We start from the raw sequence: 144179 nt of genomic DNA on the forward strand, positions 1-144179 counted from the left end.
TTAGCATCATGGTAAGACTTTGCGACCAAGATCTAAAACACTGACGTAACACACGCCTCACTTTTTTTTTTTTTTTTTTTTTTTAAGTCTGCTACATTCATACACATCAGGTAGAAGAGTACAAGAACTGCCAAAATCACGTCATGTTTTGCTAAACCCAAACACACTAATTAAATTTTTTTTAAAGCAGGTTTCGTAAATCATTAACTTTAAAATGAGCTTTAATTTTCTGTTTTCCTGAAGTGCAGTCTTAAATGTAAACAAAGCAGGTTAAAAAGATTCCAGTGAACAGAAGGCTATTGATATGTTCATTTTACTTTTAGTTATACTAAAGTCGATCATACCAATTAATCACTTGACATCAGCTTCTGAATAGCCTGACCCGTTGGTACAATTTCCCAGTTCTTAACTCCCTTATTAAACATATATAATTCAACAACTCTTGTCATAAAGTCATTTGTAAGCCAGTGTTCACAATATGGCGAATTATGAATGTTCAATAACAGGCACTACTGTTATAAAAGCCCAACAGCAGTTGCTTGAAAAACCAAGGTCCTACGTGTGGTGCTGCTGGAGTTGCAGGTATTAATTTAATTATATACATGAACCCTCTTTTGGTAAACTCATTTATGGTTTTGGGAATGTCCACTGCTTGGATTTCTTTTAGAATGGAATGGTCTTGCAGTTGTGCATCACTGTACAAAGAGTATTTTCAATACAGTAGTGTACGCGTTAAGTTGTGCAACACATTCGTTTGCACGCATACTACTGTGTGCATATGGCCTGCATAAGAGGAATGTTTGGAGGCAGAGGAGTGAGATAAATCACTCTTCAAAATAGGAATAAATGCAGTAAATAGAAAAGGAAAGCGGAAGTTAATTTACATAGCATTACACAAAAAGATGATGCCTTTAAACCCCCTATTCTACAGCAAGTTATATTTGTGCCACATTTTTTGTACATCTATGCGAAATGTTTTTCAGGTTATATATATATATATATTTTTAACAGGGAAGCAAACTGCTCCGAATTACAAATCTCTTCGCAGGATTAATAAGGAAAACATTACAGATGAGATACACAGATAATGAGAAGTATATGACCAGCAGGATGTTTTAGAGCTGGAAATGCTACAAAATACTTTGAGCATATTCTCTTAATAGATGTACATTACTTTAAAATTATTTAAAGTAAAGAGGTTAAATAAATGTGGCATAAATATACATATATCTATGTACATATTGATATACATGTTTGTAAACACCTGTAAATTAGCAAGTTGGCAGGTCAGAGTAAAATAGAGTTTCAAGAATTCGGATAAGAGACTATTGCATTATTTTTTTTGTTCTTGTAGGCACGCTACTAATATACAAAAACAGTGCTGTTGATGGTCAGGGAAGCAGCAAGGCAGCACTGCACTATTTCCTCTGAACACAAGAAAAATATCTGTACATTTTTGATATTAGCAAAGGGTGCTTAATCCCCAGAAAGATTATCCACTGCAGCAAAATAAATTAAAACATCAAAGCGCACCAAAGTAATACAAAAATAATTTTCTATATTTATAACACATTTACAAAAATATTGGTCAGTTTAAGTAAATATATTATGAACAGGATGAAAATATTTTTTCGTGGTATTCACGTTGGAGGACAGAAGCAGTGAAGTCTTGCATCATTCCTTTTTGCAAAGACCTTTCCTGCAACTTTTATGGATTTCTGTGCAACAGAAGGTGCTTTTTAAAATTAAAAAAAAAAAAAAAAAAAATCTGTAATTTTGAAAAACAAGGTGGGCTGGAAGGAGATGCCACACGTGGACACCACTCTACTTTGGTGAGCTCAGCTGTTTCAATTGTTATTTAGATCAGACACAAGACTGAAGACAAAAATATTAGCGGAATACACTTGTTTGTTTAACTTAGTTCCACTCCCAGTTTTGAAAAGGGGAGCCCACTACTTTAAATAGACACAATGGTTTAATCTCATTTGGACAGCCACAGCTCAGAAGGGCTGGATGGAAAGTTTTTAAGTTCACAGTGGAACGTAAAATTCGAACAGGCACAGTCCAGTTCAAGTGAGTAAGACACTCGTACGAAGGTGAACTCCATCACAGTAGAACACATCGAAAAAAGCTGCTTTTCTTTTGTTGGTCTTGTGTGATTCTGACACCCTGGTTGCTGCCCTGCGGGCTGTTTCCCTCCTAAAGACACAAACATTTCAACAATGTTATTACAGTGCAATTGTAAATACTAGACTGAAATACTCACACTCGGATGTGTGTTGTATGTAAACAAATGTAAAGATATACTTCATAATACTAAAATATACAGTGTTCTGGACTTGCAGCCTTTGCACAGCAAGCTCCTAGGCGGTCATTACAAGTGGCTCGGAAAAGGGTCTGGATTCTCCCCAAACTTGGAGTTACAGATACCTGTAGCATCACTAACTCTGAGGGTGAAGGAAATCCAGGCCATTACTAGATGGATCTTCAGAAATTAAGTTACTTGGGGAAAAATGCAATTCTGGGTCCGATTCCTATAGTAATCCCTACTTTTTCCTGAAACTGTCGCACATGATCTTTGTGTGAAAATAAACAAATCTGTGAAAATATCTTGAGACTTCTTGGAAAATTAAATTACGAATGTTATCCCAAAGGTCAACAATGATGTAATATCTTTACAGTACACTGCAAAATAAAAGTGCCACAAGTAAAATAAATTAAAAAGTTCATAATCTAGCCATTCTTTATTTTAAAAGCATGTGCTCCCTAATTAACACAAGTAATTCTTTTAAGTTAAACTTTAAATTCACAAACTTTTTTAGGACACAAAATAAGTTCACTGTTAAAAGATTTAAAAAAAAAAAAAAAACACACACAGCATTATACAATAGTAACATCATGAAAAATAAATGTGAATACTGATGAATAAACTCTGCAGTCTAACCCTCATGAATAACGCATTCACTGTTAGAACTCTTATGTAACCCTTCAATCCTAATAATTACACAATACAGTCATCCCAATGAGGAAAAACAAATCAACCTAGTGAGCACACATTATTCCTGCAACATCTAATTATCAGTATGTAATAACTAACTATGCACATTCAGCACTGAATAATCTATTTTTATATAGTTGCATCTCCAAAATAACTGCTCAACGGCCAACCAAACAATTTTAAAGCACAACATTCAGGTAGATGTTTGGAGGTGGTATTCACAATTAATTTCATTTTTCTAAGTAAGCTTGATTTTGTGTTTAAAAAAGTTCTGTTTGCCAAATTTGTGTAACTGCTAAATTTAATTCTCATTAGATCATGACAGTTGGATTCCACAGCAATTCTAATGATGTTTCGTGTAATGCAGAACTGTATATTTTCCCCAATATCTTCTTACCTTTTCTATTTTGAGCATCTCTAGAACAGAAACATCAGGTTTTGTGGAACTTTGTGAAAGTTAGAGCTCTTGGCTTTGAATACGACAATGTTTTTTACTTTTGTTTTTTTTGTATGCAGTGGAATGATGATATTTGCATAGCGCTATTGCCATTCTTATGACCTCGCACCGCTGGAGAACCAGAAAATTGGAAATAGGTTATGAGGGAGGGGAGACCAGAGTAATATGCTGGCTGGGAAAAAAAAAAAAAAAAAAAAAAAAGTACATCCTGGAAAAAGCAAAAACTCAAAGGGAATGCAAGATTAAGTAAAGCATGTGAAATGTAAGAAGGAACAACATGGTTACCTTAACGCTTTTACTCTTATTATTCAGAAATCAATGAGTGTTTTTGCCTGAAAACAAGTTAAGGATGTGACTATGGGGTCCAGAAGGGACCCGTTTCAATGTTCATTGCTTATATCCTTACAAAACGTAACCAGCAGTATGGTTTAAAAAGATCAAATCCATGAATGCAGAGCTACGGTACGCATTTTATAAACTAAAATAAGGAAGACAGCTGATAAGGATCATGTTAATCGTTTTCCACTATACGCATCAAAAGGAAAACAATGGGGGTAATTTACAAGATCCTTGCGCCACCAGTGCCTAACTTAATAAGGGGAAGAAGTGACACCAGCGGCGCAGGGGCATGTAAATAAGCCCCAATGTTGTTCAAAGAAAGAGGAGAAAACAAAAGTAGCGCTTCACTGGCAAACTCTAAAGTGGCGCTAATGTGTGTGTTGTGAATAAAACCAATCTGCCCACTTTGCGACCACTCTGTCTTGCTTTATTTTTTTTTCCGTATTTTGAACCTTTCCCTCCCCCCCCCCCCCCCCAAAATCTCTCCACCCTGAGGTTGCACTTTGGAACAAAAAATGTCAGAAAAAGACTACATTTGCAGCCAAAGTGTTTTTCTTTTTTGGATCCATTTCACAGGGGTACAAATAAAGGAAAGGAGAGGAAGAAATGGTAAGAGCTGTTTGTTGAAGTAATGGTTTTCAGCAAGTGAGGAGGAGCTAGACAGAAAGAGAGGGAATAAGAGAAGGAGGAAGAAAGAGGGATGGAAGCTGCCAGCGGAAGAGCAGAAGGGAACATTGCAGGAAGGTGGGCAGTGCGAGATGTGTTGTGAGGGGGTGCATCATATTTGGAAGGGGGCCCCTACGCTGTGGCAAGGCAGATAAATCCATGCGATCTGTTGGTTTTATTGAGAGTGGACCAAAGGTGAGCTGAGGATCAAACTTAAGCGACTTAAATGTTTTCCACTGTATGCATCAACCAGGTACTGCAGTACCCCCAGGAATGGTGCACTTCTCAGCCCTGGGAAAACAATGTTGTTCGAAGAAAGAAGAGAAAACAAAAATAGCGGTTCACTGGCAAACTCTGTAAAGTGGCATTAATGTGTGTGGTTGTGAATAAAACCAATCTGCCTACTTTGCGACCACTCTGTCTTGCTTTGTTTTTTTGACCCCTGTATTTTGAATCTTTTTTCCCCTCTGCATCCCAAGGCTGCAATTTAGAATAGAAAAATGTCAGAAAAAGATGACAATTGCAGCCAAAGTGTTTTGAGGGTAGCCGGCTCATTGCAGTCGGCGGGGGCGGAACAGCGGGGAGGGTCTCAAGTGCTGTTTTGAGGCTCCAGCAGCTCCCTGTGCCAAGACCGGGCCCCTTACACCAGTGCAGCAGCGCGCCCCTAAGGACATTAGACTTCACATGAGCTACTGACAGCAAAAAAATAAAAACAAGAAGCGCGGCGTCTGAAGCAGGCACCGTTCTCATAAAACAAAAGCGTTCTACAATGCAAATGCCCTGGATACATGACACTGTGACCGTGAAGCGGGTGCTGTGCTGATACACGAGCAGAAGCAAACTAAACAATTATAAAATAGTGCGCACAAAGGAACCTAAATAAAAAAATATAAAGAGTAAGACCACATGTAACAGGGGCAGTCCTCATGGGAGGTCACAAAAGGGCAAAAGGACGGAGTAGTAAGCATTTGCACCAATCAAAAGCAAGCATTTAGGAAAGACAGACATATGATCCAATTAAAAAGATGGGCAGTACTTAAAGCCCATATTCTAGATACATCATGGCTCAAAGAGTCAGCGCATGCGCTGCCTAGACAAGACTTAAAAAAATAAATCAGTTAAATGTTCATTTGACCCCTTTAAGCTCCAGATCATATCTTAATGTGAATCCTAATGAAATAGAACTATCTCCAATTTGCAGTATTCTTTTAGTGGTTCCTCCCTAAATGAAATGGGATATCACTGAGTAAATACCCAAAGAATACGGGTCTAGTTTTTTTTTTTTTTTAAATCAATTAAACAAAATCAATAGAAATTCTGAGAAAGGGTTAAAGAATGTCACTTTTTTGCCACTTGATTTACAGTTATATACTTTAGTATAGCTTTACCACAAATGGGTGATATTCTGTGTCCTATCCCTTTTCAAATGTAGGGTTTTTTCATAAATTCTAGTTCAGGTATTTTAATCAATAGGCACCTATTTCTCCTTAACCTTGGTCTGTTGCGATTAGTACCATTAGTGTTTGAGAACTGGGAACACTAATTAAAAAGGGAGAAGAAAAGTACTCCGAGCAGTCACAAAACATGCGATGCTCTGACCGGCCTCACTCTTTACAGTGGGTGAATATTGTCATCACAAAATACGAATAAACTTCCACGTACACTACCTTTGAAATTTACACTGACTTCACAATACGTTTGTATCAGTCACATCGACTTGAAATTGCACCAGAAGACACTATAATTTTGTGCTGTCTTTATCTAAAGAGGGAGTTTAATGTGAACAAATGCATCTTTTTATGCAATTTTATTACAAGGGACAAAGAACACAAGGGTTACAGAAATACATACCCATAGTTAATGGCTTCATTTATTTTAATCTAATAAAAATGAAACCTAGACTACAGATAAAGAAATAATTTAGATTTTTTGATTATACCACAAGCAAGATGGTACAGCTGCCAAACATGGCCTAGACCAACGGTACTCATAGTACGGCCCGCGGGCCGCCAGCGGCCCCACGGACCTAACTTGGCGGCCCGCGAGACGCACACCAAACGCAATAAACAATGGCCGCCGTATGTAAACATAGAGGAGGGCCGCGGGAGCATGCTCCCGCGGCCCTCCTCTATGTTTACATACGGCGGCCATTGTTTATTGCGTTGCCCTGACGATCGTGGAAGCCAAAGCCCCATAAAAGTCAGCGCTTGCAGCTAACTTTTACGGGGCTTTGGTCGTCTGCTTGCTGTCACCGGCTCCACGTCTGCTGCCCGCCTGCCTGCCTGCTGTTCCAGATTTGTGGCATCTTTACAGTGCTTTGAGTCAGGTAAGGCTCTTTGGTTATTTATTTATTTGTTTTTAATGTAGTGTGTGTTACTGGGGTAGGCGTGTGAGCAGATTGCGCTGTGTGTGCGCGCTGTGTGTGTGTGTTACTGGGGTGGGGTGAGAGCAGATGGCGCTGTGTGTGCGCGCGCTGTGTGTGTTACTGGGGTAGGGGTGAGAGCAGATGGCGCTGTATGTGTGCGCGCTGTGTGTGTTACTGGGGTAGGGGTGAGAGCAGATGGCGCTGTATGTGTGCGCGCTGTGTGTGTTACTGGGGTAGGGGTGAGAGCAGATGGCGCTGTGTGTGCGCGCGCTGTGTGTGTTACTGGGGTAGGCGTGAGAGCAGATGGCGCTGTGTGTGTGCGCTGTGTGTGTGTGTGTGTTACTGGGGTAGGGGTGAGAGCAGATGGCGCTGTGTGCAGATGGCGCCGTGTGTGTTACTGGGGTAGGGGTGAGAGCAGATGGCGCTGTGTGCAGATGGCGCCGTGTGTGTTACTGGGGTAGGGGTGAGAGCAGATGGCGCTGTATGTGTGCGCGCTGTGTGTGTTACTGGGGTAGGGGTGAGAGCAGATGGCGCTGTGTGTGCGCGCTGTGTGTGTTACTGGGGTAGGGGTGAGAGCAGATGGCGCTGTGTGCAGATGGCGCTGTGTGTGTTACTGGGGTAGGGGTGAGAGCAGATGGCGCTGTGTGCAGATGGCGCTGTGTGTGTTACTGGGGTAGGGGTGAGAGCAGATGGCGCTGTGTGTGTGCGCGCTGTGTGTGTTACTGGGGTAGGGGTGAGAGCAGATGGCGCTGTGTGCAGATGGCGCTGTGTGTGTTACTGGGGTAGGGGTGAGAGCAGATGGCGCTGTGTGTGCGCGCGCTGTGTGTTTTACTGGGGTTGGGGTGAGAGCAGATGGCGCTGTGTGCAGATGGCGCTGTGTGTGTTACTGGGGTAGGGGTGAGAGCAGATGGCGCTGTGTGTGTGCGCGCTGTGTGTGTTACTGGGGTAGGGGTGGGAGCAGATGGCGCTGTGTGTGTTACTGGGGTAGGGGTGGGAGCAGATGGCGCTGTGTGTGTTACTGGGGTAGGGGTGGGAGCAGATGGCGCTGTGAGTTACTGGGGTAGGGGTGAGAGCAGATGGCGCTGTGTGTGTGCGCGCTGTGTGTGTGTTACTGGGGTAGGGGTGAGAGCAGATGGCACTGTGTGCAGATGGCGCTGTGTGTGTTACTGGGGTAGGGGTGGGAGCAGATGGCGCTGTGTGCGTTACTGGGGTAGGGGTGGGAGCAGATGGCGCTGTGTGCAGATGGCGCAGTGTGTGTTACTGGGGTAGGGGTGAGAGCAGATGGCGCTGTGTGTGTGCGCGCTGTGTGTGTTACTGGGGTAGGGGTGAGAGCAGATGGCGCTGTGTGCAGATGGCGCTGTGTGCAGATGGCGCTGTGTGTGTTACTGGGGTAAGGGTGGGAGCAGATGGCGCTGTGTGTGTTACTGGGGTAGGGGTGGGAGCAGATGGCGCTGTGTGCAGATGGCGCAGTGTGTGTTACTGGGGTAGGGGTGAGAGCAGATGGCGCTGTGTGTGTGCACGCTGTGTGTGTTACTGGGGTAGGGGTGAGAGCAGATGGCGCTGTATGTGTGCGCGCTGTGTGTGTTACTGGGGTAGGGGTGAGAGCAGATGGCGCTGTGTGTGATAGACCGGACCCTGCAATGGTAAGAACTGTGCTGCTGTATCTTTGTCTTGTAATGCTTAGGCACCAAGTTAGACCTTTGTTTGTACAACCTCTAAACAATAATGCTTACTTTTATAACGCATACCCACCAACCCAGTACAGCCAGAGAGAAACCACCCACCCATGAAAACTACCAAAAATCAGATGACAATCCCAATATAAAATCAAACCATTTGTGAAGTGTCCAGTGGGGTACACTTTGTGTGATGGGCAAACACCTTCAGCTTACTCCTCCTCCCAGGGGTGCGGATGATAAATGGCTGCTGCATCTAATTAAATGTCTCTTGTGATTAGGATAGGGATATACTCTGGAACATTCCCATTTGGCTCTTGTGATTAGTGTAGGAATATACTACTAGAGCCAGGGCTGTTGAAAATGTCTTACAATAATACACTTTTTTTTAATCTGGCCCCTGGCATTTCGCGCACAGTTGATTTATATTGCTGTGTGACCCAGCATGCTGAAAAAAAACAGTTTCTAAAAAGAGGCCCGTATACCATTCATTGGCCTCATTATCACTCTAGTATTCCTAGCAGGTTGCAAGCATAATTGCAAAAAATACTTTTTATAACATGGTCCTCTGGGAATCGGCAAAGGCCAGCATGTGTGTTGCCAATTGTTAGATCACGGTATGCTTTGTTTCCTTTTACACATCACTTTATATTACTTTGCTGTTGTGCACAGAGGTCTGTAGCAAGACGCAGTGTTGGTCCATTGGTCGTGAGGCGGTGTCGGTCCATCGGTCGCTCGTGAAGTGTTGTCGGTCGTGAAGTGGTGTCGGTCCTTTGGCTGTGAGGGGAAAATCGGATTCCTGACCCTTGAAAATCATTGCACAAACTTGCTGAGACCAATGGCCTACAGTCCAGTTACCAAGCCTTGCAAACGACCCAGATCCATACAGAGTGAACACAGATCATTCCAGGCAGCATGGGAAGAAGAGTACTTGTTTGTTGAATGGCCAAAGGAGAAAGCTACACTTCTTTCCCAGCAGAAGCTCTTCCTTTGCCAAATGAAGGAATCTGAGGCTGTTACAGAAGCATCATTCAAAATATGCTACCTGCTTGCCAAACATAAGAAGCCATTCACGGAGGCAGAGCTGGTGAAGAAATGTTTCCTTTCAGCAGCTGAAACTTTGTTTGAGAACTATAGCAACAAATCCAGCATTTTAAAAGAAATTGGTGCCTTACAGCTATCGGATTCCACTTGTGCACGCAGAATAGAGGCAATGGGTGAAAATATCCAGGAGCAGGTGATCAAAGCTGTCAGAGTCACCGTTCTTCAGCATTGCCATGGATGAGTCCACAGATATAGGCGATGTGGCCCAGTTATTAGTTTGGGTGAGGTATTTGGACCAATCACTTCATCCCAAAGAAGAGCTCCTGTGCCTTTTACCACTGCACGGGCACACAAGAGGAGAAGATATTCTGGACAGTATCTGCAACTACTTCGAAACACATCACATACCACTGGACAGTCTTGTTAGCATCACAACAGATGGCGCGCCTGCTATGGTAGGCCATGACAGAGGCTTTGTATCTTTGCTTAAAAAGAAGCTCACTGGACAGCCTGTAATAGACTACCACTGCATTATTCATCAGGAAGTTCTGTGTGCAAAATTAAAGCATGGAGAACTGAATAACGTCCTAAAACTTGCAGTGAAAATTGTTAATTTTATTCGTGCCAAAGCCCTTAACCATAGACTTTTTAAGGCTATGCTGCAGGATTCTGAAGCTGAATATACAGACCTCTTGATGCACACTGAAGTGCGATGGCTAAGCAAAGGGAAAGTTCTGGAGCGGTTCATTGCTTTGCTTCCTGAAATTGAACACTTTACAAACAGCAGAGGTCAAACATTCCCAGAACTAAAGGATGTGAAATGGCTTTTAGTGCTCCATTTTCTTTCAGATCTATTTGCACACTTCAATGCTCTTAATTTGATGCTGCAAGGCAAACAACAGCTTGTGTGGTCCATGATGAATGGTATTTACTCATTTGAAAGTAAGCTTGTGCTATTCAAAGAACAACTGGATGTTGCTGACTTCACCCACTTTCCAAAACTGTTGGCTGTGACTCAGAGGTTTCCAAATGCACAAGAAATGCTGCCAACGCTAAATCTTGGTGCATGTCTTGAGGAAATTTCTGGGGAGATCAAAAGGCGATTTTCTCAATTCAGAACCCTCACCCCCCTATTCAGGCTGGTTGAAAACCCCTGGATGGTGAGTGCACGAAATCTTGATGCTGTTGAACTTATTGGCGTGAAAAGACCGCAAGCACAAATGGAGCTGATAGACATGCAGCATAACTCAGCTCTTGAAGCATCTTTTTTGGGGCAGGCACCAGAAGAATTCTGGAACACTGTGCCTTCTGACAAATTTCCTGTTCTTTTTACAGTGGCCCAGAAAATAATTTGTATGTTCGGGTCAACATATGTTTGCGAAAGTTCGTTTTCCACAATGGGACTTTTGAAGAGTAAATTCAGAAATAAGCTAACAGACTTACATCTGGATCAGCTCTTAAGGCTTGCCGTTTCAGACATAATACCAGATTACAGAACACTAATAAGAGACATGAAGTGCAAAATAAGTTCGTAGTATGTCTTCCTTTGACATACCTATTTTCCAGACTCAGAGAAAACTGTGCTGCATTGGGCCTGTGCTGAATATCCTGTTCACAAGAATTACCATGCCATGCCTCTTAAGATTACTATTGTCTGATAATAAAAATGTTTTTCAAAATGTCCCCTTTGTAGGTTTGTAGTTATACCTGGATTCAAAATACAGCATTGTTTAGCATTGTTTTGAAAAAGGGGGTGGGGTGGTTGTTCCCCCTCTAAGCCCGCCCCCTCTAAGCCCCGCCCCCCGCTGTCACTTCAGTGCGGCCCTCGGCCGCAAACCATACTGCAATTTTGGCCCCAGAGAAAAAGTTTGTGAGTACCCATGGCCTAGACTATACATTTATCTATGGTTAATTCAGGTCCTTGTTTACAGGATGTCACAAAATTGTGATCATCTTTAGTCATTTATTTTGTTTGCTGACCCAAACCTCTGGTTACATCCCAAACCGAAATCCAATGAATGGTATATAAGTCTTTGACTTTACCAATAGAGATCAGCCCAGCAATGTTTTCCATAGGTCAGGGGTTATTTTAAACTATTTGACACACTGTATTAAAGCTGTAAGTAGTATTTAACCATGGTACAATCTTTTCTGATTTAAGAGGTCAAGAAGGGCATGAATGACTAATCTGTTAGCTAGTATATCTGCAAGAGCTTTACGATCCAAGTTAGTGATACTGGGTGTGGAGGAGGATAGACCAGGCATGCCCATTTTGATCCATCATCCCCAAATTTAAGGGCCTGATTCTTACAGCCATTAGCATGGGTAAACACAATTTACACATGCAAAGTGGGCTTGAATTATGAGTGCAAATTCATGTTTTGCACTCACACAACATGGATTTAAATCGTGAATGACAAGGGCTTGTGACCAAAGTCCCTCCACTAAAAGAATTTACACATATAAATGAATTGACTTGCGCTTGATATTATTCCATAAGAGTGAACCTTCCCGTATGAGGCATGCCAAGGCAGGTACACACTGAATGGTTTTGGGGGAGGAGGGGGGGGGGGGGGGGGGGGGAAGACAGCAGATTTGTGAATTTATGGGTATTCACAAAGTTTGGACTCCTGGGAACAAAGATTTGCAGTTATCAACTTAAGAACTAGATCAACTTCCACGGTGGGAACGGACAGGGAACACCACTGGCGGAAGTGCAGGAGAACGGTTTTATTCGGTGGGTGAAATATTTTTCCCAATGGAGGAGGAAAAAGGTTCGAGAGCAAATCGGTGTGTACATTTGCTCATGTGTTCATGGAAAACTGACAGGCACAGTGTCACAGTAGTATTCCTGGAAACCTTCTTTAATTACACAGTCAGAAATGTGCTAAAAAACAGGCACATATTTTTGCAATGGGTTTTTAAAGACCGGGTTTCAAGTGTTGCTAGCATTTCCATTATAGCCCAAATACCCAACGCTTCATCACATCCTTCCAATGAGAGCCTTATGTCGAAAAAAGTTTACAAATTTGGACATCACTCACCTATTCAATCTTTACAGCCTTGTTTCCATGTTTGGTTCTGCTACTCAGAGTTTTAATAGCAGAACTATTATTTCTCATAGACACAAAAACAGTCTGTTTAAAAGCAATTTTGGCCCAGTAGGATATGTTAAGTAAAAGGAGTTTCTTTCTCTTGTAATGGTAGGACAGTTCTTCAACAAATGGCTGCTAGTAGACGCATGAGATTTTAGAAATTCTGTATCCACTAATTCACAAAACTATACCAAAGTCTGTCAGTTTACAACTTTCAGACACTTGACTACTGGAAAAAGATTTGTACAAGAAACATAAATTCAAAGATTTTTCAAACTAAGCAGTTGAAAGTGATAGTTGTTGGATTTCTGCAGAGCTATTAAGTATTAGAAGAGTTGTTGAATGATTCACAACAATTTTCTTCTGAGAAGCAGTTGTAATTGGAACGTTTTATACAAATAGCAATAAGTACTATTTCCTTGTAACAAGAAACAACTGTCACCAAATATCATGAAAACTCTAGATTTGTTTTCTATAAACAGTTTTTACTTTCTCTAAACAAAATGTATTGCACTCACCAACTTTTTATCCATTTTTGCTTTGATATCTCTTGCAAGGGTAAAAAATGCCTATAAAACATAAGAATAAATTAGCTATGTCATTAGTATACTTCTTAAGGTTTTCAAGCCCCACATTTGGTAAAAGGTTTGCACAGACTTCATAAATAAGATTTGCAAATGTTTAAACCCACTTCAAAGCTGTGCAACTGCACGTCAACTGGTATCTGTGTCCAAGCACTACTCTAAGGTTTGGTTGCTGGATAAAAAGTATTTAAAAAAAAAAAAAAAAAAAAAAAAAAACACACACACACATCAATCTTTACGGATGAGCACAGACGAGTGGGCCCTATGAAGGCAAGTAATATAAAACAGGCAGGTTTTCCGATACCACAGAGGCATCAAGTAAGTGTTTCTATCAAGTTGGCTGGATGCATCATATAAATATATGGCAGTGTACCTACTTTCCTTTGTAAGCAGAGGATACCGCGACAGTTTTGAAGGACGTTTGTCTCCCCTCCAAGTAAGAATGCACTTATAGCAGGTTTTAAACTGAGGAATTAGACTAGCAGTTGAGGACATAACTTTAAAATAGCAATCCCATCACTAGCACCTTACTTGTTGTTAGGAACGCAATAGGAAACAGAATTACGGTATTTATTTTTGTCTTTCTCCATAATGATTTCATTATAATTTCTTTTTTACCCCCCCTTATGCTGCATTTCTCAAAATAATGTAACGTTTAACAGCAGCAACAGACGTTATGTTCCATGCACTGCTTTACAGAAGCATGGCCTCAAGACTTAAATATTTTTGTTGCTCTGGTAAATGAGTCTGGTTCTTTAGAATGTCTGAACAGGCTAGCAAATGTTATATATTTATTTCTAAACATTGGACATAATTTAAAGATAATCTGGAAACATCTTGGAAATTGAAAAGTCATCAAAGTTCTCTGCAAAAGTTGAGGACAGCATACAAATCATAAATAGCCATTCCACGCTGCTTTACTCTAATCAATAAAGGCTAAGTTGGCCCTTCAGGTATTGAAATCTATGGCCCCCAGGTTGTATACCAATCTCAGCTGCATATACTTGACCTACAAGACTACTATACCAGAACAATTGTTTTCCAGCTGTAGAGAAAGCTAAATGCTAGATGAATATGCCAATGAACTGCACATTAAGCTCTATACAAATATTAAGAGTGCATGCAGGATGTGAAATTGTAGGGTCAGGGATAAATTACTCACAGGGAACAGGCACCAGCATCACGTCATTATGGTAGTGAAACAACAAATACTGCTTTCACAAGTATTGCGATGGACGGACAAGAGATAAACGATGCAAATTTGATAGATACGCACTGCAGTTCTACCATAATTAAAGCCAGACTACACAACACTAAGCTGGATTCTGTATTGGGTGAAATATGTGGAAACGAAAAACAAGGAAAACAGCAAAATAAATAGCCAGGAAACCACAGGTCTTAGTTTTCCAGCTACGGTTTTAATGTTCTTATTTTCTTTAATTTGTAGAAAATATTTAGTAATGTCCTTCTTGTAGAAGCCTCAGCTGCAGAATCGAGAACATTATTGGGGCAAGCTACATCTTAAGATGTGTTAATTAAAGGATAACGTTGCACTGCCATCTGCTGGTGAAGTGTTGAAGGGCAGGCAACAGAGAAAGGAATTTTAGTCTTCCAAATTCCTGCAATATTGTTTCTTAACGGTGGCCATTATCACAAAATCTATTAAGTTACTTGGGAAGTAGAAGATATCTATACACTGGTTGTGCTGAATGAGAAAACATGAAAGCTGAAGGGGTTTTAAGTGCCGTTTTTTGACAGCGTATGTCTTGTGGTCCCTTTCAGAGAACTGCCCAAATATTGGAGTGTTCAGCATCAGGTCTCTCAGCTGTTTGAGCACCCACGTGACTGAATGTTTGTGCACATATGAGAATACTTGCCACTTTTATCAAGTTCTTTCAATTTAATAAAAGGTCATGAATAAAAGACCAAAGTGTCTAACTTGCAGGTCCCACAGTGATGTGGAGGTTGTCTAAGAACAAATATCAGTCTGAACTAGACATGGAGAAGGGACTATATTCAAAGACAATTACTCCATCATTGATAAAATATACTACAGAAGTTAAGAAGAGAACTTTCTGGGAATGTCATACAATAGATATGGACTAGAAACGAGGTGAAACTTTAGAGAAACGTTAATGAAAGTGATATTGCAGGCAACATGATTCACATGTGTTTCCTATTTTGTTTTAATGTAAGAAAACTGTAAGATAATGAAACAGAAAAAAATGCAATGGTTAGAATTCAAGACACTGGACTGATAACATTATTGAAAGATCCCCTCCATCTGGCCAAAAAAGAAAAACGTACAGATAAAATACACTGACCACTCAAAGGAACCCTAGTGCCTTTAGGCAGTGGTTCTTAACTAGTGGTCCAAGGTCCCCTGGGAGTACATGAGGACTACTCATAGGGTCCACAACTGTTATACAAAATTAGGTAATACAATTAATAAAAAACATACAATTAAAAGAAGCAAAATTGAAAAAAAAAGTGAAAACGTTTTCTATATTTGATTGTCCATTAAAGAAAATATTTCAATATTTGACCATTTGTTTGGTGTATACTTATTTTTGCATTGTTTAGCGGTTTAAATCCTATAAATCTGGGATGCCCCAGCTTCCAATAATGACTCAGTGGGGGTTCCAGGATCCCAGTAAGGCCAGTAAGGATTCAGAGTAGGATTACAGAAGTCAAAATGTTAAGAACTGCTGCCATAAGGCATAGAGGAATGTGTTCCTGAAGTGTAAAATCTATGGGGCAAAACCAGTCCTAGGTTGCTTGTGTTCCAATTCGGGATGAACTGTTTCCATGAGGATCAGGGTAAAGATTGATTTGCACATGGCTAGGTCCAAATTGAGGTGGCACGGTGGGGGGGGGGGGGGGGGGGGAAAAATAATAATATATATTTTTTTTTTAAACTAATGGATTGGGATGAAGCCCCAAGTGATTGCCAGTGGCTGAGATTGATTCAAGCTTTCCAACACGACCTTGTTGTTTTAGAATATTTATGGGGAAGCAATCTGTGGTACTCTGGACTAGCTGGCAGGATGAATTTTAAAAATCTACTCATCATGAACTCCTTTAAAGCAATGTGAAACTGAAATTGTCATTATTTGGCAGATATAATATTATTTCAGTAAGTAATTATTGAGCAGCAATAGACAAATACAGTCTGATTGATTATTGCAAATGTGAACCATTTACATTTTTAAATAGACTATCAGATGAGGAGGCACATTAACTTTTTGTGCAACGAAGAGAAGTTCAAGAAAAATCTGGCATATACACACACACTGTGGACTAACCCTCGTACAGCACGAAATCTGGAAATTATTGAATGTCCTGCTTGACATGAACTGATATGGTTCAAAGTCTGTTGTCCTGGTATCACTTCTGATAGAAAAGCAGCTAAATGGTCAAAGCTAATCACCAGTTATTGTTCAATTAAAGTGCTAGAGAAGCAGCTAAATGGTCCAAAACAATAACCATGTAATTGACCTTGCAACCCTTTGCTGAGATTATTATAGAACACAACAAAATAAGTAGTAATCTTTTTCATTGCACCAGAAATTACCTTTGCAAGTGTGCACAGGTTCGGTGTTAGCTACCTGTCATGCACATAAAGGGGTGTGTGTACAGTGTCACATATTCAAGAAATTACAGTCTCATATCCTGCCAAAAAACCTGGATAACAATTTCTACAGATGGGAAAATTGCTTCATACTGTAGAAGATTACCATTAAGTACTTACATCAGGGAAGTAGCCATGGAGGCAGAGGAATTGCTGCCTAATTACTAGTAGTGCAATATTATGACAGTTAGACCTGAACCCCGGATCTGGCAATGGTGGAAACAAAATGAACATGGAAAAATAAGTTTCTTCACAATTTGTTCAAGTCCCAGTTGCTGACCAATGGGTAGAATGGAAGTTTACAAAAAGTAGGGACTGTCAAGATTTATTACATGTAATCCATGCATACAGTCTGACTGAGTCCACAGAATCATAGGAGAAATATCCCAATTGTTTGAATTGTGATTTTGCAAGGTCTTTTTAAAGACAATCACTCTTACATTTTTCATCTTCCTTGAAGGTAAGCATCAAATAAATAAGATAGAAAACTATTAGTACTTACATTCTCTACATTGATATTTGCTTTGGCGCTCGTCTCCATGAACTTAATTTCATAGTCTAAAGCCAGCTGTATAAAAAAAATTAAACAGAATAAAACACCAGTATAATCACATACAATTACATGGAGTATTAATGTTAACCGTTTTCCCTTGCTTTGGTTTAGAGCCGAGGTAAAGTGGTTCAATCATACAATTACAAAGAATACCATCAAGCCATGTTTTTGCAACAGACTTTCATTTGAAATACAAGCACTAGCAAAGACAATCGTGTGGCACTGGCTGACAGTCTTTTTGGGCCGAGCCTAGATAGTGCTTGCGCTATTGCATAGCGAGCTATTCTATATACTTTGTGAGCTTACAGCCCACCCCTGGCTTTTTATTCGCCCTTTCAATTGCCCTTTAAAAATGATTCCTTGCTAGTGGTGAATACTTCCTCTTTGTCCCTCCTTTTTAGGTCGAGCAGAGCAGCATGCAAGCGCTGCTCTTCTGGACATGTTGTAATCTATTCTGTGGGCTTTAACCACACCCATCACTTTCATTTTTTCCTGGGCACACCTTTTAAAAACCCCTGATGTCGTTGGAAAATGCTTTTGCTTGTCCCACCTTGAGGCAGTTTCGTTACCGCCTTGGAGACTGATCCCGTTACATGGATTATTGCATGATCGGCGAGATACCCTAGTGTGGCGCACTATTTTTTTTATTTTGCCTCAGCGCTTCGCGCTCATGGTGGTATATTGTTTCTTCCTCTTCTTAGGTTTCGGGCATCTTGCTGTTTCTTTGCAATGCCTGTGGGGTCTTTTTCATTTATTTTTGAAGTTTTATGTAGCGCAAACTCAACACAAAGGAATTGGAGCGCTTCATTTTTTTTTTTTTTGCAGTTTTATTCAGTGCAAACTCAATTACAGCACTTCACCCGAGCACCAGTTACATTACACAAGAACACATTCATTTTTGTAAGCAGAGGGAGATTAAGTGGTTTGTCCAGAATCCCAGGATGTTGAGCTGGCGCCAAAACTCAAAATGTGTTCCCCAGCTCCAAAGTTGCAGCTCTGGCCCTTACGCCACGTTTTAAAAAAAATATAACTCTTGGTAATACAAATTCTTCCATTTCATAGCGCTGCAAAGCAGGTCCCATTCTTAACAAAAACACTATAAGTTATTTGCAGTTAAGCTGCCTCTTCTGTTAATCTCTTCATACACAGTCAATGTTTTTAGAGGTTAGGCTGGTATTGCCAATGTAGAGGAATCATTCCTTTATAGGTTTAACATAGACATATATGGCTGCCACCTTTTCTTTGCTCCTAACTCTTTTGACCCCCTCATCTTCAGAGTTAAATGCCACGAATCTGCCTTTTTGTGGCTTGTTTGGTGCTATAAATGTTTAAGTAAAAACACGAGAAAGGGGTGGCATCTCTAGGGTATCACAGCCAGTCTATAGGAATGAAGCAAAAACACTCCCTAGATGGCGGCCTTGTACCCTCTCTCCTGCAGTGATCGGCCTGGGAGGGTTGCTGTTGCACCTGACATACATCCCCTACACTCCAAACCAAAACACACTGGTAAAAGACATTGTAATTTACAACACCAATTGGTCTAACTCTCACAAATTCGAGACCTATTGCATTGAAAATGCTTGTTTTTTTAAAATATATAGCGCTTGGCAACACAGGTTCTGCCATTTCATAGCGCTGCAAAGCAGGTGACATTCTTAACAAAATCGCTATAATTAATTTGCATCGACCTTGCAGAGATGAAGAGGTGAACAAGTTATGTCATAATTGTAATCTCTGACATTCTCATTCTGCCAAGACCTCTGCAGTGCGTGCGTTAACCAATTGACTCAACTAGAGCTTAACACTAGGCAATAGCACGTGCTCTTGATAGCCTTTGGAGGGTCACCAACACATAGGTTATTTCTAGGCAAGATGATGGCAAAAGGTGTTGTCTCCAAAATGGTGGCAAAGGAGTCGTGACTCCAGAGCCAAACATTTCACGACCTCAAGCTTGATAGCAAAAACCATATAGTTTTTGGATGTGAATTGGGCCTTTTCAAAGTTCAGTTAGTAGAGGCAGACATTTTTCCCAACCATGGAGTGCAAATAAACTAACACAAGGGTGCAACAATGAGAGGAGCAGCATATCCACAAAGGAGGAGCAACCTCCATCACTTCCTCCTCTCAGAATTTACTTGTGTCATGGCTTTGACAGTCCCCTCACAGCTACTGCAACCTTGCAGATGCCAATTCCAGAAACGGTGTCTAAAACAGCACTCGAATAGCACTGCTTCCTGTTTGAAAACGCCTCACCTCGAATACCCCCCAGCCGCTGTCACAGAGCACTTCCCCATCACCCTCTGGACTCCTGTGTAAAATGATCCATGCATTGTCTGTCACTGTCCATTTATGTTTAACCTGTTCTCATCTCTTCCAACCCCAGGCTTCATGTAGCCACTCCACTAAGCTCCCATGCATCATTTGAAGTAAACTCTAGGCATCATTTCTGACTGTTGTGGATACCAAGTACATGTAAAATCAATGTTAAGAAAATATCTTTCAGACCATATCAAGTGGCCTTTTTCACACTACCGGTGCTCCTCTCAGTGCTTCACCACGACTCCCCGTGCTAAACTAATATACATGTGTTTGTTTATATTGGTACACAACCCAAGGACTACATCTCAAAGTCAATCCTGGAAAGTAACAGTAAAGACTCCATGGGCAGGAGAGGTTTTGAACAGGAGAACTGTTTCACAAACTGTGGACACCAGGACCAGCCACTGCTTGTACTTATGTAACCCAAATGTGTTGTTGTGACTCAAGTCTTTTTTTGGCTAAGACAACAATGAAATAAAGACTACAAACAGATGCTAAGACGAGTCCAGATTTGTTGCTGGCACAACATTGATAGGCTATTATAATATGGCTTGCACAGGGCCAGGGTGGAAAGAAAGACAATATAAATAGTGGACATCAAGTGTTTTTTTTTTTTTAAACATAATAATTGCATCGCACATTTTGTTCACAATACAAATATTTGAAATTTGAGGTCCCGGCATTTCAGTGAAGGGAGCCCGAATATAGGCTACGGTTGTCCACAGGCCTAAAGTTTTCCCAGCAAACATCTGGGTGGCAGCAAGGATTAAATGTTTGGTTCCCAGAGGGGCTAGCTTGGCCTTTCATCATCCAGGATGATACCGCCTGAGCCTTGGAATGGTATACCACACCATCACTGCATGGAAAAGACCAGCCGTCACTGAACTAACACAGTGAGCCCAGACCACCACTGTCCTAGTTAGTGAGACATATCAGGACCCAGTGGAAGGGGTGCCACAGCTTCAGACGACGTCATACGGAAGGCAGAAGTATGCAAAATCAGGGTTTTGTGTGTGATGCCATGTGATACCTCAGGAATTTGTATGTCAGCTGGAAACAGAAGAAGCTACTCAAAGAATGAGGTGATAAAACACGCTGCAGGTGGGACAATGACACATACATGATTGATCACCAACCTTCGTTACTGATTTACATGGTAATAAATTCTTCAACATGTGTAATTGCCAGCCTCATGTGCTGAGCATCTGTGTCTTCATTTCAGATCACCTATTATCAAGGCCACTGGAATTAGGCAGCAAATGATGGGCCAAAGTACATGGCAAAGGTGCCTGAATTATGTGGCTAGAAAGTACAAATTATGCTGCTTAATACGGCACATTCCGTGGCAACATTATTTTGCTGTTTTGTCATTTACCACACATTAATACGGTCTGAGAAAAGATTTCTCATTATTAGTACAAGTTTAATGCGTGACCTCAAGAGTCAGGAACTAAAAAGTGACCAGATGACCTCTGCAAAGGATCTGCCTCTCTGCAGAACATGCCATGTCACAGAACTGCATTGTTGCAGTGGCCCTTCCTCTTACTAACAAGCACCAAGAGAGGACATAGTATGCTTAATGTGGGCTACATAAATGATTGTTAAAATATTATTGTTATTGCAATTTTTGTGTAATGGGTTATGAAAAGGAATGCATCTTTAGGACTGTACTACATATACATGATGCAGTCAAGGTTTCTAACGCAGAAGTTAATATTTTCTTTAAAGTAATACATGCTTCCTATTTATGACTTGCGAGGCACTGAGAATTTATGGCTGGTGGAACATCTATTTATGCTCCACAGACTTGAACACATCTGGTCTCAGCATCACCACATCGATCCGTATCAGAGCAGCTGTTCACAGCATCTTCAATACACACAAATATTCCTGTCACGTGACCAGACTATTTCTGGACATCTTCTTTGACTTTAAGAGGAGGTCAGAGCTGAGTCACTGCCTGAGAAGGACAAGACTATCTTAGCTTATTCTCATTGTGTGTTCCACGACTACATACCAGAAGTACACCAATGTGATATGCTTTATATTTGTTGCATTTAGAGATGCACAACGTTCCCTTCAGAAGTTATGTGGTCTACCCAAGCTCTATTGTGAAAGGACGTTACCTTATGGAGTCACCTATTGGTTAGGTGAAATAATTGCCAATTTACCCTAAAAACCCTCATGGGGACTCCACCATTGGCACAGTGAATGGCTGGGCCAAATTAATTCTCACATGGTTTGTACTAGTTTTTATAATGGCACAGACAAGCTAAAAACAAAGTAGCAGGGTGTGCCTCACAAGGTCTCAGAATATTGTATTTGATATTGCAATTCACACAGAGCTGCTTGTCAGCAGGAAAAGGTCTGTGTGATTTCCCTTTTATGCCTGCGCCACACAACCAAACCAGAAAGGGGACCAAGCACCAGCGTGATATAACACAAGGCACCACTAATGCGGTATGCAGTGCCACTGCAGTGACGTGGATAGTGGCCATCCTTGGCTGAATCAATGTCCACATCCTGGTCTGCAGATATATTTTGAATGTAAACCTTTTCCCAGCCCCTAAATGTGCACCATGAAATTTACTTGGGAGATGAGACTTCCCAGAAAGCAGGAAGTTAGGCTTACGTGCCTCATAGCTCTCATTGTCCGATTCATAGTCATATGCATGTATAGGTTCAACTTACTTATGTAAATGGCTTGATTTACAACAGTGAAATATGAATTTGAGCTTATAACTCAATTTACACACATAACACCTGTATTATGTAACATTAGGTTAGAGTAAATTGGATCTCATGGGTGTGGAGTGTGCACTCCAAGGTGGAGGAGCCATGGACAGTTTGTGCACACTGAATGTATGAATTGGTAACTACTCAAACATTCTCAGCCTGGGCACGTTTAGAGACTTACTATTGTTACAGACAGGAGTAAATCATTTCTCAGTAACAGAATGAGGGGAAACATCCCTAAAATTTGTGGAGTTGTAGGAGATGTGGCTTCTTCACCGGGAAAAACATTTTCCCAGTGGAAAATGGGGGGAAGTTAGAAAATGTAAATGTCTTAGAAATCTTTTTTTCTCTCATGAAATTATGTGTAGCTGCTTACAATTGTGAGTACTTCCGAAACGTTCTGACTGTTGCAGTCTCCCAGGATTACTTTTGGAATTCTTAGAGACTGCCAAAATTAGAAACGAAAATCCCCCCCTTAATGTAGGAGTAAACTTAAGACTAGGTTTTCTTAGTGAACATGACCCCTTGTGTTAATAAAAAAAAAAAAAAAAAAAAAACACACACACACACACACAACTGGAGGAGTCATGACTTTAGGCCGGGTGGCAGCCCAATGCCCCCTCATCCCTGTGAATATTTATGTTACTGTTTTGCTTGTGTAATTCTAACTTGCCATTGAAAATGAAGCTGGTGATTTGTGATCAGACAGTCTGTTTGCTTCTGTACACAGAAGTTTGGTCTAATTTGCTAGTTGCGTGTCTTTGCATTCTGAAACTGTCATCTGCAGCTCCGGCTGAAAAGCCATGGCTGCTTCATAGCATCGTTGGGCTGGGTGACTTTTCACTTCATAATTTGTATGGGCCTAAAGTCATTTCTTTTCAAATATTTTGAACACTGGATTTTTCTACTTGATGGAAATGCTGGCTTTGGGCCACTGTCATTCTCCTCGCTCAGAGACGAGAGATGATCGTGATATCACGAGCTGATAGAGTGGACTATTTATAGAACACGAGATAACACAGGAAACAGTGTTTCATTTTTATGTTCCAGTTCTTATGTCCTATATACATATTATAGGTATACGTTGAGGTTATTAGAACACTTTGTTGCATATCATTATAGAACACGCATGTCCATTGAACGTCTGGGAAATCAGGATCCAAGCCTGTGTAAATAAGTCCCATATAAATAATTTTTTACATAATTTATCTTATGTGAGCATCAAGAAACTCTGACATGGTTCTGGACCTACCTTGGATTCCCAAGAAAAAAACATATTTGAATCTTTTTCACAGCCTGAAAAAATGCCAATGACCCATCCCTGCAGGAGCCTCACTGGGCACCACTGGGGCAGGCATTTTTTTTTTTTTTTTTTAAAACAACAAAAAAAACACTATTGTCCAAACCCAGGCTTCCCGCCCTACCTTGAGCGGTCCAGAAGCAAGGCCAAGACTTCAAATTTTGAGTAGTCATCCCAACAGAGATAATTCTCACTTCAAAACCATCAACCAGTGCACAAATATATGCTCCGAAAAGCCAGAGTCAAGGCCCAGGAGATTTAGGTACATGTATCTGTTCTACAGAGTCCAGTCCTGAGCCGAGGGCGGGCATGAGACTATTAACCAAAGGAAGTGCTTTAAATAAATACTGGGTACGAGCCCTTCTGTATTTCGATTTAAAACACTGACCCAAGGTCACAGATGTCGCACCTCTGAAACCTATCCTCTCGGGCCAACTACCACTAAAGCTCTGTTTCACCAATCTGCAAACATCTGAAGCCTCCTGTTCAGTTAAGCTGCTTGAATACAGTCAATGTTTTTAAAGGTTAGGCTGGTATTGCCAATGTAGAGGAATAGTTCCTTTAAAGGTTTAACATAGAAATATATGGCTGCCACCCTTTCTTTGATCCTTTTGACCCCCTCATCCTCAGAGTTAAATGCCACAAAGCTACCTCTTTGTGGCTTGTTTGGCACTATAAATGTTTAAGTAAAAACACGAGAAAGGGTTGCATCTCTAGGGTATCACAGCCAGTCTATAGGAATGAAGCAAAAACAGTCCCAAGATGGCGGTCTTGTTGTGTCCTCTCTCCTGCAGTGACAGGCCTGGTAGGGTTGCTGTGGCACCTGACATACATCCCCTACACTCCAAACCAAAATACATAAGAAAAAGACATTGTCATTTACAACGCCAATAGCTCCAACTCTCACAAATGCGAGATCTACTGCATTGCAAATGCTTGTTGTGTTTGGTTTCCTCCCATGGAGCAACACCCAAGTACTGTTCCTTTACGCTTTGGTTCTTAATTTTTTCTTTGGAGGGACAATTTTTTTCAGCGATATTTTGTTGTGTTTGGTGAAGCTTCCCTTTTGGTGGACTCGCGTTGCTGCTTCACACAGGCAGGATCCTCTTACTCTGTTAAAAAAATATATATAATATGCCTTCTTCAGCACCCATTGCTGCTTGCAGTTCATTTAATCTATCCGTGTGGTGCAGTCCCCACCCAACTCCCCCATCCATACCACCTCCCATCCGTTTGGAACAAACTTGTGTATTGTGTTTGTTCGGATTCCACAGGCAGGCGATGCAGGGTTTCTATGCCGGGTAGCCGCTTATTACAAGTTCTTTCCCCTTCGAAGTGGGGGAAAGGAGAACTAGATCTGCTCCCGGGTGCACATGAGTAATTGGGTTAATCAGCATGTTCCACAAACACACACCCGGAAGCCTCCCTCTCCACCCTACGTGCTGCGACACAGGTGCATGTGGCCAGCGGCAGCAGTGATGTACAACTTGAAGGAAGAGGTAAGTGTCCTCTTCCCTCAGAATTCAACGTGCCCTCCTCCTCCTCCTCCTGCTGCTTGAGGTCCCAGTTTATGGCTGTGTTGAGGAAGTGGTGGTTTTTGTAAGGAGAAGTACTTGTAAAGTGCCCTCTACTGCTAGGCATCGGTGTGCCCTGCTCTCCATATATCTGCGATTAGGGGGTCCGCTTATCCCGTTCGTGTAAGAAAGTGCTGTTAAAAAACTGGATTTAAACAAGGCCAAACTTTCATTTAACAGGACATGCTCTTATGGACAGCTTAGCTGAAATAAAGGCTTTAAAAGTCAGGACCCATGGTTGTCTGGCAAATGCTCATTGGCATTTCCTGCAACACACAGTACCACTTGAGGTAATGTGTTATGTCATAGTATTCTGTATAATCCATTTTTATCATTAATGAGACCTCAAAGGCTTTCTGGGTGGGCCCGTAAGCTGCCACGCTCTTCTGTGTGGTTGATAAAGTGTGTGTTTCGTATTGTGGCCTTTGTGGGAAGACATTTGATGTCACCTGTGAAGTTTAGAGCTGCGCTCTATTCAACTATTTTGTGGCAGCCTTGTGGCTGTGCTTATGTATGGCGGGAAAGTGTGGGAGCAAGTCGAATTCTCATGTGCCCTCATTATCCCTTATCTGGACTACTGTATTGCAAAATGTATACCCCTGTGTGGGGCGCCGATGCGCTTGCCTGGAAATTATTCATTTTATTCAGCATGCTTGTTAGGTGTGGTAATTTTTGCCTACTCCTCGTAAAGTAACAGTAGATGTTGTAGCATCCAGGGTAATCTGCTGCATGGCTAAGCATTTATAAAGTCCTAAAGGCGAGACTTATTGGCTATGCCAAAGCTTGTTTTGCCAATGCTGGCTTTGTTTTTTCATGTTTTTTTTTTTTTTTTTTTTTTTAAACATTGCCAGACTCTCACCAATGAGAACAAAAAAAGTGGCCGAAGTAAAGAACCCCCCCCCCAAAAAAAATAATAAAAATAAAAATGTCACTTTCAGGGTTAGATGTAGACTAAAATAGACTAAAATTAACAGATACATCTATTATGACAGCTGGCAAAAAAAATGACTGGTTTGTCGAGTGATTTCCCCCATTATTTTTTTTTTTTTAGGGAAAAGGGGGTTTTCCTTAGCATAGCAACAGAAAGAGACAGGTAATCATTGAAAGGGACTCCTAGTGGGCGCCGATAACCCACAAAAGTGAGAAAACAGTACAAGTCAGATGGCAATCTTAAAATGGTCAAAATGTGGGAGAGGTGGTGGATACTCCATGCAAGGTAAGATTTGACGAGAATGCAGTAAGCTTTATATGAGATTCTCTGCATGATAAGGATAACTTAAAGCCTGTGACTATGAATCCTCGGGGGCTAAGGAATTCCGAACCATCTAAACCACGTTTCATCATGGCAAATGTGTGTGGGGGACTTTTTTTTTTGTTTTGTTTTTAACCCATCAGGAGTAATATTCCTGTTCATCCGATAGCTCATTGTGGTGCCTTTCGATTTAGGAAGAGATCAGATTTTCAGCACATTAACTACATCTCTCAGAGACTCCCCTCAGGTCTAGGAGATCTGGAAGGAAGAGACTGCCAACAAGTGGCGAAAACATGATATATAATTTTTGCCAAATGATGCGTCAACTTAGCACCTGGGAACTGAATCTAAAATATATGACTATTACACAGCCCCACACAATACTACCACTCCTCCTCTTACCTCCCTGTCAACATAAATAACAACACATCTCAATATCTGAAAATTCTTTATCAGTAGTGAAAAACAGACATAGTACCCTGTCAAGGGCCGAAGTTATTTGGTTGCCATGAGGATTATTACATGAAGCACCTGCTCACCCAGGATTACTGAAATATTAAAATTTAACTAATAAAATGGGGATTGGAGCTTTTAACGGAACAAAGCCATAATGTTTTAGGAAGAAGACCATCTTCCCGATCACCTCGCAGGAGCTATGTTAGTTAGCCTACATGCGAAAACCAGGAACGGTTACTATTCTTTCTGCTCTGGCTTACTAAAGAATAACGGACCAGGTTTGTCACTCTTGTCTCAGGAGGGGCAGGCACTGGAGGATTGCACTGAAGAAGCAGCCAACCTCCTGAACTGGAGGGTGCAATGTCCCTGCCCAGCCTGCTTCTACACAGTCATCCCATCTTTTGTAACCGTCATGCTGCTTGGATGGGTTCAGCATCCACCCAACCCCTAAATCAAAGTCCTGGGCAAGAGCACCTTCAGGTAACTTGTGCAAGATACCCAGGAGAAGCGTGTTCAAGAGATCCACAGCACGCAGTGTTCGGCCGTCCCTGCTTTGGAGTATGGGTGATCAGTCCAGAGGTGCATGCATGTAGCAGTCTGAAACCATAACATTATTATCCTCCGACACCTTCCAACCACCCATAGGCCCCCATACCAAGGAGGAGGGTTGTCCTACCACTGCTGTGCTCACACCACCCCAAACAGCCAGCATTCTATCCATCACGATTCACACACTACCAGCAAAGCTCATGCATCCAGAATGTCACCCCGTCCCCTGAAGGCGGTTGTCACCTTCCTAACCTAAGTGTCTCACGAATCACATTAAAAATCAAACCTCCACAGCCAACGCTGTATCTTTTAAAGGAGAATTAAAACCACAAGCACCTACACATTACATGTAAGAGAACTAAAATGGCACAAATTACATAGTCCACGGCCCTTCTGAACTTGCCAGAAGTGCTAAATTAGGCTGTTCCACTAGGAGATTAATGACATTACCACTGCCTTCGAACCTGAATGCACCTGTAAAAAAGTTAATAAAACACAGCTTCAGCAAAAACATAGCAACAGAATTAAGGAAATGCAAGAGGAGAATTTAACCTTGTAAGGAAAATCTTTAAAAAAAATAAAATAAAAAAAAAAAATTGTATCTTTCAGTACGATTAAGCTTGGGGTTAAGCTACCAAGAAGTTTGGGGGCATAGCACAGTATCCCCAAATTAGGACTAGAGATAATTTAGAACAATTTCACATCTATCCACCAAATGCAGCTATGTGAATCCTTTGCTGTTCTCCAGTGCTTTCCTGGATAAGAAAAAAAAGTTTCCGAGAGCAGTTCAGACCATATAAGGAAATGGACAGGAGCAAAACTTTGTTTTCACCACATGGAGAAGTGCGGCCTTACTATTCGCAAATCTGCTCCTCTCTGCTGAAAGGAAAAGACAACTGAACATAACCTTACATATAGAACTAGGTGTCAGGGCATCCAGATACCCTCCTAGTCCTACTAGGTTTTTCACTTGAAGATGAGGCATCTCAGAAATAGCATAGCTGGTCCTTTCAAGCTATTGAATTCTCCTTCTTAGAAAGGATGAATCAGAATATCAGAGACTAGGAGGGCTGCGATATAGAGGCCCCAGGTACACTTTAAATTTGAGACTTCTAGGCTATTTCTGTATAAAGCACCCAATGAACACTGGAAGCATATTTTTTATTTTCAAACTAATACCAAAGAGATATGGAAACTCTACAAACTTTAATTTAAAAGGGTGATTAAATGGCTGAGAGACTTGTATTTGCAATTGTGAAGCTATACAGAAAGAAAAAAAAAAAAAGTTCACCTTCTCTCCTCTCTCTTTAGAAACTTGCCGTTTCTCATTCACATCGCATTTGTTTCCAAGAATCATCTTCTCAACGTCCGCTGATGCATGCTAACAATACAAAATAAAAAAAATACAAAAATGAAAATGTAAATAACCAAATATAAAACCAGATATTAACTTACAAACAGTTGTAACCTCCTAAAGGGTTAAGTTACTATGCCCAAGCCCTGCAGGGAAACTTGTTTGCAAGAAACCAAACTAGAAGGAAGCAGGCAGGCTCAGCCAAATGTGGGCTCAACAATGTTCGACAGTGGTGAACCAAATTATGCTGTAGACTCAACTATATTAAATGGCAAGAAAAGGCAAGTTATGTGGCATAATGCAGCACACTTTTTAAATTTTATTTGATTGTTATTTTTACTCAATGTTAACATCGTATGGGAAAAGGTTTCACCTCATTAGTATCAGTTTAGTACCCAAACAAATCAATGGGCAACTCAAAAGGAGACCAGTCAACCTTTGCGAAGGGCTTTCCACTGCCCTGAAAAACATATTGCGTTTTTAACAACTATTGATCTGCTTGAGCTAGAAAAAAATGTTTTGTTAAATCTGCAGATTATGCAGGAGATGAGGGATTGTGTAACAAATCCATAATCATGTGGAAACCGTGCAGCAGCAGAATCACATAATTCCAGTGGCTCTGGTTTCTGGAAATGACTCTATGCAGCATTTTAATGGATTTTATTTTTGCTCCCTGTCCAATTCCAGAAGAGACCAACCTTAGACAAATTAGCCTTGGTCCTGCCACAATACAAACGGTAGTCTGGACTGCTACGCGAGACACCTCTGAACTCAAACAAAACCAATACCGGGCATTTCATGCCTATTCTGACCTCACTCAGATGCAGCTCGAGTCGTTAGGCACAGTGAGCAAGCAAACCACCTATGGGGATACCGGTCATCCTTACAATCTACGCACGTCAGACTGACACCATTGCTCAAGCTGTTCAAGAAGATCCTCAAGGATTTCCTGTTGCAGTAGTATCTTGCTAGAGTACCCCATACTTCCACCCTCTCCTCTCCTAATAGAATATCTGTGAGAGTTTGCCATAGGGTACATATTATTCACTCGAGACGCTATGTCTATTTTCTTGCTGTCTATTGATAGCATGTTTTTCTCAGTTTTACCTTTTGTTGTTGTTAGTATACAGCACACAGGGCTCTGATGCCCCCTTGGCTCAGTCAGTGCCTCAAAAAAAAAAAAAAAACATAAAATGTTACTAGACCTACAGGTCGAGTAACTTGAATAACCTTCTCAACCCAACTGTGATGTACTTGACCCATAAACAGGTCTAAAATTGTGTGATCCTAGACAAATATTTTATTTGACAGTGGCCTTTTTCTTCATTCTCACACAAGTGCTCTTTCAAGTATGGGAGTTCTGCATTTCAGCTGTACTAAAAAAAAAAAATAAAAAAAAAAAAAAACTCGTTTGATTAGATAGACTAAACATTTGCCCCATGTATAATGAGAATCAAGCCCACATACAGGGTGCACATCATCCATGACTTGCCTCTCCTTTTACTGTTAGCATTGCCATAAGAGCAGGAGTTTCTTAGTTTATGTTTAAACACTCACTTTTAATAAATATATTACTAAAGCATTATATGGTAGCGCACTATCATTTACAAACAGTAAATTTCCAAGAAACGTCCAAAAACCTTCCCACTAACTTGCAGCTTTACTGATAAAACTATTCAGTGTATTAACAATAATCTGTGAAAATTGGGTGTCAGAAAGCATAGTTATCATTTGCACATAACCAAGTAAAGTGTTCTGGTTTGTTTTGATCCTATTAATATATTTTTTTCATCACATAGAAGTACAAAAAAAAAAAAAAAAGGGATTTCACAACTACTGAAATACATTTTTAAATGTTTGTGCAGTTATAGTTATAATGTGTGTTAGGAAAAACCTGACACCCTACAGCCTTTCATTTCACATACTTTGTACAGGAGGTCAGACAGTTCACCTTACAAAATCCTGGAACTCTGCAGTCAGAAGGAAAAGTAAAAGTAATTGTAAAAGACAAACAGACTTTTGACCTTTGTCTATGAACACAGAGCAAATATGACAAGATAGGAAGATGATTTAAAGGTGTTGTTATTGTTCCTTCACTTTCTAACTGAAGGAAACACCTGCTTGTCAACTCGCCAGAAGGGGTATATCGTCATAAAAATAGCTCGACCTAATAAAATAGGACTCGCCAAAGCAAGTGGGCGAGTAGATTTTGAGGCCTGCGACACAAAACCTTTAAAAGGTTGAACCAGCTGTGCAATGTGAACTGCTTAAGAATCAGTTTTCAATCTTGCCACAAGATCATAGCAACGTCTGAGGTCTCCAATAGGATAGACTGGAGTATAGGAGAAATTTTCATCCAAACTTTAAACAAGAGGCAACGCTCTTCTCTGGTTTCCTTAGCTTCTTCCTAGCATCAAATAGCATTGACCTTCAGCCTGAAACATCAGTTTCATCAAGCACAGTGTTGATTAACAAAACCTTCTTCCGCCGAATTCATCAATATGGCAGGCAAATTACAAAGTTTTACTGGTTACTACGGGCAATGGGGTGTTGCCAAATCTTCACTGGTAATTAATATAAAATTCAAACGTTTTTGTCAAATATCAACACAAGTCAACAACTGGCTGAATAGAGTTCAAGAGGTTTTTTTCCTCATTTATGGGTATGCTGCTGACAAACTTAAAACCAGAAACATTTTGCAAACACAAAAAAAGCCAGAGCTTGAGCAGGTTCTTGCAGAATCTGACACCTCTGTGAAGATTACGTTTTTTTAAAGACATCACCAATTCTAAACATTGATTCAGACTGATAAAGAAAACTAAAAGATGTTTAACACTGCACGTTTACCAAGTCTTAACACACTTTATATATTTGTCATGAATGTTCTAAAATGTAACATGGGACTAACTGTCTTTATATAGCAAACCAGCCCACTTCTGTCCCGTGCCACAGTTTTCACATCATATCACAATCTGACAAGAATGGTTTATATTTCTCATACCCAGTTACTAGGTGTGCTCCATTACAACAGCAAGTAATCTTAACCATCTCAATAATATATATATATATTTTTAAACAACTAATTTCCCTTGTTAACGACCAGATGGGCCACACCACCAACAGCTTCCAATATTTCACGCTGTGTCCTGCGTAAGCTCAATTTGATTGTTTCCTCTTTGTTCCACTGAATGAATATCATTACTTACTTCTGGGCATCTACTGTTAGGTGCTAACTGGGTGAGTCGCTGCCATTGGCAGCTCTACGACGGTCATTAGCAAGGCTTGGTAGCGCTGCATGCTGTCTGGAACGCGTGCACTCCTATAATCCTGGGCTTCCTTGCAGATCACATTCTGTTCATGTGATGATCTGTTTTGGATAATGCAGTCCAGTGTCATTCTCAAGACTTCAATGTGCTTATTGTGTTTAATGAAGGCTGAGCATTGGGTTCTGTTGCGGAAGAACCACAAGAGGTCATGTTAGGACAATGGTTGTAGAGCTTTTACTGAACAAGCAGGGAGTGTGTCATTTTAGCGTTAAGAACAGAACAGCGCATCCAATTTTAATGAATGTCTTAGAAAGGCGAGAGGGCTAACGCAAGGAGGATAAAGCTAGCCGGTGCCGGCCATCTGTCTAGCAAGGTACTGTTTCTCATTTTTATGTTGGTCTACTCAATTTGTTAAGACCAGACTGTGCAAATGATATATGTGCACCAAAGCAAAATCATGCTGCCTTATGTAAAGGTGCGAATACCCGTTTCATTAACTCCCCTGCTTTCACAGTGCATGCCCACTCACTGGGCTACGTTTGAGCTCGATACAACTGCAAAATACAGAAAATAAATTGTCATATGGTCAAACTCAAGGCTTTCACAGTCATACACTGACAGGTTGCATGTTTAAGTGATGACAGGACAGAGGGTTCCTTAAAGCAAAAGTATGTCATGTAATCTAAATACCTCTTCTATGTTCCGTATCCAGTTTTTGATGTTGTCGAAAGACTTCTCGTTTGTGATGTCATACACCAACATAATACCCTGTTTGAAGTAATAAAATAAATTTAAAAAAAGCATATCTTAGTTAGCATACAGGCTACGACTATAAATCATTGAAACTGCAAGTCTAATTCTAAGAATAAAAAGCAGAAAACAAAACACCAGAGCAACCAGGTTTCCAGAAAACCTGTGAAATGGGTTAACAGCTTTACAGGAATGAAACTCAACAATAATCAATGAGCGATCAGTGAGACATGCATGTAGATGGGTGCGTTGCCACATTTCATTGACCGAGAGAATGCAGGTGTGTGTAGATGATCACACAAGACGAGTTTGGTGGCCAATTTCCTTTTCCTCAATCAAAGTGGAAGGAAGAGGGAAAACAATCAGTCCCCGTTTTCCCACCAAGAACATGACAAAACCTGGAATCTACTAGGACTGAAAACGGGTCTTTGAGATCTCTAATCACTCACTGTAAACATCATTGGCAATACCCATCCAACTCGAGGGGGTGGTTCAGCTAGAAGCTTGCAAGGACCCTTCTAACTCGCCAAAAGGCAAAAGCTAGGAAGGGTCCCATAGAGAGCACTAAGGGTGGTAAAGGTAGGTCCTGAACCGACCCCCAATCAGGTCTCCTAAAGGAGACGAGATGCTGCAAACTAAGCCTGGATCCCCTTTTAAAATGAAGGCAGGAACAGCAGCAGAACCAAGTCATGCTTGCAGTGTGAATAGTGCAGGCGATTTGGGGGTGAGACACTGTGCACGGGGACAGGGTGAGAATTTGTGAGGATCAGACGAAGGGGGAAAAGATTCGAACGCACAACCCTGTGCTGTTAATGCCAGAGCGAGGAACAGATTCGAATAGAAAAGATGGGGGATCGCAAAGAACTCCCTCTGGCTAAAAGGAGACTTCACCACCAAAAAATCAATACATAAAAAAATAAAAATTAATTCCTCAAAATCCAGAGAACAGTTGTTGAAAAGGATTCTGCACATAACCTTTATCTACAAACCACAAAGGAGTTCCTGAGAAGGGCTGCTACCAGGCTCAGGTGGGATCATCGAGGGTTGCATGGGGGGACAGCTACACCCATCTCTCATACAGGCCCAGTGCAGGGTTTCCTTGCAAAGCTCACCATTGAGTCTCACTGGGAACAGAGGGATATAAGAGTTCTTTGGGCAAGACGTGAGACACACTCTGAGCTAACCAGAATATCTTTGAAGTCTTTAGCTCTATAGCAGGAGCTGTAGTAGGGCTCAGAAGAGCTACTCCAGTGAGGCAAAAAAGGGCTACACAGGGTATCCACATTTCGGAAAAGGCCCAAATAAAAGGAGTTTAAGAAAATGTTCAGTCATTAAGGGGGCTCAAGGGAAGACTCAGCAGAAGCATAAATAGAAACACCGGGTCAGAAATGCATGGCTGACCATGAAAGGTCATAGTGTCAAAAAGGCTATTGAGCTTAAAGATGGGCCCTTAATTGAGGCTTTTGACGCCACATGAAAAATCTTGCAGTGTGTTTAGATGTGCAGTGAGATCTGGAGCCAGGACCAATGTAAGGCACACAAAAAGCCCTCTGGATCTAGCCTGCATAACGAAGAAAGCATCACACCCACAGAAGCAGGTGCTCAGTCAAGATATGGCAGAGAGTCCCAAAGGACGGAGGCCTGCACGTTCACTTGGATCAATTCCAGTGTGAGGTATACAAGGTTACTGAGGACAGGGCTTCTGGCACGGCTAAGGAAGCCCCTCAAAACATAATGCAGTGCACAATCTCCTGTGTACATCTTAGCATTGAAAGGAATGTCCGGAGACTTTAGGAACAAACCCTAAATATCTACTACCCCACCTTGTAGGTTTTGTCGTCTACAGAAGGGGTAGCTAATGTTGGCGAATGGTGCCAGATGTTTTGGATATCCAGCTGCGATAAATTTGCACGCAAGTAAATTGGAACCATCAACACGGTTGGTGTGTATATTAATAATAATAATCTGTCCCTCTTTGATCAGAGCAAGTCAGTCCTAGTAAAGAGTATTCTAAAAAGGCAAATGAGAACTCTATTAAATGTGCGACTAGAAAATCCTTGGCAAGCATCAATATTTATAATGATGTAAGTTGTAAATTTCAGATTATTTTACCTACCATTGCTCCTCTGTAGTATGCTGTGGTGATTGTTCTAAACCGTTCTTGTCCTGCCGTGTCCCTTAAACATTAAAGGAGCATGTTTACACTTGGTAACAATTTCTGAGGTACAACAGTGCAACATGCGATCAATAAAAAAAAAAAAAAAAAAAAAAAAAAATAATAATAATATAGAGAGCAACTCCTCACACGAGGGGACTGGGTTATATAATCAATTAACTAATTACTTCCCTCTGGAAATCATATCATGGCGTTATCAACATTCCACCATACACAATCTATCTTCGATTACATACTCCAACATATACTTTACAAATCACAACGGAGAATACCATGAAAATGCTTTCGCAAAATATATATAGTTTTAATCCATGCATGTAAATTAAAAAAAACACACATAATCAACAAGTACATAACATAGATTGAAGATACTCAAAGACAACACAGTCTTTCTATGAATCCACCTCTACTTGTTGCATCATTACAGGCCCCCAAATGTAACAGTATTTATTTTACAAACTAGCAATGTTTGCAGTATATAGGGCTCAGGAAAAATTTTCTTCCTTCTAAAAAAAAAAAAAAAAAAAAAAAAAAAACAAACACTGTAATTTTGTATTATGGACAGCAATTTTATGTGTTACCACTGGGAGAAGGATTGTATTACGTCTCATGTGTTATGTATGTACCTTTTTGACTTTGTCATTGTTATAGAAAGACAGGCTACCTTGTTGTTCCTTCCCTCCTTTGTACATGCTGTTTACGTATAGGTTTTTATATGGTTTTAAAGTTTCTAATTATATGAAAGGCTTAACCCCTTCGCTGCCAGGCCTTTTCCTCTCCTGTGCCGAGCCTTTTTTGGCTATTTGAGGCAGTTCGCGCTTTGGCCCTCATAACTTTTTCTCCACATAAGCTACCCATGCCAAATTTGCGTCCTTTCCCCCCCCCCCAAACATCCTAGGGATTCTAGAGGTACCCAGACTTTGTGGGTTCCCCTGAAGGAGACCAAAAAATTAGCCAAGATACAGCGAAAATTTCGTTAAAAAAAAAATAATAAAAAATAATAGGGAAAATGGGCTGCAGAAGGCGGCTTGTGTTTTTTCCCCCTGAGAACGGCATCAACAAAGGGGTTGTGGTGCTAAAATCACCATCTTCCCAGCTTTCAGGAACAGGCAGACTTGAATCAGAAAACCCAATTTTTCAACACAAATTTTGTCATTTTACTGGGACATACCCTAATTTTTACTATTTGTTGTGCTTTCATCCTTCTTCCAGTTAGTGAAAGAAATGGGTGTGAAACCAATGCTGGATCCCAGAAAGCTAAACAGTTCTGAAAAGTAAACAAAATTCTGAATTCAGCAAGGGGTCATTTGTGTAGATCCTATAAGGGTTTCCTACAGAAAATAACAGCTGAAATAAAAATATATTGAAATTGAGGTTAAAAAAAAAAAAAAAAAAAAAAAAAAAAAAAAAAAAAAAGCTATTTTTCTCCACATTTTACTTTAACTTTTTCCTGCAATGTAATATTTTCAAAAGCAATATACTGTTGTTACGTCTGCTGGACTCTTCTGGTTGCGGGGATATATAGGGCTTGTAGGTTCATCAAGAACTCTAGGTACCCAAGCCAATAAAGGAGCTGCACCTTGCAACAGGTTTTCACTGTATATCGGGCACACAGCAATTCATTTGGTGAAATATAAAAAGTGAGAAATAGGTATCAAGAAAACCTTTATATTTCCAAAATGGGCACAAGATAAGGTGTTGAGAAGCAGTGGTTATTTTCACATCTCTGAATTCCAGGGTGCCAATACTAGCATGTGAATTACAGGGCATTTCTCAAATAGATGTCTTTTTTACACACTGTCTTACATTTGGAAGGACAAAATGTAGAGAAAGACAAGGGGCAATAACTCTTGTTTTGCTATTCTGTGTTCCCAAGTCTCCCGATAAAAATGGTACCTCATTTGCGTTGGTAGGTCAAATGCCCGCGACAGGAAATGCAACATGGACACATCACATTTTTACATTGAAATCTGATGTGTTTCTTGCAAAGTGCCAGGCTGTAGATTTTGGCCTCTAGCTCAGCCGGCACCTAGGGAAACCTACCAAACCTGTGCATTTTTTAAAACTAGACACCTAGGTAAATCCAAGATGGGGTGACTTGTGGGGCTCTCACCAGGTTCCGTTACCCAGAATCCTTTGCAAACCTCAAAATTTGGCCAAAAAAAATAACACTTTCCTCACATTTCGGTGACAGAAAGTTCTGGAATCTGAGAGGAGCCACACATTTCCTTCCACCCAGCGTTCCCCCAAGTCTCCCGATAAAAATGGTACCTCACTTGGTGGGTAGGTCTAGCGCCCGCGACAGGATATGCCCCAAAACACAACGTGGACACATTACATTTTCCCTAAGAAAACAGACCTGTTTTTTGCAGAGTGCCTAGCTGTGGAGTTTGGCCTCTAGCTCAGCCGGCACCTAGGGAAACCTACCAAACCTGTGCATTTTTGAAAACTAGACACCTAGGGGAATCCAAGGTGGGGTGACTTGTGGGGCTCTCATCAGGTTCTGTTACCCAGAATACTTTGCAAACCTCAAAATTTGGCCAAAAAAAACAAAAAAACTTTTCCCTCACTGTAAAGAAATGGCTCCCTGTTGCAGTTACCCCCCACTTTTTGCCTGATACTGATGCTGACTTGACTGAGAAGTGTGCTGGGACCCTGCTAACCAGGCCCCAGCACCAGTGTTCCTTCACCTAAAATGTACCATTGTATCCACAATTGGCACACCCTGGCATTCAGATAAGTCCCTTGTAACTGGTACTTCTAGTACCAAGGGCCCTGATGCCAAGAAAGGTCTCTAAGGGCTGCAGCATGTCTTATGCCACCCTAGAGACCCCTCACTCAGCACAGACACACTGCTTACAAGCCTGTGTGTGCTGGTGAGAACAAAATGAGTAAGTTGACATGGCACTCCCCTCAGGGTGCCATGCCAGCCTCTCACTGCCTATGCAGTATAGGTAAGACACCCCTCTAGCAGGCCTTACAGCCCTAAGGCAGGGTGCACTATACCATAGGTGAGGGTATCAGTGCATGAGCACTGTGCCCCTACAGTGTCTAAGCAAAACCTTAGACATTGTAAGTGCAGGGTAGCCATAAGAGTATATGGTCTGGGAGTCTGTTTTACACGAACTCCACAGCACCATAATGGCTACACTGAAAACTGGGAAGTTTGGTATCAAACTTCTCAGCACAATAAATGCACACTGATGCCAGTGTACATCTTATTGTAAAATACACCCCAGAGGGCACCTTAGAGGTGCCCCCTGAAACTTAACCGACTATCTGTGTAGGCTGACTAGTTTTAGCAGCCTGCCACACTAGAGACATGTTGCTGGCCCCATGGGGAGAGTGCCTTTGTCACTCTGAGGCCAGTAACAAAGCCTGCACTGGGTGGAGATGCTAACACCTCTCCCAGGCAGGAATTGTCACACCTGGCGGTGAGCCTCAAAGGCTCACCTCCTTTGTGCCAACCCAGCAGGACACTCCAGCTAGTGGAGTTGCCCGCCCCCTCCGGCCAGGCCCCACTTTTGGCGGCAAGGCCGGAGAAAATAATGAGAAAAACAAGGAGGAGTCACTGGCCAGTCAGGACAGCCCCTAAGGTGTCCTGAGCTGAAGTGACTCTAACTTTTAGAAATCCTCCATCTTGCAGATGGGGGATTCCCCCAATAGGGTTAGGATTGTGTCCACCTCCCCTTGGGAGGAGGCACAAAGAGGGTGTACCCACCCTCAGGGCTAGTAGCCATTGGCTACTAACCCCCCAGACCTAAACACGCCCTTAAATTTAGTATTTAAGGGCTACCCTGAACCCTAGAAAATTAGATTCCTGCAACTACAAGAAGAAGGACTGCCCAGCTGAAAACCCCTGCAGCGGAAGACCAGAAGACGACAACTGCCTTGGCTCCAGAAACTCACCGGCCTGTCTCCTGCCTTCCAAAGATCCTGCTCCAGCGACGCCTTCCAAAGGGACCAGCGACCTCGACATCCTCTGAGGACTGCCCCTGCTTCGAAAAGACAAGAAACTCCCGAGGACAGCGGACCTGCTCCAAGAAAAGCTGCAACTTTGTTTCCAGCAACTTTAAAGAACCCTGCAAGCTCCCCGCAAGAAGCGTGAGACTTGCAACACTGCACCCGGCGACCCCGACTCGGCTGGTGGCGATCCAACCCCTCAGGAGGGACCCCAGGACTACTCTGATACTGTGAGTACCAAAACCTGTCCCCCCTGAGCCCCCACAGCGCCGCCTGCAGAGGGAATCCCGAGGCTTCCCCTGACCGCGACTCTTTGAACCTAAAGTCCCGACGCCTGGGAGAGACCCTGCACCCGCAGCCCCCAGGACCTGAAGGACCGAACTTTCACTGGAGAAGTGACCCCCAGGAGTCCCTCTCCCTTGCCTAAGTGGAGGTTTCCCCGAGGAACCCCCCCCTTGCCTGCCTGCAGCGCTGAAGAGATCCCGAGATCTCTCATAGACTAACATTGCGAACCCGACGCTTGTCTCTACACTGCACCCGGCCGCCCCCGCGCCGCTGAGGGTGAAATTTCTGTGTGGGCTTGTGTCCCCCCCGGTGCCCTACAAAACCCCCCTGGTCTGCCCTCCGAAGACGCGGGTACTTACCTGCAAACAGACCGGAACCGGGGCACCCCCTTCTCTCCATTCTAGCCTATGCGTTTTGGGCACCACTTTGAACTCTGCACCTGACCGGCCCTGAGCTGCTGGTGTGGTGACTTTGGGGTTGCTCTGAACCCCCAACGGTGGGCTACCTTGGACCAAGAACTGAACCCTGTAAGTGTCTTACTTACCTGGTAAACCTAACAAAAACTTACCTCCCCCAGGAACTGTGAAAATTGCACTAAGTGTCCACTTTTGAAATAGCTATTTGTCAATAACTTGTAAAGTATACATGCAATTTTTATGATTTGAAGTTCCTAAAGTACTTACCTGCAATACCTTTCGAATGAGATATTACATGTAGAATTTGAACCTGTGGTTCTTAAAATAAACTAAGAAAAGATATTTTTCTATATAAAAACCTATTGGCTGGATTTGTCTCTGAGTGTGTGTACCTCATTTATTGTCTTGTGTATGTACAACAAATGCTTAACACTACTCCTTGGATAAGCCTACTGCTCGACCACACTACCACAAAATAGAGCATTAGTATTATCTATTTTTACCACTATTTTACCTCTAAGGGGAACCCTTGGACTCTGTGCATGCTATTCCTTACTTTGAAATAGCACATACAGAGCCAACTTCCTACATTGGTGGATCAGCGGTGGGGTACAAGACTTTGCATTTGCTGGACTACTCAGCCAATACCTGATCACACGACAAATTCCAAAATTGTCATTAGAAATTGATTTTTGCAATTTGAAAAGTTTTCTAAATTCTTAAAAGACCTGCTAGGGCCTTGTGTTAGATCCTGTTTAGCATTTCTTTTAGAGTTTAAAAGTTTGTAAAAGTTTGAATTAGATTCTAGAACCAGTTGTAGATTCTTAAAAAGTATTCCAACTTTTAGAAGCAAAATGTCTAGCACAGATGTGACTGTGGTGGAACTCGACACCACACCTTACCTCCATCTTAAGATGAGGGAGCTAAGGTCACTCTGTAAAATAAAGAAAATAACAATGGGCCCCAAACCTACCAAAATACAGCTCCAGGAGCTTTTGGCAGAGTTTGAAAAGGCCAACCCCTCTGAGGGTGGCAACTCAGAGGAAGAGGATAGTGACTTGGAGGAAAATTCCCCCCTACCAGTCCTATTTAGGGAGAACAGGGTCCCTCAAACCCTGACTCCAAAAATAATAGTCAGAGATGCTGGTTCCCTCACAGGAGAGACCAACACCTCTGAAATCACTGAGGATAACTCCAGTGAAGATGACCCCCTGTTAGCCAGGATGGTCAAAAGATTGGCTTTGGAAAAGCAGCTCCTAGCCATAGAAAGGGAAAGAAAAGAGATGGGCCTAGGTCCCATCGATGGTGGCAGCAACTTAAATAGGGTCAGAGATTCTCCTGACATCCTAAAAATCCCCAAAGGGATTGTAACAAAATATGAAGATGGTGATGACATCACCAAATGGTTCACAGCTTTTGAGAGGGCTTGTGTAACCAGAAAAGTAAACAGATCTCACTGGGGTGCTCTCCTTTGGGAAATGTTCACTGGAAAGTGTAGGGATAGACTCCTCACACTCTCTGGAAAAGATGCAGAATCTTATGACCTCATGAAGGGTACCCTGATTGAGGGCTTTGGATTCTCCACTGAGGAGTATAGAATTAGATTCAGGGGGGCTCAAAAATCCTCGAGCCAGACCTGGGTTGATTTTGTAGACTACTCAGTAAAAACACTAGATGGTTGGTTAACTGGAAATGAAGTGTGTGACTATGTTGGGCTTTATAATTTGTTTATGAAAGAACACATTTTAAGTAACTGCTTCAATGAAAAGTTGCATCAGTATCTGGTAGACCTAGGTCCAATTTCTCCCCAAGAATTGGGAAAGAAGGCAGACCACTGGGTCAAGACTAGGGTAACCAAAACTTCCACTGGGGGTGACCAAAAGAAAGGGGTTACAAAAACTCCCCAGGAGAAAGTGGGTGACACTAGAAACAAAGAAAAAGAGTCCTCTGTAGGCCCCCAAAAACCAGAACAGGTGGGTGGGCCCCAAGACACAACCCAAAACAAAGGTGGGTACCAGGGTAAGAACTGGGATGCCACTAAGGCATGGTGCCACAACTGTAAACAGTCTGGGCACCACACCAAGGACACTTCTTGTCCCAAAAACAAACCCCAGAACAAAATTCCAGGGGTAACCAGTGTAGCCATGGGAGATGACTCCTCAGATGAGGAGGTCTTCATAGCCTTCAACTGGAAACAGGGCCCAACAGGTGAGTTGGAGATTCCAGAGGGAAGTAGACACTTCCACCACCTACTGGTGAATGGAATCCCAACCACTGCCCTGAGAGACACTTGTGCCAGTCACACTATTGTGCATGACAGGCTGGTGCTCTCGAACCAGTACATCCCAGGTGAGACTGCCAGGGTAAGAGTTAGCCTAGACAGGGTCACTAAGAGGCCTGTGGCTTTAGTGCCCATAGAAGTGGGTGGCACTCTTAGCTGGAGAAGGGTAGTAGTCAGTACAGACCTCCCCCTTGATTGTCTCCTTGGAAATGACTACCCAGAGGTTAGTCAGAGCCCAAGAGAGGAACTGGTCCAGTGCCAGTCCTCTCCCAAGGATTCTGGAAATCCTGCCTCTGCAGTAAATGCAAGCAGGCCCCAGAAGAAGAAGAAAAGAAAACAGAGTAGGAGGGGTGGACAACCTTTAGCCAAGGTTACAGCAAGCCAGGGAGATTCTGCTCCAGTAGGGGAGAACTCCAAAAATGGCCCTGATAAAGTCCAACCTGACCCACAAGAAGTCCTGGCTAGTCAGGCAACTGTTAAACCTGAGTGGGTGGCTCCTCAGCCAACAGAAGAAAGAGTGGAAGAAGGGTGTTTACTACAAGATGTGGTAACCCCCCACTCCAATACAGCAGACAGGCAACCTGAACCCAAAGAAGCCTGTAACTTAGCCCCTTCCCTTTTAGGTGAAGAGCTAAAGGTGTGGTTCTGGGCACTGACAGCTGTCAGTGGCCTCTGCTGGGTGTTAGCCTTTATGGCTGCACTATCCTTAGCATGGTGGTCTGACCCCATGCCAAATAGCAAGTTAGGCCCCCTGACCCTATTGGTCATGGTGGGGTTACTCCAGCTCTGGGTAACCTCTCTGGGTAAGCTAGGGGTGACCCTGGCCAAGATAAGGTTAGCAGAGGTGGACACCTCTAAGACCAAAATAGAAAGAATGGGTGGAGACATTGAAGAGGCAGACAAGAGGCAATTCAGACTAGGTCCTATCACTGTGGAAGTGGGTCAGTTCCCCAAAGGGAATGACCTGAACAGAAGGATGTAAGGCAGAGTAGGCCCTGCAACTAACCAGCCTATTTCTCCTACTCTTCCTCGCCTGACAGACTAGGAAGACTCTCCCAGCTTGGGCTGAGTCTCCTGGCCTGTAGGCTGGGGGGGGCTTGTGTAAAGAAATGGCTCCCTGTTGCAGTTACCCCCCACTTTTTGCCTGATACTGATGCTGACTTGACTGAGAAGTGTGCTGGGACCCTGCTAACCAGGCCCCAGCACCAGTGTTCCTTCACCTAAAATGTACCATTGTATCCACAATTGGCACACCCTGGCATTCAGATAAGTCCCTTGTAACTGGTACTTCTAGTACCAAGGGCCCTGATGCCAAGAAAGGTCTCTAAGGGCTGCAGCATGTCTTATGCCACCCTAGAGACCCCTCACTCAGCACAGACACACTGCTTACAAGCCTGTGTGTGCTGGTGAGAACAAAATGAGTAAGTCGACATGGCACTCCCCTCAGGGTGCCATGCCAGCCTCTCACTGCCTATGCAGTATAGGTAAGACACCCCTCTAGCAGGCCTTACAGCCCTAAGGCAGGGTGCACTATACCATAGGTGAGGGTACCAGTGCATGAGCACTGTGCCCCTACAGTGTCTAAGCAAAACCTTAGACATTGTAAGTGCAGGGTAGCCATAAGAGTATATGGTCTGGGAGTCTGTTTTACACGAACTCCACAGCACCATAATGGCTACACTGAAAACTGGGAAGTTTGGTATCAAACTTCTCAGCACAATAAATGCACACTGATGCCAGTGTACATCTTATTGTAAAATACACCCCAGAGGGCACCTTAGAGGTGCCCCCTGAAACTTAACCGACTATCTGTGTAGGCTGACTAGTTTTAGCAGCCTGCCACACTAGAGACATGTTGCTGGCCCCATGGGGAGAGTGCCTTTGTCACTCTGAGGCCAGTAACAAAGCCTGCACTGGGTGGAGATGCTAACACCTCTCCCAGGCAGGAATTGTCACACCTGGCGGTGAGCCTCAAAGGCTCACCTCCTTTGTGCCAACCCAGCAGGACACTCCAGCTAGTGGAGTTGCCCGCCCCCTCCGGCCAGGCCCCACTTTTGGCGGCAAGGCCGGAGAAAATAATGAGAAAAACAAGGAGGAGTCACTGGCCAGTCAGGACAGCCCCTAAGGTGTCCTGAGCTGAAGTGACTCTAACTTTTAGAAATCCTCCATCTTGCAGATGGGGGATTCCCCCAATAGGGTTAGGATTGTGTCCCCCTCCCCTTGGGAGGAGGCACAAAGAGGGTGTACCCACCCTCAGGGCTAGTAGCCATTGGCTACTAACCCCCCAGACCTAAACACGCCCTTAAATTTAGTATTTAAGGGCTACCCTGAACCCTAGAAAATTAGATTCCTGCAACTACAAGAAGAAGGACTGCCCAGCTGAAAACCCCTGCAGCGGAAGACCAGAAGACGACAACTGCCTTGGCTCCAGAAACTCACCGGCCTGTCTCCTGCCTTCCAAAGATCCTGCTCCAGCGACGCCTTCCAAAGGGACCAGCGACCTCGACATCCTCTGAGGACTGCCCCTGCTTCGAAAAGACAAGAAACTCCCGAGGACAGCGGACCTGCTCCAAGAAAAGCTGCAACTTTGTTTCCAGCAACTTTAAAGAACCCTGCAAGCTCCCCGCAAGAAGCGTGAGACTTGCAACACTGCACCCGGCGACCCCGACTCGGCTGGTGGCGATCCAACCCCTCAGGAGGGACCCCAGGACTACTCTGATACTGTGAGTACCAAAACCTGTCCCCCCTGAGCCCCCACAGCGCCGCCTGCAGAGGGAATCCCGAGGCTTCCCCTGACCGCGACTCTTTGAACCTAAAGTCCCGACGCCTGGGAGAGACCCTGCACCCGCAGCCCCCAGGACCTGAAGGACCGAACTTTCACTGGAGAAGTGACCCCCAGGAGTCCCTCTCCCTTGCCCAAGTGGAGGTTTCCCCGAGGAACCCCCCCCTTGCCTGCCAGCAGCGTTGAAGAGATCCCGAGATCTCTCATAGACTAACATTGCGAACCCGACGCTTGTCTCTACACTGCACCCGGCCGCCCCCGCGCCGCTGAGGGTGAAATTTCTGTGTGGGCTTGTGTCCCCCCCGGTGCCCTACAAAACCCCCCTGGTCTGCCCTCCGAAGACGCGGGTACTTACCTGCAAACAGACCGGAACCGGGGCACCCCCTTCTCTCCATTCTAGCCTATGCGTTTTGGGCACCACTTTGAACTCTGCACCTGACCGGCCCTGAGCTGCTGGTGTGGTGACTTTGGGGTTGCTCTGAACCCCCAACGGTGGGCTACCTTGGACCAAGAACTGAACCCTGTAAGTGTCTTACTTACCTGGTAAACCTAACAAAAACTTACCTCCCCCAGGAACTGTGAAAATTGCACTAAGTGTCCACTTTTGAAATAGCTATTTGTCAATAACTTGTAAAGTATACATGCAATTTTTATGATTTGAAGTTCCTAAAGTACTTACCTGCAATACCTTTCGAATGAGATATTACATGTAGAATTTGAACCTGTGGTTCTTAAAATAAACTAAGAAAAGATATTTTTCTATATAAAAACCTATTGGCTGGATTTGTCTCTGAGTGTGTGTACCTCATTTATTGTCTTGTGTATGTACAACAAATGCTTAACACTACTCCTTGGATAAGCCTACTGCTCGACCACACTACCACAAAATAGAGCATTAGTATTATCTATTTTTACCACTATTTTACCTCTAAGGGGAACCCTTGGACTCTGTGCATGCTATTCCTTACTTTGAAATAGCACATACAGAGCCAACTTCCTACACTCACATTTCGGTGACAGAAAGTTTTGGAATCTGAGAGGAGCCACGAATTTTCCTCCACCCAGCGTTCCCCCAAGTCTCCCGATAAAAATGGTACCTCACTTGTGTAGGTGGGCCAAGTGCTTGTGATAGGGAAGAGCCAAAAACATGTTGCAATTGAGGGGGGAACCAAAGCGGGTCCAAAAGGGCAGTTTGAAAAACAAAAACAAAAAAAAATTAGGCTGACAAGTGCAGCAGAATTTTTATCGGTATAGATGAGACAATGCTGGATGGTAGGAATTTTGTGAATTCCTGCAGATTCCGGAAGGTTCCATCACAAAAATGTGGGAAAAATGTGTGATTTCCAGCAAAGTTGGAGGTTTGCAGGGCATTGTGGGTACGAAAATGGTACAGGTGCCTGTGAAGCACACCACCCTGGAATCACCTAGATGTTTAGTTTTCAGATGTGTCTAGGTCTTGTGGATTTTTGTACATGGCAGCGTCCCAAAGTCCATAAAGTGCAGCCCTCACCATTCCAAGTGGGACGATTTTGAGAGTTAGCCAAGCTCTCATGGCCCAAATGTAAAACGAAAACCCCAAATAATCAAATCTCCTCTTGCTTGCTGTGGGATAAGATGTTTTAGTGTGCGGGGGAGAGTTGAAAGACTTACCCCCCCTTCAGTTGGGGTGGGGGCATAACCAGGCCCATACTGGTTGGTAGCCACCACCCCACTATTTTTTATTTTTTTTTATTCCCTGGCATCTAGTAGACGTTCTGCCACCCCCCCCCCCCCCAGGGTGTGGATCGGGGGTAATTGCCCCATCTGCCCACTGATGGGAAGAACAACTTTGTCCCCATTTATTTGGGGTGGGGGTATGACCATACCCCCACCCTCTTATTTTGAAAAAAAAAAAATCTTCCCTGGTCTCTGGTGGGCTTTCCGCCCCCTTGGGAGAAGATGGGCCTTCCAAAAATAAGCGATATGGCCAACAGCAATGTGCCCCCATGGGGAGCAACCCTTGCCCAAGGGGCTGCCTCCCCAAACAAAACACACACACATACCAATCCCTGGTGCCTAAGTGGTCTCTGCCCCACCGCCCCCACCGCCCCCAAGGGCAGATCGGCCTAATAGAAATAGGCTGATCTGGCCCCAAGGGGAGGAGAAATGGCCTAAAATAAATCCCCCCTCCCCCCCGAGTGAAATTGGCGCAAAAAAGAAAAAAAATAAATCCCCGGTGCCTAGTGGTTTCTGCCCCCCTTGGGGGCAGATCGGCCTAATACAAATATGCCGATCTACCCCCAAGGGGGGGCAGTAATGGCCTAAAATAAATTGCCCCCCAGGGTAACGACCCTTGCCTAAGGGGTCGCTCCTCTTGCGTGAAATTTGCGTTAGAAAAAAAACTCCCTGGCGTCTAGTGGTTTCTGCCCCCCCTTGGGGGAAGATTGGCATCATAAAATAGGTCAATCTGCCCCCAAGGGGGGCAGAAATGGCCTAATTGTTATTTGCCCCCTAGGGGAGCGACCCTTGCCTAAAGGGTCGCTCCCCCACCTCTTAAAAAAAAGAAGAAAAAAAAAAAAAAAAAAGTTCCCTGGTGCCTAGAGGTTTCAGCCCCCCCCTGGGGGTAGATCGGCCTAATAATAGGCTGATCAGCCCCCGGGGGGGCAGAAAAGGCCTTGAAAACAATATGCCCCCCTGGGGAGTGACCCTTGCCCAAGGGGTCGCTCCCCTTATGCCAATTTCCCTAAATGAAAATAATCCCTGGTGTCCAGGGGGCATTTTAGTAGCCGGATCACTTCACGATCCCGCAGCTAAAATGCTCTGAGAGACTTCAAAGGGAAGGAAATGAATTTCCTTCCCTTTGAAGCCTCTCAGGGCCCCCATCACATGATCGGAAGAGAAATGCAAAAGCATTTCTCTTCCGATCGGATGGGAGGGGGCCTCTGTGAGTTCAGCGCGCGATCGTCCCTGCCTTTGGGGGGCGGTGGGAGGGAAGACCACAGAGGGAGCGCAAGCGTTAGCGCTCCCTCTCGGTTCTGTGCCGCGGACGTAATGGTTACGTCCTGGGCACACAAGCACTGTGCCGCAGGATGTAACCGTTACGTCCGTGGCGCAGAAGCGGTTAAAACTGTATATTTTCTTTTAAAGAATGCCAATGGTATTCTATCGTGTGATTGGTTTGGCTCTGTGTTGGGGTATAGCATTGAAGATAGATTGTATTATGACAGGATGTTGAAAACGTCATGATATCATTTTCATGAAGGGAAGTAACTAGTTGATTGCGAGCGTCAAACAAGACAGGCACACAATTTATGTGTGAAAAAAAACAGCGTGGATATAACATGTTTAGTAATGAATTATTAAGGGTATGCAACAAGTCAGAATTCATTCAGTAGATTAAAAGGTGAAGTAACATTTTTCCAAACAATTCATCTGGCTCTGCTGCTCCTCATTTCCATCTATCAATCAAACATTTTTTATGGCTTATGCACATCTATAATTGCATTAACTGTTGTCCGTTCTAACACTCTAGATTCCCAAACCATAATCCTCACCATATCTGCAGTTTGATTCGCTTGCCATCAAGTTCTATCGTCCTAATTTTGAAGTCGATACCTGTAAAAATAAATAATACATATGCAATGAAATATCAAAATTTCTGGATAAAATTAATTACTTCTCAAAGGTTCAGAGCAAGAACTCTTATGGACGTTAATATTTTACAAAGTGCAAATTGTGGCTTTCAACAGATTTACCTACAATAAAAGATGAGGGGTTGCAGCCACCAGGCCTTACCGGGGCCACCAAAATGCTTGTTCAGACGAGGAGGAAAAGCTTAACGTCAGCAATACACAAGAACGTTTTTGCAACCTGCCCCACACTCAATCATGTATGCTAATTTAGAGGAAAATTAAGCAAGTTTTCTATGGCTTATAAATCATAGAAAACACTGGTTCCCAACCTTTTGACTTATGCAGACCCCCACTTTATCATTACTGGAACCCAAGGACCCCCACTGAACCATTCTTGGAATCCAGGGATCCCCCCCAATGAGTCATTACTGAAAGCTGGGGACCTAATCTGTTAACATTTTATAATTTTCTAAGCAGTCGCGAACCCCCTGAGGAGGCTTTGTGGAACCCCAGGGGGCCCTGGACCACAGGTTGGGAACCACTGATAAAGAAGCTTCTTGCTCACAATTTGGAAAATATCAGATTAGTGACATGACCATACCCAAAGGTAAATTTAATCTAAGTAAGCAGAAGCTCAAAATGAATAACTACACTTGGTTTGACCCTTGCTAGGAAGCGGAGTGAGTGACACTAGGGTTTCTGCCTCAGAAACAAGGTGCCCAGAAGGGCCCCCACACATATGTCCAGCTTGCAACTAATCTTCAACTAATTATTAATGGCTAAATTCATCAAAAGACCGGCATTTCCCAGGTCTCCACCTGGAATTAAGAAAACTGCCTCCTCTTAGGCCACAAATCAGGAATCCCAAAAGGCAAGGAAACTGCCTTGATCAGCATTTAGAGAAGAACACTGTTTTGTAGCTGAACAGACCACCAGCCAAATCACCCAGAAGGTGGAAGTTATCTGCAAATACAACCATCTATCCTACATCTCGCTTCTTCAATCCATGTACAAGTCTAGCCAAACCTTTACTGCAACAAGGTTGTTGTACCCTTCTGACCCTTACAGAGGACTCTAAAAGCTTCCCATACAGGTCGCTCTCTAAAATGCTGCTCAACCAACTAGATTTAGCAAATAGGTAGGTTTTTCTTACCCAAGCACTGAGAAGGGCTTAGGGGTCAGGTCAGTAAAACTATACTGTACAACAATATAATTACTCCTCCACTCTGAAGGTAAGAAAGCAACCGGGTTACAGGTCACTGGGAGACAGCACTGGAAGGGCTGGGGGCTTCAGCTCCACTGTCAAGAAGATATACATACGAGATTATGGTACGTGCCCTGTGCATTTCTAACCCATGATGCACCATTGAAAACGAGGGAGGTTGGAAAATGCTGGTCCTCAAATACATGGGCTGTAGATGGGAAATGGAAATATGATTTGTGGTCTCCGAAATAGGCTACTCTTACAACCACACACATTCCTCTCCGTTTCAGGCTCTTGTGACTACCAATCAAATGTCTCTTGCTGATGGTGGACTCTTCGGGTAACCCTCACTTCCTGTTGATATCTCCAAAAAAAGTCATCACTTGGGTCTTGCAGATCTGTCCAGGATATGCAGCTAGCTTTCCTATAGGCCTAGTCTTTGGGACATGTGCAAAGAGAGGGTTGGAGTTCCTTGGACGGACTGCATCTCAAGGAGGGGTAGACTTCTAATTTGTAGCCCACTAGATATCACTGAGCTACCCTAGAACTCAGATATAAAACCAGTTACTGTAAAATCTCAGGCTTGTAGACACTATCTTTGACACTTGCAACAGCATCTGCTGTTAACATCAACATTTGAGTCTCATTGCAAATGCAGTGATAACACAAACTGTACCGATACATGCAGTTGGATACACAGGCTTTGGCACCTACTGAACCATGAGCAACAGGGATAAGAAGAGGGCACCACAGAAGTACGAACACTACTGCAAGGCAAGCGGACACCTGTATAAAGAAACTGATACATGGGTGAAAAAAGCTAACAAATTATACTGGCATAGAGACCCAATTATGGAAATGCTGAATATTGGTAAGGGAGAAAGGTATAGTAGGAGAAGGAGACTGCTGCTTGGTCAATGAGAAACTAGAGTAGAGTATGAACAGACGCTTCAACAATAGCAAGAGGTACAATCATGCTCACAATGGTAAGAAGGTACAGTCATGCTCATTGGGACAGGGATGCAATATGTGCACACCATAACCAAAACACAAGACTATCTGATCACACTGACCCATGTCTGGTGGAAGGTCACAGGCACCCACTGAACTATAACTAGTGACATACATTCAGAAAAGATAAAAATACCAGACAACAGTGCAGGAACTGAGAACCCAAGAAAGGTCCAAGAGCCATGTAAATGATGAAACCTGTGTTCTCGCAAAAAGTTTAAATTCTTGCTTTTGCCATTGCTGAATCACCAAAATGTACGGCAGCCACCATCCAGTTCAAGTAGGTCTGGCTTAATAAATGCTTGCACACCAGTGTGTGGCCAACTACAAATGTGGCTGTAACCACAATATATGTGGAATCTATGTAAGATGCAATTAATTAGAACTAAAAACTTTATTGAGTAGCATTATAGCTTGTGAATTTTCTTTTCCAACGAAATTTTAAACAATTTTAAGCAACAACAAAAATAAAGCACTGGCAAATCCAATAGGTTTCACCTGTGCAAGACCTAATTAGGTTGTCATTATTTTTTAAAAGATGTTGCACAACAGAGCTGGCTCGGAAGATTGGAGAAGGTGGGTGGGGGGGGGGGAGGGGGGTGGTTGCCTGCTCGGGTCTCCCTTGATCCACCACAGACCAGTATTTACAGGTATTAAGATTAAAAGAGTACTGTGCACGTGCGAAGTGAGTTTAAGGCAATAATTTATCTTGTGAATTTCATGTATATTTAGGGTTTGTGCGATAACCTCATTACACCCTCATTAACCTTACATTGCCTTTCACTTTTTCATAGAAAACGTACATAGTGGCAGACATTCTGACAAAACAATGGCTTAGCTGTGTACATTTGCAATATGCTATACTGAAGAATCTTACAAGTATTTGTTATATAATGAGGTGTAAACGTATACTTTGACAACTGGGTCTTATGCAGCTGCCGCACAGAAGAAACCTTTCAGGGAGGAAAACAGAAGAAGTTTCTCTCTCACTCTTTTTTTTTTTTTAGTAATGATACGCTGGGCTACTTCTGTATCAAAATAGGTCAACAGGAAATCTTTAATGATGAACTATCTTCAAACTCTCTGGGTGTCAATATTGCTCACTTATCAGAACAATACTGTGGTATTTTCTATTTCCACTCCATCCGGTTGAATTTCTTAGTCGTGCCAAAAGGTATGACACAATCAAGTTGAAGATACCAGCTTAATTTTTAGCCTCCAATTTCAAATTCCTTCACATTTTCGGAGTGTGTGAAATGTTTTTAAATGTTCAATTTAGCTTTTTATATGCATATAAGTTATGAATATATTATTTACCTTAAGTGGGTGTCATGGAGCCAGTGGACCATGGATTCAGGACCTCTGCACTATGCTACCAGACTTACAAGGACGGAAACAAAACAGTAGCATATATATATATATATACATACTTTTTTTTTTTTATGAGCCCCTGCATGAGATAGATGCATGATACAAGAAAGTTACTGCTATGCCCCATTCAAACAATCTTTGCAAAACACACATCTCCCTTTCTCTAAAGTGAATTATCTATAAGGGTAACCCAATTAATATTATACAAAGACTTTTGAAGCCTCTGTTAAAAAAAAAAAACACCAAAAAAAAAAAAAAAAAAAAAAAAAAAAAACCCACACAACACCCCCCCCCAAAGCATTTATCAACACAGTGCATGAACAGAGTACACTACTATGAATGGATTGTGAAGTGTCCAACACAAAACAAGCTTTAGCAAAGACAATAGTTCTCACCTATGCAAGAGCTATTGGTTTCGCCTATGGGTTTTAGCCATGTTGTTCACCAGTGTGGTTGATGTCAAAAAGTTAGTGGCATAGAGGAGAGTGGCATGGAGTGTCATTCAGGAATGGTGAAGAGTGAAACAGAGTATTGTAGAGAGGAGTGGCAGATAGGGTTGTGCATTAGAGTGGCAGTGTGGAGCCGCCTAAAGTGGCATTCACTGGAGTGGAAGAGTAGAATGGACTGGTGACGAGTGCATTGGTGTAGTGTTGGAGAGTACAGTGGCGTACAGTGCTATGGCACTGAATTCAGCGGCATACAATGCAGCGTCATAGAATGCAGTGGTGTAGATTAAAGTGGTGCACAGTAGAGTGGAGTGGTATATGTAGGAAGCTGGCTACCTATGTAGAGTACCACTGTAACAGGACACTATGCAGATAGTCAAGGCAACTCTTATTGGTTTACAGGATTACAATAATAATCCCAAAAGCTATCTTTTGTGGTAGTGTGGACGAGCCGTTAAGCTTATCAGAGGATAGTGTTAAGCGTTTATTGCAGACACAGAGGCAGTAAGCGAGACACACACAATAAAGAAATCCAACACCAATTAAAAAAAATAACAGATTTTCATATTAATTTAGACACCAAGATCATTGTAATTGGGCAAGTATGTTTTGAGTTATCAATTTTCAAGTCACAATAAAATACACATACTGTGAGCTTCAAGCAGTAATGTTATCCTATGGGGAATAAACATATACTGCATAGGGTCACTAAACAACGTTGTACAGGACTGTTCTCCTGGACTTAAAGTGAGTATGGGGCAAGGTCCAAGGCATCACCTGCAGGTCACTGCTGCCGACTCTGGAGCACCCAAGGACAGAGGTGCTTTTTGCGTCAGTGTCCAGTTCACTTCAATGGGAAACGGTCCCGTGGAAAAGAGGCTGCAAGCGGGCACTGGGGGCCAGTCCAGCTAAACCCAGAGTCAGTGACAGGGCTCAGGTGCAGTGGTGCTTTGTCCGGAGGGGTCTCAATGCTGAAAACTCTTGTGGTTCTTGGCCCATGCAGAAGGAGGCTGTAAGCGGCAACTGGGTGTGCAGTCTGGTCAAACCCAAGGGTGGGCTCAGCTTTTGAGGGTTTCAGGACCCCAATGGCACAGTTGTCTCCCTCAAATTCGGCTGCAGGTCTCAGCTGCAAAGGTGCCTTTGAGGTGTCAGGTTGCAGCAGTCGGAGACTCACTCAGTGTCTTGGTGACCAGGTGACGAGGGGAAACTGGTCAATGGGGCCACTCTCTGTGCTGACCTTGTGGACCCTGACGTCCCACAATGGTAGGTCTGCCATGGTGCCGCTAGAGTCCGGATTGGATTGGCACCAAGTCTTGGTTGCTGCAAGGGTTCGAGTGCCATAGTTATAGGTGTAGTGAGACTCGGGGAGGGGGGGTATGTAAGTGTCTCTGGACTTCTGTGAAGTGGCGGGCCGACCTCCTGGGCTCCAAACAATCTTCTCCTGACTCGTTGTTCCCTCGGTGGACAGAGTACCAGACTTTGCGAGTGGTGCCTGTAGATGCAGGGGAGCAGCTCCTCTACTTCTAAGGAGATCATTTCCAGTTGTAGATGTACTGGGCACTCCTCCAATGGTTATGGGGAGGATGTTCTGCTCCTTCCAAAATCGGTCCCAGCAATAGTCGAAGTGTAAACAGCCTGCAAGCAGTCAATGGGCCACTTACTTTTTGGGTCAGTACGCCTTCACCCTGTCCCAGAGTTCCTACTTTCACCACACACAAGATGGTGGAATTCTCCTTTTTGTGTTCACTTCAGGCAGCCCACCCTAGGGGTGTGGCCAGCCTGACAGTGCACCACACCTCCTGACGATCTCATTTCCCATCTGTCATGGTGCCAAATGGGCCTTGGGCATGTGGTTGCCTCTCCCAGGTCTGGGATAAGCCAGGGTCACATATGAAAGGGACTTTGAAGTCCCTGGCCTAGGTATACAGATATACTAGCCATCCTGCTGGGGAAGGTGATAACACCTTCTGCCAGGGCAGGCATTGTTTCTCACCTCTGAGAGCGGGTCTCTCACCTCCAGAGGCTCAGAAGCTCATCTGCGGTGGCAGACTGGTTAATACCAGTCAGCCAGCACACTAGAGGACTAGTAGATTTCAGAGGGGACCTCTAAGGTGCCCTCTGGGTGCATGCCATAATAAATTCAATACCAGCATTAGTATTGATTTATTAAGACGAGGTGTTTCTTATCAAACACCATAGATTTCAGTGAAGCCATTATGTAACTGGGTAACTCGTAGTGACCAGTGCCCTGTGATTCCTTAAGATGGCTTCCCTGTTCACTTGTAACACCTAGTAATCGAAGTAGACATCACAGGGGCATATCTGCTCATTCAGACAAGCCCTCACATGTATTATAATGCATCCTGCCTCAGAGCTCTTAAGGCCTGCAGCAGGAGTGACTTACATATAATACATACAGTGATTTTGGCATAGTACATAATGAGTGGGCCATGCCATGTTTTCATTCATGGTTTGCACTGTCATGCAGCCTGCGATGGCAGTCTGTGTGTAATTTGGTTGTGGGTCCCTTAGGTTGGCATAAGACATGCTGAAGCCCTTAGGGACCCTCTTTAGTACCCATGCCCTAGGTACCATTTACTAGGGTCTTCTATGCTGCTAATGTCCTGTGCCAATTGTAAAACAATCAGACATACCTTGTTTTAACCCCTTCTGTGCTGTGGACGTAATGGTTACGTCCAACGGCACAGTGCTCATGTGCCGAGGACGTAACCATTACGTCCTCGGCACTGAGCTCAGAGGGAGTGCTAGCGCTCCCTCTGCGGGCTTCCCTCCAACCCCCCCAAGGCAGGGATGGAAGGAGAAGCCCTTCCCCTTACACCCCGACTCCCTCCCAGCCCCCCGATTCCCCCAGTGACTTCTGATGACGTCAGCGCGCATTCGCTCACTGACCTCATCAGAGGCCACTTCCCCGGTCGGAAGAGAAATGCAAAGCAGGGAAGGGGGAATTTATTTTAGGCCATTTCTTTCCCACCAGGGGCAGATCGGCCTATTGTTATTAGGCCAATCTGCCTCTGGGGAGGGGGGGAACCTCTAGGCACTAGGGGTCAGTTTTTTGAGTTTTAGAGGTGGGGAGCAACCCCTTAGGCAAGGGTCGCTCCCCTGGGGGGCAAATTTATTTTTGGCCATTTCTGCTCCCCTTGGGGGCAGATCAGCGTATTTCTATTAGGAGAAACCACTTAGACACCAGGGATTGGTGTGTGTGTTTTCTTTAGGGGGGGGGGGGGGCAACCCCTTGGGTAAGGGTCACTCCCCATGGGGGCACATTACTGTTGGCCATATCTGTGCCCCTTGGGGGCAGATTGGCCTATTTTTGGAAGGCCCATCTGCCCACAAGGTGGAGAGGGGGCAGAAAGCCCACCAGAGACCAGGGAAGTTTTTTTTCCCTCCAAAATAAGAGGGTGGGGGTATGGCCATACCCCCACCCCAAATAAATGGGGCCAAAGGTGTTCTGCTCACCAGTGGGCAGGTGGGTCAATTACCCAAATCGTCCCACTTGGAATGGTGAGGGCTGCACTTTATGGACTTTGGGACGCTGCCATGTAGAAAAATCCACAAGACCTAGACACATCTGAAAACTAAACATCTGGGTGATTCCAGGGTGGTGTGTTTCACATGCACCCCACACCATTTTCGTACCCACAATGCGCTGCAAACCTCCAACTTTGCTGGAAATCACACATTTTCCCAGGTTTTTGTGATGGAACCTTCCAGAATCTGCAGGAATCCACAAAATTCCTACCACCCTCATTGTCTCATCTATACCGATAAAAATTCTGCTGCACTTGTCAGCCTAAAAAATGTTTTTTTTTTTTTTTTTACAAACTGCCCTTTTGGACCCCCTTTGGTTCCCCCCTCAACATCGACATGTTTTTGGCTCTTCCCTTTCACAAGCACTTGGCCCACCTCCACAATGAGGTATCATTTTTACCAGGAGCCTGAGGGGAACATTGGGTGATATGAAGATCCCACACAAATGTGGAAAAAAATAGATTTTTTAAGCTAAATTTGAGGTTTGCTGAGGATTCTGGGTAAGAAAACATTGGGGGATCCACGCAAGTCACACCTCCCTGGACTCCCTCCTCGGGTGTCTAGTTTTCAGAAATGTCTGGGTTTGGTAGGTTTCCCTAGATGTCTGCTGAGCCCAGGACCAAAAACGCAGGTTCCCCCACTGCAAAAACAGTGTGTCCGGATAGTGTTTTGGGGCATTTCCTTTCTCGGGCAGTAGTCCTACCCACAAAAGTGAGGTACCATTTTTAATCTGGAGAATTGGGGGAATGCTGGGTGGAAGGAAATTTGTGGCTCCTCTCTGATTCCAGAGCTTTCTGTCACCAAAATGAAGGTGCAGCACATTTATTGGCTCTGGGTACCTAGGGTTCTTGATGAACCTACATGCCCTATATATCCCCGCAAACAGAAGAGTCAAGCTGACGTAACGTTATATTGCTTTAAAAAATCTGACATCGCAGGAAAAAGTTACAGTGTAAAACGTGGAGAAAAATGACTTTTTTCACCTCAATTTCAATATTCTTTTATTTCAGCTGTTATTTTCTGTAGGAAATACTTGTAGGATCTACACAAATGACACCTTGCTGAATTCAGAATTTTGTCTACGTTTCAGAAGCGTTGTAAATTACTGACTGGACTTTTAATTGCCACACAGACTGAAAATAAAAAAAAGGAAGAGAGCTAGGGTGAGATGGCCCTGGAAAAGCCCCCCTTGGCTGTTGGTTTATGTTTACAGAGGGAGCTGGTGGGGAGGAGTAACTGAACAAGCACCCACACTGCTGAGGTGAAACAGGCAAATGCCCCCCCCCCCACCCCCAAAAAAAGTCCCTTACAGAAGAGATAAACAGGACATAGCGTAATTACACAGTACTTTGTGCTGCTCCCAAAGTGAAAAAAGGCAGGACAAAGAGGCAGAACTGACCAATAGCAAGCAAAGATTTTTGAAGGACACTGCAACTAACAAATCAAAAAGCTGGAACTCACTCTATAGTATACAGCAGGCCTAACGCTCGACCTAAAAATGGGGTATGTCCCAGAAAAATGACAAAACTGGGTTTTCTGATTCAAGTCTGCCTGTTCCTGAAAGCTGGGAAGATGGTGATTTTACCACCGCAAACCCTTTGTTGATGCCATATTCAGGAAAAAAAAAAAAAAAAACGCAAGCCTTCTTCTGCACTCCTTTTTACCCCCTATTATTTTTTTTTTTTTAAACTAAATTTACGCTGTATTTTGGCTAATATCTTGGTCTCCTTCAGAGGAAGGAGAAAGTCTGGGTACCTCTAGAATCCCTAGGATGTTGGGAAAAAAGGACACAAATTTGGCGTGGGTAGCTTATGTGAACAAAATGTTATGAGGGCCTAAGCGCAAACTGCCCCAAATAGCCAAAAAAAGGCTTGGCACAGGAGGGGGGAAAAGGCCTGACAGCAAAGGGTTAAAGCAGTGGTTCCCAAACCTTTTTGACCCTTGGCTCCCTTGACCTATTGGCCATTGGCTGCGGCTCCCTGTTATGTCACTTTTTTTGATGGGTGAGGGGATGTAAGCCAGGATTCGGGAGCCCTTCCATTTTTTTCCCTAAAAAATAATTGGGATGAAGCCAATAAGGGGCTTCTGCCATAGGGACTGGTCTTGAGTGACTTGGAGTATGCACTGACAGTAACCAGCTCAGCTGCTGCAGGCCAATGCACAACATTTTTGTCATGCTTTTTCTGCCTGCCATAGCGCTTTCTTCTTGTTCCTGGTAAGTTAAAGAAAAAAGGCACATTAGCATTTTTGATCTCAGATCCTGCAGCACCACACTTGGTAGTCCCACATATGACAATAGATCTGATTCAGGCCTCAAAGGGAGAAATACATTCTCCTGATTCTTTTTTATATTTTTATCTCCCTTTTTATGTTGACATTTTTGTAATTTCATGATTACCCTCTTTCTTGAGTAGCTGCAGAACACGAACAGAAGTAACGCTCCATCACTGTCCTGATTGTGCCTGACCCTGCCTAAACGAACACGCTCTTTATTTATTAGGCAAGATGTCATGCGCTGGTCCAAACCATTCCAGACACTGACAGCTGTGGCTTCCATAACACCCCCACATAGGTTACTCAGGGCTGCAAATGCACATTATAAAACCCTAACAAGTTTGATTTTTGCACTGTAATTCTTTCTTTTTCATACTACTGTATGGCTCTGTTCCAAACATAACATCTTTAGAATGGAGCTGTATGGTAGTATGAAAGAGGAAGAATCCCAGTGCAAACAGTGCTTAATTTGAGCCAGTGCTTTCAGCAGGGCTTAATTTGAGCAGGTGGTTTCTGTTTTTCTGTATCAGACATTTAGTAAGAGCAAAAGATACATATGGGAAACGTGGAGGAAGAGAAAAACTAAAAGCACCACAAAGGGAGAAAGTAGAAAGCTGCATGAGTGAGCTGAAGGAGTAGGGAGTGGCTGTAAATGGATTAAAAAGAGGCCAGAGAAGGCTTGCACATTTAAATGCAGCATCCACTTGTTTAAAAAGAGAGCTTTGAGCACCAGCACATTTTTATCTACAAATTAAGCACTGGGTTTCCAGTGGGGGGCACCAACACTTATTTTTAAGGACTGGCACTTAGGCCCATATTTATGAAAAGTTTGCGACACATTTGCATTTTTTTTATGAAAAAGCATCGTAAATTTACAAAATAATTAGATTTTGTAAGTTTGCGCCGCTTTTGCATTAAAAAAATGATGCAAATGCAGCACAAACTTTTCATAAATATGGGCCTTAGTCTTCTGCATCAGGCATTTAATGCGAGCAAAGGCACATATAGGAAAGACAAATGAAGAGAAGGACGGAAAAGCTCCACATTGGGTGAAAGCTGCAAGAGTGAACTGAAGGGGCAGGGAGAGGCTGTAAATGGGTTGGAGAGGCCCAAGATGGCTTTAGGATTACCGCTGCCTCAATGTTCTGTGCATGCACATTTAATTGCAGCAGCCACGTGTTTCAGAGGAGAGCTTTAAGGGATGTTTTTATTTTAAAATAATTCAACACTGAGTGGAAACAAATCAAACAATGGGTTTTACAATTTACTATGTAACATTGCAAAACCCTAACAAGTTTGATTTATTTCCACTGTGATTCTTTCTTTTTCATGCTACTGTTTGGCTCCATTCTAAACGTAACTTGACTTTAGAATGGAGCCGTACAGTAGTATGAAACAGAAAGAATCGCAGTGCAGATAAATCTAACTTGTTAGGGTTTTGCAATGTTATGATGTCTATTGTAAAATCCTTCAAGTTTGCTTTGGTTCCACTGCAAGCCTTTCTTTTTCATACTACCATGCCGCTTTGTTAGCTGTAGGGTAGTATGAAAGAGACTCACAGAGGAAACAAATCAAACTTGATGGGTTTGACAACTTACAACATAACATTGCAAAACCCTAACAAGTTCGATTTATTGCCACTGTGATTCGTTCATTTTCATGCTCCTGTACAGCTCCATTGTAAATGTGATGTATTTTTAGAATGGGGCCGTATGGTAGTATGAAAGTATTTCAGTGTTCCCTAGAAGTGTGCGGCGCACCTGGTGAGTTCTGATGGCGCACCAGGGAGCCACGACGCACACTTTGGGAAACACTGGGTTAAAGGAAAAAGCAGCGGCATTGAGGTCTGAGTAGCAGGCCTCAGTGCACTGTCAGAGATGAGAAAAAGCATTTCGTAGGTCTAGAAGGGCAAAAAGTGGGGAAAACCTCTGCAAAGTCGTCCAATTTCCTACTACATAGATTAGAGTGACGTATATTAGAGTGGTGGAGAGCAGAATGCAGCGGCAAAGAGCAGAATGGTACAGGGTAGAGTAGAGAGGTGTAGCGTGAAGTGGCACTGAGTGCAGTGGCGTGGTGCAGAGTGCAGTGGCATGGAGCAGTGTATAGTGGAGTGGTGCAGGGTAGAATGCAGTGGTGTGGAGTGATGTAGGGTGGAATAATCATGGTGTAGTTGCACACTGCCATCACAAAGACTACATTTTCAATTGAAAGGACCATTACATTTGCACAGACATACAGTTTTACTGATAAAACTATACAGTCCACATACAAAAATGTGTGGGAATTGCATCACCTATTGTAATGATTTCTTCTGACCATATCAACGTTTTTGTTTCCAACACAGTTCAGAAATAAACAAAAATGTGCTACATCTGAATTCCGAATTCTGACAGATTCTGAAATACTTGCACAGTTTATTTAAATGTGGTTGTGTGCTAGGAAAAAAACCTCTTTTCCACCCCAGTATCCAGCAAGATTGTCACTTAAATACTCTCACTTTCAAATTAGAGAAAGAAAGCTAAACAAGCAACCTGGTAAGTCAGCATCTGACATATGACCTCAGACTTAATAAGTACAGCAAATGAGACAAGATAAGAACAATATTTACAGATCAGTTTGCAGAAGGGGATCACTCAGAAGGATACTGTAAACAAGGTAAGGTACAAACTCAAGCTGGAACGCCTAAAGCAAATAGGCAGAAACTGGAAAGCCAGAAAATGTGACTTACAAACCAAAAAGCCAATGGCAAGCAACCTGCAGAATGCATTCTTAAGTCAGCTTTCTGAATGTCCCCAAGATGTCTTTAGCAAACCAGACAGATGTGCTGTCTGGTAGGCTGCAACATACAAAGTTATCATCAGCTACAGAAAAACAATACTTTGTCAAGACAGTGCACACTTTTGTTGAACAATCTCCAGCAATGCTCAGTAAAATACAGGATATACAACATACAAATTCTTGATGGGTTAGGGTATTTTTTTAGCTTATATACCGGAAGGTATCATAAAGCATAGACTAGACAACATAGGTGCAGACAGCATTGTACATATGTACAAGGCATTTTGAATAAAACAGTGAAATGAGAAAAGCAGTCATGAGTGAAAAGTACATTTCGAAGGTAGGTTAGTGAAAAAAATACAAACAAAAAATGGAACAGTGTGATAGGGCAAGAAAGGGAGGGTTTCCTAAAAAGGGCCACGTGTGTGCAGTTGATGTCCACGACTTAAGCGCTCCATCACCAATACATTTTGTTTGCAACAGGGACATCCTCATAATCGTTGGTGTTGACAGAATGGCCTGCCTCAGCTTTGAGAGAATATGTTTCACCCATGCTGCTTTCAGTATTACTGGACTTCCCACTCTGTGGAGTTCATTCCAGAGTCTGTACTGAAATTTAGTCTCTGTCACCCATCTTAGAGATCATTTGACAATAAAACCCCCATCCTATGTTTTAAAGTCAATCTTGCATTTAGAAGTTCTGGTTCCAGCCCACTTCTTTGTCAAGACTCACTCAGATGAAAGGGTTTGCTGTGGAACTTACCATCACCTCCGTCCACATCTTTCCAACCATGAAAGGTACCACAACCACCATTTGTTGAGAGAATATTTTTGACCTTGATTCATATTCGTTCCCTGCCTGGGCGGTTCATTTTGGTTAATTGGGTGCAACAGCCAGCTTAAGGTAGGTCAGACGTTGAAGTCTCTTACATGGCCCAAGTGAAGAACTTTGATATTTTGGGGGAAACCTGGGTGGTGAAATTGTGTTGAAACTCCGACACCCTCCCACCACCAGTCATCGAATTCACAAAGAACAGTACACATAACCAAGGATTTTACTTTTTTTTTTCTTAACATATATGTGGAGTACAGAGGCAATGTGGCATTTGTGCCTTTCTAGTTATCAGGTTTTAGACAGGATCATGAAACTTTCAGTACGCCCAAGATCGCTGAATCCCCTTCCAGAACAGAGGTGTAACAACAACAACAACGCTGATGATAACTTGGGTTATTTCGAGAACTCATGATCCAACTTCCATGTCAGAGGAGCCTACAGTGATCGATACTCTAGTCCTCTTTCACCCCCTATGTTGAGGAACGGAGGAGAACATTATGGGAACACCAAGTATGGCCCCACAGTGCGTCTTCACTTACCACAATAAAGCTTCCTTGATGGTCTATTATGGGACCCTTCCGTGAAAGCTCTATTGAGCACAAACTCCACTCCCTTCTGCGAGTAGATAAAGTGACCCAGGGGTAGATGAAATTGAAATTATACACCGTAATTTTGTTGTAGGAGAATTTTCTGAAATGATGGCACTTCTCATAATTAAATGCCATCCACAGTAAAGTCCGCAAACAGAACGCAAGCAGCTTATGTTCCCAGTGATTTGTTTAAGTGCGTCCTTGTGCCAAAAACGGACATAAGCATGTTCGTTGCGATAAAGAAAATATTGAGCAAAATGACAAATCTGCATTTTGCATAATTAAGAGTAACTGCTGAAATTTCACAAAAACAAATTAAATTAAATTACATTTCTACACCTCTAGTAAGCTCCCAGAGGTAAAACTACTTACTTTGGTGGCCACCTGAACTCCTGACACCACAGCCACTGTTTTTGTAACACTGCTTTTTACCTCTAAATCATTCCTATCAGATGTGTTAGTCTGATTAGTTCAAAGGAACCACATCAATACTACAGCACCCAGAATTCATCTGTTGGTCACATGAAAGCCCAAGACAGAAAACAGTGTCCAGGATGGCATGAGTGAGGTGGATACTGTCAACCAGGTTCATCAGGACACTTCCTTTCCAGTCCTGGACTTTTCTATGATAAAATTATCACTACAATTCCCATTACACATTTAGAGTATACATCTAATAGCCAGACGTGGAACTGGGCGACATTCAGCTAAGTGGCAACCCTACTGGCTGAAGTCCAGCACATGGGATCCCTCTGACTCTAGATCGCCAGGGGGGAGGAGGTTTCGCGACCATTTATTTTATGATCTTTGACACTCAGTACTAGTATCAGCCCTGCCAAGTTTCCCACGGCCATGACTACTCCTCCAGTCCACGAGTTTTCTTTGAATTCTGGGACTTGCAGTCTAGTTTATTAGATTATAAAACAGTCTGGCCTGGAGCAGCAACTCATATGAACCTGGGAAACTTGGCAGCAGTGCCAGTCCTAGAGGCAACTACATAGCTACCACGTTTCCCAGTTCTGTGCATGCTGTCCTGCTGCAGGCCAGGTTTTTTTCCTTAGCATTCTGTGACTTGTAGTCCTGTTTTCTTACACAAGACTACAAGTCCCAGAATTCAAAGAAATATGAGGGCTGGATCCCCTCCCCTACCCAGCTCGGAGGGATCTCGACAGTTAGCACCCTAGAGGTACGGAGCCCCTGGTGCGGGGTCGCAGGGCACTCCCACCCCAGGGGGGAGCGGCCTGCTCCCTCCCGGTGCACTCTACTGCCCCGGCCCCCACCGGCCGGCCCCGGTGTGCGCTTCACCTGAGCTCCCCCCCACTCACCTATAGTGGAGATGAAGGTGGAGTTGAAGGCATCCTCGGAGAACCTGAAGAGGACGCAGGTCTTGCCCACCCCGGAGTCGCCGATGAGCAGCAGTTTGAAGAGATAGTCGTACGTCTTCGCCATATTAAAACACGGACACATACAGGAAGTGCCAGCCGCGGCGCCCTACTGGCCGAGCCGCGCGTCCATCAGGCGGGCCGGCTGCTCCCGATTGGAGGCCGGCGCGTCGCTACGTCACCTCTGGCGCCCGCCCTCCAACGGAGGAGCTGGCCTCCGTCGCTCAGGGCTAAAGTTTACCGAGTGGCCCGAAGCAGGAAGTGCGGGCCGGGCCGGGCCCGAGCCGGGGGGGGGCGCTGCCACCGGCGCAGCCGCGGAGGGCCGGACACAGGAACGCGGCTTCCAAGTTTAATAAAACCACAAACGCACACAAAAAATGTTTTATTAAACCTACTCTCCAACTAGCAAACAATGGGGACTGTGGCCAACAAAATATGTTAAGAATAAATATAACTTCAAACATCTGATACAAGCAATAACTCGCTTAGCAAACATGTTCTTATTAATGTCGAAGAAGTGGATTCTGAAAAACAAATAATTGCGATTGATGTTATTTCACTATTGACCTGGAATAAATTAAATAAAAGATATTTTATGATGGGGAAAATTAAGATGGATTAAAAAAATTGGCAGTCTATTAAGCGTGGATTGCCAGTGGTGTCCTACAATTCATAAACTACACAAGTAGAATGCGTATTTCCATCGCTTTAACTTCTGTTAGCCATTCTGATGTTTATGATGAGGTGTTATAGAGGCCAACGTTTGAAAACAACTAAGTTGGAGGTGTTGGTAAAAATGGGTGAAATTTAATTTTATCGCATTTCAGTAAAGATCGTTATAACCTTGAGAAAGCTACATCTGTGTCAGTTTTCCTGAAAAACTCAGAGGTCTCCTCCCTAAATAGGGAGTGAGGTATGTTCGGCAGTAAAAACCACAGAATATGTTTCCCTCAAAATGTTGTCTCCTCATACGTTTCCCCACGAGAGATGGTGATATTAAATGTACATTTAGATGTCATTGCAAACCTAGACAAACGCCACTGTGACTTACTTTAGGACTATCCCTCTGAATGAAGTGGATCACACCATAGGAATCCAGTGATCGAGAAAACTACATGGAAAAACTACAACTGGACCAGTAATGCTGGACCCGTTAATCTCCTGTGTGGAAACAGCAGACCTCATTTGTTGGGTGCGAAATCTAGTTTCGATTTGTGCGGTAGAATAGACGAAGGCAGAGGCTCGGACTCATTGGCGCATTGAACTCGACGACCTTTACATGGACAGCCGCTCCTAGACGATGACGGGCCACCAGCACTTTCAGATTCCCATTCAGCAGGCCTGACTTACTTGGAGAGTGGATTGCCCGAATTGGATATGCTAATTTTAACCCAAAGCACCACACCGTCATTTGCTCTGCCCATTTCATACCAGACTGTTTCCGCAAATATGGAAACAGGAAGAACCTAAAGGAACATGCAATTCCCACTGTCTTCATGTCTGAAGACCAGCGGCTTGAAAAGTTACTGCAATATCAAGAAAGGGTAGAAAAGAAACATAATCTCAAAAAGCTGAGAAGGTAACAGGATCTCTAGTCTAAGGTAGAGACCTAACATTGTATGATGTACTTTGTTCTCTGTATCAGTATATTGATTTACATCCTCTAATCTTCTGATTGATTATCATGATGCCTTGAAAAAGCCCTAGGTGGATGCACCATAGAGGGCGAAACACGTGTCGGCTGTACCCGTTTGGCTGTATCTACTTCGAAATAATTTAATAAATGATTTAACTTCAAGGACATTTTTGCAAGTTTCTAATTCAGTTTATTTGGACATTATAATTAAATTACAAGTGGGTTCTCACTCTAATTTATTCTGGACCACTGTGACTTACTTTAGGACTATCCCTCTGAATGAAGTGGATCGCACCATAGGAAGCCAGTGATCGAGAAATCTACATGGAAAAACAACAACTGGACCAGTAATGCTGGGCCCGTTAATCTCCTGTGTGGAAACAGCAGACCTCATTTGTTGGGTGCGAAATCTACAGCTGGTGGTGAAATTGCAGAGGACTCTGGGCAGGGGCTGCAGGCAGAGGCGCCCTGCTGCACCAAAGAAGGAGTGCTATTGCTCCCTAGTAATGCCCTGGCCTGCTGTGCTCTCAGTTGTGAAGATTTTATTCCGCATATTGCACAGGGTTCCTGGAAATCTCCATTCTGTAAGCGGACATTACCAAGAAGAACTTTGGCAACACGTGAATACATCGTAATGTAATGAGTAATACATATTAAACCACATATATGAATGTCAGTTAGTGCCATCAATAGGCAATCAATACAAATGCATAAAGAAACATGCTATCAACTCACTGGGTCTCCCAGGAGGTTAAAGTCAAGTGTTTGTGGCTGGCGATGCCCTTGTTGTGAACAGAGGTGATAGGTTTCTTGCAGGTGCTGGTGCTTCCCAACTATATTTGCACTACACAAGTATCCCCACACACATACATGCACAGAGGGTGCTGAACACTTTGAAGCTCATGGTAGGCATGCAGCATGTTGGGGTTGGAAGAACTCGATTCCAAGATAAATGACACCCTCAAATTCCAGGTCTGTTTACGGTGCCACCACAAGGGTGCCATATTGATCAGAAAGCATCACATATGGTTCTGATTCCAGGGGAGGCAGAAGGCAACAGGTACTTTGCCTACAGCACTAAAATATGTGCCTTGACACTAACAGCCACATTCACACAGCTAATTGCCTAAATGAGTTCAACATACAAGTGCAAATATTCTTTTTTATGAGTGTAAAGCCACATGTAATTCAAAAATGTGTTTTTACTCTCATAAAAAATACTCACACAAATATTTTGTGGACACGTCTTTTACCCGGGGTGAGGAGTAGACGTTTAAGGGTACAATGGTGCTTGTGAGGCCGAAACACACATTTGTAGGCTTGTGATCGGTGCTTGTGAGTTTGGGATGCAGAACTGTAGGTTTTGAGATTGGTGTTTGGTGAGGTTGACAGTCATTAACTGTGCCAGATACCCTTTACTATTGAACAATTAGCATGAGTATTTAATCCATATCAATGATGGCCATTTTGGAGTCAGGCACCATTGTATTTAGTTATTGAGAATGTAGCATTGATATGAAGATGGTCACAATATGTTTTTTCTTTTCCAGAGTCGCTCAAAGTGGCACATTCTGCTGTCGCTACAGGTTGTTGTATGGGAATGATAAATGAATCAATTTTATAGCTAGAGAACCGAGGTTTGCATAGCTATTACAGCAGCACAACGAAAGATGACATTGATTTGTGTTCCGGGTTTAGGTTTCATTGCGAGCTATGTAGAATTAGTGAGTTATTTTTGGTGCAGAATTTCCTTCCAGAGGATGATTAATGGCAGTGCAGAGGGCACTTCAATCTTTTCATATCATAGCCACATAGCCGTTTAGTTGTACGCCCCTGCGTTCCACGTGCACAAAACAAAAAGCAAACCTGTTGGCTTTGGCAATGCTTCATGGTTTTTTAGAGTGGGTCGGAGTGCATTTGTGAGGCATCTGAATGAATAAGGACATATGGTGATTACTTATTTTTTAAGTGTAAGTTTGCTCTCAATGCATGCACATTTGAATCTTCTAGAATTCAGAGGGGCCAAGTCACAAGGCATTTATGGTTATGTGAATATGAGTACTTAAGTACTCTTAAATGCCCTTGTGAATTGGCCTCAAACATCCACAACTGGAATATTCATCTACAGTTGGTGGAATAGAAAGAAATGCGCCTTTGCACTTTCTCCAGTACTTCTGCGCTCTATCGTTGGAAGACATTTTCATAGCATTTTCATAGCTAGCTTATTTTATAAAAAATATAATATTAACATAAAGTTGAGTAAGGGTATCTGTGACTTACAACTTGAATAAATAGTATTTAAAAAGCGCAACAAATGTCCATAGGTGTCTTGGCGCTGATGGAGCAGCAAAGAATTGGACTGCAGTCAGCTGTATTAACCATCTAGCGCATGGGTACTCACAAACATTTTCCCGGGGGTGAAAATGTTTTGTCTGTGATGTGACCAAGGGCCGCATTGATGCCAGCAGTGTGGCACTCAGGAGGAGAAAGTTCCGGGGGGGGGGGGGCCTGTAAGGTGGGGGTACTGGAAACAAAACATATACAGCTGCTGAAATGCACACTGTGAAACCAGAAAACCAGGAATTAATACCAGCAGCCCCCACTTTACCAAATTGTGTGATCCTAGGCAATTGTTTTTTGTTGCACTTTCCTTTTTTTTCTTCATTATCACGTAATGCTGTATGTAGAAATCCATGACTTCAGGATGTGCAATGTGCAAAACCTTCTCCTGTGTTTGATTTAATAAACTATAATAACTATGATGTTGTTTGTGTATAAGAGGAGCCCAGCCCAAAGGGTGCACTTAACAAGTGACTTGCATCTTAGCTCACTATTGACACCGTTGACAGGGTGGGGAAAAATGAATGTAAATACATGTTTGAAAACTATCGCTTGAAAAAAATATATAGTTCTCAATACACCGATAAAATGTGATGTACGAAGGTGAAACGGAATATATGTTAATGAAATACACTTTCTGAATTTTGAGTAGATTTTATCATATTTTTACAATTTTGCTGCAAGAGGGCTTTAAAAATAAAGGTGTTTCTAAAGTTAAACAGTGCAGGATAACCTAGTTACTCGTTTTCTTTAACTTCAGTTAACCTTTACATAAAGGCTTGTTTGTTTATTTAACTTCTTGGTCAATGTTAGTGCTGATTCAACAAAATGGCCGCCCAGTGCTGCTTTTGATCTTGGGCCGCACGCGGCCCCCGGGCTGTACTTTGAGTATCAACGATCTAGTGGGTTACCAATCTAATTTTGGAGCTAAGGGTTTGAGAACAGCCAAGTTTTGAGCAGTTTCTTGAAAAGAATGAGCCTGATTTGAGACTTTAAAAATAATAGCAAACTATTCCACAGTTTTGCAGTGGAGAAGATAAAACTTCTTCCACCCTACGTTGCCTTTTTAATTTTTGGTGCCACCAGATTTTTTGTAAAGGTGGAACGTAGCGTTCTAGAAGGAACATACCATTTGAAACCCTGCCTCAGATATTCTGGTCCACAATCAGGAAGAGCCTTATGGGCAATACACAGGGCCTTAAAAGCATCCCGCTTCTTAACCGCAGCCAGTGGAGTTTAGGTGATGCCTGCGAGATAGACTGAAACTTTGGAATCCCTAGAAGGAGTCGGGCAGAAGCGTTTTGAAGGATTTGAAGTTTGCTTAACCGTCTCTGTTGGACATTAATGCAAATCTACCAATTCATATGGTGCCACTGTTTGACACACGATAGCGACTCCCTTCACACGGCGAGGGGCCGATTTCACACGGTGGCAGGAAAAACAGGCTGAAAACCACTGTAAACAGTGGTTTTCAGCTTGTTTTCTTAGGCTTTGATTTATTTGTGGACGTCCATTAATGGGTGGAAAACACCCCAGGACATCAGCTACAGCCTCAGCAACTTATGTTTTTTTTAGGAGAGGGTTTGATGCCAGGGTGGGGGCACAATTGCCACTTAATGTGCTTCTCAGCATGAGGACAGCCCTCTCCAAGGCCCCGTCCCCTTCTCACACTGTGTATTTTTTTGGTTTAGTTGGCAGGTCTGTTAATGTAAAGAGCATTACAGTAATCAGTTTTATTAAGGTAAGATTACTCCCACAGTGCAAGGGAATGGCTGACATGAAGTGTATATCCTTACATAAAAACAAGTTACAGCAAAACAAGATATTATTATTATTGAAATAAATTATTGGATCAAAAGGGCTGAGACCAGTGGCTCTCCATAAGTAACTGGAAAAATACAGCCGATTCGTCCCCATCATAACTTCAAACGCCTGTTTTTGTGACAATCAGGACTGTCAGTAATTTTGGCTATGGCTTGGTACATGGCTCTGGTGTTTTTTCCAGAAGCTCAGGAGGGACACACTGGCTGCGATCTCCATTACCTGCATCTGTAAGTTAGCATGACTTGGAGAGACTGGAGGTCTATGTATGGTGACATGACTGGGAAGAACAGACTGTCTGGGAAATGGGTTCCGTGTATATGTGTGGCAGCATGCCTCTGGAGGGACATTCGATGTGTGACCTGGAGTCCTTGTATCTGACAAGGCAAAACAACTAAGATGCACTGACGTTCTAGGAGCAGCATTCTGTGTGTCTGTATAGCTATACGTCTGGGAGGGACAGAGGTCCCCTGACCTGGATTCCCTCTTTCTAATGGCAACATGACTATTTCAAAATACTGTTAAGTGTATATCAGGAAGTGTAGATTTAATATTCTTAACCCCACATCATGGACCTTGAATATCTATATATCTTCACGGTGGAGCTAAAAATAGTATATGCTCATTGTCGCAATATATTATTATTATTAATATATATGAGTAGAATTAATATTCTGGTAATATACACAGTGGAATGCACAGGCTGTCTGGGACCTGGATTCTTGGTATCTGTACATCAACAGGAGTGGGAGAAACATGCTGTTTTGGGCATGGAACCATTGAAAATGCAAAGCAATATGCCTCCGCGGAAAGACTGACCGAGGCCTGCATTTCACGTAGATATGTCGGGATAAGGCATGCAGGTTTGGCCCTGGTTCCAGTGTTACCTGAGACAGAGGGAGGCCTGCCCAGGCTAACACGTGTGCTTAAGAGCTAAGGGGGGAATGAGTCTTCTGTGATGTGGGAGAAGAGTAACAGCAAACATTGGGGGTTCTAAACCCGGGTCTGGGGACCCTTGGGGTCTCTAACGCCTACTCAGGGGGTCCACGGCTGCTTAGAAAATTAAATATTAGTAATAGATTAATAAAGTGTATGTAAATAGGGAAGCAAAATGTAAAATTTAACATTTTAAAATGTTCCCTAAATGTGAAGGACTTTGAAGTTGGAAGCTAAAAATTAAGTTGGTGGGATTGATTTGCGGGATTAATGCCAGTACATCAAACAGAATACAGAATGGAAGATGGGTGGCCTCAACTGAATTCAAAACAGGGCCAACCTTCCCATTAAAACTAAAATGCTGATTTTGTTTTACATTTGTTTGTGAAACAGACATAGGCGGTCATTCTAACCTTGGCGGACGGCGGAGGCCGTCCGCCAAGGTACCGCCGTCAGAACACCGCACCGCGGTCGAAAGACCGCGGCGGTGATTCTGACATTTGCCCTGGGCTGGCGGGTGGCCGCCAAAAGGCCGCCCGCCAGCCCAGGGCAAATCAACCTTCCCACTAGGATGCCGGCTCAGAATTGAGCCGGCGGAGTGGGAAGGTGCGACGGGTGCAGTTGCACCCGTCGCGTATTTCAGTGTCTGCAAATACTTTGTGGGGCCCTCTTACGGGGGCCCCGCGGCACCCCCTACCGCCATCCTGTTCATGGCGGGAGAGCTGCCATGAACAGGATGGCGGTAGGGGGTGTCTGAATCCCCATGGCGGCGGAGCGCGCTCCGCCGCCATGGAGGATTCAGACGGGCAGCGGAAAGTCGGCGGTACCCCGCCGGCTTTCCGCTTCTGGCCGCGGCTGTACCGCCGCGGTCAGAATGCCCGGCGGAGCACCGCCAGCCTGTTGGCGGTGCTACAGCCAACCTCCGCCCTGGCGGTAATTACCGCCAGGGTTAGAATCAGCCCCATAATATTTAATCATTTATTTGTTAGAAGGATGCTTGTTAAAGCATCGAAATTGCTTCTGGGGACCCTGGATTCCAACCATGACTCTGGGGGGTACAGGGATTCCAGTAAGGTTTAAGTGGCAGCCCACCATTGCCCCCAGTCTCAAAGGGCATCCTCAGAAACCACGAGCTAGGCCGGACCCACTCACTGTCATGCACACAACACCACAATAAAGCCATATAGTAGGCAAGCTACGTGGCCAAAAAACAGCACAATCACTCACAACACGAACATACTCCACAGAATCATACATGCAAACATTAATGTAAAAATAGAACAAACACAAAGCACACACACACATATGACTTCAATAAGGCATGAACCTGCTTTGTGATGCAAACCTAGAATATACTATTCCCTGGCTGTTAAACAGATGTCTGATTAAGCCCACCACCTGCAAGCAAGAGAAATACAGAAAGTCCTTAAACACACCCACCCATCTGCATAAAACCTCACAAAGATCTCATTGAACTTGCACTGCTGTCACACAAACTCACACAAACCATTACAAAATGTAACACTGGCCAAGCTCCGTACTAGCCACACGCAACCAAATACCAACAAACAGTGCATTCATTGTCAAGCAATGGTCACTCCAGTTTGATTCACGCCCTTCGATTGCCCACGCGAAATGGTTTCCAGAGAGAGAATGCTCTCTTGCACAATGCCATGGTAAGTGGCAGTATACAAATTATCCTTACTCAACTGTTAGTACAGATCTAAGCTACCAGGATGAGCAATGACAATACAGGTGAGTGGGATTCTTGGATTTTATTAAAACAATAACATTTTTGTAGAAACACAGGAAATAGAATCGAGGAAGAGTTTTAGAAGAGAGTTGTAGCACAAGTTTAGAGTAACATACAAAAAGAAAATATAGTACTGCACAGTGCACAAATGACACCTAGCAGAGTACCTATATGAGGGCACAGGGGTGAAAACACCTTTATAAGGAAGTCATATCATTAAGTGCATGATCGAGCTCCTCACTGATAGCTTTGTACTTCAATTTCTGAGCATACAACTCATCTACAGGTCGAAGAGCAAAGAACATGTAATAACGAGTAAGGTGCAAAGACCAGATGACATATTGCCAAAATAATAGTTGAGGCGAAATCCGGAGATACAGTTTGACATCAAAAGCAGAATTAAGTCCATGTATAGGAAGATGAGCAGAGGGATTGATGCAGATCAACGCCAAGTCCACAGGAAGTAGAAAACCGCAGAATATTATGCGCATCAGCACAAAGTTCACAGGGCATTGAAGGACACAGGAAGTAATGTAGAAGAGCACAGCATGTACAGGAAATGGAAGAGTGCAGATCAGCACACAGTGCACAGGAAGCAGAAGGGCACAGGAAATGATGCAGATCAGCGCATAGTCCACAGGAAGTAGAAGTGCAGAGGGAATGATGCAGAACAGACCCGCGTCCACCGGAATCCGAAGAGTATGGGCCACAATGGGTTGAGAGTTGGAATGAACAAATGTGAAAAAGAACAAAAAGGAGGTTACCAACAGGAGTATCAGAATGAAATCAACCAAGATTTAAGTCAAACCTTAGGGTTACTGTCATGTAATGAGTTTGTTAGGGTATTCGCACATTTTCCATTGCAGAATAGAATGCCACATTCCAAATGGTTTGTAAATTTAATAGACTGGTCTGTGCTTCAGAGTTTTCGCTTTGCCTTGAAATGAATTATTATAAGTCTAACAGATTCTGTCCCTTTGCACTTACATCTTCAATATCTCATGGTTTCCTTGTTGCTTCAGTGGCAAGCTACAAAGGGGGTGGGGGTGGTGAATGTGGTGAGGTACAACAGCATTTATTCAAAGCAAACAAAGAGGGCATTGGCGTGTCAGCAAATCTGCCTTTGCTCGGGCTTACTTTTCCCACAGACGATACAGTAAAATGCTAAGTGTATGTTTCCCTCCCCAGTGTTTCTTCTGTTACGTATTATAATTGCCGTCTCAAGGTTTCTTAAAGGTTGATTAGGAAGTCACCAAATGAAGAGTATAAAGGCATCCTCAAGAATTCTTGATGGGAATTCTAGTGGGGTTCTTGTAAGAGTTTCATGATAGCAACCACTCTGGCTATGGAAGGCTGCCTGTCATGTAGAACAGTGTTATGTCAGGATTATTACTCAGATATCTTATAAAATGTTTGTCAAAGAGGAAACCCCTTGGGTGATGACCATCCACAAGACCACTGCTGATTTACAGTCCCACTTTAGTTCCCACTGGACAGCGTCTACAGGGCCACAATGTGCTTACCAAGAACATTATTGCCCCTTCTGCTCCCTCAGTGCTTCCTGAGACTAGTTTTCTAGCAGTGCAAGACAGGATGAGTATTCGCTTTACTAAAGAACGAAGTTGGCAACAGCAGATATTCTGACAGAGTTAACTTTAGCGGCTCGGATGATCCTCGGTTATTTCGCAGGCAGGGATGCCTCTTCCCGCATGGGCGCACCTGGTTGGTTCGGATCAGGCGCCTGCCTTAGGGGCAGACAAGAGCCATGCAGCCAAGTGCTCTGGTACCAGTTTAAGAAGAGGGCCTTTATCAACTTGTTGAAAAACAAGCAACCCAGACAAGATAGTAACTCTAAAGAAGCGGAGTGTGTGCATTGGATAGTGGGATGTACGTCACAATATTGAGTCGTCCTGATGTAATATCATTCCCTGAATATCGACTGTCACATTAATGCGATGATAACCCTGTATAGGTAAGTGCAGATTTACCATTCTAACTCCATATCTACAAACCTTGAATATTTAGATATTGTCAAGATTTATAACCATAGAGTAAAAACAGTAGCCACATGCTTATCTGTAGCTACAGATACTTAAATTTACTTTCACAATATTGTGGTAGTTGATATCCTGGAAATAACATTTGGCAAGATTCAATTTAAATCTTTGTAATAGTAGAACATAGAGTAGTGCATATAAAGCGCCTTCTGTATGTGGCATCAAAGTGAAAGGGTATGGTGTGTTTACTACCTTACAACTGCTTGCCTATGCAGCCCTACTACTAGGTACAGTCTCTGCCAATCATGATTGTTTGTTATCACCCCACAGCACTCCAGGCAAAACAGAGTCCTCAACAGTCTTAGCTCATTCTCTACAGTACCTTCCAGGTCGTCGATTGTCTTTTCAAGTTTAGCGACTGTCCTTTCAGCAAACTCGGCACGAGTCTCGGCCTGTCGAAAAGGAGAAGTAAATAAAATAATACCATTAAGAAAGAGTTAATTGAGTAAACTAGCAAACATTGACTTGCTTGGCATAACTGAACATTTCAATAATGAACTGCTTTAGCAGCTTCCGCTACTCTGAGTAGTTCTGATTCATATACAGGGAGTGCAGAATTATTAGGCAAGTTGTATTTTTGAGGATTAATTTTATTATTGAACAACAACCATGTTCTCAATGAACCCAAAAAACTCATTAATATCAAAGCTGAATATTTTTGGAAGTAGTTTTTAGTTTGTTTTTAGTTTTAGCTATGTTAGGGGGATATCTGTGTGTGCAGGTGACTATTACTGTGCATAATTATTAGGCAACTTAACAAAAAACAAATATATACCCATTTCAATTATTTATTATTACCAGTGAAACCAATATAACATCTCAACATTCACAAATATACATGTCTGACATTCAAAAACAAAACAAAAACAAATCAGTGACCAATATAGCCACCTTTCTTTGCAAGGACACTCAAAAGCCTGCCATCCATGGATTCTGTCAGTGTTTTGATCTGTTCACCATCAACATTGCGTGCAGCAGCAACCACAGCCTCCCAGACACTGTTCAGAGAGGTGTACTGTTTTCCCTCCTTGTAAATCTCACATTTGATGATGGACCACAGGTTCTCAATGGGGTTCAGATCAGGTGAACAAGGAGGCCATGTCATTAGATTTCCTTCTTTTATACCCTTTCTTGCCAGCCACGCTGTGGAGTACTTGGACGCGTGTGATGGAGCATTGTCCTGCATGAAAATCATGTTTTTCTTGAAGGATGCAGACTTCTTCCTGTACCACTGCTTGAAGAAGGTGTCTACCAGGAACTGGCAGTAGGACTGGGAGTTGAGCTTGACTCCATCCTCAACCCGAAAAGGCCCCACAAGCTCATCTTTGATGATACCAGCCCAAACCAGTACTCCACCTCCACCTTGCTGGCGTCTGAGTCGGACTGGAGCTCTCTGCCCTTTACCAATCCAGCCACGGGCCCATCCATCTGGCCCATCAAGACTCACTCTCATTTCATCAGTCCATAAAACCTTAGAAAATCAGTCTTGAGATATTTCTTGGCCCAGTCTTGACGTTTCAGCTTGTGTGTCTTGTTCAGTGGTGGTCGTCTTTCAGCCTTTCTTACCTTGGCCATGTCTCTGAGTATTGCACACCTTGTGCTTTTGGGCACTCCAGTGATGTTGCAGCTCTGAAATATGGCCAAACTGGTGGCAAGTGGCATCGTGGCAGCTGCACGCTTGACTTTTCTCAGTTCATGGGCAGTTATTTTGCGCCTTGGTTTTTCCACACGCTTCTTGCGACCCTGTTGACTATTTTGAATGAAACGCTTGATTGTTCGATGATCACGCTTCAGAAGCTTTGCAATTTTAAGAGTGCTGCATCCCTCTGCAAGATATCTCACTATTTTTTACTTTTCTGAGCCTGTCAAGTCCTTCTTTTGACCCATTTTGCCAAAGGAAAGGAAGTTGCCTAATAATTATGCACACCTGATATAGGGTGGTGATGTCATTAGACCATACCCCTTCTCATTACAGAGATGCACATCACCTAATATGCTTAATTGGTAGTAGGCTTTCGAGCCTATACAGCTTGGAGTAAGACAACATGCATAAAGAGGATGAAGTGGTCAAAATACTCATTTGCCTAATAATTCTGCACTCCCTGTATGATATTTACTGGCTCTGAGGGAGGGCCAGTAGGGTTTTACTTGTGGACAACTTCAGGACACATGAAGGAATGTCCCCCTTTCTCCACAACCCTACATCTAACCATGGCATGTAGAGTAGTGTGTAACAGGAGCAAAGTAGTGTGCATAGCTGGCTCAGTCTGAAGCTGGATTCAATGGCGATGTCCCGGGGTGCCCCCAGGGCCACCTCCCATTCACCCTGGTCAAACTGTCCCGCGCCCGCCTCCCATTCGGCTTACGGGCCAGCATAGTGTCAGGGGTTCTTCAACAGCTTTTTAAACATCAAAGAATTTTTTTTCTTCTTAGTCATTCTGACAGGACACAGAACTCCAGCAGAGAGGATTCCTCGATGGTCATATCCGCGGGGATGTGTGAGACAAGAGCAGGTTTGACCATATTTATAACTTTGTGAAGGTGCTAGTTGGCATTGGTTGGACAGTTCCATCAAGTCCATTAGTGCGTCTCCCTGCCATACGTCACCCAGCTTGGTAATACCTATTTCAATTTGGCAAAAGCCCTGTAGTTTGCCTACCCCTCGTAGGAAGTCACTGGACCATAGAGAGGTCATTTCCATTAGCCGACACCTCCAGCCCAAATGTGCGATGGCCTCCCTCCATATTTGGGTGACTGTTCTGGGGTGTACGGGGAGAGCGCAAGCTAGTTTGGCCCTATAGAGTGCTCCCTCACAGCCCTCTCTACCCCACGTGAATCTGTCCAAACGTATTGCTGGTTCGTCCCAGGGTGCAAAGGCTAAGTCATTGACTACTGTTGATTGCGTGGGCCTATAGTACTTGCGTATGTCAGGTAGGCCAATTCCCTCATCGTGTACTCCCCTGGTTAGTTTCTAGAGGGGGACACGGCGTGGGTTATTGCCCCAGAGTAAAAGTCGGAGGGCGGCCTCTGTTCTAAGGAAAATGTCTTTGGGCACCAGGTACGGGGTGTTTTGCAATGCGTATGTCATGCGTGGGAGGGTTATAATTTTAAAAATTGTTGCTCGGCCCAGAAGGGAAAGCAGCAAGGTCCTCCAGTGCTGTATGTCTACCTCAAAATGCTCCACGATGGGTTTAAGGTCATTCTTGTAGAACACATGTGGGCCTTTTGTGGCATAAATGCCGAGGTGTTTAAATCACTCGTCTACCATGGGCATAGGGATTTCACCCCATAGGATTGGTGGGGGCCCTGTTATTAGGTGCATGAGTGATTTTCATGCCAGTTAATTGTGTATCCTGAGAAGGTGCCACAGATGATGAGGGTTTGCATTAGCCTGGGGATAGTGAATGTGGAATCTGTGACAGAATAAAATATTGTCCGCATATAGGGATATGCACTCCTACCATGCCTCCCACCAAGTGATCCCCTCTATCAGTGGGTCACCCCTGATCCAGATCGCTAGAGGGTCGAAAGCTAGGCAAATATTAGTGGGGAGAGCGGGCATCCCTGTTGCATCCCCTGATGTAGTTCAAAGGTGCACAAAGCCACCCCGTCCACCCTTACTCGCGCCTCTGGCCCCAGATATGAGAGACAGGCCCAGCCCCGGAAAGCAGGGCCAAATCTGAAGCACTCTAAGACTATGTGCATGAAGTCCCACTCAAGGGTGCCGAATACCATGGAGACGTCCATTGACAGGACCACTGTGGATATATTATTATCTTGAGTGAAGACCATTACCCCAAATAGCCATCGGAGATTAAGTCGGGTGGATCAGGGTGGTTATGACCTGCCTAAGTCTGGTCAAGAGAAATTTAGTAAGGACTTTGGCCTCTACATTTAGGAGGGATCTGGGTCTATACGACACGCGTCCAGGGGTTTGTTATCTTTATTGATCTCTACAATTGAGTCCTGTCACTAATCCTGAGGGAGCCATCATGTGGTTCTAGCTTCTTTCCACATATTTAGGAGGACAAATTCTATGAATTTAATCAAAGACTGGTAATCTCCAAGGAGAATCCCAAGTAAGGGAGATAGAGCAGAGAGAAGGATGGATGACAGATGGGTGGAAGGAAAGATGGATGGATGATGGCTAGGTGGAAGGAAAGATGGATGGATGATGGCTAGGTGGATGGATAGATAGATGAATGAAAGGATGCAGAGAAGAGTGACTGGATGGAGAAATGGATGAATGGATGAAGCAAAGGTTAGATGGATGATTTTAAAGGAATAAGAAAGGACAGATGGATTGATAGATGGGTAAGACAGAAGGAGAGAAAATAAGGAAGGAATGATGAATTGATGGTTGAATAAAAGGAGAGAGAAGAATGATGGAAAGAAGGAAGGAAAAAGAGGGAGTAAGGCAGAAACAAGGAATGAGTAAACAAGAAAAAAAGAACAAAGGTGAATGGAAGGAAATTTCCATCAGGGAGAGGAGTAACGCCTGAACGACTAATGGGATAGTTCACTAAGTAAGTGGCATATCGGGTGAGTATTTTATTTTTCTTACCACACAAAAAACAAACATGCCCTTACCGTCAGAAGGCCCTCTTTTTTTGGGACTCCATCGCCCTGTTTATAGAAAATGCTATCTATTGTGGTTGGAATTCTGATTCCTGGTTGTAGGAAGCTGGCTCCGTATATACTATATCAAAATGAGATGTAGTGTGCAGAGAGTCCAGTGGTTCCTCAGAGGTTTTACAGAGGCTAAAGTAGATAATACTAATGCTCTCTTTTGTGGTAGTGTGGTCGAGCAGTTAGGCTTATCAGAGGGTAGTGCAAAGCATTTGTTGTACACACACAGTCAATAAGGGAAGCACACACTCAATGACTAACTCCATACCAATGTTTTTTATATAGCAAAAATATATTTTGTTAATTTATTTCTAGAACCACAAGATTCAAGTTGCAGGTAAATGAATAAATAAATAAGTATTTCACATATGTATCAATACCACTTTGATCAGAATTGGCAAGTTGTACAGTTTTTGAATAAATGGCAATTATTTGTTTTAAAAGTTGATAGTGCAATTTTCAGAAACAGTTCCTGGTGGGAAGAAAAGTTAGTACGATTTGCAGGTAAGTACAAGACTTACAGTTCCAGTCTCCGGGGGTCAAGCAGTCCACAGGTTGGGGTTAAAGTTAACCCCAAACACCCACCACCAGCAACAGGGGATTGGCTGGGTGCAGAGGTCAAAGATGAGGCAAGTTTAACATGGCCTCCAATGGAGACCGGGGGCACTCGGATTCAGGCCTGCTTGCAGGTAAGTACCTGCATCTTCGGAGGGCAGACCTGTAGGGTTTAGAGGAGCATCGGAGGGGCCACAGGTCAGCACCAAACACACACCCTCAGCGGCGCAGGGGTGGCTGGGTGCAGGGTGCAAACACAGCGTCGGGCTCCCAATGCTTCCTATGAGGTGACCCCGGGGGTCATTTAGATGTTGCAGGCTGGGTCCAGGGGATCGGTTTCAGAAAACCACATGCTGGACAAGGAGGAGGGCTGCCTGTTGAACGTTGCTGCACCGGAGGTCGGGTTCCCCAAGGCCAGGGGGCAACAGGTGCAGTGTACCTTTTGGTGACGGGTATCTTTGTTCAGTGCTGTTGCGGTCAGGGGGGTCCTCTGGATTCAGGCTGCAGGCATCGTCGTGGAGGACAGGAGAGGTCAACCCAGGGTGGGCACTTGCTCAGAATCACCTGGGGATCCTCTCTAGTCAGGTGGGCCACCTGGACACAGGCCCTGGGTTTTGGGTGCAGAGTGGTCAGGACTCGCGGATCCAGGGAGGCTCTGGAGTCCTTGGGTGTGGTTTCTTTTTGGACAGGGGAGTTCTTGGTCCTCTGTGATGAGGCAGCCCTCTGGAGGTTTGGCAGAGGTCGCTGGACCCTCAGGATGCATCACTTTCTTTTGCAGGGCTTTTGAAGCTGAAGTCAGGTCGGTAGGGCTGGGGCCAAGTCAGTTTTCGTCTTCCGTCTTCTCTGCTGGGGTTTCAGCTAAGCAGTCATTCTTCTTTCTTCTTGTGAGGTCATCAGGAATCTGACAAACTGGGTTCAGGGGAGCCCTTAAATCCTGATCCTGGATTTAGAGGCGTTAAATGGGCCAAAGGGCAGTAGCCAATGGCTACTGTCCCTGAGGGTGGCTACACACTTCCTGTGTCCACTCCCTTTGGGGAGGGGGACACCGACCTAACCCTATTGGTCCCTGTCCTCCAAACTAAGATGGAGGATTTTGCAAGGAGGGGGTTACCTCAGCTCTGGACACCTTGGGGTGGTCCCAGCTGAGGTGGTCACTCCTCCCTGCTTTCCCTAATTTTCCCGCCAGACTTGCAGCCAAAAGTGGGGCTTTGTCGGGGGCGGGCATCTCCAGTAGCTGGAGTGCCTTGAGGTACTGTAACAGGAGGCCTGAGCCTTTGTGGCTCACCACCAGGTGTTACAGTTCCTGCAGGGGGGAGGTGTGAAGCACCTCCTCCTAGAGCAGGCTTTGTTTCTGGCCTCAGAGAGCACAAAGGCCCTCACCCCATGTGGTCAGAAAATTGTCTGCTAGTGGCAGGCTGGCACAGACCAGTCAACCGTTTACTAGAGGATTGGGTAAAATACAGGGGGCATCTCTAAAATGCCCTCTGTGTGCTTTTTAGAATAAACCCAACACTGGCATCACTGTGGGTTTATTGTGGTGGGATGTTTGATACCAAACTTCCCAGCCTTCAGTAAAACTATCATAGAGCTGTGGAGTTCATAATGACAAACTCTCAGCCCATGTACTTAATAGGGCCACACTGCACTTACAATGTCCAAGAATTGACTCAGACACTGTAGGGGCATAGGACTCATGCAGCTATGCCCTCACCTGTGGTATAGTGCACCCTGCCTTAGGGCTGCAAGGCCTGCTAGAGGGGGGACTTACCTATGCCACAGGCAGTGTTTTGTGGGCATGGCACCCTGAGGGGGATGATGTCGACTTTGCATTTTTCTCCCCACCAACACACACAATCTGCAATGGCAGTGTGCATGTGTTAGGTGAGGGGTCCCTTAGGGTGGGACAACACCTGCTGCAGCCCTTAGGGGCCCTCCCTGGTCACAGGGCCCTTGGTACCACTGGTACTTTTTACAAGGGACTTATCTGTGTGCCAGAGGTGTGGAAATTGTGGAAACAATGGTACAGTTTAAGGGAAAGAACACTGGACCTGAGACATGGTTAGCATGATCCCAGTACACTCTCAGTCAAGTCAGCATCAATATCAGGCAAAATGTGGGGGGGGGTAATTGCAACAAGGGCCAGTTACCTACGCTGGTCAACCACCATTTAAGGATACAGGGCATTTGGCAAAAAGGCTTGGGGTGGTCTCAAACACCACCTGGTGTTATGCTTCATCATCGACCATCCTGCGCCTGTACAAGCATACTCTAATGGCGGGCGGGCCATCATCGTCTGACTGAGGGAGACTAGAGAAAGTCAGGGGAAAAAAGGTGGGGTGTCCAACTAAAAATCCCTACCCCCTACCTGAAGTGCAAGATAAACTGGGGCAGAGGAGGGATGGTTAAAACAAGGAGTGGGGCAAAGGAGAAGTAATTATGACTCCCTTGTCTCCCTTAGGTTGACATGTTTCAGCCCGGTGGAGCCCTAAAAAAACAGGGCCTTCAGACGGTAAGAGCACATTTGATTTTGTGTAGTAAGATTAGCTGGAGAGAGCACAAACGGTTGCCCTATATGTCTCTCCTTCCCCTCCAGCCCCACAAGATTGAAGGGGGTTTCTCTGATTGATGATATTTTATTTTTCTGCCTACCCGCTTGTAATAGCAGAACCTTCTTCTTAGCCAGTACAGTAGTGAAAAGAGGAATTTGATCTCATATGGTAATATCCTATTGATTAGGGGTCCTGAAGGCAGCAACTGGAGCAGGAAGTAAACAAGGAACTAAAACCATATTTACTTCCTGTGGATTCCACTTCCGGAACTTTCCCTAGATCCTTCCTAGCAAATAGTAGACAAGACAATTAACTGGCCCGGTGATGTCATAGAGGACAAAGGGTACTGCATATAACTTCCTCTTCCCTGTAAATTTTGTGAATCAACTTCCATGGTTTGTCGGCCCTCTGCTAGCAGGTTTAATACCCCAGCTAGATACAACCATCAAGACTGATTCTACACCTTTGTACCTTCCAACCAGAACATACAATCAATACCCATATGAGATGTCTATCACACTTGGTCATTATATGTTTAAATGTTAATGTCCCTTGTAGACTACGGCTATCAGACATGCAAAGCATTGTGATTTGAAATCAGGCTGCAAACAGTACTAAAAGGCCTCACTGACTTCAATTTCCCCACATAAAGAAGAAGCACCTCAGGTCATAGGGGCCACTGCAAAGTAGAGAAGCCATACTAGGAAGGAAGTATAGTTCATGCGGTTCTTCAACTCTAAGCGCTAGGAAGATGAAATAAGACTTTCTGGCACAGTGGACATATGATGTGCCTTTCTACATTCTTGCTGCCATGAATGAAATCCCAGAGAAAATTTAAAACACGTATAGAAGAACACATTTTAAGTTGTCTTTAAATTGACCTAAGCAGCAATATCTCACCTCCTTGAGTTTATCAGTAAGCAGCTTAATTTCTTCTTCGTACTTATCTTCTTTTTCTGAGTACTGCAAAAGCAATTCATAAATCAGTGCAAAGACTAAGGAAAAAGGAAATCTTACACATCATCATAACCGAAAAGTTAATTTTAAAATATTTTGAACTAATCAGGAACATGGCACACGTTCAGAATAAAGATCTCTTGCTTTTTATTTGTATGCACTGAAGTGTCATCCAGAGCTCTTAAGTTTCTGAGCTCCATGCATAAGTAGGTAATCCAATTCCAGATTGTTTTTTCAATTCTGGGACTTGTAGTCCTCCTGGTTTTGTAATGGGTTACACAGGACCACAACCCCCACCATCCGATGAAAGAAAAATTGGACTGGGTGAGCTGCTCACGTATTGGATTGGATAACCTGAAAGATCTGGTGTTACTTCATGCTAGATACACAATATAACCAAACAGTACAACCAAAAACGTTCGAAAACGGACAACCTCCAGCCTCCATTGGCGGAAAGGTCCTCACACTTGTTAATAAAGCTTTACAAAGACACAGCCCTGTATCCAGACACACCGAAACATCAGCCTCAGGTGGGAGGAGAATCCTTTTATCCAGGAAACCTTCTCATCCCAGCAACATGTAAAGATGCGAGGTGGAGAGATCAGCATGGACAGGGCTTTTCATAGGATGAGCTGTGATGCTCTTTTAGCACACCGAACTATGGGCCTGATTTAGATTTTGTCGGACGTGATACTCTGTCGCAATGTTAACGGAGAGCCCGTCCGGTGAAATATAAATCCCATTCTATCCTATGGGAAATCTTAACCAGGCCCTACATCTCTTTAAATCAAGCACTAGCAAAGGCAATAGGTCTGGCGTTGGAAGCTAGCCTCTTGCATACTGAAAGTCTGTTTTATTTTGTGATTGGAATTGTAAAGCTTTGGTTTTCAGGGAGCGGACAGGCCCTTGCCAGTATAAAACAAAACATTGTCTGAAAGCTAAAATACTTTTTTGGTGTACAAACACACACATTGCCACAGTAGTGTCTGCCACTGAAGGGAACAACTATGAGTGTAGATGTGCTCTTGTGAAGGGGCAGAAAGCTGTCACTCACACTGATGTTAGCCAATGGCTGAAGTGGACAGGCCCATTGCCCAATACTGTATGCTGTAGAGCAGTGTTCCCCAACCCCCGGGCCGCGGACCGGTGCCGGTCCGTGGATCAATCGGCACCGGGCCGCCCCACTGTGGCGGGCGGTAAATGTTTGATAATTTTTCCGTGGCCCGCTTGTCACACAATGGGACAAGCGGGCCACGGAAAAATTATCAAACATTTACCGGTCCGTGGCGATAAAAAGGTTGGACAACACTGCTGTAGAGGGTGGCAGAAAAATGTGAACGATGCAACGAGAGACCACTGAATGAGGGCTGGGTAAAAGTCAGTCTAAATAATTATAATATACAAATAATTTTAGAACATTCATCAGTTCTTGTCTAATGCATTAAGGAACACATCACTGGGTCAGAATCTGCTCCTGCAGAGGAGACCAACACGATTCTCTAAGGGAACATTTTTCAGGCCAATCAGATACCACCACTTTGAGGTGTCTGTACCCAATCAGTGGATTGTGTATGACTTTACAACGCATGCATTTATCATGCATGCCTTTACCACGTATCCCTTACCACACATGCATTACCACGCATCTGCCTTCACCACACATTTTTTTCTTTGTTGGGGAACGCCCCCAAAGCCACCATTTTCTAAATTACCTCTATCACCCCATAACCATCCCTAAACACTAAAAATACCCTTACCACCCTATGCCCTTACCCAGGGCTACACACTAAAATTACAATTACCACCCTGTACCAATACATACCGTAAAACCCTAAAAATATCCATACCACGTTCTACCCCTACCAACCCCTCAACCCTAAAAATACCCTTACCACTCTATACCCTTAACCACTCCTAAACCTAAAAATACCATTACCACCCAGTGCCCCTACTCACTCATTAACTTGCCCCCTAGCAACGCCTCCTTATCCTTAGGGCCAATCTGCTACTGATTCCTTTGCTTGACCACCCGCACTTTCAACAAACCAGAAAACATTCAGAGGCCTGGATTTTTTTTTAGAATGCATTAGAAAGATAAAATGTCACCACCATTCCACGCACACAGCCAGAAGATAGCAAATGAGTCACTGTATGCAGAGGTCTCATGTTACCCCCATATTAGGTGACAGTAATTCATCAAGCCTACACCTTTGCTTTGCATTCTGGTACTTGAAGTTTAGGTCTTTCTATTATAAGTACTCTTCTACATTTGCCATGATGCAGAAAACGAAAAAAGAGAAAAGCCAGGAATGACCACTCTGGGCCAACTTAAAGTATCTGAGAATAAAGGAGAAAATACACAGCCAGAGGCTTGTCAACGACCAACCTTCTCAGATTGCGCCTCCAGAGACTTCAAATTGTTGGTGACATTTTTGAGCTCCTCCTCTAGGTCACTGCATTTGCTGTAGAGAAAAAAATAAATGATGGGTATCTTGAAAATAATATATGGTAATGCTCTTTGAAAAACAACAGCGTAGAATTGTGTTACCTTTTTGTTTGACTTCCTCGTCCCTACAACATGAGGAGTGTCTCTAGAAGGGTACATCTTTCATAACGACTATTAAACTAACCTAAAACCAATCCAATATGGCCGAACCTCCGTAAACCCTCCCTATGCCTAGAGACGCTGTAATCATTATCTCATTTGTCACTTGTTTGCCTATTGCAGGAGGAAAAGGACTACAGAACAGCATCAGCAAAAGTAAAATGGTTTTAGCTAATGTTGTACACCATTACAAAAAACTGAGAACAAGCATTTTCAATGCAATCGGTCCCACGTTTGCTTGAGTTAGAGGTATTAGCGTTGTAAATTCCTAACTGGACATTTCTTGCCACATAAATTGAAAATGAAAAGTAAAACAGTTGACATAAGCGAGACGATTCAAAGCGCCACGGCCAGCATGAGCACGAAGGAGAGACACAAAAGGAAAAAGAAGTTAGCCTGTAGTCAAATGCATCAGCAAAAGTGCAATTATCCATGTAACAGGGTCGATGACCAAGGTAAAACCGTTCCAAGGAGGGAGTAAGGTAAATCATTTACCAATGATAACAAAGGATTTTTTAAAGGCAAGCCAGGAGCGAATTATAGTGATGGGTGTGTGGTGGGCGTGGTTGAAAGCTCACAGAGATTATAACACGTCTAAATACTTGCGTGCTCGACCTAAAAAAGGCAGGATGACACGGCTGCTACTGACGGTCCAGTCATTCTGTAGGCGCATGCACGAGTGATAACAAAGGCATATTACTGCTGCAGGGCCCTCAACAAAAAAGCCTGTGAGGAGTGAGGGAGCACTAGAGGAGATCAGCTCAGAGGAGAGGCAGGGGGAATAATGTGTCCACTGAATGCCACAACAGAGAGGAGGGTAAGCAACTGATGTGGTTACATAATTGCATCAGTACTCAGCCTGGCATGCAGCATCCCCCTCAGAAGTTACCACATGTGAAAAGTAGCCATATTTGTAGTCACAAAGGCAAAAACTGGAACGCATTACCAACACAGTCACAGAAACCGTATGCAGCAAATTTCCTGTAACTTAAAAATGTTTTCCTCTCATGTAACCAAAGAGACGTCTGAATCCACAACATAGTTATCCTCCACACTTACAGTTCTGACACCTCGGCGCGCTCCTCAGCTCGCTCGAGCTCGCCCTCCAGGATAACGAGTTTACGGGCAACCTGTGGAGGAAAGAAACGGTTTAGCACAGGTAATCTGGAGAAATGTCAACCAATCAAGAATTTTAGTACACAAAGTTTGTGGGCCATTTTTGGAGGTGGTTGACAATGCACAATCCTCCAATATTTTTCAAAATCTGAATTACATTGGAGCCTCCACTGGTAGAATTTTTCTCTACCCTGCTATTCACTGAATTGTTGGAAATGTTACCAGTGGATTATTTTATGGATTTAGCAGTCCTTCTGTAAATCAGAGATTTTGTTTTCTACCAACTCTCCATCAAAATCTTAAATACATTGGTATTCCTTCCTTCAAAGGTTGGTAATTGATGGCCCACAGGCATCAGGCCACATGCATAGTGTACCACAACAATACAAATAAAGTTGTCTTTCAAAATCAGTGCGTGGAGCAGTTTTGCAAAAATGTTAGCTAAACTTTCTATCTCTTATAAAGTATTATAGGCCTTAAGTTATAAATGATAACCAATCACCCACTGGCAGCCTCTGGTACTACAGAGATGTGTCTGAGTATCTCAAGTCCTTGGGTCAACATCTCACATATTCAATGTATTTATCTTAGCCCTCCAGCCGTAAACTCATGGATCCATCACACTAGGGAGCCCGTCTTGTTGCCAATTCCCATTCCTTGATAACCAGTCTGGAGCCCACAGAGATGGCCTGCAGGGATGCATGTTAGCACCTGAGTGCTTGGCTCAGCTGAGGAACTCATTGGTAGAGAACTTTGTAACCAGTCAGTTGCAGATTCACTAGGGAAAGGGCTGTCCATCGTGGATCTAGAAGGATGCGAACCATGCCAGATATGCAGGAAAATGTGAATGAGGTCCAATTAGATGCGCTCTATGGATATTTATTTGGTGTGGTTATCTTGAAAATGTGACATGGATCTGGACATGAATCGGATGTCCCTGTCCTTGTGAGCCTTAAAGTACACCAGTTTTTCCTCATTTCTTCCCACACCTCTCACACCACCCAGGTGCTTGTTTTCTGTTTTCGGAAGATGCCTTAATCTCTGCATAATGTTCATGCACACCCACGCCTTGAGGAAGATACCACTTTTGGCCTCCTCGCCATAACTCTCAGATATAAGCCTGATTTAGGGTTCGGCAGATGGGTTTACCTCTGTTACAAATGTGACGGATATCCCATTCACTGTATTACAATGCCATTATATCCTGTAGACATCGTCATAAGGCGGACGGGATATCCGTCACGTTTGTGAAGGACTAACCCTATTGGCTGAACTCTAAAACAGGCCCATAGATCTCCATGCATTTCAGAACACCCCTGGGCAAATATATCTCACTCATTGTGCCAATCTTAGGCCCTCACCTCCTCATATTTCCGGTCCGCCTCTTCGGCTATGTGCTTGGCCTCCTTCAGCTGCATCTCCTGAATTTCCATCTTCTCTTCATCTTTCATGGCTCTGTTCTCGATCACCTTCATGCCTCTGAAGACACAAAAGTAGGACACAGTGACCACGAAGAATGTCATCGATTTATGCAGTTTACTGATTGTCAACACACAGTTGCAGAGCCTCATGTAAAAGTCAGTTTCATTTCTTTGGGCAGTGCCCAGCAGAGGTTATGTGACCTTTGTCCAGCCATTCAGTGGGACATGCTCCAATGGACTAAATGATAAGCATTCCGAAAGTGACATCACATGCTTCTGACCTCTCACCTCCCCAATGGCTTCACTGAAAGTGGCCCCAGTGTGAAAATAAAGAAATTACCAAAATGATTTTTTTAAACCTTGACTTGAAAATAATAATCTGTAAATAGTGATTTTATATATGTACCTCTGCATGTTTTCTTAAAATTGATATAAAGATGATATGTACATTAATATTACATGTTTCTAATGATAATTGAGTGTAATTGTCTCCACCAACATCAGCACTTTTTATGAAATCTGCTATACGAGAGTATCATGCCACATCCCAACTAGATGTTGGATAGAACGACGTACACTTCTAATTTTAAGACAAGGTGTGATATGAAACTGTTAAAAGAAGGATAAACACGTTCTAGTTGTTGAGGTAAACGTTTCAGTAAACACAAGTTGCCTGTACAGTAGAATGATTGCAGCTTAGAGTTGGTCTACAAAAATTGTCTTGAAACTAGAGTTTGTGTTTCATATTTACAGGAGAGATTCTCATAAACCAGTACTGTGGTGGCCCATAGTATCAGGCGAACACAACAGACTGTGGAGAACAGTGTGGGACTTTAGATTTTCACCTTTAAACCTTAGCTCGTGGACTAGTGTATCTGTATGTACGCATGTATTGGCATTTCTAAAGTGTGAACCAGCAGGCTGGCCATGGAGTGCTGGGCAAGCCCTAGTAAGGGTCCAGGAGGGAGGGGTGGAGGCAGGAGGTAGAGAGAGTGAAAGGAGTGAGAAGGTGGCCTGTCTGAGGTAGCATTTCTTGAAGGGCTGAGCTTTCAGTTCCTTCCTGAGCTGCAGTATGGTGGGTGCTGTTCTGATGTTGGAGGGGTATCATTCCCCATCATAGGGGCATAGGCCAAGGATGCATTTTTCCTTGTTTTCTCCTTACTGCAGTGTTTAGTCTCATAATCTGGCAATGCCAGAGTGCCTGCCTGGCTTTCACCTCCAGATATTGTTAGTTTGTTTGCTAGGTAGACATGGGTATTGGTGTAAAGGGCCTTGTCTCCAAGTATTTCTGCAACTGTCTGAACATTTCTGAGAGGCTCTAAAGGGGTCTCTAACCTTTTCTGTAGTAAACGCTACTTATATTCTATGAAAATCATCCAGAGCTACAAATATTATTAGAATTTGAATACTAACCACATCAGACAAGTTTACAAGTTTGTATTAAAGATACACTTTTAGGCCTGCTACACACACAGGAGAGCTACCTATGGGTAGCTCAAGAGCTACTAGTACCTCATGAGCTACTCGTTGGAGACACCTGCTCTACACCACAGGCTCTTTAGCATTCATGGACAATCAGCTGCTGTCTACGGAGGATGTGCTAATGTCACACCATTACCGACACTGAAAACCTATCTTAGACGTCACATCCCATTAAAAGCAGCAGTGCATGGATTAGCCATTCTTGTTCTCGAGGTTACCGTTCACTTTCATCTGCCGCCTTCTCTGCTTCTTCCAGCTTTTGTAAGGCTGTGGCCAGCCGCTCCTGGGCCCGGTCCAGCTCCTCTTCCACCAGCTGGATACGCCGGTTCAACGCCGCTACATCTCCCTCCGCCTGTCTAAGTCAAATGGGTAGAGATGTCATCATTAGTAAAGAGGCTCAGTATTTATTTGTCATCAGTGCTGCCGCTGGTGATGTAATGCGCAATATGTATTGGGAGAGTTAAAGCTGCTTAGCCACATTAGGTGTCAAATTTGGGGACCTGCAAACATTTTAAGGTTTTGCATTGTAACATCATATTCATTGACATTCTTTTCAAGGGAAATACATGTGATTGCCCCCATGAATTCTGAAACTATTTGTACCAATGGTATATGAATACTCCCTGAATATTCTCATTATATTCCCATCTTAGATGTTTGGGGGCAACTAACACAAGCATGCGAGAGCACATTAAAAGGATGAGAATACTACTTAACTTACTGCAAAATGACATTGTGAACAGGCTTCTCTGTCACAGATCCCATGGTCTTTACTCTGTTTGTCACAGACCCCTGTGGTCCTTACTCTGTCTGTCACAGACCACGTGGTCCTTCAGCTGTTTGTCACAGATCCTGTGGTCCTTACTCTGTCTGTCACACACCCCGTGGTCCTTATTCTGTCTGTCACAGACTGCGTGGTCCTTCAGCTGACACAGACCCTGTGGTCCTTACTCTATCTGTCACAGACTGCGTGGTCTTTAATCTGTCTGTCACAGACCCTGTGGTCCTTACTCTGTCTGTCACACACTCCATGGTCCTTACTCTGTCTGTCACACACCACGTGGTCCTTACTCTGTCTGTCACAGACTGCGTGATCCTTCCGCTGTCTGTCACAGATCCTGTGGTCCTTACTCTGTCTGTCACAGTCCCCATGGTCCTTACTCCTCTGTCTGTCGCACACCCCATGGTCCTTACTCTGTCTGTCACAGACCACGTGGTCTTTACTCTGCTGTCACAGACTCTGTGGTCCTTACTCTGTCCGTCACAGACTGCGTGGTTCTTCCGCTGTCTGTCATAGATCCTGTAGTCCTTACTCTGTCTGTCACAGACCCCAGGGCCCTTACTCTCTCTGTCACACACCCCATGATCCTTACTCTGTTGGTCACAGACCACGTGGTCCTTCTGCTGTCTGCCACAGACCCTGTGACCCTTACTCTGTCTGTCACGCACCCCATGGTCTTTACTCTGTCTGTCACAGACTGCGTGGTCGTTCAGCTGACACAGACCCTGTGGTCCTTACTCTGTCTGTCACAGACTGCGTGGTCTTTACTCTACTGTCACAGACCACGTGGTCCTTACTCTATCTGTCACAGACTGCGTGGTCCTTCCACTGTTTGTCACAGATCCTGTGGTTCTTACTCTGTCTGTTACACACCCCATAGTCCTTACTCTGTCTGTCACAGACCACGTGGTCTTTTCTCTGCTTTCACAGACCTCCTTACTCTGTCTGTCACAGACCCTGTGGTCCTTACTCTGTCTGTCACAGATTGCGTGGTCCTTCCAATGTCTGTCACAGATTCTGTGGTCCTTACTCTGTCTGTCACAGACCCCATGGTCCTTACTCTGCCTGTCACACACCACGTGGTCCTTACTCTGTCTGTCACAGACTGCGTGGTCCTTCCACTGTCTGTCACAGATCCCGTGGTCCTTACTCTGTCTGTCACAGGCCCCATGGTCCTTACTCTGTCTGTCACACACCCCATGGTCCTTACTCTGTATGTCACAGACCACGTGGTCTTTACTCTGTATGTCACAGACTCTGTGGTCCTTACTCTGTCCGTCACAGACTGCGTGGTTCTTCCGCTGTCTGTCACAGATCCTGTAGTCCTTACTCTGTCTGTCACAGACCCCATGGTCCTTACTCTGTCTGTCACACACCCCATGATCCTTACTCTGTCTGTCACAGACCACGTGGTCCTTCTGCTGTCTGTCACAGATCCTGTAGTCCTTACTCTGTCTGTCACAGACTGCGTGGTCCTTCAGCTGACACAGACCCTGTGGTCCTTACTCTGTCTGTCACAGACTGCGTGGTCTTTACTCTGCTGTCACAGACCCTGTGGTCCATACTCTGTCTGTCACAGACTGCGTGGTCTTTACTCTGTCTATCACAGACCCTGTGGTCCTTACTCTGTCCGTCACAGACTGCGTGGTCCTTCCGCTGTCTGTCACAAATCCTGTGGTCCTTACTCTGTCTGTAACAGACCCCATGGTCCTTACTCTGTCTGTCACACACCCCATGGTCCTTACTTTGTCTGTCACAGACCACGTGGTCCCTACTCTGTCCGTCACAGACTGCGTGGTCCTTCCGCTGTTTGTCACAGATCCTGTGGTCCTTACTCTGTCTGTCACAGACCCCATGGTTCTTACTCTGTCTGTCACACACCCCATGGTCCTTACTCTGTCTGTCACAGACCATGTGGTCCTCACTCTGTCTGTCACAGACTGCGTGGTCTTTGCTCTGCTGACACAGACCCTGTGGTCCTTACTCTGTGTGTCACAGACCCCTGTGGTCTTTACTCTGTCTCTCACAGACCACGTGGTCCTTCCACTGTCTGTCACACACCCTGTGGTCCTTACTCTGTCTGTCACAGACTGTGTGGTCCTTCAGCTGACAGATCCTGTGGTCCTTACTCTGTCTGTCACAGACCCCTGTGGTCCTTACTCTGTCTGCCACAGACCATGTGGTCCTTCCGCTGTCTGTCACACACCCTGTGGTCCTTACTCTGTCTGTCACAGACTGCGTGGTCCTTCAGCTGACACAGACCCTGTGGTCCTTACTCTGTCTGTCACAGACTGCGTGGTCTTTATTCTGCTGTCACAGAAGCTGTGGTCCTTACTCTGTCCGTCACAGACTGCGTGGTCCTTCCGCTGTCTGTCACAGATCCTGTGGTAGTTCCTCTGTCTGTCACAGACCCCATGGTCCTTACTCTGTCTGTCACAGACCCCATGGTCCTTACTCTGTCTGTCACAAACTGCGTGGTCCTTACTCTGTCTGTCACACACCCCATGATCCTTACTCTGTCTGTCACAGACTGCATGGTCCTTCCGCTGTCTGTCACAGATCCTGTGGTCCTTACTCTGTCTGTCACAGACCCCATGGTCCTTACTTTGTCTGTCACAGACCACGTGGTCCCTACTCTGTCCGTCACAGACTGCGTGGTCCTTCCGCTGTTTGTCACAGGCCCCATGGTCCTTACTCTGTCTGTCACAGACCCCATGATTCTTACTGTGTCTGTCACACACCCCATGGTCCTTACTCTGTCTGTCACAGACCACGTGGTCCTCACTCTGTCTGTCACAGACTGTGTGGTCTTTGCTCTGCTGACACAGACCCTGTGGTCCTTACTCTGTGTGTCACAGACCCCTGTGGTCTTTACTCTGTCTCTCACAGACCACGTGGTCCTTCCACTGTCTGTCACACACCCTGTGGTCCTTCCACTGTCTGTCACAGACTGTGTGGTCCTTCAGCTGACAGATCCTGTGGTCCTTACTCTGTCTGTCACAGACCCCTGTGGTCCTTACTCTGTCTGCCACAGACCATGTGGTCCTTCAGCTGTCTGTCACACACCCTGTGGTCCTTACTCTGTCTGTCACAGACTGCGTGGTCCTTCAGCTGACACAGACCCTGTGGTCCTTACTCTGTCTGTCACAGACTGCGTGGTCTTTATTCTGCTGTCACAGAAGCTGTGGTCCTTACTCTGTCCGTCACAGACTGCATGGTACTTCCGATGTCTGTCACAGATCCTGTGGTCCTTACTCTGTCTGTCACAGACCCTGTGGTCCTTATTCTGTCTGTCAGACCCCATGGTCCTTACTCTGTCTGTCACAGACTGCGTGGTCCTTACTCTGTCTGTCACACCCCCCATGATCCTTACTCTGTCTGTCACAGACTGCGTGGTCCTTCTGCTGTCTGTCACAGACCCTGTGGTCCTTACTCTGTCCGTCACAGACCACGTGGTCCTTCCACTGTCTGTCACAGACCACGTGGTCCTTACTCTGTCTGTCATGGATCCTGTGACCCTTACTCTGTCTGTCACATACCCTGTGATCCTTACTCTGTCTGTCACAGACTGCGTGGTCCTTCCGCTGACACAGAGCCTGCGGTCCTTACTCTGTTTGTCACAGACCCCATGGTCCTTACTCTGTGCGTCACAGACCTCTGTGGTCCTTTCTCTGTCTGTCACAGACCACGTGGTCCTTCTGCTGTCTATCACAAACCCCATGATCCTTACTCTGTCTGTCACACACCCCATGGTCCTTACTCTGTGTGTCACAGACCCTGTGACCCTTACTTTGTCTGTCACACACCCCATGATCCTTACTCTGTCACAGACCAAATGGTCCTTATTCTGTCTGTCTGTCACAGACTGCGTGGTCCTTACTCTGTCTGTCACAGACCCTGTGACCGTTACTCTGTCTGTCATGGATCCTGCGCTCCTCACTCTGTTGCAGACTCTGAGCTCCCCACTGCATCTCTCACAGACCCTTGTTCCTCACTCTAGCTGCAATGGAGCGCGCCTGACCTTGTCCGTAGCAGGGATGCCATGGGCCCTGGTGCAATCAATGCAAACGCCCCCTTTGACTGCTGTTAGGTTAGTAACATACAGCACTTACCGTGGTTTTTTGGGCCCTGCAGGGCTCTGGGTCCCAGTGCCACTGCACCTGCTGCACAAGTTTCGCAGGTGCTTTTCAGAAACCCCATGCTCCTGACTCCGTCTATCATGGACTCGTGCTCCTCAGACTGTCGCGGCCCTCGTGTTCATCACACTTTCTGTCACACACCCCGAAGTCCTCACAGTCACCGCCACAGACCCCTCTCCCCTCACTCTGTGACGGTCTCCACGCTCCTCACACTGCCATACACCCCGTGTTTCTCAGACTGTCTCGGACCTCGTGTTCGTCACACTTTGTGTCACACACCCCTAAGTCCTCACATTGACTGCCACAGGCCCCTCTCCACACTGTGACGGTCTGTCACACACCCCGAAGACCTCACTGTCATACACCCCGCGCTCCTCAGACTGTCTCGGACCTCGTGTTCGTCACACTTTCTGTCACACACCCCTAAGTCCTCACAGTCACTGCCACAGACCCCTCTCCCCTCTCTTTGTGACGGTCTCCACGCTCCTCACACTGCCATACACCCCGTGCTTCTCAAACTGTCTCGGACCTCGTGTTCGTCACACTTTGTGTCACACACCCCTAAGTCCTCACATTGACTGCCACAGGCCCCTCTCCACACTGCGACGGTCTGTCACACACCCCGAAGACCTCACACTGCCATACACCCCGTGTTTCTCAGACTGTCTCGGTCCTCGTGTTCGTCACACTTTCTGTCACCCCCCTCCTCCTCTCACCCCCTCAAGTCCTCACAGTCACTGCCACAGGCCCCTCTCCCCTCACTCCGTCTTATGAGGGGCATGAAGCCAGCCTCCGTCAGGGAGCCCTCAGGGGAGGCGAGGCCGGCCCTCTCCTGGAGCCGAGGGACACTGTCTCAGTGAGGGGGCGACAGTCGCAGGCCCAGCCCCGGAGCCCTCGGCTGGACTATGCCACGGCCTTGACGAGAGCTGGATTGTAAATTTAAATAGAATTTGAAATGGGTGCAAATGAATGCATAAGATATTATTTGCAAATTACCTGGGGTGACCTCGCAGACCCCTGGCCCGCCAGTCAGCGCGCTTTTCACCTCGACGCTGGGCTTTTTTCGCCAATAAATCTTAAAGTGCAGTGATAAATATGAAAGCACGCGCCGAAAGGACTCGTAAAGCGGTAATTTTGCGACAAGCCTGACATTATCGGCCTAGTAAATTATTAATTGAGCTAAATAAAAAATACCCACTCTAGATATAATGGCCTCGCTTTTCTGAATCCGTCGTTCGCCTCAGATGCAAACCCCGCACTGTCCCGGGGGGAGGTGGGGGTGTACCCCGTAATACTACAAACCACTGAACAGACAGCGCGGGACAGCACGTCACGAATTATGTGGCAAGGCGACGGAATTTCGCGTTAAAACTTCTCTCTGGACAGTTATTGCCTCCTAGGTTTATGGCTGGGAATGTTGGCGCTATTAGTCAGCCTGGCTCACGTACTGGGTCTGCTTGGTTTATATTCTGCACGTGCACTAGGGTGTTACATTAACAAATAGAGTCGCATTTATTTTTTATAATTTTACGGAACTACTGGGAGGTTCCGAGTAATACCAGAGTCGACCCCTGGCCACTTGCCAGTAAAGCGCATTGACTAACCCTTGGCTGTTTCTGCCAACAGCACGTCGCATGCAGGAAGTTCGGAGTCCCCTTTTTATATAGGAAAAAAGCGAAAATACCCGGATTCGCACGAATCTCCCAGCACTACTGTGACGTCATGTTCATCGGCGGACCCTTTAGTGTCATTTGTAGCCTTGTGTAACTGTAAATAAATGTGGAACGTTATTGGCACCGTGTTTACATTCCACGTCATCAGGGGCACTGTTTACACCCCTGGCACAGCCTGCTGCATTCTGGTCATTGGAGTCTCGGCTTGCTTCCATTGAACTACTCAAACCTTCCCGCTTGATAGAAATGTCATTGTACTTCCATGCTTTGCGTTTTGGGAGTAAATGGTTTAAAGACGACAAAAAAACTCACAGTTAAGGCTAGGGGGGCAGATCGCCTTACCTTTTTAAGGTGCACAAAGTATGAGCAATTCCCAATAAAAACATCAGCCTAGGAGGACCTCAATTGAAGAAGCCCCCTGTAGTAAGGTTTCTACTTCTACCACAAAACGACAGAAGAGGGCGCCAGATTACAATAAATAGCTTCAACCTTAACCTTGTTCATGGGTGGAAGGGGAGAACTCGAACAGTGAATAGTTGTTATACCTGGGACTCCTTGCACTTGAGCATTCCAAAGAAATGTTTAAGGGAAAGATAGTGATTGACAAGTTTAAGAAACCATTTGAGGCCCAAGAGGCAGTGTTTATCTCTTATCTTGTATCACAAGTGGTCACATTTTCCATTTCCGGATTTCTGTTTTGCATCCCACTGTACTCTGGGAGTTGTAGTCACGATTATTTCAATTGCACCGATTAGAGTTTGGGAAATAATTATCTGGACAGGAAACTGTGGACTCTTCTATGTGGTATCTGGATAAATGGAGTTTGGGTAACCACGACTTTAAGTGATATAACACAAACTCTCAATGTTATTTGCTGTCTCTGTGTATCCTTTCGCCTCAACTCCAGTGCTACCTTGAACTGCGTGACGGACTACTTTATAGATATAGCCCTTTCTGTCCACTCCTGCTTTATCCCTCTGATGTCTCTCTCTCTTATGTGCTACATTAGCCCGTTAAACCCAGACCTATTGGCTCTGCCAATTCTAGTTTAACTTTTTTGTCGGATGTTTCTGGTTTTTAAAAAATCCAGAAATTGCTGAAACTTATGTTTCATTTCTTAAACGACACTTCTCATATTACCTGCAACCACCAGACATTTTAGTGGCTCTTTCTCGATCCAATTGGCCTCAACTTCCATCTCTAAATGACTGATCTAAACCATGAGCTTCTTGCGCCCTTCTTTAACCCACCCAGCTGTGGGAGGGGTGTCCAATACTTGGGTGGCCATATCACAAGGACAACTTTGTCACTGCAAGATGAGATTGTTGGGGCTATGAGGGGCCAACCAGGGGGCATGATCTCCACTGCTAACACAATTCACGTCCCTGAGCTACACTCTGTCAAAACTATATAGTTATGACTTTGCTGTCATGAATGACTTATCAATTAATCAGATCCAATACAATATTTTATATGGCTGCCCAAAGCCGTGCTTAATTTGAGATGGTGGTTTCCGGTGCTTGGCCCCAACACTTAATTGTCAATATCGACATTTATGACAGTCCACCACATGGTGGTGCTGCTTGTCCGCTTTCGAGATGAACATAACAACACTTGCCTAGTCATTCAATATACATTAAAAATGACTAATTCCTGCATTTTGATAGCTTTGGGGTCCTGGAATAGTCGGAATTGTCACACTCGCAGGAGTGTGATGTTAGTAGTCGTGTTGGTGCAGTAATTGCCGGCGCTGGCAGGAGCAATTGGTTGTGTGAGCTGCAGTGGACTCCCGACGAGGGCCACGGGACTTTTTTTTTTTTTTTTTTACAAATTAAGCACTGGTCCGACGAAATGTCCACATCGACTGAAAATGTCTTCTGACAGCTGCTGATGGCTTCATATGCCTGGGAGTTTATCAAGAAGTCCATTAGCACCCCTTTGGTCCAGTTCCTCTACTTGCCGCCATTGCAATGGACACAAAGCACCCTTTGCTGCCAGGTCTGGGGGAGAGGCCGCGAGCTTATGAGTTCACAGTTAGGACTCCAGTAGGGGTGTGCAAAAATCACACAACTTGCTTTACAGCAATTCAGCGAAATTTCCAGGAAAGTGCGTGCAATTACGTGAAATGCAAACAGGGCTATACTTTAGCACAAAGTGTGTCCTTGCGACCATTTTGGATGTGAGGACGAATGCTCCAAAAATTTTGTCAAATAACACACTTTCTGTGAACAACAGCAGCTCACGTTCTGGCCATTCCCGAGGTCCCTGTGCTATTATTTTCTCACGAACTTCGTATAATTACACAACATGGCGTAATGGCATAATTTCGTGAATTTCGCCTAACAAGCGTAACTCCAAAGTCCCACAACTACACGAATTACACCAGTGTAATTTACATTCCCCCTGGGCGTGGTAACCACTTCACACCAGTAATCAGAGCCTGCCACCCTGCTCTCACCTACATAGGGGTTCATTCACGGTGCCCTCTTCTGCGGGCACTACTCACAGACCACTGACAGGGTGGCTAAGGGGCACGAGTGAAGATGCTGGGACAATGTGCCTTACTAAAGGGACCACGACACACTGTGGCTGTTCTGGCTGCGGGCAGGGTGAGCAGCTGCAACTGATGCCCTGTAGAGCATCACCTTTCACTGCTCTCATCCGCGCGTTAGCAGCACTCAGTCATCACCAGTCCACAATCTGATTTCAAGCAAGCACCACGAGGGGCTTCAGTTCGCTATGCGGCCTGTGCAAAAATCACTCTGTCACTCGCCCTCCCACCTCAGTACCTATTCATCGCAGAGTGACTTACTGATTGACTCACACACTCACTCACTCAGTTACTAACTGCCTGGCTCACTCCACTTCCATTTACTCGGTAACTCTCCCGCTCTTTATTCACTCATGACTCTCACTAACTCATTAACTGACTGAATGATTGATGCATTAGTCTGTCAATCGCTGTATCAATCAACTTTTCTACTAGTAGAGTGACCTGTTTTCTTACTAACGCACTCTATTATTCAAATACTCATTGACTTAGTGTATGAATACTGCCTGCCTCACTTACTCATTCATCCTCCCATTCCCGCACTCACGGAGTCCAGCTCTCACTCACTGGACGACAGCCTGACTCACCAATTAACCTAGCGACTGACTATCCAACTCAGTCACTCATCTACTCCCTCACTTATTAGATTACTTTAGTGAATGGCTCACTCCCTCACACATCCCCCCACTCATTAATAGTCTTGTAAACTGATCAAATTAGTTACTCACTCACACATTCACTCAGTCTACTCACATCCACTCATTTTCACTGTTCAATTAGTGCACCAGCCTCGAAAGTCACATATATGTGGTATTTGTGTAGCTCAAACCTAGAGACAAGTTAGCGGACCCCCTAATACTTTGCACGCTTCCCCCAAACCCCGCATTATCAGTCTTGACGGAAATAACTATGTACTTTGCAGTGTATTCAGTTTACATCTAACTGTACAAGGACAGTCACTCACTCGGCGCCTTAGAACAACCTTTACGTACGTCAGCGGCCTTCTTCTCCGCCTGCTCCAGTTTTTCCTGCGCGTCCTTGAGGGCCTCGGAGTACTTGTCCAGTTCATCCTCCGTTCCTTTGAGCTTCTTCTGCAGCGCCACCAGCTCATCTTCCACCTTTCAAGACAAGGAACAGACACATTATCCCCACATCCGATGACAGGTCGTCCCTCTTGGGTCAGGACCACCTCACTTCCTGTCCATTAGTTATGGGTCACGTTCGACGTTTGTTCGTGGAAAACGTACAATATCTGTAGATTTTTATTTGTGTTCACAAAAATGTGTATCCTAGTGAGTTTGCAAAATAATATTCAAATTCCCAACATTTCTTCTGGTAGTCTGACACTTAAATAATGTTTATTGTTTGCATTTCTGTTGCCAGTGTTGTAATACCTGCAGACATGTTTCAGCCTGATTGCATTCGGACGGTCTGCTTCAGGTGGAATCTGTTCTTGTTGTCAAATAGTTCAGCAATGAATATTTACTTATTTTGCAAGCCGAGCTCCTGTATTACGTTCTGCTTCATGACTAAGTTGCTCAGGTGAAGCCAGCTGCTTATCAGTTTGCAGACAACAGAGAATGTAATATACCCACCCGGTTCAATGAAAGGTGCTGTATTTATGGTAGGCGCACCATGCTGTAAGGTACCGAGCTGCGTAAAAAAAAATATGATGCAAAAACGGCGCCAGCTACTCGTAAAATGCCCCCGAGTGGGTCAGCTCCAGTAAAGAGTGGGTGAAGGTTCTTTGCCTCTGATGCGGCAGACTGGAGGGCTATAACGAACTGATAATGCATCTTCTAGGACGTGTGCATGCCCCCTGTGGTGAAACAGTGTAAGTGTTGGGCAGCTGGCGGGAGTGAGTGGAGTTGGGTACCTAGTGATGGCACTTTTGGGGTTTATCGGTGTGTTTGTTCAAGGGCAGTGCACGGTGTGCCCGGCAGAGGGCGCTGTTGTGAGCATGGTGTGGGTTTGTACCTTGCACGCCGCCCTACACACATCTCGCGAGAAGTGCGTGTACGAGTGCAACACTCAGCCTGGATCCCTTGAGCGGGGGACACATGTCCAGAAAAGTGTGCGAAATTCACTTGCAAATATTTGAAACACCTATCTCTGATTGGAAACTCCTAATGTTGCTTGCTACATCCCTGACACGCCCTTGAGTGGCCCCACAACCCCCCAGATATTTGGATATTGCACGTGACTAGTGCACGTCGCATTTTTCACATAGTACACAAATGGAAACTACATATGCGCACATATATGCCACTTTCGAGACTAGCACACGCATCGTTCATGCCAACATTATAGCTTTTTAAGGTTCTGAAAAACACATTATTTCAGAAATAAAGCTTCGAGGCTAGGTATTTTTATTCGCTGCTATTTAAATGATATGTACTGTATTTTCACACATCCGAATTTCCGCCACCTGCCACTCAATTAAATCAAATATACTGTTCGCAGGCTATACCAAGAAGGAAAATAAATTGTCAATAACTATTTTTCACCAAAAAAAGATGAGACATTCACGTCGTGCCTAAAGCGTGCCTCGCCTCATCCACGTCGGATTAAAAATAGCAGCGCCTCGTCTTTCTGGAAGGTATTTTAATGTCACTTAACCCTGGGTGCAGTAACCAAAGCATTTTTGAGCTCTGTGGAGCCGACCCCTAAACCCCACTAACTCCCTGATTTATGCTGAGTTATTTGAAACTGGCGGGAGGAGGGGGTTGCCTCGGAGTGCTCTGAGATGACTCAGCATTCTTGGGAGGGAGGCAGCAAGGGTGGGACAAGGGAAGGGGCAGGGAGACCCCTGATCCCATTTCATCTGCCAAATTTATAATCGGGACCGAGCCCCCCGCTTGGCAGCCCCCCGGTGTCATTGTGTCGAATGTAGCTGGATGCCCCTGTGTGAGCCAAAGGGCGAGACACAAGTAGTGAATTATAATGAAAAATATGTACTGTATGCGAACTTCTTAGGTCTGCAGTTAGCGAAGAACTCTTGATTTTACTAAAATTATATTTAAAATAGAAGAATTCCTATTTATAGAGGCTTTCAGCGAGGTCTTCCGACACACATCTGCCCAAGTTCCTTGGTACCCTCTCGGGTGATTAGTGCCCTATACAAATCACTAAAACTGCTGTGTCCTTGTCACGTTACTTCCTCACTCGACCGGACACAGCACGGGATCCAATTCTGTTTCAGTCATTGGCTAGCCTCGCTGTGAGTGACAGCACGCTGTCCTTTCACAACAAACACATCCGCACACAAAGTAGTTCCCTTCAGTGCCAGGGACTGCTGCGTGCTTTTAGCACATTATCTTTTTGTATCCTTTTTGTATTGTCGAGGGCCTGGCAACTCACTGGACAATAAAATTGTACAAAATACATGACAAATGAAGCATTGACACAACCAACTTCAACTGTCTTGCCTGTGAGCGAGGGTTGCACTTCTGCCTGTTATTTGCGCAAATATTGCTTTTTGTATTTGTACTGTGTCTGCTATGTATGTAGAGCAGGCATGAACTGAAATTCCGTGTGATGTGCCTGTTCTCTGTGTCTTAAGGAAGTTGGTAAAGTTTTCCCTCTGTGTATGAGGGAAGCCTGAGAATGTACCACCTATAGTCTAGCTGTTGTAATCGTGCATGTGTGAAGAAAGGTTGCATTACCACCACCTCTGCTGTACCTTCCTAGCGTACACAATTAGTGCATGTGTGATAATTGTGAAAATACTGCTTGTACTGAACACATTTTGTGTTCATATGTGTAGCTTGCGTGTGTAAAGACCATGCAGTACATTGTGTGTGAGGGGAGGTTTAGGTTCTGCTAACTTTGGGTCTGTGTGTGTGTGTGAGAGAGACACTGTGGGTTTGCGAAGGAATAACTGCACAGCTGATGCCCAGGCTGAGTATTTTTCCAAGTGTGTGCGGGGATCTCGCACAGCTGCTATGTGCACTCTTGGTAATATGTGAGAGTTTTTCAACCGGTAGTTTCACTGCCTGTGTTGTACCTGCTCCGTGTGAAACTAAAGCTTGCACTTCTTCACTCTGCGTGGTCACTGTTCTGAGTGTGAAAAGAGCATGCACTGGTGTTGCACCATTCATGTGTGTCAGGGAATCTTACACTGCTTCCCTTGTGTTGTACACACATAGGGGTGTGTGTATATATGTGGGTGTGCCAGAAGGCTGCGTTACTGCTGTGGGTGCTTCTTCTGTTCTGCATGTAATGGTATTTAATGGTATTTATATAGCGCTTACTACCCCTGACGAGGCAAGCATATCCTACAGATGCTTGTGCAACACCTGTTTAGTTTATCCGTGTAGCTTGCATTACTACTGGTGTTTCTGCTGTGCGTGTTATGTGTACAAGGATGGCTTGCGCTACTAATCCCCATACGTACTGATTATGTGTACATGGAGAAGCTTGTGGTGCTGCTGTCCTTTCTCCACTTATTTCATGTGTGAGAAGCTTGCACTACTTCTGCCTGTATTGCGCCTTTTGTGTGTTTGTGTGAAGATTGCACTGTTGAGGTCCGTACTATACCTTCTGTGTGAAGTTTGCACTGTTCCTGTCCGTACTATACATTTTGTGTGCCTGTGAAGCTTTTATTGTTGCTTTGTGTATTATACCTTTGGAGTGTTTGTGTGAAGCTTGCACTGTTGCTGTGTGTACAATACCTTTTGTGTGTTTGTGAAGCTTTTCTTGTTGCTGTGTGTATTATACCTTTTGTGTGTTTGTGTGAAGCTTGCACTGTTGCTGTCCATGCTATACCTTTTGTGTGTGTGAAGCTTGCACTGTTGCTGTCCATGCTATACTTTTTGTGGGTCTGTGTGAAGCTTGCACTGTTGCTGCCCGTGCTATACCTTTTGTAGGTCTGTGTGAAGCTTCCACTGTTGCTGTCCATGCTACACCTTCTGTGTGTTTGTGAAGCTTGCAATGCTGCTGTCCGCGCTATACCTTTTGTGTGTTTGTGAAGCTAGCACTGTTGCTGTCCGTACTATACCTTTTGTGGGTCTGTGTGAAACTTGCACTCCTGTTGTCCGTACTATACCTTTTGTTGGTCTATGTGAAGCTTTCACTTTTGCTGTCCGTACTATACATTCTGTGTGTTTGCGTTAAGCTTGCACTGTTGTTGTCCGTGCTATACCTTTTGTGTGTCTGTGTGAAGCTTGCACAGCTGCTGTCCATACTATACCTTTTGCGGGTCTGTGTGAAGCTTGTACTGCTTCTGTCTGTACTATACCTTCTGTGGGTCTGTGTGAAGCTTGCACTGCTGCTGTCCGTGCTATACCTTTCGTGGGTCTATGTAAAGCTTGCACTGTTGCTGCCCATGCTATACCGTCTATGTGTTTGTGAAGCTTGCACTGCTGCTGTCCATGCTATACCTTTTGTGTGTTTGTGAAGCTTGCACTGCTGCTGTCCGTACTATACCTTTTGTGGATCTGCATGAAGCTTGCACTTTTGCCGTCCATGCTATATCTTTTGTGAGTCTGTGTGAAGCTTGCACTGTTGCTGGCCTTGCTATACCTTTTTGTGGGTCTGTGTGAAGCTTGCACTGTTGCAGCTTGCACTGTTGCGGCCCATGCTATACCTTTTGTGGGTCTGTGTGAAGCTTGCCCTGTTGCTGTCCGCGCTATACCTTTTGTGTGTTTGTGAAGCTTGCACTGTTGCTGCCCATGCTATACCTTCTGTGAGTCTGTGAGGAGCTAGCACTGTTGCTGTCTGTACTATACCTTTTGTGGGTCTGTGTGAAACTTGCACCGTTGAGGTCCGTACTATACCTTTTGTGGGTCTGTGTGAAACTTGCACTTCTGAGGTCCGTACTATACCTTTTGTGAGTTTGTGTGAAACTTGCACTGTTGAGGTCCGTACTATACCTTTTGTGAGTTTGTGTGAAACTTGCACTGTTGAGGTCCGTACTATACCTTTTGTGTGTTTGTGTGAAGCTTGCGCTGCTACTGTCCGCACTATATCTTTTGTGTGTTGTGAAGCTTGCACTGTTGCTGTCCATGCTATACCTTTTGTGGGTCTGTGTGAAGCTTGCACTGTTGCGGTCCATGCTACACCTTCTGTGTATTTGTGAAGCTGGCACTGCTGCTATCCGCGCTATACCTTTTGTGTGTTTGTGAAGCTTGCACTGTTGCTGTCCGTACTATACCTTTTGTGGGTCTGTGTGAAACTTGCACTGCTGTTGTCCGTACTATACCTTTTGTTGGTCTATGTGAAGCTTGCAGTTTTGCTGTCCGTACTATACCTTCTGTGTGTTTGCGTTAAGCTTGCACTGTTGCTGTCCGTGCTATACCTTTTGTGTGTCTGTGTGAAGCTTGCCCTGCTGCTGTCCGTACTATACCTTTTGTGGTTCTGTGTGAAGCTTGTACTCCTGCTGTCTATACTATATCTTCTGTGGGTCTGTGTGAAGCTTGCACTGCTGCTGTCCGTGCTATACCTTTCGTGGGTCTATGTGAAGCTTGCACTGTTGCTGCCCATGCTATACTGTCTATGTGTTTGTGAAGCTTGCACTGCTGCTGTCCATGCTATACCTTTTGTGTGTTTGTGAAGCTTGCACCGCTGCTGTCTGTACTATACCTTTTGTGTGTTTGTGAAGCTTGCACTGTTGCTGTCCATGCTACACCTTTTGTGTGTTGGTGTGAAGCTTGCACCGCTGCTGTCTGTACTATACCTTTTGTGTGTTTGTGAAGCTTGCACTGTTGCTGTCTGTACTATACCTTTTGTGTGTCTGTGTGAAGCTTGCAATGTTGCTGTCCGTACTACACCTTTTGTATGTTGGTGTGAAGCTTGCACCGCTGTTGTCCGTACTATACCTTTTATGGGTCTGTGTGAAGTTTGCACTGTTGCTGTCCATGCTATACCTTCTGTGAGTCTGTGAGGAGCTAGCACTGTTGCTGTCTGTACTATACCTTTTGTGGGTCTGTGTGAAACTTGCACCGTTGAGGTCTGTACTATACCTTTTGTGGGTCTGTGTGAAACTTGCACTTCTGAGGTCCGTACTATACCTTTTGTGAGTTTGTGTGAAACTTGCACTGTTGAGGTCCGTACTATACCTTTTGTGAGTTTGTGTGAAACTTGCACTGTTGAGGTCCGTACTATACCTTTTGTGTGTTTGTGTGAAGCTTGCGCTGCTACTGTCCGCACTATATCTTTTGTGTGTTGTGAAGCTTGCACTGTTGCTGTCCGTGCTATACCTTTTGTGAGTCTGTGTGAAGCTTGCGCTGCTGCTGTCCGCACTATATCTTTTGTGTGTTGTGAAGCTTGCACTGCTGCTGTCCATGCTATACCTTTTGTGGGTCTGTATGAAGCTTGCACTGTTGAGGTCCGTACTATACCTTTTGTTGGTCTGTGTGAAGCTTGCACTGCTGCTGTCCGTACTATATCTTAAGTGTGTTGTGAAGCTTGCACTGTTGCTGTCCATGCTATACCTTTTGTGAGTTTGTGTGAAACTTGCACTGTTGAGGTCCGTACTATACCTTTCGTGTGTTTGTGTGAAGCTTGCGATGCTACTGTCCGTACTATATCTTTTGTGTGTTTGTGAAGCTTGCACTGCTGCTGTCCATGCTATACCTTCTGTGTGTTTGTGAAGCTTGCACTGTTGCTGTCTGTACTATACCTTTTGTGGGTCTGTGTGAATCTTGCACTGCTGCTGTCCGGTCAGTACTATACCTTTTGTGAGTATGTGTGAATCTTGCACCGCTGCTGTCCGGTCAGTACTATACCTTTTGTGAGTTTGTGTGAAGCTTTCACTGATGCTCTCCATACTATACCTTTTGTGGGTCTGTGTGAGGCTTGCACTGTGGAGGTCCGTACTATACCTTTTTTGGGTCTGTGTGAGGCTTGCACTGTGGAGGTCCGTACTATACCTTTTGTGGGTCTGTGTGAGGCTTGCACTGTGGAGGTCCGTACTATACCTTTTGTGAGTATGTGTGAAGCTTGCACTGATGCTCTCCATACTATACCTTTTGTGGGTCTGTGTGAGGCTTGCACTGACGCTGTCCGTACTATACCTTTTGTGGGTCTGAGTGAAGCTTGCACTGTGGAGGTCCGTACTATACCTTTTGTGGGTCTGTGTGAAGCTTGCACTGATGATTTTTGCTTGCACCGTCTGTGTGTGTTTGTACAAAGCTTACATTGTTGCTGGATGTACTATACCTGTTCTGTGGGTTAGTGTGAAGCCTGCAATGCTGTTGCATGTGGTATAACTGTTTGAGTGTGGGAAAAGCTGACACAGCGGTTGCCTGAACTGTGAAACACACAGCCCTGCACACAGGCTCTGCTCCGGTCCCACTGCAAGTGCCCCAGCCCTCCTTGCCCTGCTGAGAAGTGTGGGTGCAGTTCCAGGTGTGACTTCAGGCCTCTCATCACTTGCAGCCTTCCCTGAGACCACCAACCACCCTGTCATTTTGAATACACCAATAGAAAAAATGCATAGCGCTGCTTTACAAGCCAAATGGCCTCTAAGCACCTTTATCGTTCTTGCTGTTAAACTTTTTTTTTTTAAATGAGTTTTGATTTTTTTTCTAATCTCAGATTCCATTTTCCCCTTTTGTTTAATGTAGAAAAATCCCTGCAAACAATACCGCAGTGTTTACGGGACGGTATCCTATCCAGCCGCTCGGCAGATTCGGAATAAGGCAAAACACTGGTATTGGAGATCGCCCACCCCAGGCATCTTTTGCCTTTTTTTAAATTCTTTTTTCTTGGACAAGTTTCCCTTGGTTTTTACTGCCAAAATTAACACAGGCAAATTTATGATGTTCTTTAATTATGACAAAAATTGGAATACCGCTTCAGTGGTAAAATCCCATTTGGTACCGAATGAGCTATTACGTGGTAAGAAAATAACTCTCCATCGGACAGCTTCGGTCACAAAAGAGCTCGTGTGAAAAAAATCAATTTGATAAAAGAAGTCACAAATTGCTCATCAACTTTTATCGAATCGTTTTTGATTTTGCTAACCAACCTGTGAGTTGCAATTCGACCTACCTCATTGACAAGGTAGGGTTCAAATTGACACCAAGATTGGCCACAAACCCAAGGTTAGTCGCCTGCTTGGGCCAGCAGACAACCATGTCTGTAACTGCTTTTAAACAGAGCAATGTTTTTTTAAAAAAAAACAGCCAGTTTTCCTTGACAAAAATGGGATGCGTTTAGAAAAAACGAAAAGTTACACATACCTTTTTTAGGAGTACGCGGTGGTCCCATGGGCCACTGTCTACTCCTAAAAACAACCTTTTTGTCAACATTCAGAAAGGGTAAGGAGCCCCTTGGAGTCCTGTTTGGGATCGGGCTGCCACCTTCTTTGAGCTGGTGGTAAGATATTAATGCTTTGATACCAGGTTTCCTCCGGCAAACATTATCCTGGGTGAAGGGAGAGTGATCATGCATAGGGTGAGGGGAGAGTGATCATGCATAGGGTGAGGGGAGAATAGAAGGGATAAGTGAAGGGAGCATTATCTGGCATGGCTGAGGAGAGAATTATCTGGTGAGAGGTAGTAAATGAGTACCAATGTGCGGGGAAGAAAACACTCATTATTTAAGGCGCAGAGGATCTTTCAGTTTGAAGAGTGAGCACTGTAGATGCCTGACGTTACAAAAATCAAAAAGTTCGAACTTCTAATACTGTGACATTTTATTCCAAAGCAGTTGCTGGCACCAATACTTTACAGATATGAAAAACCTGACTGAGAAATTATTTTGCTTGCGGAAAGATTTAGGAATAGATTTGTTTATTGGTTTGCAAAGAGAATATAATGAATTCTGCGGTACATGTGGAAGGTTCAACCTCCAACATGAACCGATGAAACGTCATGATGCACCACAGCCCAGTGAAATTTCCTGTCTTTGAAGGAAACTTGCAAAAATGGGCAGTTTGGGTGAACTTTGCAAAAGCAAGAAACATTCACGCCAGGCTAGTTGGCACATCAGGGGTAAATTCATATAATCCAGATGCTGCTGAAGAGGTAAGTGGCAGCTCAGCCCCAGATGGCATTGAGTGACCCTTGACACAAGAACTTTTTATTCACTTCTTTCTGTAAGAATCAGTCACTGAACAAACACCCTAATTGCCTGGAACCTTATTACTATGGACATCACACAGAAAGTGTTTCAGCGGTCACAGACCATGAGGTTTGGTAAGTCAAAAAAGGACTTACAAATCATCAAATGGGTTCACGATTTGGAAATAGGGCATGCTAATTCACAAAGAGCCTCCACAGTCGTGGCGGGGCACGGCAAGCGTGGCGGGTTCTTCGCACTTGTGGCAGGATCCCCGCAACGGGAAACTGCAGTGCAGAGATCCCGCCACAAGTGCGGATGTTCTTTGCGAATCCATCGCAAGGTGTTTAGGGCGTCCCTTCCAAATGCTGATTCCTTATGGTATGCATTAATGCGCGCTCCTTTACGGGACCCTGTTGGGTATTCTGTTCAAGAAGGGACACATCGGGACCTAACATGGCAACATTTTTGTTTCAGGCATGGAATGGCCATTCCCGGCACCGACCCAGGCAGCATAAATCAAAATGATGGAGCCCCCTTTCAGAACGTGGGGAGAGGCCCCTCAGTCTCCCATATCTCACAGATATTCATAGACCTTGGGCTAAGTGGGGGTCCCATGAAGAGTGGGACTTCCCTGCACCCCTGATGCACCAATGGCCAGGACCCTCCGCGCCCCTCTGGTACCTGCTTGCACTTGTCCTCCGCCGCCTTCTTGTCGGCCTCCGCCTGCTCCGCGCGGTCGATGGCGTTCTCCTTGTCCAGCTTCAGCATCTGCATCTTTTTCTTGATGGCCTCCATCTTGGCGGAAGATGCGGCTCTCCGGCGGAAGCGAGGTGCGCTGCTGGCGGGAACTGGCGTGAGGACGGCGAGAGGAGATGTGAGCGCTCACTGGACCGTCCCTTGCTTTAAACGCCCAAAGAGCCAGGATGGGTATTTTGGAAAGTGGCCATGCCCCCACAGCCCCCCCCCCCCCCCCACTGCCTTCTTCCTATGGATTTATCTCGGCATTCTTGGCAGGCCTAATCTCGCGCACAGGCCGGCTCCATGTTTGGGCGGCTCCGTTTTGTTAAGGGGATAAAGCGCTTGTGGTTCCATTTTTAACCTCCTGACAGAAGCAGGTGTTGACATCTGAACGCAGCAGGCTTCAAACAAAGCTCATTGTGCCCCGTGAACGTGGAGCGAGGCGCTAATCTCAAGGGCTGCGTGAAAAATGGACCGGGGGCTAATGAGCCCGGCCGCCACCGACCATGTAAAAGAGAAAACTGGGGGTGGAGGGGGTCACAGCCTCAAGGGGGGGAGGGGGTCACAGCCTCAAAGGGGGGGAGGGGGTCACAGCTTCAAGGGATGGGGGGAGTTACAACTTCAAGGGACGTGAACGAACTTTATTGGGTCGGCCCACACGGACAGCACCCCCTTCCATCAGTGTCCCCCCCGGCACGGTGCGCACTTTAACGGCCTTTCCTGTGGCTTCCGTCTACCTCCCTCCGTACCCCGGATGTGGCGTTACCGCCGGATACCCCGGATGTGGCGTTACCGCCAGGGCTGCTGGCTTTGGACATGGGGGGCCGGGTTCAGTGGCATCGGCTCAACATCCAGTAATTCTGGGCACATTACTTAGGGCCTGATTTAGATTTCAGGGGACAAGTTACTCAATCACCATGGTGACGGATATCCCGTCTGCCAAATTTCCAAATAATGGGATTTATATTTCGGCGGACGGGGTATCTGCCCACCAACATCTAAATCAGGTTGTTAATCTCCCCATCCCTGTCAGTAATGATGATGAGCTTGTGTAATGTCATTGGTGCACCAATACCCAGGGGTCAAGTTCACTGTATATAAAACCCATGCAGAAATGCACAGAGAGGTGTAAACAAAGCCCTAACACAAAGAAAGACAAATAGATACCTATTTGCTGGCTGATTTGTATAAAGTGAAACCAGAAACCCTAGATAAATCGCGGCTTCCCCTGCTTAAATTGTGTGATAAGAGGCAAATATTTTATTTCACCAAATCTCTTTTTCTTCATTTTTGCGTATGAAAGTGCATTTAAACAGGTGAGTTGAGAATACCAGTCATACAAAAAGCAGCGTGTTTGATTTAATAAACTATACGGTTGCTGTGTAATAGTCTGGGGCACTTACAGGGTTTACACGACAACTGTGTTGCCTCCTAGTTCCTATTTAAAACCACCACTTTTAAGTTCAGTGCTATAATGTGACCTATAAATGTCAAAGTTTCCACATGTTCAAGAAAGAACAGTTTATGTTTTTATTTTTAAGAGACTAAACAGTTCCAGCCCTTGCCACCGGCTCTACGATCCGTGCCAGACCGGACCCTTGGCTCGGCTCGGGCTCGCCCACCTCCCCGTGGGTGTCCGCTGAGACTGATTTCTGTAATCGGACCCCGCTCACCCCACCTGCTACCCCCAGACCCCTGCTTTAAACCCCTGCCTCCAGCTCCCGAGCCTGGGCGCTCTTTAAACCTCCCGGGTGCCCGTGTGCGGCGCTGTCCCGTTCCCGGCGTCCAGGCCGGGCTCTGTGATCCTCGGGCCCAGGCCCGGACCAGCCTCCCGGGACATTCTTGCACCATCAAAGAGACTTTAGAGGCAGCGCTAAAAATAAGGGCTCGCCCAGTGTAAGGCACAGCTAATGAAACGCCAAATTAAACGCTTTGTGGTGTTTCTGTGCCCAGGTGGCCCTTCAGCTGGAAGAGCTCGTGGGGGAAAGTGGACAGAGGGAAAACAAGTTCAGTCCACCTTCTGGGTAATTTAAGTAAAAATCTGAGCATTCCTCATTGGAATCCCACCCTCCCTAGTACAGCACCAGATTAATGCGGCCTTCAGGGCTTTATCGGGCCGTTTTTCCAGCCAGGGATCTGTCCCTGGTGTTATCGGAGCCCTGACAGCCCGGAGAGTGAGATACAAAGCGCATGTCGCGCAGTAGGAATGTCCCCGGGTGCAGCGCTAGATAAAAGAGCGCATTTCTCAGATTAGAAGCAGACCTGGGCCGGCCCCCGGGGAATGTCAGCTCCCAGGCCCGCCGCCTTGTATGGTCAAAGAGGCGGCCAGCCGCAGATGTCTTGCGGGGGTCGTGTACCTGGTCACATCGGAAGGACGGGTATTCGCAGGGATTCACGGTAGCGCTGGTTTATTTATTGCGCTCAGTCTGCTCAGGTACTGCCCTGGAAGTTCACAATGTGAGCTCTAAAGCCCACACCGTGCGCTTGTCTGCTTGGAAATTCTCCCGATTTTAACTCGGGCACAAGTACATAAAGTCATGTGCCCAGGATCACAAGATGTGATGAAATAAAGTGAGTGTTCCGCTAATTTTAGCCATGGTAGGAGGCGATAAACTCGTGGCCAGAATCACACGATGTGATTAAATAAAGTAAAGGCTCTCCCAATTTTAGGTAAGGAGCACGTTGTTAAACTCATTTGGCCAGGATACACGATGCGATGAAATAAAGTAAAGGGTCTACCAGTTTTAGGTAAGGTGCACGTTGTTAAACTCATGTGGCCAGGATCACACGAAGGGAGGAAATTAAGACTCTCCCAATTTTAGGTAAGGTGCACGTTGATAAACTCATGTGGCCAGGATCACACGATGTGAGGAAATAAAGTAAAGACTCTCCCAGTTTTAGGTAAGGTGCACGTTGATAAACTCATGTGGCCTGGATCACACGATGTGAGGAAATAAAGTAAAGACTCTCCCAGTTTTAGGGAAAGGTGCACGTTGTTAAACTCACGTGGCCAGGATCACACGATGTGAGGAAATAAAGTAAAGACTCTCCCAGTTTTTGCGAAGGAAGAAGTTGATGAACTAATAGTAACAATAATACAACAACCATGTTTTACACAGTGCTCCGAGTCACACTTCTGTTATTAAACTGGGCTATAAATAAGAAATGTCAGAGGTAAATAAGAATAACAACGCGAATCATCGACCTTAGAAAGATGGAAGCCGAGTAGGCCCACCTGTGCTTTTAACCTATGAGCCAGGAGTTAGACAAAGATCATTAAATAAGGTACAGTAACATTAAGGAGCTGTCAGTAAGTTAAGGGCCTCCCTACCCCTCCCCCTCCCTCCCCCCCCCCCCCGCCCCGCGAGGTGTCTAGTCTTCAATAAAGTTCCCAAGTAATCTCTTCCAGGCACTTTTATTACTGCTCGGTACTAATCCGGATGTTCCCCTTGAAGCACACTACCTACGTCTGGTGCCTAAGCCGTATAGCGCCTCCTGACATTCAAGACGCTGCCGCAAAAGCACTCACTGCAGTATTTCAAAGGGATCACATACTTTATTACTTAGGAAGATTAAGTAAACTAGTAGTCAAGAGGTAAGATTAAAAACTCTATTATTAGTAGTAAACTTACTAGTAGCATTACCAGCAGTCATAGCCTGAATATCAGTAAAAGTAGTAGTAACAGAACTCGTAGTGTTTTAATAGTGTTATCAGTATTTGTAGGAAAGGTACTAGAAGTAGGTGCTGTGGAAATACAAGTGGTTGTAGTAACAGTAACACCCGTGATATTGGTTCTCTCAGTAATACTAGCGCTTGTAGTCACTGGATTACTAGTTCCAGCACTAGCGACTTTCCTAGTAGCAGGGGGTGTGGTCAGAGTACTAGTAGTGATAATAGTTGTAGCAATACTTCCACTACCACTGTTGGAAGAAACAACAATACTAGTAGCAGTTGTATCTCTAGTACCTGCTTTAGCAAGATATCTAGGGTGTGTAATTATAATAGCAACATAGTGCCTACAACTGATAGTAAACCCGGAACAACAGTAGAAGCAGTGGCTGTAGTGACATTAGTACTACTTGTAGTAGGACTATGTCTACTAGTAGTTGTACCGGTACCTGTGTGTGTAATTCTAATAGTAACAGAGTGCATACAACTAATAGTAAACCCGGCTCTATCAGTAGAAGCAGCGGCTGCAGTGACATTGGTACTACTTGTAGTAGAAATATGTCTACTAGTAGTTGTACTGGTACCCATGTATGTAATTATAACAGTAACAGAGCACATACATCTAATACTAAACCTGATACTATCAGTAGAAGTAGCAGCTGTACTAACATCGGGACATCTAGTACTAGAACTGTGTCTACTAGTAGTTGTACTGGTACCTGTGTATGTAATTATAACAGTAACAGAGCAAATACAACTAATAGTAAACCTGGTACTATCAGTAGAAGTAGCAGCTGTACTAACATCGGGACATCTAGTACTAGAACTATGTCTGCTAGTAGTTGTACTGGTACCTGTGTATGTTATTATAACAGTAACAGAGCACATACAACTAATAGTAAACCTGATACTATCAGTAGAAGTAGCAGCTGTATTAACATCGGGACATCTAGTACTAGAACTGTGTCTACTAGTAGTTGTACTGGTACCTGTGTATGTAATTATAACAGTAACAGAGCAAATACAACTAATAGTAAACCTGGTACTATCAGTAGAAGTAGCAGCTGTACTAACATCGGGACATCTAGTACTAGAACTATGTCTACTAGTAGTTGTATTAGTACCTGTGTATGTAATTATAATAGTAACAGAACACAGACAACAAATAGTAAACCCGGTACAATCAGTAGAAGCAGTGGCTGTATTGACATTAGTACTACTTGTAGTTGAAATAGGTCTACTAGTAGTTGTACTGGTACTTGTGTATGTAATTATAATAGTAATAGAATGTATACAACTAATAGTTAACCTAGTACTATCACCAGAAGTATCAGTTGTAGTAACATTAGTACTACTTGTATTAGGGCTATGTCTACTAGCAGTTGCACTGGTACCTGCGTATTTATATATATATTAGTAACAGAATGTATACAACTAATAGTTAACCTGGTACTATCACTAGACGTAGCAGCTGTTGTGACATTAGTACTACTTGTAGTAGAAATATGTCTACTAGTAGTTGTACTGGTACACGTGTATGTAATTATAACAGTAACAGAACACGCACAACTAACAGTAAACCTGACACTATCAGTAGAAGTATCAGCTGTACTAGCATCAGTACAACTTGTACTAGAACTATGCCTACTAGTAGTTGTATTAGTGCCTGTGTATATAATTATAATAATAACACAACACATAAAACTAATAGTAAACCTTGTACTGTCACTAGAAGTAGCAGCAACATTAGTACCACTTGTAGTAGAACTATGTCTACTAGTAGCTTTACTAGTACCTGTGTATCAAATTCTAATAGTAGTAGAACACATGCAACTCATAGCAAACCTGGTACTGTTACCAGAAGCAGCAGCTGTAGTGACATTAGTACTACTTGTAGTAGAAATATGTCTATTAGTAGTTGTACTGGTACCTGTGTATGTCATTATTATAGTAACAGGACACATACACCTAATAGTAAACCTGGTACTGTTACCTGAAGCAGCAGCTGTAGTGACATTAGTATTACTTGTACTAGAACTATGTTTTTTAGTAGTTGTACTGATTCCTGTGTATGTCATTATTATAGTAACAGGACACATACAACTAATATGGACAAATTGGCCACAGCACACAGAAAGTATAGTCCAGTAGTATGGCAGGGATAAGTATCCCTTATGGTATGTTGCTATGATGCAAAGTTGAATGGAGTCTCAAGTCCTGTTTGTAGAGGGTGTCTTTTATTTGTAGATGGTGGAAATCATTGTGTCATCAGCGAGATACAGCCAACACGTGTTTCGTCACCACAGTGACTTTATCAAGGCTGCAAAATGATAATCGAAACAAGAGTTTTGGCATATAGAAGTATATGGGCACAGGAGTGTGTTTGTAAGAGAGCATGTGAAGAAGATTCCAAAACTGGATAATAGTAACCAGTGAGCCATGTGTGAGCTAAGTGGGCATTAAAAGGTGGGTAAGTGAGAGGTTAAAAAATCTGGCAAACATAGTAAGTGGTAGGGACCCGAAGTGCAAGATATGAGAAAAAGTGTAAGTCACTGTGCTGTGAAATCAAGAAAGAATGTTTCAAAGGTATATGGACAGAGTATACGGTGGATAGAAACCATTACGTTCCTGGAATAAGTAAGAGACGAATGTAAGGTGAAGAGAGATAGGTTTGAAAGCTGAATACATACGGAAAGACTGAGACAAGACGATCAGAAAAGTAGAAGAATACAGATACAATAATGGAGTTGAAAAAATCAAATGGAAGGGCCAAGTATGTGGCTCATACCTGGGCCAGCCGGCCAGGATGGTGCGTAACGAAGGTAAGTAATGAGGGAGCCTCGTGATCAGTTGAGTGGGCTCAGGAACGTTAGTGGTGACTGAGAAAGGAGACAACGGTAGTCAATGAACAAGATTAGAGTAGAGAAAAGAATAAAAAATAAAATTTAGAAACAAAAAAGAAAAGAAAAAGAGGAACAAAAAAGTCTAGGGAAAAGGTATATATATAGTACATAAAGAGTTTATAGAGAGAAAAAGGAACAAAAGTACATACCTTCTTAGGGTAGACCTAATGAGAGTATGGTTGAGTGAGAAAAAATGATGAATACAGACCCTGGTAAGCCTGTGGTTGGAACCTAATAAGTGATGGATATGAGGGAAAGGGAAAAGAAAACTGGGCTATTATCATGTAATTGAGGGAAAATGCACATGAATTGCGTAATTGCTGTGTACAGACCAAGCTAAATAGCTAGTAGGAACGGTAGTGTTATTAGAAAAGACTAAAATGAAATGAAGTCCTGTGAGGTGACAAGGTCGTCATAATTGTGAAAGATATAATGAACAATAACTATAGAACAAGTGATCTAGACGGTAAAACACATTAACGTAAGCTAAACGTGGTCCCGAGGAATTGGGAGACCTGATATCGGTAAAAGTAATGGCCTTACTACCGTTCCTACTAGCTATTTAGCTTGGTCTGTACACAGCAATTACGCAATTCATGTGCATTTTCCCTCAATTACATGATAATAGCCCAGTTTTCTTTTCCCTTTCCCTCATATCCATCACTTATTAGGTTCCAACCACAGGCTTACCAGGGTCTGCATTCATCATTTTTTCTCACTCAACCATACTCTCATTAGGTCTACCCTAAGAAGGTATGTACTTTTGTTCCTTTTTCTCTCTATAAACTCTTTATGTACTATATATATACCTTTTCCCTAGACTTTTTTGTTCCTCTTTTTCTTTTCTTTTTTGTTTCTAAATTTTCTTTTTTATTCTTTTCTCTACTCTAATCTTGTTCACTTGACTACCGTTGTCTCCTTTCTCAGTCACCACTAACGTTCCTGAGCCCACTCAACTGATCACGAGGCTCCCTCATTACTTACCTTCGTTACGCACCATCCTGGCCGGCTGGCCCAGGTATGAGCCACATACTTGGCCCTTCCATTTGATTTTTTCAACTCCATTATTGTATCTGTATTCTTCTACTTTTCTGATCGTCTTGTCTCAGTCTTTCCGTATGTATTCAGCTTTCAAACCTATCTCTCTTCACCTTACATTCGTCTCTTACTTATTCCAGGAACGTAATGGTTTCTATCCACCGTATACTCTGTCCATATACCTTTGAAACATTCTTTCTTGATTTCACAGCACGGTGACTTACACTTTTTCTCATATCTTGCACTTCGGGTCCCTACCACTTACTATGTTTGCCAGATTTTTTAACCTCTCACTTACCCACCTTTTAATGCCCACTTAGCTCACACATGGCTCACTGGTTACTATTATCCAGTTTTGGAATCTTCTTCACATGCTCTCTTACAAACACACTCCTGTGCCCATATACTTCTATATGCCAAAACTCTTGTTTCGATTATCATTTTGCAGCCTTGATAAAGTCACTGTTGTGACGAAACACGTGTTGGCTGTATCTCGCTGATGACACAATGATTTCCACCATCTACAAATAAAAGACACCCTCTACAAACAGGACTTGAGACTCCATTCAACTTTGCATCATAGCAACATACCATAAGGGATACTTATCCCTGCCATACTACTGGACTATACTTTCTGTGTGCTGTGGCCAATTTGTCCAATTTTGTCTTTGGGTATTCCAATACCCTGTTTGGTGCCTACCGGGTAGTAAGGCACTGGGCCAGTTTGCACCAGACTTTGCGGTTACTTTGATACTTGTCTAAAATTATTGTTTTACTGCCTAGATGTGCGGCGCCTTTCACCCTTACTACCCTACTGTGCTTTGCCTAAGGCTTTTCTTTACATACAACTAATAGTAAACCTGGTGCTGTTACCAGAAGCAGTAGCTGTAGTGACATTAGTACTACTTGAGCCGACCGCTGGCTCTCTGACCCACGGGAACTTTGGATCCCGCATCCTCTGCCACACAGAGGCTGGGCAGCATGCGTGGCAGGGTGGCTGGAGGGAAATGGATGTGGTTGGGGGCCCCTTCAGGAGCCACAAAAGAGGTGAAAAGCCGTCTGAGGGGGACGAGGAGCAGCTGCGAGACCAAGGGACCGAGCCGTAGCCTGGGACTCCTTAAAGTGCTCGAGCGCTGAGTCCACTTTGTCTCCGAAGAGATGGGTGCAAATCGAAGGGCATGTCCATAAGTGATTGCTTGACATCCCCCGAAAATCCAGACTTCCTCAACCAAGCGTAGTGCCGAAGGGCCACTGCTGACGCAACCGATCTGCCCAGTGAGTCGGTGGTGCCCAGTTCACCTCGAATCGTGAATTTGACTGCGTCTCTCCCGTCAGCAACAGCTTGGGAGAGAACAGCCTGGGCTTCCCCCGGGACCTGTGGCAGCACCTGCGCAACCGTATCCCATAAAGTTTGGGTGTAGTGGCCCAAAAGGCATGCAGTGTTCACGGACCACAATGCCAGACTGGAGGAAGACAACAATTTCTTCCCAAGTTGGTCCAGTCAATTTGATTACCTGTCTGGGGGTGCGGAAGGGAATGCACCAAAGAGGAAGAAGCCTTAATGACTGAGCTCTCAGGTGTAGGGTGTTGGGTCAAGAATTTAGGGTCGTTAGGTGCAGGCCTAGGGCGGCAGGTAATTGTCCTGTTGACAGGAGCCCCTGTTCTGGGTTTCAACCACGTCCCCAGCAGGACATCAGTGAGGGCCTCATTGAAGGGCAGTAGGGGTTGTGATGTGGAAGCCCCGGGTTGAAGCACCTCAGTCAGTAGGTTAGTCCTGACTGTCACTGAAGGCAACTTGAGGACCAGGGCCTCAGCTGCCCTTCGCACCACCATCGAATAGGAGGCTCCCTCCTCCATAGCCGCGGTGGGGGGAAAAGCATGCCAGAGTCACGGGAGGTGTCCAACCCACTGGCTTCATCCAGGTCCTGAGCCCTGTCCATGTAAGGGTCTTCAAGCTGGTACTCTTGAGGGCCCAGCGACCCCTCCATACTCTCACTGTACCCATACCCAAAGGTACAAGGGTCAGGATCCAACCTGGGGAGTGATGTCCCTGTCGAAGTTGGAATCGGAGTTGAAGGATGTCATTCCGCCTCTGGGTCAGAGTCGGGAATAAGTATGGGATAGACAGTGATTATGGGCCCAACCGACATCAAAAGCGTCAACTTCTGCACTGGTTAAGGTTGCAATGGCTCGACCAGTGTCGGCTCGGATCCAGAAACGGATCCTGGGGTGCCCTTCAGAGCCTACGGCCGAAGCCGATGGCGCGGGACCTGAGGTGGCTCCCGCAGACCCTACTGGGTCTGACAGCGTCACAGGAGGGTCAGTGTGCCTAGATATGAGGCGCACGGTCTTATAAAACTCTTTGAGTTGGACAGGGGTGGCTACAGCTCCCGGAAACTCGGGGAGGCACTGAGCCAACCCAGAAGCAGGCTCCAAGGACGGAGTCCTAGAAGGACAATGTTCCTCCCGCGTCGCATTGGCTGAGCGATGGGTGAAGTCAAAGAACGCTTGTTACCCTTCAACTTCTTCTTCTGGTGACCAGAATGTCCTGAGGACTTGGAGTGGCACAAGGACGAGCAGAGATGGCTCCACAACCGTCTTGTGACCTTCCTCGCTTGAGAGACTGGGAACAACGTGGAGCATAATGCTGGGCCGCTATGAGCTTTAAGGACCGCTCCGTCAAAGCCTTCGGGTTCATGGCCTGGGAATCGGAGCACGACTTTGGGTCGGGGTCACGCTCCAGACACCACAAGGACACGAGGTGCAGATCCGTCACCGACATCATGCGGTGACAGGAGTCACACAACGTGAATCTGGTCTTATGGAAAGACATCTCGACACACCAAGAATTCAAAAAGTTTGACAAAAAGGCTGAAAGTCAGTCAAAAAGCGACTGAGGGTAGCTCTTCTCCGGATCTGCACTTAGGCTGGCATGCAAAGAGAAGAACTGACGTCAGTGCACTGGGGTGGCACCTATATACAACCGTGACGTCATCACGGAGACCACAATGCCAACAACGAACACGGAGCCGACCGATGCCACCTGATGGCGCACAAGAGTACTTCTTGAAGAAAAATCTCTGGATCCAGACTGACCCCTGGGGTAAATTCTAAGGTAAGGAATATGCATCTAGATGACTTAGATATTAGCATTACTTGTAGTAGGACTATGGGCTTCATTACGATATTAGCGGTCCCACCATGGGACCGCCAATGCTTTGCAGACAGTGCGCATTCTGAGTGTGGCTGGACGGGGGGGCTCCCGGCACTGGCTTTCTGCCAGCCTTTTCATGACGGGGTCCCGCAATGAAAAGGCTGGCAGAAAGTTGAGTTGTAATCAGCACAGTGGCGATGAGTGCAGCGTCACCGTGGCTGACCACAACTTAGACCACCGTCAGCCCATCGAGAACAATCTTCCTGGCGGGGACGGCAGTCTTCAGGCGCTCCTGCCTGCCTGTGTTGTAATGTGGTGGTCGGTCTGCCTCGAGGGAGGCGGTCCGACCTTCACATCGGTGATGGCGGTCTCATGACCGCCAGCCTCGTAATCAGGCCCGATGTCTACTAATAGTTGTATTGGTAGCTATATATGTAATTATATTAGTAATAAACACACACAACTAATAGTAAACGTGGTACAGTTACAAGAAACAGCAGCTGTAGTGACATTAGTACTACTTGTAGCAGAACTCTGTCTACTAGTAGTTGTACTGGTACATGTGTATATACTTATAGTAGTAAAAAAACACATACAACTAATAGTAAACCTGATACTGTTACTAGAAGCAGCAGCTGCAGTGACATTAGTACTACTTGTAGTAGAAATATGTCTACTAGCATTTGTACTGGTACCTGTGTATGTAATTATAACAGTAATAGAGCACATACAACTATTAGTAATCCTGGTACTGTTACTAGAGGTAGCAGCTTTAGTAACATTAGTAGTACTTATAGTAGAACTATTTCTACTTGCAGTTGTACTGGTACCTGTGTATGTAACTATAATAGTAACAGAACCCATAGAACAAATGGTAAACCTGATGCTATCACTAGAAGTAGCAGCTATAGTAACATTAGTAGTACCTGTAGTAGAATTATGTCTAGTAGTAGTTGTATTGTACCTGGTTATGTAATTATAACGGTAAAAGTACATGTACAACTAATAGCAAACCTGGTGCTATCAGTAGTTGTCAAACCTCAAAGCAAAGTCTCAAGTGTTTGCAAGATCCTTCCTTGTCCAGGCCAGGCCCCAGACACTCACCAGGGGATCGGCGACGGCATTGTGTGAGGGCAGGCACAGACCTTTCAGGTGTGAATGACCACTCCTCCCCTCCCTTCCAGCACAGATGGCTAATCAAGATATGTAGGTTACACCCCAGCCCCTTTGTGTCACTGTCTAGAGGAGAGGTGTGAACAACCCAACTGTCAAACTGACCCAGACAGGGAATCCACAAACAGGCAGAGTCACAGAATGGATTAAGCAAGAAAATGCCTACTTTCTAAAAGTGGCATTTTCAAACAGACAATTTAAAAACCAACTTCACTAAAATATGTATTTTTAAATTGTGAGTTCAGAGACCCTAAACTCCACATTTTTATCTGCTCTCAAAGGTAATCTACGCTTTAAGGATATTTAAAGGCAGCCCCCATGCTAACCAATGAGAGGGACAGGCCTTGCACAGTGAAAACCAAATTTGGCAGTATTTCACTGTTAGGACATATAAAACACACTAGTATATGTCCTACCTTAAACATACACTGCACCCTGCCCCCGGGGCTACCTAGGGCCTACCTTAGGGGTGTCTTACATGTAGTAAAAGGGAAGGTTGAGGCCTGGCAAGTGGGTGCACTTGCCAAATCGAACTGACAGTATAAAACTGCACACACAGACACTGCAGTGGCAGGTCGGAGCCATGTTTACAGGGCTACTAATGTGGGTGGCATAACCAGTGCTGCAGGCCCACTAGTAGCATCTGATTTACAGGCCCTTGGCACCTCTGGTGCACTTTACTAGTAAATCAAATATGCCAATCACGGATAACCCAATCTCCAGTACAATTTCTATAGGGAGCACTTGCACTTTAGCACTGATTACAAGTGGTAAAGTGCGCAGAGACAATAAACCAGCAAAGACCGACCTAAAAAAATAGGAGGAAGAAGGCAAAACGTTTGGGGATAACCCTGCAAAAAGGGCCATTTCCAACAGTATGCAATTATAATAGTAATAGAAAACATACAGCTAATAACAAACCTGGTACTATCAGTAAAAGGAGAGGCTGGAGTGAGATTAGAAATACTTGTAGTAGAACTATGACTACTAATATTAGTAGAATTAATATCATCAGTGCCACTACTAGCAGAACCACTTCTACTATTAGAAATACTTGTAAGAGGGGTAGTATCAGTATATTGATATTGTAATGCACATTAATACTAGTACCTGTAATTGTACCAATAGTAATAAAGCAAATAGTAGTGGCAGGAGTAATAATATTAGTGATTGTAATAGCAGTACTCCTTGTAGTTTAGTGTAGTAGTGTTAACAGTAGCATTTGATGGAATGTAGTATTTGAGGGCCCAGCGACCCCTCCATACTCTCACTGTACCCAGACCCAAAGGTATAAGGGTCAGGATCCAACCTGGGGAGTGATGTCCCTGTCGAAGTTGGAATCGGAGTTGAAGGATGTCATTCCGCCTCTGGGTCAGAGTCGGGAATAAGTATGGGATCGACAGTGATTATGGGCCCAACCAACATCAAAAGCGTCAACTTCTGCACTGGTTAAGGTTGCAATGGCTCGACCAGTGTCGGCTCGGATCCAGAAACGGATCCTGGGGTACCCTTCAGAGCCTACGGCTGAAGCCGATGGCGCGGGACCTGAGGTGGCTCCTGCAGACCCTACTGGGTCTGACGGCGTCACAGGAGGGTCTTATAAAACTCTTTGAGTTGGACAGGGGTGGCTGCAGCTCCCGGAAACTCGGGGAGGCACTGAGCCAACCCAGAAGCAGGCTCCAAGGACGGAGTCCTAGAAGGACAATGTTCCTCCCGCGTCGCATTGGCTGAGCGATGGGGTGAAGTCAAAGAACGCTTGTTACCCTTCAACTTCTTCTTCTGGTGACCAGAATGTCCTGAGGACTTGGAGTGGGACAAGGACGAGCAGAGATGGCTCCACAACCGTCTCGTGACCTTCTTCGCTTGGGAGACTGGGAGCAACGTGGAGCATAATGCTGGGCCGCTATGAGCTTTAAGGACCGCTCGCTCCGTCAAAGCCTTCGGGTTCATGGCCCGGAAATCGAAGCACGACTTTGGGTCAGGGTCACGCTCCAGACACCACAAGGACACGAGGTGCAGATCCCTCACCGACATCATGCGGTGACAGGAGTCACACAACGTGAATCTGGTCTTATGGAAAGACATCTCGACACACCAAGAAGTCAAAAAGTTTGACAAAAAGGCTGAAAGTCAGTCAAAAAGCGACTGAGGGTAGATCTTCTCCGGATCTGCACTTAGGCTGGCATGCAAAGAGAAGAACTGACGTCAGCGCACTGGGGTGGCACCTATATACAACCGTGACGTCATCACGGAGACCACAATGCCAACAACGAACACGGAGCCGACCGATGCCACCTGATAGCGCACAAGAGTACTTCTTGAAGAAAAATCTCTGGATCCAGACTGACCCCTGGGGTAAATTCTAAGGCAAGGAATATGCATCTAGATGACTTAGATATTAGCATTACTTGTAGTAGGACTATGGGCTTCATTATGATATTAGCGGTCCCACCATGGGACCGCCAATGCTTTGCAGACAGTGCGCATTCTGAGGGTGGCTGGACGGGGGGGCCCCCAGCACTGGCTTTCTGCCAGCCTTTTCATGACGGGGTCCCGCAATGAAAAGGCTGGCAGAAAGTTGAGTTGTAATCCGCACAGTGGCGATGAGTGCAGCGTCACCGTGGCTGACCACAACTTAGACCACCGTCAGCCCATCGAGAACAATCTTCCTGGCGGGGACGGCAGTCTTCAGGCGCTCCTGCCTGCCTGTGTTGTAATGTGGTAGTCGGTCTGCCTCGAGGGAGGCGGTCCGACCTTCACATCGGTGATGGCGGTCTCATGACCGCCAGCCTCGTAATCAGGCCCGATGTCTACTAATAGTTTTATTGGTAGCTATATATGTAATTATATTAGTAATAAACACACACAACTAATAGTAAACGTGGTACAGTTACAAGAAACAGCAGCTGTAGTGACATTAGTACTACTTGTAGCAGAACTCTGTCTACTAGTAGTTGTACTGGTACATGTGTATATACTTATAGTAGTAAAAAACACATACAACTAATAGTAAACCTGATACTGTTACTAGAAGTCTCAAGTGTTTGCAAGATCCTTCCTTGTCCAGGCCAGGCCCCAGACACTCACCAGGGGATCGGAGACGGCATTGTGTGAGGGCAGGCACAGACCTTTCAGGTGTGAATGACCACTCCTCCCCTCCCTTCCAGCACAGATGGCTAATCAAGATATGTAGGTTACACCCCAGCCCCTTTGTGTCACTGTCTAGAGGAGAGGTGTGAACAACCCAACTGTCAAACTGTCCCAGACAGGGAATCCACAAACAGGCAGAGTCACAGAATGGATTAAGCAAGAAAATGCCTACTTTCTAAAAGTGGCATTTTCAAACAGACAATTTAAAAACCAACTTCACTAAAATATGTATTTTTAAATTGTGAGTTCAGAGACCCTAAACTCCACATTTTTATCTGCTCTCAAAGGTAATCTACGCTTTAAGGATATTTAAAGGCAGCCCCCATGCTAACCTATGAGAGGGACAGGCCTTGCACAGTGAAAACCAAATTTGGCAGTATTTCACTGTTAGGACATATAAAACACACTAGTATATGTCCTACCTTAAACATACACTGCACCCTGCCCCCGGGGCTACCTAGGGCCTACCTTAGGGGTGTCTTACATGTAGTAAAAGGGAAGGTTGAGGCCTGGCAAGTGGGTGCACTTGCCAAATCGAACTGACAGTATAAAACTGCACACACAGACACTGCAGTGGCAGGTCGGAACCATGTTTACAGGGCTACTAATGTGGGTGGCATATCCAGTGCTGCAGGCCCACTAGTAGCATCTGATTTACAGGCCCTTGGCACCTCTGGTGCACTTTACTAGTAAATCAAATATGCCAATCACGGATAACCCAATCTCCAGTACAATTTCAATAGGGAGCACTTGCACTTTAGCACTGATTACAAGTGGTAAAGTGCGCAGAGACAATAAACCAGCAAAGACCGACCTAAAAAAATAGGAGGAAGAAGGCAAAACGTTTGGGGATAACCCTGCAAAAAGGGCCATTTCCAACAGTATGCAATTATAATAGTAATAGAAAACATACAGCTAATAACAAACCTGGTACTATCAGTAAAAGGAGAGGCTGGAGTGAGATTAGAAATACTTGTAGTAGAACTATGACTACTAATATTAGTAGAATTAATATCATCAGTGCCACTACTAGCAGAACCACTTCTACTATTAGAAATACTTGTAAGAGGGGTAGTATCAGTATATTGATATTGCAATGCACATTAATACTAGTACCTATAATTGTACCAATAGTAATAAAGCAAATAGTAGTGGCAGGAGTAATAATATTAGTGATAGTAATAGCAGTACTCCTTGTAGTTTAGTGTAGTAGTGTTAACAGTAGCATTTGATGGAATGTAGTATTTGATGGAAAGGGATTAAAAGTAGATGCATGGAAATATAAGCGGCTGTAATACCAGTGTTAGTAGTAACAGTAACACCTGTGATATTGTTTCTATTAATAATAGTAGTGCTTGTAGTCATTGGATAACTGGTTGTAGCACTAGTGACTTTCTCAGTAATAGGAGTTGTGATCAGGGTAATAGTAGTGATAATAGTTGTAGCGACAGTTCCACCAAGGCTACCTCTAATAGCTGCTTTAATAGGATAACTAGCTGCACTGGTACCTGTATATGACACTTGTAGTAGAATTAAGTCTAATAGCAGTTGTACCGGTACCTGTGTATGTAATTACATTAATACAGCACATACAACTAATAGTAAACCTGGCACTATCAGTAGAAGCAGCGGCTGTAGTGACATTAGTACTTAGTGTAGTAGGACTATGTCTACTAGTAGTTGGACCGGTACCTGTGCGTGTAATTATAATAGTAACAGAGTGTATACAACTAATAGTAAACCCGGCACTATCAATAGAACAGCAGCTGCAGTGACATTAGTACTACTTGTAGTAGAAATAGGTCTACTAGCAGTTGTACTGGTACCTGTGTATGTAATTATAATATTAATAGAGCACATACTACTAATAGTAAATCTGTTACTATCAGAAGCGGCTGTATTGACATTAGTATTACTTGTAGTAGAGCAATGTCTACTAGTAGGTGTACTGGCACCTGTGTATGCAATTATAATAGTAATAGAACACATACAACTAATAGTAAACCTGGTACTATCACTATGAGGCAGCAGCTGTAGTTACATCACTAATACTTGTAGTAGAACTATGTCCACAGTAGTTGTATTGGTACCTGTATATTTAATTATAATAGTAACAGAACACATAGAAGTCATAGTACACCTGGCACTGTCACTAGAAGTAGCAGCTGTAGTAACATTAGTATTACTTGTTGCAGAACTATGTCTACTAGTAGTTTTATTGGTACCTGCATATCTAATTAAAATAGTAATAGAACACCTGCCGCTAATAGTAAACCTGTTACTATTACTAGAAGTAGCAGCTGTAGTGACATTAGTACTACTTGTAGTAATAGTATGTCTACTAGTATTTATAGGACCAGTGTTACTAGTACCACTACTAGTAAAACCACTTTTACTACTAGAAATACTAGAAAAAGTGATAGCATCAGTGTACTACTACTGCTATGAAGAATGGTACTGGTACCTGTAGTTATACCAACAGTAATAGAGGAAGTAGTAGTAAGTAGGGGTGGGTGATAAATTCTGCTCCACTGACGCTTGTAATGCAGAGTTCCAGCCAAATTCTGCCAACTAACACATGGTGACGTTTTTTCTTCCACTCAGCTCGTCAATGGTAAGTCGGCGAGCACGAGCAGGGATTGGCATCCTCCGGGGTGATTTTCAGGCACTAGGAAGGCACCTGGAGAGATTTTCTCTACACGGGCGTTCGCAGGCGGTCACAATCCTTTATGATGAGAAAGCCGCTACTCGAACGGCAGCAAAACCAGCTTGAAAAGCAGTGCCCTCTGGCACGCCACATGGTGCTGTTTTTGCTGACTTGTCAGTGCAGAACGTGCTCCTGGCGCTAAAAGTCAGCACGAGCAGTGCGATATGCTGATTTCCACCAATTTGTGGAACTCCATGGAATCTCAGGGACTTTTCATGCAACTTCGCAGAATTCCGTGGAATGAAACTCTGTGAGTTCCACCCAACCCTAGTAGTAAGAGGAGTAATAATATTAGTGATAGTATTAATATTCCTAGTAGTGGTGCTAATAGTATGATTATAATTACTAGTAGCAATAACTTTTTCAGTACACCTGCCCAACCAGGGACTACTCGGTTCAGATTGAGTCACCCGTAGCCGTTTACCACTGGTGTCCAGGGCCTTCACCCTACTATTGGACACAGAATTGCCACATACTTTAGCACTTGACTCTTAGACTTACTCAGGGATGTGGGGTGGGGTTAGAGGCCCAGCAACCAATAAACATTGAGTAACAATCAATAAACTGCTGCTGAGTTCCTACGCAGCATTAAGAAAACACAACCTAATTTAATACTATGCGGACCAGAAAATATACTGCGCACAAGACACAGAAGTTATAATTAAGGAGCAGCAATGGGAAACAGTACACACAGTGATCTGGGACAGTCTCTTTAGGAAATGGCACTGGAGGTTGGGCCAATGTGTGAGCATCACGGGGAGGCTTCCAGGAGTGGATCCTGTGGGGTTTGCTCTATTCTGCAGTCACAAGCCCAGTTTCTCCCCCCACCCAGTTAAGCTCAGCGTTCTCGCACGTTGCAGGCACAATGCCATAATACTCCTCTGACCCTAGGGATAGTTTGTGAGTTCTTCCAGTGTAGGTGGCTTCTGCATACATGGAGGCCTTCGGGAGTGGTCAATCAATCAATCAAAATATGTATAGCGCGTGCTACTCACCCGTGAGGGTCTCAAGGCACTACTCCCCTGTGGTGGTGGTTGAGCAGCCCTCAGTGTGCAGCTAGAGTGGCCACGGCTCCAGCCCGCTGACCCTCTGTGCTCAATGATTGCTGGTCAGAGATGTTTTAAGGCATGGGCAAAGTGGATTCTGGCCCCAGCCTTTCAGTGGGCCCCCTGATAGAGCCGGGCCTGCTCTGTAGAGAGTCTTGCCATGATGACCTTGAGCGATTCTTAAACATAGATGGTTTTAAATGTTGTTTTCTTTTAATTTATTTTTAATACGGGTAATGTGTGGCAGTCCGGAGTCTGTACAGGCATTTTTCAGAGAAATGTTGAGTTTATGTTTTTTCAACACCATGCAACAACCATAAAAAGTTTCTTTTAGATCGAAACAGCACCTTGCATCTTCGAAGCAGGAGAGGGTCACAGAGATTATTTGCAATAATATTAGTGAGCTGCTGCTGTGTTGTAAAAATGAAAACACACATTTCTATCCCTAAATATTAGATGGAAATATATTTAGAATTTGGACCAGTGTGCTAGTCAGTGTGTCAGGAACCTGGCCGAAGAGAGCGTGAAAGAGCTGTAATTAGATCATAAATTCAAAGTTGTTCCGAACAGAGACCCCCAATATACGTTTGGCCTAGGGCCCCTAAAATTCTTAAGATGTCGCCAGTGCCTGGAATGTCAGCAAAATCACAGCAGCGTCTGTATAGTAAGTTGGAGGAGCGCTGGAGCACGCAGAGTTCTGATGTATTCTTTTTTTTTTACATATATATCTTTTTATTGAGCCATAAAGAAACAGGGTTCTCACCATAAAGTACAATGGAGCATAGGTTTTGCACATTAACCATTTAAACTGAAATTTCTTGGCATCATAGAGTTTACCGACGAATTCCACAAGTGGCGCTTTTACGGCCATTTTGTTATTGAAAAGAAAACTCAGCCCATCCCCCAATCTCAGCTCTCTTAGCTCCGTCCTTGCTGCACCTCCGTGTCCTGGCTTCTGACAGACGCCCATGCACCCCAAACTTTCTCCCATTTTTTCGGACGTCCCCTCCCTAGGTATACAACCTTCTCGGCTCTCTGGCACCAATCCAGGTCAACCTGCCAATCCCCCAACCTGGGGGGGATTGGACTTCCCCAGGCTCTCGCTATGTTGCGCTTGGCCACTCCCACCGCCAAGCTCAACCAAATCCCCTGGTACCTGGGCCATGTGCTGTCTCCCGAGATCCCCAACAGGAACCATTTGGGGTCTAGTGGTATCTCTAGGGTAGTGACTTGGGACACCACCCGGGCAACACCGGACCAGTAGTCCTGCAGCATGGGGCACCCCCAGACTGTGTGCATAAATGTGCCCTCTACGCAACAGCCTTTCTGATGTATTCTTGGACCCCCACCACCCACTGTTGATCTGGCCTCTGGTGGCTACACATCTGGGCCTCGGTATCATCTTACAGCCCCTCGGTGCAGGTGACACCCAGTGGCCGAGTAGCTGAATTAGTTGGACAAGCCCTTTTGCTATCCTTGCTTCTTCTAAGCAGTGTCTTCTTCATGCAAGGGGAACCCCAATGCCCTTCCTGCATGGTCACCCAGCTCTCTTCTTCAGAATCAATTTCAGCCGGCCATAGCAGGCAGGCTACTTGACTCTTCCCCAGGTTACTTACCGGCAGGGCCACGGGTATTATGCAGCAGTGGAGGGCCAAACTATGCAGCATGGTTGAGTAAATTATGGGGGAAAAAAAGCTAATTATGTGGCGTAATGCGGCACATTTTGTGATAGTTTTACTTATTATTTTGTCATTTTTAAACTTGTTAACACTGTCTTGGAATTGGTTGAACTTCAATAGTACCAGTTTAACACCCACAAAATAACAATAAGCAACAGAAAGGTGACCAGTGAACCTTTGCAAAGGGCCTTTCACTGCATAGCAACACGTGTTGCTGCGCTTTTAGTAAATTTGAACCTTCTGAGCAAGGAACATTTTTTTGCCAAAATCTACAGATTATGCAGCTGATGATGAATTGTGTGGCAAATCTATAATTATGCAAAAAATCGCTGCAGCTGCACAGTCGCATAATTCCAGTGGGTCTGCCTAACAGCCTTGAACCCAACCAGAGGAATTGACAGTCAGCACCCCAACTCTGGAGCTCAAAGGAATCTCCCAGTAGCCACTGGTATGGAACCCCAGGCTTCTGGTCAGGAAATCTTTGCAACTGGAAGTTTCCGAGCCAGGCCCGGTTCTAGTGGGTGGGCCAGGTGGGCCAGGCCCACCCAAACATGACCTTTGGCCCTCCCAGTAACAGCAAAAGAGGCCACAGAGAAAGCACCTGTTAAGGGCTTCCCCGTGTCAGCAAATATGATTTTTTTGTTTCACTTTTGTTTACTTTAATTACCAGTCAGGGGTCAACGAGAAATCGCTAGAATACATTTAATAGTGCATTGTTTTAATAATAGCTGTTTTACTTGTTTACTAATAGGGAGAAAAATAGCACTTTCAGATGATTTTCCCTAATTTTCTACTAACAGCCCGGTGGCGACCATAGCTTGTGTCTGAGGCGAGCTGCAGTGGGGAGGTGTGTGTCGGGGAAGAGGAGACAGGGGTTTACCTGCCAATGATGCAACAGGTGCAGTGGCACCAGAGCCAAGGTTGTAGGTTACCTCCAGAACTGTGGAAAACTGGGCACACATTGGCCCACCCAAACGCACCCTTGGCCCATCCAGATATAAATTCCTGGAACCGGGCCTGTTCTGAGCCATCTTTATACTCAAGTTGCCAAAGGCCCTTCTGTATTCCAGCAGATCAGTTCCGCCGCTGGTTCTCAGCAGTTTTACACTTTCTGTGGTTTCTACGCAGACTGATCCAGCCATGGTGTTTGTGACAAATATGAGCAGGGAGGTGCAGGGGATGGGGTGGGGGGTGAAAGGCAGATAGAGGCTGGGAGATTCCTATCTGGAGCAACACAAAACAGGAGCACAAAGGCAGGTGAGGCTGCCCCAGGTAAACAGCTGTTTACTTGTGGGGGGTGGGAGTGATCTCCCCCAGAGATGAATGGCAGAGAAGGGGGACCCGGGAGTTTCCCGTCCCCCTTCCCTGCCCTCTGACTACAGAGCCCAGCTCTGGTCTCACTTTAAATAGGGGCGTGCAAAACTCGTTTAATTTGCTTTTGCATAGTTACACAAAGTTTGGGGAAAATTATGGAAAATTATGTGTAATTATGCAAATATGTAATCAGTCATTTAGGGCCTTTTGTACGAAAGCTTTTTCCCATAGACACAGAATGGGTAAAATCCTTTCGTACATCTGGCCCTTAGTGCTATATTTTAGCGCAAAATGTGTCCTCTTGTCAATATCTCTGGCGGTAAAAAAATAACAGAAAGTACACAAATGGCGTCCACAGATATTCGTGTTCTGGACATTGTTGTTATTCCTGTGTGCTTTTGGTTAAAAATGTACCACGTACTTTGCCTAATTACGCAACGGGCGTAATTGCATAATTTCAGGCATTTCGCGTAACAAGCAGAAAGTGAAATTCCCATAATTCTCCAGAGCAGGGGGAAAGGCCTCAGCGCACATGTATTGTCGTCAAGGGTGACGACTTCAAAGCACGGATGCAGACTGCACGAAGCCAGGAAAGGGGCCTTTCTGGGATCCAGCAGTGAAAGATTGCACATAAGGGCTTCTGGAGCCATTTAGCCCCAGGAACAAGTGGTGAAATGTGCCTGGGGCAAGTACGATTTGTGACCAGTGTCCGCTTCCTGCCATTCGCAGTTGCGCGTTCTGGTGTAAGCATGGCGCGTATCACCAGGCGTAAGTTTAGTATGTACCTAAGCTCACAAGCGCACAAGCAGGTCTGATCTGAGCAAGAGCCAATCTTGCTGATTTAATGACTGACCCTTAGGTAATTAGGAGGTGGCCACAATTAAGTTCTGTTGTCTTACAGGGTGCAAAGGTCAGGATGATTGCAACAATGAGTAGAATGATTAACCCTTGACCTTTATGAGAGCCAGGGACCATATGGGGAGTTGGGGAAATCATTCATGCAAAACGGATCAATCATAATGGGAGCAGGATTGCTGAAATTACAAACATAACAAGCATTTTCAAGGCAACGGGTCTCGCATTTGCTCACGTTAGAGTTATTAGCGTTGTAAAGAAAAAACGCAGGGCCATTGCGCTGTGTAAAATGCAGCGCGATCACGCTGCGTGAATAATAAACAGATAAAGTAGTCCGGACCCCAGGCTGAAAACATCGAGCCTCGCATGTTTTTAGTAGTTTACCGGTGCTGTGTAGGCGGGCTAAACACCGGAAAAAGCAGCAACCCTTGACCTGCTTTTGAGGTCAGGAGAAGCTCCCGCCCCAGCACATATCCACCGTTGTGCCCGTGTCCCTCTCCCCACCCTCGCAGCTGCTACTGCGAGTTCAAGGCCCTCTTCCACCTGCAGGCCCCCGCCTGCGCCTCATCCCTGGTGGTCTAGTGGTGCCGTAAGTATTGTCTATCTGTTTGCCTTGTGCCTGTTTTTCACTTTCTTTTTCACTGCTTCTCTGTTTTTCTTGCTCTGTTTTTTGTGCCCTTTTCACTGTTTCTCTATTTTCTTGCCCTGTTTCATTCCTTGTGCTTCCCTCGTGGTTCCCCTGCCGCTGCGTCCCCCACGGCCTTGTCTCCCTCACGTGCCCATTCGCGCTTCCCTCCCACCTCCCAGCTGCTTCTCCCTCCCACCTCCCCCTCTTAATGGCGGCCACTGTGCGGCCGCACCGGTGGCGTGCCAGAGGCAAGCCCGTCTGCGCCCATCCGTGCCTGGACCGCGCCCAGAGCCAGTCCCCCTGGCCTCCGAGATCCCCCTGGCACCAGACGCCACTACGACACCAACGCCATCCACGCCCTCAACACTGGCCGCTCTACCACCTGCTTCCAGGCCTCACCAAAGATTGCCCACGAACCTTTCTCCTGCCGGAGCTGCAGCTTCTCCACCCTCTGAGCCACCACCTCACCCGCCAGAACCGGACACAACCACCTCAGGTGTATCCTTCTCAACACCCGCTCTGTCCACAAGCACGCCATCGAGCTCTGGGACCTTCTCGTCTCCTCCTCCCCGGACATCGCATTCCTGACAGAGACCTGGATGAACCCATCCTCAGCTCCCGACATCGCCATAGCCAACCCAGATGGTTACAAGATCACCCTTAGAGGCCGCACCAACAGACCAGGAGGAGGGATCGCCATCGTCCACCCTCAGCACTGCGGAACACATGCACTTCCAAATCCACATAGACCCCAAGACCACCCTCAGGGGTACCCTCATCTACAGACCCCCCCGGACCTCGACCTCAGTTCAGTGACTCCATCGCAGACATCATCAGCACTCAAGCCCTTGCTTCTACAGATTACATCCTCCTCGGGGACCTGAACTTTCACCTCGAAAACACCAATGACAGCAACTCGATCGCCCTGCTCCACAACCTCGCCAACTTCGAACTCAATCAACTCGTCACATCTCCCACCCATTCTGCCGGACACATGCTCGAACCCATCTTCTCCACCAGCAGACACATCACCTTCAGCCACACCACCGAACTCCACTGGACCGACCACCACTGCATCCACTTCACCTTCAATAAACCCACCACCCACTACCACCAGCAACCAATCCCCCGCCACGGCTGGAACAAGATCACCAATGACCGGCTGATCTCTGCCCTCACCCGAGCCACACCAGCTGACTCCACCGACTCAGCTGCCCACAACCTCAGGCAATGGATTGATGACTGTGCCAACACTCTCGCCCCGATCAAGCAACCCTCTCACAACTGTGCCATCAGAAAGACTACCTGGTTCACCACCGACTTCCGGACCTCCAAACAGGCCTGCTGCAAACTCGAAAGGAAGTGGCACCAGGAACAGACACCAGCCACCCACACGGCCCTCAAGAACGCCATCTGCAAGCACCACCAGCTCATCCGAGCCACCAAGAAATACTCCTTCAATGAACATATCGACAACAACGCACACAACAGCAAAGAGCTCTTCAACATCATAAAGGAACTCTCCAACCCCAGCTCCAGCACCAACGACATCCCACCTTAACAAGACCTCTGCGACTCCCTCGCCCCCTTCTTTCACCGCAAGATCACAGACATCTACGACAGCTTCAACAACAAGATCCCACCAGCAGCCACCAACACCTCTGACTCTTCGCCCCCCAACCACACCAACCTCTAGCTCTCCTGGAACCACGTCAATGACGCCGACACCATTAAAGTAATGAACACCATTCATTCCGGCTTTCCATCTGACCCCTGCCCGCACTAAATCTACAACGGAGTGAGCTCCATCATCACCCCCCAACTCCGTATGATCATCAATAGCTCCTTCGAGACCACCACCTTCCCGGAAAGCTGGAAGCACGCCCAGATCAACGCCTTACTCAAGAAACCCCAGGCGGACACTAAGGACCTCAAAAACTACCGGCCCATCTCTTTGCTTCCGTTCCCGGCAAAGGTACCCAAGAAGATCGCTAACAGGCAACTGTCCCACCACCTGGAGGAAAACAACACTCTGGACCCGTCCCAATCCAGCTTTCGCAGCAATCGCAGCAATCACAGCAACGACACCGCCCTCATCCCGACAACCGACGACATCCGGTCCCTCCTAGACAAAGGCGAATCAGCAGCCCTCATCCTCCTGGACCTCTCGGCCATCTTTAACACCATCTGCCACCACACCCTGCGCACATGCCTCCACGACGCAGGGATCCGCGACAAGGCCCTGGACTAGATCACCTCCTTCCTCAGCGACAGAACACAGAGGGTCCCCCTCCCTCCATTCCTATCTGAAGCCACCAAGATCATCTGCGGCGTACTACAGGGCTGCTCCCTCAGCCCGACACTCTTCAACGTCTACATGGCACCGCTTGCCAAAATCGTCCGATCTCACAACCTCAACATCATCTCTTACGCCGACGACACCCAGCTGATCTTCTCCCTCACCAAGGACCCCGTGTAGGAAGTTGGCTCTGTATGCACTATTTCAAAGTAAGAAATAGTGTGCACAGAGTCCAAGGGTTCCCCTTAGAGGTAAGATAGTGGCAAAAATTGATAATTCTAATGCTCTGTTTTGTGGTAGTGTGGTCGAGCAGTATGCTTATCACAGGTTAGTGTAAAGCATTTGTTGTACACACACAGGCAATAAATGAGGAACACACACTCAAAGACTTACTCCAGGCCAATAGGTTTTTATATTGAAAAATATATTTTCTTAGTTTATTTTAAGAACCACAGGTTCAAAATTTACAAGTAATACTTTAAATGTAAGGTACTTCACTTAGATACTTTGGGAACTTTGAATAAAAGCAATATCACATATAGGTGGTCATTACGACGACCGCCAGGGGTAATGTAGCGTCCGTACCGCCAACAGGCTGGCGGTACGGAGGCCCTCATTACGACCGCCGCGGTCGCACCACCGGGGCCGGCGGTTTCCCGCCATTTTAGCCCCGGCAGTGATAATCCACCAGGGCAGTGCTGCAAGCAGCGCTGCCCTGTGGATTATGACATCCCTACCGCCAGCCTGTTTCTGGCGGTTTGCACCACCAGGAAGAGGCTGGCGGTAAGGGGTATCCTGGGGCCCCTGGGGGCCCCTGCACTGCCCATGCCACTGGCATGGGCAGTGCAGGGGCCCCCTAACAGGGCCCCGGCCAGCTTTTCACTGTCTGCATAGCAGACAGTGAAAAGCGCGACGGGTGCAACTGCACCCGTCGCACGGCAGCAACACCGCCGGCTCCTATGTTGCGGCCTCATCCCCGCTGGGCCGGCAGGCGCAAACTTGGTTTGTTCCCGCCGGCCCAGCGGGAATGTCATAATGGGGGCCGTGCGAGTGCGGCTGCATTGGCGGCCGCATGGCGGTTACCGCCTGGCGGGCGGCGGTAGCCGCCCGCCAAGGTCGTAATGACCCCCATAGTCTTTGTAAAAATGACAATAAGCTATTTTCAAAGTGGACACAGTGCAAAAATCAACAGTTCCTGGGGGAGGTAAGTAAAGATTAGTTTTGAAGGTAAGTAGAACACTTACAAGTCTCAAAGTTGGGGCATAGGAAGCCCACTGTTGGGGGTTCAAGGCAATCCTAAAGTTACCACACCAGCAGCTCAGGGCCGGTCAGGTGCAGAGGTCAAAGAGGTGCCCAAAACACATAGGCTTCTATGGAGAACAGGGGTAGACAGGCACAGAAGGTATACCCTCAGCGGCACAGGGGCGGCCGGGTGCAGTGTGCAAACAGGCGTCTGGTTTTGTATGAGAAGTAATGGAGGGACCCAGGGGTCACTTCAACGATGCAGGCAGGCACGGGGGGTCTCCTTGGGGCAGCCACCACCTGGGCTAGGCAGAGGGTCACCTGGGGGTCGCTCTTGCACTGGAGTTCGGTTCCTTCAGGTCCTGGGGGTGCGAGTGCAGTGTTGGTTCCAGGCGTCGGGTCCCTTGTTACAGGCAGTCGCGGTCAGCAGGAGCCTCTGGATTCTCTCTGCAGGCATCGCTGTGAGGGCTCAGAGGGGTCGTCTCTGGTTACTCACGGGCTTGCAGTCACCGGGGAGTCCTCCCTGAGGTGTTGGTTTTCTGCAGGTGGAGCCGGGGGCATCGGTGCAGAGTGGGAAGTCTCACACTTCCGGCGGGAAACGTGAAGTCTTTAAAGTTGCTTCTTTGTTGCAAAGAAGTTGCAGGTTTTTTTAACAGGGCCGCTGTTCACGGGAGTTTCTTGGTCCTTGGGTGCAGGGCAGTCCTCTGAGGCTTCAGAGGTCGCTGGTCCCTGTTGGATGCGTTGCTGTTGCAGTTTTCTTCGAAGTTGGGAGACAGGCCGGTAGGGCTGGGGCCAAGGCAGTTGTCGTCTCCGTCTTCTCTTCAGGGCTTCAGGTCAGCAGTCCTTCTTCTTTGTTAAGGTTGCAGGAATCTAGTTTCCTAGGTTCTGGGGTGCCCCTAAATACTAGATTTAGGGGTGTGTTTAGGGATGGGAGGGCAATAGACCCTCTCTGTGCCTCCTCCCTGTGGGGAGGGGGGCACATCCCTAATCCTATTGGGGGAATCCTCCACTCTCAAGATGGAGGATTTCTAAAAGCAGGAGTCACCTCAGCTCAGCACACCTTAGGGGCTGTCCTGACTGGTGGGTGGCTCCTCCTTGTTTTTCTAATTATCTCCTCCAGCCTTGCCGCCAAAAGTGGGGGCAGTGGCTGGAGGGGCGGGCATCTCCACTAGCTGGGATGCCCTGTGGTGCTGTAACAAAAGGGGTGAGCCTTTGAGGCTCACCGCCAGGTGTTACAGTTCCTGCAGGGGGAGGTGAGAAGCACCTCCACCCAGTACAGGCTTTGTTAGTGGCCACAGAGTGACAAAGACACTCTCCCCATGTGGCCAGCAACATGTCTGTTGTGTGGCAGGCTGGTAGAAACTAGTCAGCCTACACTGGAAGTCAGGTTGGTATTCAGGGGGCACCTCTAAGGTGCCCTCTGGGTGTATGTTACAATAAATTGCCCACTGGCATCAAGGTGCATTTATTGTGCTGAGAAGTTTGGTACCAAACTTTCCAGTTTTCAGTGTAGCCAGTATGGAACTGTGGAGTTCGTGTTTGACAAACTCCCAGACCATATACTCTTATGGCTACCCTGCACTTACAATGTCTAAGGTTTTGCTTAGACACTATAGGGGCATATTGCTCATGCACATATGCCCTCACCTGTGGTATAGTGCACCCTGCCTTAGGGTTGTAAGGCCTGCTAGAGGGGTGACTTACCTATGCCACAGGCAGTGTGAGGTTGGCATGGCACTCTGAGGGGAGTACCAAGTCGATTTAGTAATTTTCTCCCCACCAGCACACACAAGCTGAGAGGCAGTGTGCATGTACTGAGTGAGGGGTCCCCAGTGTGGCATAAGACATGCTGCAGCCCTTAGAGACCTTCCCTGGCATCAGAGTCCTTGGTACCAGAGGTACAAGTTACAAGGGACTTACCTGAGTGCCAGGGTTGTGCCAATTGTGGAGACAAAGGTACAGTTTAGGGAAAGAACCCCAGCACACTTTCAAATCATAACTTAGCATCATCAAAAGTCAGGGGGTAACCATGCCAAGGAGGCATTTCCTTACACAACTCTCCCCCCCCAAACGAAAGAGGATGAGACTAACCTTTCCCAAGAGAGTCTTCATTTTCTAAGTGGAAGAACCTGGAAAGGCCATCTGCATTGGCATGGGCAGTCTCAGGTCTGTGTTCCACTATAAAGTCCATTCCCTATAGGGAGATGGACCACCTCAACAGTTTTGGGTTTTCTCCTTTCATTTGCATCAGCCATCTGAGAGGTCTGTGGTCAGTTTGAACTACAAAGTGAGTACCAAAGAGGTATGGTCTCAACTTCTTCAGGGACCAGACCACAGCAAAGACCTCCCTCTCAATGGCACTCCAACGCTGCTCTCTGGGGAGTAACCTCCTGCTAATGAAAGCAACAGGCTGGTCAAGGCCATCATCATTTGTTTGGGACAAAACTGCCCCTATCCCATGTTCAGAGGCATCAGTCTGCACAATGAACTGCTTGGAGTAATCTGGAGCTTTTAGAACTGGTGCTGTGCACATTGCTTGTTTCAGGGTGTCAAAGGCCTGTTGACATTCCACGGTCCAGTTAACTTTCTTGGGCATTTTCTTGGAGGTAAGTACTGTGAGGGGTGTCAGTATAGATCCATATCCCTTCACAAACCTTCTATAGTAACCAGTCAAGCCAAGGAATGCCCTGACTTGAGTCTGAGTTTTTGGAGCTGCCCAGTCCAGAATAGTCTGGATCTTGGGTTGGAATGGCTGAACTTGGCCTCCACCTACAAGGTGTCCCAAGTAAACCACAGTACCCTGCCCTATCTGGCATTTAGATGCCTTGATAGAGGACCTACTGACCTTCAGGAGACTCCTCAAGACCCGGGTTTTTGACCAGTAGCAGCCCCCCCCTCCTTAAAGCATCTTGAGACCCTCACGGGTGAGTAGCACGCTCTACAAATACACTGATTGATTGATTGATTGATGTATGCATGTCTTTCACAAATGAAAGCAAGCAGATTTTAAAAGGCAAGCCCATGAACCAATGTAAGTGACTGACGTGACATGGGAGTGGTTTGAAGCCCAAAGAGAGATTACAGAATGGACGGAGCGCTTTGCGCTCGCCCATAAAAAGGAATTCTGGGAGGGTCATAACTTAGGCAAAGACAAGTTCAAAATACACCTCGTCAATAATTCCTCTCATTGAAACTCATCGAAAACCAACCAGGGACACAATAAATTGTCTGTCAAATGCCTTTTTACTGGCTGACACGTAAGAGTATGGATCAGTAAAATAATTCTCAGGTCTAGCCAGAAAGTGACCAAAAGGAGCACTGTGGTTGGAAAATATTTTTAGTACACGGATTGGTAAAATACTAATCCTTCCAACCCCTGACACGTGTTTCGTTCTTGGCGGAGCTCATCAGAAGACATACCCAACACAGATCGTAGGTTGCTGCATAATTTATGCAAAATAAAACAAAAACAAGGAACGCAGGAATTTTACAGTTCAGTAAGCCGCTGTTCTACACGAAAAGACAAGAACATCCTTCCAGTGACGCTCTACACTGCTTGCACTCACATGTCTGACTTTCTGGGCGCATTTCTGGCAAACAGATGTGTAACCTACCATCCTTGCCAAGTCATAAAACGAGTTAAGCAAACACCATTCCGGTTTCACGTCTTCATCTGCTTAAGAAGGGCAAGCGCCTGCCAGTAAAACCATCCACTGTCAGCGGATGAATTCTGAGCATAAAAGCCAGAGCATCTGCTCTAACGCGTAGATTTATGGCCGCGCAGCCGCAGAAGCTGCTCGGGAAAGGTGAGGCTGACTGGCAGGTAATGTCGGTTCATCAGGGCCACGAAGCAGAGGCTCACGCTGGCAGAGGGATGACGGATGGCTTCAAGATGGCGCGCTCTTATGGATGGTGCTAGTGTCTGCGCGTAAAATGGCACGCCATCTGTGAAGCAAGGCGAGAATTATTGCTCCAAGAGCGTGGGAATTGTCGCATAAAAATGTGTCATTTACTGTAATAATGTCACCGGCGCTACAGTGAAATACTGACATGTAATCTAGTACTGAAACATGCTTTGCTGTAAGGCTGGGGCCAATCTATAGAATAAAGGTGAAATTGTTCGCACAAAGCGCTGCTGTTTTCTCGTTCTAAAGGCGCGTGTGATGCGCGTTGTGGAGATCAGATCCGGTCACTCCCTAAAAGATATATATCTCATACATTTATTGAAGATTAAACCCATGCACAAAATGCTCCACGCAGATCCATAACATCCAATACTAAATAAAGAATGCCTTTTCCAAACTTGTTGGCCGCTTTACACAAAACAAAATAAATGAAAAGATGACCTTGATTCACGTCAATTCATACCACAGAATCATACAAAGTGCCTAGAGTCGCACAGGGCTATCACATGATAGCAAGCACTACACAGGGGCGGCTCCTCTGCAGTGACGGAAGGGCGTCGCCCCCATAGCTGAGCCAGCAGAAGAAAAGTAAAAACGATAGCTTGCTGTTGTTTTATTTTTCATCATCCTTTTTCATCTGCTGGCTCAGCCAGCAGGTGCAGGGAGGGGCGGGGCTTGGCCAGAGGGAGGAGGGAGGAGGGGGAGGGGAGAGTGCACCAAGTGCGCATGTGTGGCCGGCCAAACACACATGCGCACTTAGGTTTCTTCAACAGCCGGGCTGGAGAAACAGCATAGACCCCAGGCTTGTGTCTGAGCAGCAGAGATTGCTGCTCAGACCAATCCTGACGCTGCTTACATGCTAAGTAAGCAGCACCAGGATTGCTGGGGAGACTGTGCGCTGGGACACCACAAGAGCAGTGAGGTGGCAGAAGACAGCGGCAGGAGATGGGTGGTGGAGGTGTTTTCTTTTTTTTGGGGGGGGGAAATGTTTCACCCTTTGTCCCCTGTCGCTTCTCCCCCAGCCCCCCCTATGAAATACGTGGCAGCCGCCACTGCTATACAAATACACAGAATAAAACAGAATATAAATGCTGAGTGACCAGATTTTGAACACCAAAACATTGCATAAACATAGAAATTGGACTGCAAGTTTGCATCGAAGGCAGAGAATGAATGACTTAGTTGACAGTGCTCACCAACATAAAAAACACATACAATGAGGCATTAATGGTTATTAAATGAATGAAATGTAACTTCTACACATTGTATCACCAATGCTTATTACATTGTTTTTTTCAATAAGGTTTGTTAACCAGTGTTTAATTTGTAAATAAAAACGTGACGCTGCCCAAAGCCCTCCTATTAAACACGCGGCTGTTGCAATTAAATGTGCGATCACGGAATACTGAGGCAGCGTAATCCTGAAGCCATTCCGGGCTTCCTCAATCTATTTATAGCCACTCCCTGCCCCTTCATCTCACTCTTGCAGCTTTCTGCTTTCTCCCTTTGTGGCACCTTTTTGTTTTACTCTTCCCTCGTCTTTCCCATACGGGTCTTTTGCTCAAAGTAAATGCTGCCGGCCCTCAAAAATAAGTGCTGGTGCCCCGCACCGGAAACAACACGCACACATTAAGCAGTGTTGCTAACTAATCCATAACTTAAGCATATGAAAATTTGCCTCCCACTGTGTTCAGTCAACCATCACTGAAAATGGACGTGCTAAGTCTACTGAAATTTGCCAGGATGATGAAAAACTGGTGACTCTGGGGCACCTGTTATCCTCCATAATTGCCATTCCATAACTCTATTGCATGGATTGATGTTTAGTTCTTTAGGATGCATCTAATATTTTTGCTTGTTTGACCTTTCTGCAAATATTGTTTTTTTTGTAAACATGTTTTTATTTTATCCCAACAAAAAAACCCACAGCCAATGCCTCTCATGCCGGCACTTTGCATCACGCAGGATACAGCAGTATAACTTTCAGCTTCTGCAGAAGCCCCTTTGCGACCCCGCAATCCACTCTTCATGTGGAAGGGGTCTATTACATCTGCAATGCATCAAACCATACATTCCCTCATCCCTTCCTCACCCACATTTGCAAGATCTACTTCTACTTCGGGGGGTCCCTATCCTCACAGACCTGGCGCTGCGCCTCCCACACCACTTCATATCTATTTGTCACTATTCCACACTCGGGGGCCCAGGAAGCCCCCCTGCAGCCCGCTCCCCCGGCACATCTCACGCATACGCACTCTTGTGTGGTAGGATCTGTGCAGCACGCGCAGCTGCACCAAGCGAAAGCGCGCTCTTATGGCCGCCCCCCTGGGCGAACGTATCTCTGTGCGAATATTATCAAACTATTTAAAAAAATGAAAAAAGGAAGAAAACATGTTTGAATAACAACCGGAAGACTGCGGCAGGTGCGTTGTTTTAATGGTGTGCAGCGCCCCCACCTGCTGCAATACGGTAATAAACACATGCAAATCCACCATCTGTCAGAATGTGGCAAGAAACCTCAGAGTGCAGAGCCTCGTGTGCTCGGCTGAGACCCACGAGTTAACCAGCGCCACCCCCCAGTGATGGGGGACCTCAGTGATGGGAAATATTGCTGCATGGTGCAGTGACAGCCCCTCCAGTTCATGTTTACAATCTCCCAAGGCCTGCTGGGTATCCAATCCTGAAACTAAAGCTGCAGAGCTGAGAACTACCCACACATGGTTGTACCTTGGTGCTTTCAGAGGGCATTGGTATATTCCAATATCAGTTGTTACATTATAACCATATGAACGTAACACCTCCATAATACATGCTGGAATCCCTGAATATTTATAATTTCCTTATTATAGCCGAGTTTCACTTCTCTAGTCACGTGTAATAAAGACATGACTAGCTCATCAACTGTAATAAGGTATTACAGGTGAATTGTGATGTTATAATGACTGCTGCCAGCAGCCAGGGTTAAAGGCAGATCACAAAACATTACTACAGCTGCAGTTCAAACACTGAAAACCAAGGGGCATATTTATACTCCGTTTGCGCCGAATTTGCGTCGTTTTTTTCGACGCAAATTCGACGCAAAACTAACTCCATATTTATACTTTGGCGTTAGACGCGTCTAGCGCCAAAGTTCATGGAGTTAGCGTCATTTTTTGGCGTGAACACCTTCCTTGAGTTAATGATATGCAAGGTAGGCGTTCCCGTCTTAAAAAATGACTCCCAGGCATGTGCGTGGTATTTATACTCCCGGGCAAAAATCACGCCCGGGAGTGGGCGGGGCAAAAAACCCCACATTTGCGCCTCTTTTTAACGCCTGGGTCAGGGCAGGTGTTAAGGGACCTGTGGGCTCAGAATGAGCCCAGAGGTGCCCTCCCCTGCCCCCAGGGACACCCCCTGCCACCCTTGCCCACCCCAGGAGGACACCCAAGGATGGAGGGACCCATCCCAGGGAAGAAAAGGTAAGTTGTGGTAAGTATTTTTGTAAATTTTTTTTTGTGGCATAGGGGGGCCTGATTTGTGCCCCCCTACATGCCACTATGCCCAATGACCAAGCCCAGGGGACAGAAGTCCCCTGGGCATGGCCATTGGGCAAGGGGGCATGACTCCTGTCTTTGCTAAGACAGGAGTCATGTTAATGGCGTCTGGGCGCCCAAAAAAAATGGCGCAAATCGGGTTAAGACGATTTTTTTGCCTCAGCCTGGCTTGCCCCATTTTTGGATGCCCAAACGCCATTTTTCCCTACGCCGGCGCT

General features: G+C 45.0%; 2 protein-coding genes across 2 annotated transcripts; both read right to left on the bottom strand.

Annotated features, from left to right (window-relative positions):
- Positions 1-203: 203 nt before the first annotated feature.
- On the bottom strand, positions 204-64047 carry RAB8A (RAB8A, member RAS oncogene family). Its single transcript, XM_069216398.1, has 8 exons — positions 63862-64047; positions 48401-48461; positions 35081-35141; positions 32905-32982; positions 28886-28975; positions 17358-17423; positions 13159-13209; positions 204-2199 (listed from the first exon to the last, which is right to left on the bottom strand). Exons 1-8 carry the CDS (start codon positions 64001-64003, stop codon positions 2107-2109), a joined length of 642 nt encoding a protein of 213 aa, XP_069072499.1. The 5' UTR covers positions 64004-64047; the 3' UTR covers positions 204-2106.
- Positions 64048-72411: 8364 nt separating this feature from the next.
- Positions 72412-109833, bottom strand: TPM4 (tropomyosin 4). Its single transcript, XM_069216909.1, has 9 exons — positions 109609-109833; positions 99912-100037; positions 89994-90127; positions 88234-88351; positions 86816-86886; positions 85538-85613; positions 83095-83157; positions 74784-74853; positions 72412-72684 (listed from the first exon to the last, which is right to left on the bottom strand). The coding sequence occupies exons 1-9, from the start codon at positions 109720-109722 to the stop codon at positions 72602-72604; spliced, it is 855 nt and encodes a 284-aa protein (XP_069073010.1). The 5' UTR covers positions 109723-109833; the 3' UTR covers positions 72412-72601.
- Between the last annotated feature and the right edge of the window lie 34346 nt (positions 109834-144179).

The sequence above is a fragment of the Pleurodeles waltl genome, chromosome 12 (assembly GCF_031143425.1).
Source record: "Pleurodeles waltl isolate 20211129_DDA chromosome 12, aPleWal1.hap1.20221129, whole genome shotgun sequence".
In the NCBI taxonomy this organism is placed as follows: domain Eukaryota; kingdom Metazoa; phylum Chordata; class Amphibia; order Caudata; family Salamandridae; genus Pleurodeles; species Pleurodeles waltl.

Coding starts and splice junctions, on each gene's coding strand:
- TPM4 (XM_069216909.1), bottom strand. CDS start 109,722: ATGGAGGCCATCAAGAAAAAGATGCAGATGCTGAAGCTGGACAAGGAG. Junction 86,887..88,233: donor CGGACCGGAAATATGAGGAG/GTGAGGGCCTAA, acceptor TTTCCTCCACAG/GTTGCCCGTAAACTCGTTAT. Junction 85,614..86,815: donor CGCGCCGAGGTGTCAGAACT/GTAAGTGTGGAG, acceptor TTTTCTCTACAG/CAAATGCAGTGACCTAGAGG.
- RAB8A (XM_069216398.1), bottom strand. CDS start 64,003: ATGTGTCCGTGTTTTAATATGGCGAAGACGTACGACTATCTCTTCAAA. Junction 48,462..63,861: donor CACCTTCATCTCCACTATAG/GTGAGTGGGGGG, acceptor TTATTTTTACAG/GTATCGACTTCAAAATTAGG. Junction 32,983..35,080: donor CATACTACAGAGGAGCAATG/GTAGGTAAAATA, acceptor TACTTCAAACAG/GGTATTATGTTGGTGTATGA.